Genomic DNA, 135,195 nt, shown 5'->3' on the forward strand with positions numbered 1-135,195 from the left:
ACCAGTTATAGCTTCCGAGAATTGATCAAAGCAATTAACAATAGAAGCCCAATTGTTAAAACACTATGGAATGCCGGTGTGGTGCATATCACGGTGTAGGTGTGGAAAACTAGAAACAATTTTTTTTTTGAAGAGAGATCTTTCAATAAAGATCGATTCAAAAGAGATATTTTTAAGGAAGTGAAAATAGCATCGTGGCTGTCCAAAACCACTATGCATAATACTGTGCATGAACTGGCATTCCTTCACAGATTGGGGGTCACTTGCAAGCCTGTAGTAGTTCCTATATTCAAAGAAGTCAAGTGGATCCTGCCAGAAGACGAGGAGATAAAAGCCAACACCGACGGCTCCTATATTGGCAACCCAGGCAATAGAGGTGCGGGTGTTCTTTTTAGGGATAAATAAAATCAGAAACTAGGTGTTCTTGCACAAGGGCTTGGAGTAGTAACAAACTTTGAAGCAGAATATTGGGCAATCATCTTGGTAGCAGAACATGCCGTGCGTAGAGGATGGCTGAAGTTATGGATAGAATGTGATTCATTGGCTGTGGCTCAAAGCCTTATGGGAGAGAACACGCCATGGAAGATCAGAGCAAGATGGAAAATAGCCACTTCGAAACTTAGCTCCTGGTGAATAACCCATACCTTTCGCGAAGCTGACGCTGCAGCAAGGCATGCCTCAACTCTTGATAATGGACAAGTTGTTTGGAGTGACATTCGACCAGATTTTGTTCCGAGAGTGGAGTGCCCTTTTCGATACTATTTTAGATTCTGTTAAGTCAGATGCAATTTAATCTTATTATCTGTCTGTAACACATTCTTTTATTCGTAATACTACTCCTTACTTGCGTGCAAAAAAATACCACATGTCTCTTTACTGCCTTCAAGAAAGAGCCTAACTTTCCCGCTCTAAATTATTGTCTTTATCAAAGGCATCTTGGCCACTGAGAATATGAACCCATGTGAGGGACTTACCCAAAAAAAGGACAGGGCCAATTTACTTGGTGCAGCACCAGTCGAGCAGAGACAAAAAGAGCAAGAGACAGACAATGGCCGGCTTATATGGGAGTACAGGAGACCTTACGATGAGTATGAAGTGAAGAATCTCCTATAATTCCACAGTACTACACTCCTACCTTATGTTGTATACGTTTATGCTCATAAATAATTCATTCTTCTTAATCTCAAGAATACTAGAAGGCCATGAGCAAAGAAATTATGCTTTCATCTTTCCAACAAAAGAATAGATGAAAACTTAGTTTCAGATATAGTTTAGACACATCCAGTTTCAGATAATAAATATCAAGACCAATGAATAAGCAAGAAAGAGAAGTAATAATTTTGCAAATAGATCTAGTATACAAAAATATAGAGGCTAGTATGGGAACTAGTCCTTTTTTATCGTGATACCATTAAAACTTCAGTTCAAGTTTTGTTGTCTGCTCAGAAGATAGTGAAGAACTTGACAATTTTGTGGGCACCATTCAAGTTTTTAAAACTATAACAAGTTAACAACATAAAGTACATGACAAGGATTAAATGATCTCATGAGTCATGAACAGTACAAGAGATTAGACTGTTCAAATTTGAAGAATTTGGTCGCAAATTTCGACCAGTTCTAGGTGGTCGCAAATATCATTCGCAAATTTAGAATAGGGCTACCTTGCGTGACATTGATACTGTCGCGCGACATTACCAATGTCGCCCCCAAGTTGAAAAAAAAACTCACGCGACATTCCCACTGTCGCACCAAATTAAAAAGGTAAAAAAATAACTCGCGCGACATTAGTAGTGGCAGCGACAAGATTACCGGTCTTGCGCAGTCTTTGGTCAAAGTAAAAAAAAAAAAAAAAAAAACATTTGCAATGGCGCGCGACATTACCAATGTCGCTCCGCATCCAAATTGTTAAATTTGCGAACAAAAATACGAACAAGCAAGTGATGCGACCGAATTTGAGGTCACCTAGAGATGGAATTCTGAAGTTTTCCTTCAAATTTGAAGAATGCGTATGAATTTGAGGCCACCTAGAGATGCTCTAAATTCTCCAAATTTGCTTCCAAAACTCGGAATTTTGCGGAAATCCAACTCTAGCTGGAAGCAAATTCGGTTGCATCACTTGTCTAGCCGCATCTTTAGAAGCAAATTTGGGATTTCAGATGCGGATACGGAGCGACAGTGGTAATGTCGCGCGCCATTGCAAATGTTGCCCCAAATTTTTTTTTGACTTTGACCAATACTCCGCGCCATTGCTAATGTCGCATGAGTTATTTAACTTTTTCAATTTGGCGCGACAGTGGGAATGTCGCGTGGTTTTTTTTTTTTTTTTTTTTTTTCAATTTAGGGTGACAATGGTAATGTCGCATGGTAGATTCTACTCCAAATTTGCTACTGATATTTGCGACCACCTAGAGTTGGTCAAAATTTGCGTCCAATTTCGCCTTCAAATTTGGAGGTGATACTATCACCACCTAGAAATGCTCTAATGTTTGAATCTAAGCATCTCCTCTCCCCAAATACACGGAAACATAGGATGATCGGAGAAGGTCAGGCGGAGATAAGAGACTATGATCATGAACTCAAGTCGATATTTGTAGAAGGCACAACACACTAATAACCTCATAGGCATATAGGACAACTGCACAAGGAACTTACTAATTAAAATGTCCAATTAAAAGTACTGTTATCAGGGCTCATTCGACCTTCCCTGAAGGGTGGGGGTGGGGTTTGCAACTCTTATCTCTTTCAGTCCAAGGCCCAAAATATTGCTGAGATTTTCGAGATATCGCCGATATATTTTGTTTTTAGGGTACACGAGATGGGAATATTTGATATATCTCCACCGAATATTGAATCTTGTTTTGCCGATATATATCGTATTTTTTGATATATCGATATATATCGACCGATATATACGATATATCCTATATAAATTGTTAACTTTGACCGATTTTTATTAATATATCAACAATATTTCTGATATAATCGACGATATTTCCGATATTTTTTGATATATCAACATACAAAATAAAATTTTGACTGGTCAACAAAAAAATAGATATCTCCGATATTTTTTATATATCTCGTTTTTTGGGTACACAATATATTGTCTAAATTCGATATTTTGGTCCTTGCTTCAGCCTACTCAGATAGTCAGATGGCACGTGAGCCAGCTAGATACTCTGAAGCCATTCCAAAATTTATGACAGAATTTCCACCGGAATGACTAAAGCTATGTTTAGTTCCAAATTCTAAGCCTAAATTTACATTGTTATGACTAAAGCTATGTTTCAAGCATTTAACAATCGGTCAGTGTATAGCCTGTATTTAGGATAATCTGGACATTTGGTGTAAGCATTTTTAAGGAGTTAAACAAATTTAGAAGAATGTCCTAATTCTGCCAAGTTCCTACTCGAAAGTCAAAACTGAATTGAAACGGTAGAAACGCTACATGGCTAGATTTTCAGAAGGGACTCGAGATCTCTATAACCGGGTACAGAGATCATCTCTGTAACCGTGTTATCTCGCCGTTGATCCGAATCCGAGATGTGTGTGTGTGCCTCGATACTTGTGTGTGTGCTTCGAGATGTGTGTGTGCGCGCCGAGATACGAGATGTATGTGTGTGTGGTACAGAGATCAATCTCTGTACCCGGTTATAGAGGAACCGGACTCACAAATGCCCAAAAATGCAACGAAAAACAATGATGACAGAAGATAAAATCCCCACATATATATATATACATCTGAATCTGTTAAAACTTAAAACCAAATAATCATGAATGAGCAGCAATTCAAAGGAAAACACTTCGGTCCTCAGCGCTTAGGACCGAAGTGTGTCCAAAGCGGCTGAGGACCACACATTATTTTTAGCACCCCCATCGCTCTTCTGAGAAGAAAAAAACTGTCCAAATCCAAAACCCGAATCCGATTTCGACGACGAAGATCCACGAAGTGAACAAACATGAACATCGTTGGTAACAATTGCTGCAACAAGAACAAACTGTGAATATAAATAAGCTAGGCTGGCTGAGGCACGAATCAGACATTTTCTTTAAGGTTGTTTCGTGTCTGTTCCTCTTTATGCAGACAAAATGCATCAACCTCCAGGATACAACAGCCAGTTATACTTTCTTCTTTGGTTACTGCAATTGTTAGTAACAATTGCTGCAACAAGAACAAACTGTGAATATAAAGAAGGCTGGCTGAGGCACGAATCAAACGCTTTCTTTAAGGTTGTTTCGCGTCTGTTACTCTTTATGTAGACAAAGCGCGTCAACCTCCAGGATACAACAGGCAGTTATACTCTCCTTTGTTTACTGCAGATAAACCAAAGAAGAAAAGGAAGAACCATGATACTGATCTTATGATTGCCCAAAACGTAGTATAGAAAATAGTACATTTTTCGCACATACTATAGGCTGCTGATGTAGGAGTATTTATAGAGAAAAAACGTGGAGCACTTAGTAGATCCGGATTGTAGAGAACTGCTTCAATTTTCCGATAAGGATTGAATTCTACAAGTCTATCACGTTTCTGTTTCCCAATCCATATCCAAACTTATCTAGATTCAGTTTAAGGAAAATGGTTTACCAAAAAGAAGATAAGAGATCAAAGAGAGCCCAAGCCCCAAGCCCGGTATGGTTCGGCGCGCGCGTGTGGCTTTGTGTGAGTCCTCCCTCCTAATCCAAAAGCCCCTAAGGGCACGCCTTTAGTATGAGACTTTCACTTATAAACACTATCCACTAGTGTTTTCTCTCCTATGTGGGACTAAAGTTCTTTACTTAAACAACTATCCCACAAAAAGGTCAAGGGATCAAACCACCACAAAGTCACTCCAAACATAACCACTTGTTTTAATGAAAATAACTCAACAATCCCCCACTTATTTTTGATAAAAACAAAATAGAAAATATACTTAAGGGCAATCAATATCATTATCAACATGTTATGCATAGATGAAGGTGTCCAAGACTTAAACATTTACGTAGTGAAAATTACTCAAAGTATAAGAGCTATAAGTGACTAATTCTTAAACTTAGGTCTTGACCAATAAATTATAATCACGCACAACATATCCAGTGTTCTCCTTTCATGTTCTGCACATTAAAGGCCCTGTGCTCTCTTCCTGGATTCGTGAATGATCTAGAGAATCAGCCCTCATTCTCATAGAAAGCGGCCTCTACTTTCACATTCACTAGGTGAGTCTATCAAGAGTGTTCCTGTAGCTATGCACTCCGCCCATAAGGACCATAGAACTTCATTAGTAATGTCTACGTCTTAAAAGTTATAACTCATGTAATTTCCGTTCACTGAGAAACTTTGAATACAATGGTTTACTAACATTGTTAAATAACATGTGAGAACTTTCTTACTCTTAAAATTGTTCTTCAAGTTTAGAATTAATTTGAAAGAAATCGAACTTATAATCTTCAGTTAATTATATTTGTAACTTCATAATGTTACTGTTTCGGCAAAAGCTAACGCTAGGAACTATATATATATTATACAAATGGGCTTAGGCACATCAACCAAAATTAACAGGCCTACACATAATGGGTTTAAGAATAGCTGGCCCGACCACAGGTCAGGCTGCATGGCTAGTTATTAGAGAAGAATTCAAGATCATTTTTTATTTTTTTTTAAAGAAAGAAGAATAAGTAAATGACTTGTTTTGTCTTGGATACGCCTAATAAAAAAAAGGTAATTTAGGAACCTAAATATGTTTTAAATAATTTTATTTATTTATTTTAAAGTTGGGGTACGGAAGTGTTTTTATGGGTGTGTCCAAAATCACCCATAAATATTTGTTTAATTAGATTTTACTTAATTAAAATTAATCACTAGTTAAAAGAGACGGTGGATAGGTGTTTAGGAGACTTTTCGCTACTAAATGCCTGGGAACGAAAATTTTCTCTGATCACTCCCCACATATATACATCTGAATCTGTTAAAACTTAAAACCAAATGATCATGAATGAGCAGCAATTCAAACCAATAACTTAAAATTTCCAAAAAAAAAAGTTATCGAGTACTCTCACTAGCATTCCTCTTGGTGACTTTATTTTTAGCCCACCATCTCTCTTCTGAGAAGAAAAAAACTGTCCAAACCAAAACTCGATTTCGACGACGAAGATCCATGAAGTGAACAAATAGGAACATTCAACACAAGCCTAATTCTAACATTAGCAGAATAAGATCTCTCCATTCCTCTTGTTTTCATTATAGGCCCACAAATCCACCATTAAAACTAGTAGGACTACTTGAACTTATTTCCAAACCATGAAAAAACAATTTTAACTGAAGAATTCACTCTTGGACTATCACCCACATATATTATATATATATATGGAAAGAGAACTCTATTTATCGGAAAAAAATAATGGAAAGAGAACGTTGAATATACCACGAGGCCCAAAACCATCAATCATAAAAAGTGATTCTTCCAGCTTAATGTTGGTTGAATCCAAGTACAATGCAACTGCTCCTTAGTATTGTAGATATCCTCCCTACAAAAATCGCCAAACGAGGAGTGCCATTTGCGCGTCTCAAGGGAATAGAACACACAATTGTTCTCGTCATTGTACGACATGGGGAAATAGATCTTGTTGTGGTTTCTTTTGTTTGTTGCCTTCAATAACATCGACGTAGAACGACTAATAAACAACATTTTATCACCCAAACTGCGCAGTTTTGTCCATTTCTTGGTCGAAAAGTCAAACTTGTGAACCTCAACCCAGCTTCCATTGCGACCCACAAAGACGGATAATATTTCTCCATTGCACTCGACCAAATAGTTTTGGTCAAAGGATTTTTTGGGTAGGGGCGTAGTGAGAATCCTCCACTGGCCTATGTTATTCTTGAAATCAAAGACTCCCAAATGTCTTTCATAACTTAAACAGTAGAATGCTCCATCATAGAAAACAGGATTGTGATTACCAAGTAGAATCTTGACGTGGTTCGGAATTAATCTGTAAGTCCATGCCTGGTTTCCCAAACGCACATAATCGATACACACATAATCTGTTGAGAAGGTGTTGACGCCAAAAACAATACAGTCCGCAGAAGTTGGCAAGGATGAAAAGGAAAGACCGCGGAAAGCAAAATCCCTTGACAAATCTGGGAGGTCGATAGTTACTTTAGTAAAAGGGTTGAAAAAGAACATTGAACGATCGCCTTTAGACATTAGCAACCAACCGTCCTTTGAGAAGCAAATTCTGGCCCCCCTAAGCTCTGTCCTATCAACACAATGCGTAACATTGAACATTGGATCAATGAAACTGCATGTGCTTTTCTTTCGATTAGAGTACATGAGCCAAGGATATTGAGTTGTCACGCCAGTTGTATCAATAGTCCAACGGATTGGAGGAATAGACGCCCATTTTTTGCATACAGGACGAAAGTTCATGTAGTCGTCAGCTGAAGGGAGATGCTGAGCTATTGAAAGTAGAATATCTCTGGGAAGGTCAATCCAGTACGAGCCTTCTGATTCCTCCACTCTTTCCTTTGTAACTTTTACAATATTGTTCGTTTTCTCTATTTCCAGTTCATCCCAGATGGTTGTATTTGCATTCTCTTTGTAGACTTTAACCAACCTAAAGAATGTAAACTATATATTAGAATTGAAGAATATAAGAAATTCTTCAACAAATATGAAGAAGTAAAAGAACATAAGAAATATACAAAGGCCACAAAAAGATCTTCAAGCACAGTGGAGGCGCGGAGCTATAAACCAAATCACACATTTTAAATGGAAGAGTAACGTGTACGTGCACTTATAATACCTGTTACTGGGCATTAACCAAAAAGGTGAGTAAACCGGTGCCTGCAAATTAAGACAAGGCAGATAAACTGATAAACTCTCATCTCCTACACCAAAGACATACAAACTATTCCTTTCCGCAAAATGGATAGTGTTTCCCTTGATTCCTGAGTTAGCAACAGATAAAGACATATTACCATATTTCGACAAGAAGAACACCATTTCGCCTAGACTTTCCACTGTCACCCAAACCCTTTTGGTGAAATCCATCTTGAAAATTTCAACATATTTGAGCGGATCATGCTCGCCTGTATGATGTAAGAATACATAGTATATTTCTCCATAAGATTCTACCATGTATGACCAAAAGCCACGTGCTTCAGAGTAATGACGAGGCCTCTCAATTTGAAACCACCTTATTGACATGGTGCCACAACCTTCTCTGTTAATAGTAGCAAAAATGTCATTACTAGCCGTGAAGGCATAAATGGTTCCATCGGAGCAAGTAATGACTTTGTTAATGATGTCATATGGATTATGATTTACAGTATAGTACTGCTTTGTCCATTGTTTATCTCCTAGTTGCCAAAACAAGAAAAAATTATTCCCCACAAGCAAAACCATACAATCTGGATCTGTAGGCGGAGATGTTAGAATGCACGCATTAAAGCGATCAATGTGATGTAAATTTGTAGATGGTAGACGAATTATTCCGGAAGTGTCAGGATTCCACAGAAAACAAATGTCTTTTTTAAGCGTCCAATAATTCTCATATTCAAAACCCCTTATTACCAACCACCCATGCATTGATACCAAACAACCTCTCTCCCGAAGTTTGCGAAAGTTCTTAAGAATAGATCTTTTGTTCGGATCAGATATGTTGAAGAAGTTATGTATGTCTCCATCTTTTCCAGATGGAAAGACAAGCCAAGGTGATGGTCCGGGAACATGTGGAAGAAAACTTCTTCTTGTTTCTTGCATGGTTCGTCTTTTCTCTGTGAAGTAGTAAGTCAAATTACATAGAAAGTCAGTTGGTAATTCAAAACATTAACATGCATGGAAGTTCTTAAGCAGAAAAGATAGATTTCGTAATCACATTGCACAAGTATAGATAAGAAAATAAATTAAAAGTTGAATAAAATTTTGATAAAGAGTTTAAAAAAAAGAAAAAAGAAAAGAGCTGATCCTTGACTTATGTAGCGAAATTGCAGGGTTTGTATTTCTGGTTAATTTGTGATATTACCTACCTCGATTTGATAGATGCTCATAGAAAGCTCAATCACTCGATATCTAGTTCCTTAAACTTGCATACTCCTGTTATGTGAAGGACGAAATATATGGTATTGAGAATTTATGTCAAACTGAAGAGTTTATCTCTGGTAAGGAATCCTAGTTTTCTTCGATCCTAACTAAATCTAGGCCGTACTTTATTCTTTTACTCATATTCACCGTGGATTATAACTAAAACTCATTCCACGAGACTGCAGTTTGCAAAACTATCAAGTAAGGCATGGAACGCATTGATAAACAAAACGAAAATAATAAGAAGCAGCTCTTATAGCGATAGTCAAACAACTAACATTCAAAACAGATCCGATCGAAGATGTAACTAACCTTGCATGTGATGCCAAGGGCAAAACGTGCCTCTCAGAATTTTGAGAATATAAAGAGGACAATGAAGGAGATGTTTTTAAAGTTAGCTGCGAACATATATGGCTTGTTTATATGTAAGGCAATTTCATCATTGATGATTCGGGAAACAATTGCCTAATTGCCTATTTCTCAACATAGGCCTTGTGCCACAATAAGAAGTTTAATTATTAAGAGGGTGATGTTATTCTCACCGCCCAATAACTATAAGCTACTAAATTTGTAATACCTACTATATTCTCGTCTTCTCCAATCACTCTCATAGTCTCATCCAACTTTTTTTAGTTTCTATCTTTAATTTGACTTCTGTTTTTGTGAATCCTTCATCCTAAAAAAAAAACTTAATCTGCGCTACAATTCTTAATTCAGATTCACCGGAGATGGGCCAAGGAAAAAATCTGACTCACAAACAGCCAGCCATTATTTGTTTCAGCTGATCAATGTGGTTCCCCTGAAGAGTTCGTTCCGGCCATCTCATTGGATGAGAACTTCCTAGCCTATAAGAGGATCGACCTATACATATGTATGTTACTTCCCTGGCCCTGTCACTGTCACTGTCACTTGGACCTTTTTGCAGTTCATTTTCTGATGCCTCTGATAGTAATGACTCCAGTGTTCTAAGGCACCAAATTTGCAAATTCAAATTTCTTATTTCATATATTCATTTGTAGTGTGAGCATGCGATATCCAGATGGATTTTGTATAAACATTAAGTGTCAAACTTATGATGGATGACTCTCCTACAAAAGCAACTCCACTTTCCATTTCTTGCTGCGGCATGAGAATAGACTGCTAGTTAGCAGCTTTGCGCCTAAGCAGGTGTTGCACGTCAAGAGCATTGATCTTAGATGCCAATATGAAGTCATTTTCAGTCAACCCACCTATGCAACAACAATTTGAAGAGTATTCAGTAATCGGGTATACATAATACATTCAGACTCACTTATAGTATCAACTTTCATTTCATAAAGTAGTAAACCAAATCAATACTACAAACAATTGTGGACTTCAAAATGATATTCATTTCATGTCCAACACACTTGTACTGCCTTCATCAATGTTAAGCAGTGCTTTACCAGTCCAATTTCAGTTAACTCCTCGCAGCACAACTCACCATATAGAGTAAGTCCTATGCAATTAAAGAAGCAGACACTGGCTTGGCAGTGGGGGATAGGCGTGGGCCTAGGCTAAACTAGGCACCTTTGGTGCAAGCCTAGATGCTTCTAGGCGCAAAGAGAGCCTACGCCTTGTCCCTGGGTGGGCGGAGCCTTTAACTGGAATGTACATGTCTTATCATATCTCATCTATGCATTGTGAACGCCAGTATGAAATTTTACTATAACATGAAGTTGTTAAAGCTTGTAGTAATCTGCTTCAGGGTCTAACAGCATCAATGACTCTCATAAAGATATTATGTCTTCAATTTCAAATTGTATTTCTAACCAAGCAATGTCAATTATCTGTCTCTGTCAGTTATATAGGGTAGCATCAAGCAGTCAAGTACGTCTTATCACTTGCAGTAATGTCTAGGGGTCCTCAAAATCTCATTGATGATTGGTTCCCAGTGACGTTCCTCATAAGAAGCAACATAAAAGGCTTCATTCACTTTTCTCTACAATGGTATAAATGCCCATTGTACTCTCGTTCAAATCCAAATCCATTGCTACGTTCATAGTCCATAACGTAGCAACCACACCTCATTTTTGGTCAATGCCCTTTTCATATCGTGAAAATACTACTTTAGGCTCTGACCTAAAAAAAATCAGTGTCCTTTACTAAGACCAACAATCCATCTAGCATAATCTGGGTTTTCAATTTTCTTACTCATATTCAAACTCTTGCTGTACGCTACAACTAACTATCACATAAAGACACAAAATGAAGGATTTCTGAATTGGTTGGTTCCAACAAAAGGTACAGTTATGCAAAGTGGGATTCTCTAATCTTCCTACAAAGCCACACAATTCTGACACCAATTTCTATAGCAGGCACCATTATCGACCAGTCACCAATAACACATTACTAAAAAAAATGCTCTAGCTAAACCATTCAGAATATGTATTTGGAAATTTGAATGTGTAATATTTGCAGCATAAAAACCAAGTAAAAGCTGCAGCTCCACATAATGACTTCAGAGTAGAAATGCTTACTAACAGAATGCGTCCATATATCAATGTTAACATTGTTCCACCCAACAAGATGAAGGTCAGGATGGTGACCTGCATTGATGATGATAGAGTGTCAGACTAAAAAATCTGTTTGTGAAACTATTCGTACCAACCTCAGTAATAGACAACACTAGGAGCAACTCCACATTCCAAATTTCCTCAACAGCCAAAAACAAAAAAGAAAAGAAACAATATGGTGGATACCTCACAAAGTCGCACTATGAAATAACTTTTGTAGCAACAAGATGCCAGAGAATACTCCAACATCCGTGAGATCAAAACAAAATACACAATCAGGTAAAGGCAGCAAATTCTCCCAGGTCTCCAATGTCCCCCACACAGACAAATTACTTGCGCCACACATACAAATTATTGAGTGAATTTAGGTGTTATCTTAGGATAATGGATGCACCAGAATAAGTCGTATTCCTAATTTCCTATATCCAAATGAAAGAGACAAAAATCAGAAACAAATGGCACTTATATCCACAGATGGTGGGCACCAGCACACAATGGTAGTTCACTAGTATATATGATGTTACATATATATTTCTTTGTATAATGCCTATGGATTGGTTGAACCAATGTCTTCTCTTGCATATGGCTTCTGACAGAATCAACAACATGGAGAGGCCAAAACATTTAACTTTCCAGTTTCAGAAGCCTATTTCAGCGGGGCTTTAATGCAATTTGGCCATTCTGAGTGGTGTCCTCCCCTCCCTAATACCTAATACATTGGATGCCCAGATATCCTATCAATCTTTGTTAATCCATAAGATAAGAGTTAACTGTATAAGACCCACATGAGGGAGGGCCTAAGAGAAGGAAAAAAAATCTATGTAAGATTCCAAACTTCTGAAAGAGCCTGGAGAGACACAATAACCCAGATTATTACCAACTCTTCAAGCAAAACACCACCCATTACCGGTTCTTCAGAAATCCAATAATAGGCATAGCATTGATCATAATGACAACTGTATTGGAGATGAAGATATCTCATTGAAGATCCTAATGTTCTTTATACATAACGAATGATCACTCATAGCCTTGTACTAGAAGGCAAAAAGGAGGGCTGATCCAATTAGCACCTCCCAGCTGCGAAAGATAAATTCAACAACTTGTATGCCACAAAAATCTACCTAAACAATATTAGATCTAGTAAGGTTGACGGAGCTAGGAGGAAAAGACTAAAGAGTGAAAAGAAGTGGCAAGTACCTTCTGCTTCAGCAACTTCTGCTATCACCTGAAAGAAGTCCAATCCTTTAGTAAAACCCTTCACTTTCCATGAGCGCTTCAGCTTCAATATACCACCATCATTTACCAGGTCCCAGCCAGGAACCTATTATGAACATATAAAACTCAGAACCACTAACAGACAAAAAAAAAAAAAACAAACAAAGCTAACGGGTTACAAAAAAAAACCTTTGGAATCAACGAGCGAGCTGCTTCTTCAGTCATTGGCCGGATATCCTTTGAGTCACAGGGTACACATTTCTTGATTGACAAATCTATCAATTTCCCAGTAAAAAGCGTCAATACTAGAAGTCTAGAACTGATAATGAATGGTCTTTCTAGAGAGGCATATGAAACTTCAGCTAGGAGATGTACACGTGTTTATGTCTCAGTTTCACAGATGAATATATCAACACTAAGTCCAAACATGTTATTTACAACTAAACTTGTAAAGAAAGATGAAAGATGTCATTAGGTGAGGTTGCACTAGCTTGAAATGTCAGATGGTTTAGACAAGAAGTTGTCAACTCACCTTTGTCAGTGCAGTAAGTACGAAACCAAGGAAACGAGTTTCTATTTGACGACACTTTGACATGGTCTGGTAATATCTCAGTTACTTGAATACTTGAGCTGTATATATAAGTATAACGTTTTTTTTATCTCCACGTAAGAAAGCTTATCTAATATATGCATAACTAAAGAATCAAAAGAAATGAATAAAAGCATGATTGTAACAGAGAGAGAGATAAAGAGGTGTACCATCCATGAGCTGTGAACTGATTTTTGAACAATGGTATTATAAATGGTGTCTGCAAATAACAATAACAAAAACAAATATTGGGGAAAAAAACGGAAGAAGAAAGGGGTGTTTGAGTTTTAACTTACTGCCTTGGTGGAAGAAGAAGAAGAAAAGAGGAAAGGCCTTAACATTCGATTCATACTTTTGATTGCCTGATCACTTATTTCTGCATGTTTATCTTTGACTTAGTCGGCACAGCAATAGCATTGATGAAATATTCCGGAATTTTAATTTCCGGTACGAAATATATTTCGCTGTTTATTTCAACTTGCTCATATTTTTACCTGTGAGTGTATTCTCTTGCTCAAGTCTACAATGGCTCTCTCTTCTCCCTCTCTAACAGGGAAGTCAGTGAAGCTAGCACCATCCACCTCAGAGCTTCTCTTCGGTGAAGGAAGAATTACCATGCGAAAAACTGTATCCAAGTCGAAACCTGTCTCATCAACTAGCCCATGGTACGGTCCAGACCGAGTGAAATACTTGGGACCATTCTCCGGTGAATCCCCATCTTACCTTACTGGGGAGTTCCCTGGTGACTATGGCTGGGACACCGCTGGACCCTCAGCAGACCCAGAGACATTCACTGAGAACCGTGAAATGAATGCAAAACACTTGATCCCCAGAGCTTCTTGCACGTAATGGAGTCAAGTTTGGTGAGACAGTGTGGTTCAAGGCTGGTGCACAAATCTTTAGTGAGGGTGGATTAGACTACCTGGGCAACCCAAGCTTGGTCCATGCTCAAAGCATTCCAGCCATCTGAGCTACACAAGTTATATTTTTGGGTGCTGTGGAGGAATACTGTGTTGCCGGTGGACCACTGGGTTGGCTTCTTTGTTCAGGCTATTGTGACTGGCAAGGGTCCTATAGAAAACCTTGCTGATCCAGTTAACAGCAATGCCTGGGCCTCTTCCACCAACTCCGGCAAGTGAGCGAGTAATCACTGATTGAGTTCAAAACCCTCTCACCCTAAATTGAATGTGCCATGAGGCAATGCATACAGGGTGAAGTTTTCAATTATTTTTGGTTTTTTCTTCCTTTTGTTCTTTTACTGCCCAACACTGTTGTTTGTGAATGTAAGTAAATTTGTGCAATGCGTTTCAACCTTATGACTAATTTGATTAATTCTTTGGCTGACTACGGTTTTGCGTACTGGAAACTGAGCTTAGAGGGGCCATGAGAAGTGTTTATGAAGTTTTGAAGTGAAGAAACTACTGAGAGTGTACCCTGTCCATAGAGGGAGAGGTTTTGACATGACTGTAAGTACGTAACACCAGGTAAAACTCCCATCTCCCAACTCATAATATTATGAGAAACACAGTGAAGTCTCTGATACAGAGTTTAAATCCTACTCACAAACTACAAAATTTCCAAGAACAAAAGTCACAATTTACTGCCTCCTTTTTCATAACTAGGTATCTTTAGAACCACTTCTGTTTTATGATGATGATGTTTACTATAGGACTAAAAACCTTATTTGGAACTACAATTGACTGGATATTTTGCTGAAAATTTGAAAGATGAGAGAAGCATGAAGACTTGAAAAATTGATAAAAGCAAATATTTATTGAAAGCTAAAACCATATATATAATCTTTTGTAACAGGTCATCTCTTCTGAAACTAAGTGCAAAACACCTCAACTAAAACTATGCATTGCTGAAACAAAAGAAATGGAAAAGACACTATTCTTTAATCCTAATACTTTGGAGGAGAGCTAAGTTCCATCTCACTTTGATGGAGCAAAGAAGATTTCAGAATCATTTCTTTTGGAGGAGAAAATCTTCTGATGCTCAGGAGTCACATTGAATGAGGCCTGGAGCACTTCGGGAGATAATGCCTTCCACACTGAAGTCCTTCCTGCTAAGTGGGTGAATATTGGACTGCAAAATTGACAAAAACAAACCAACATAAAATGAGTTAATGCAAAACAGATTTCAATTCAATGAAAGCAAACACCAATAATAATAATAATAATAATAATAATAATAATAAAATACTTACTTAGGAGTGGTGACAATGGAGAACCAATCCATCCCTTCATCGTTAGCAATTTTAGAGACCACAAAAAACCTGGGCACGATAAACAGATTGCCAGCCTTAAGTGTAGTCTCAAGTACACGCTTACCATCTGCCCCAACAACTTGAACACGGCCGCTCCCCCTAATAATGTAAGTCACTTGGTAGGCTGAATCACAAGAGAATCCAGGAGAGCACATTGACTTTCCATCAATCCTAACAAGGTCAGCTCCAAATCCAACCTCTCCAACCAAAGGCAAATTCTGAGTGTTCAAAACAACAACACGTCCACCACCACGCACATCAACATCTAATGGAGCCTCCTCACAGTTCAATGCCAAGCCATCTCTGTCTGCCTGCTTTGGCTCTGCCATGCTAGCACCTTCTTTTAGCTTAACAATACCACTGGTAGTCTGACTGGCAACAAAGTTCTTCGCAAAATTTTGTTCCAAATCCCATGCTCGCCCAACAAACTCAGTTGAAAAACCAGTGAATATACTGTTTGGTCCAGTTAGAAAGAAATCAGTAAATTCACCAGCTTTGTGGGCCTTATCAGTTTTACCCAAGAAGAGAACAACAAGCTCAGTGTCTTCTTTGTTGTAATACCAGGTAACAACACCAAAAGGTAAAGCAATTGCATCACCCTTCTTGATTGCAATCACCTTCTCCTTCGCTTCGAAAGACAACCCCGGCTGTGCCACTGCCTGAGAAATTAAAGTAACATATTTGTTAGATATACATAGGATATTAATTAAAACTAAAATTTATCTCACAATTAATGCAGTCCTGCATCCATGAAATAATTGCCTGACATACAGAAATCTTCTTCTAATATGCCAAAATATTAAGATAAGTTGAATAAACAACTTAAAGTAGTACCACAGTGAATGAACATCTGTACTACCCACCTACACTTCTTTCTTGGCCCCGAAACCAATAACAGAATAACATCTTGAACTAATGAGAATACCACAGAAATTCAAAATTTGGGAATTTCAACAAATTCAAAAAATTGAGATCATTAACATCAAGATGGACTGTTGATCACTTGATTTAGTAAAAAGAGTTAACATTTTGGATAAAAGGGTATAAATCTCAAATTGGAAAAAAAAATGGACTCATAATGGTTGTAGGCTCTGCATGATCACACCGACGTTACATCCAGACTACCAGTATAGACATCATTTATTACATAAAATTGATTGATATTGATAAAAACAGGGATATGAACATATATACATAAGCCCCGTTATCAATTAAACAGTCGACCAGAGAAGATTTATGCAACTTATATCCAACCAAAAACAAAATACTGATTGCAGCAAAAACCTCTAAAACCAATCATGCAAACCTTTAAAATCACATGGTAGAAGAAAAAAAAATTAACATAATATATACCTTGAAGGACATAGGCAACTTTGGAAGAATCAGAGTAACGAGGAAGAGCAAGACCATTCTTTTGAAGAGCAAGTTTAGATGCACCAATGTTTCCTTGACGGAGCATAGGTAGTTCAGTAGGTGACCATGCAAAGTAAGAACCACCATCACTTCCGTACAACTTCTTAGCCAACTGTGGTGAAAGATCAAGATCCATCTCTAATATCTAACTTTTTTTTTTTTTTAACGAAAGATGTTAAACAAGAATAAAAAGATTGACGAGTGTGATGGTGATGAGGAGTCAACGTAACGAGTGTGTGTATTTATAGCTGTAGGTAGAAGAGTTGAAACTTGAAAGAGATGGACTTTAGTAAGACTCAATTAATGAAGAGATATTCCGGATATGGTAGTAATCAAGTTTTATGGATAAATATTATTTATTACCATGTACAATCATGATTCAATGGGAATAGTCTCACATTTAGTCAACTTGAGGTTATACCTCTAACAGTAAGATTTCATTAAGACTTTAAGATGGTGTTTTATGTGTATCTCAATGCCTAATTAGTGGGTCACTAATGCACCTGGTGTTGGTTTTCGTGAGAGCACTCTCTCTAATCCTAACTTATCGTCTAAGTCACAATTATCCTTTTTTGGATAAGAGAATTATTGCCATTTGAATTTTTAGATTTAATCTTATCTTCACTACACTATAATAGCCGATTCCCACTATAACAGCGAGAATAGATGTGATTTTATTTTTTATTTTATTTTTTTTTTTTTTTTTTTTTTTTTTTATTTATTTTTTTTTATTTTAAGTAGAATAAACATTCAAACAATCTTCAAAAACACAAAAAGCAAACTGCATTATAGCATCTCTAGGTGGTGGTAGTATATTTTTCAAATTTGAAGAATTTGGTCGCAAATATCATTCGCAAATTTGGAATATGACTACCTTGCGCGACATTGATACTGTACATTACCAATGTCGTCCCCAAATTGAAAAAAAAAAACTCAAGCGACATTCCACTGTCGTACCAAATTGAAAAGGTAAAAAAAAAAACAACTCGCGCGATATTAGTAGTGGTGCGCGACAGTACTACTGGCGCGTGGTGTTGGTCAAAGTCCAAAAAAAAAAATAATAATAAAATTGGGGCGACATTTGCAATGGCGAGCCAATGTCGGCTCCGCATCCGCATCCAAATTGTTAAATTTGTGAACAAGCAGGTGATGCGGCCAAATTTGAGGCCACCTAGAGATGAAATTCTGAAAAATTCATAAGTTTTCCTTCAAATTTGAAGAATGCGACTGAATTTGAGGCCACCTAGATGCTCTTAGTTAATTACAATATTTGTCGATCAGTATTCAGTACACAAGGCCCATTGGACCATTGATTTTCCTTTTATATTTACATGTTGCCAATTTGCCATTAGAGCAAGTCCAATAGGGGGCTATATGGGGCAAAGGCAAATATAATCTTACAACCACAAAATGTCATTCTAATGAAGTTCTGCTAAAAGGGTCTTAAATTTGGAAGAAAGTCAAAAACTCGGTAAAGTTAAGACCTTCCCAAGAAGAATCGTTATAATAAGTTCGAGAGGCGGACGACATAGTTTACGTCCGCAGAAGAAAATTCGACCGACGGCGAAAAATGGTCGTCCATCCAAAAAAATTTCAAAAAATAATGAACGGACGGCAGAAACTATGCCGTCCGTATTATTTAGCACTTCAAAACATAAAACACAATTGGATTGGTTTTTTTATTTTAGAGAGCTAAATTTGGCTGGACAAGCTAAAAAGCCTATGTGGCAGTTATGTGGCACTTTTAGCATCCCAATTTAGCAGCTCTCCATTCGACTTGCTATTATATCGGACCAATATTCCCAGGTCGAAAGGATACCAGTATTTTCTGTACCATGCAAAGAATAAGAGCTTTGGTATTCAGCTGATTCAATTTCAAACTTCCAGTACACAACTATGAATTGAATTTTGTTTACATTGTAATAATTGTATGGCCTGGCATATTGGCACCCATATTCACAAGGTTTTGCGTTGATTGTTCTCTAGAACTGTGAAACCTGAATAATCAGATAAAAAGCAGTGGTCCAATACTTAACAATAACAGAAATCATATTCCTGAATACTTGATCACATCACATTTGCTTAATATAAAAATAAAAAAATGTACATCATATTTACATGAAAGACCGTAGTGCAGTAATTTACAGGAGAAAATTAAGGATCATTATTGTACTCCCATTCATTTTGCAGCATTTCTTCAGGAAGACCAGCAGTTTAGCTCAATAGCTTCATCAAACCTTTCTTCCACGTTTGGAAAGGGATGAGAGTGAGTTGGTTGTTTTGTAGAAATGTTGCACTTGGTTTCAGTTTGGGGTTGTTTGAAAAAGCCCAAAAACCACTTCCCTTCCAAATTGATCTTGAAAGAGGGAGATTCCTGAATGGATTTGCAATTGTAAGGCAAAGTGAGCATTGCAGCAGTTGGAGCCATGGCACTAAGATGAAACGAAAGCTTCAAATGAATTTTAGGGTCAGAAGTTTTGTTCATGTATGTCCTTATAATCCAAAAGAAAACTGTGGGCAAGTATGGGACTCTTGAAATTTTAGTTTCCGGTGGGCGTTTCAGGATTTTGTGAACTTGGTTTCTGAAGCTGTGGTCTGTAAACTATGTTTCTGTTGGCTGAACCATCCTTTGAATTGTATCCTAGCCACGTACATCATTAAGATTGCTTAGCTAACAATTTGATCTTATCTAAAATCGTGGACATATTTATGGGCCTTCCATGTATGTACAAACTGGTGCACCCTCACACGCCCACACCAATGCACTTCGAGTGGACAACTTTGTATAATTCGTTCAATTCAGTCTAACATCAATGAATGCGTGGTTAGCCCGTGTGTGCAACACTTTCGAAACAATTATATACATGCCAACCAGTTGTAATAATTGCTCGCTGCCTCCAGTGCTCTCTATGCCTTGAACCTCCACAAGAACACGTGTTTTCGACACAGTTCTGTTTGCTTTTTGCACATGTTAGACTGCTAGGCTCCGAACGGATTTTTTTTTGCTCAAGATAATTCATTATCGATGAATCAACCTCGGAAAACAGATGTCTCGCATATCATGGTTAATCCACCCTCCTAAGAACGGAGGAGGAATTACATTCCAAACAAACGCGAACTTGGGTATCCAAAATCTCCAATTCTCCGGAATTTGAACCAAATGATCTGTGTTGCAATCCCAGTCCATAGCTTCAGCCTTCTGAGCTGCGAAGTTTGCTACGGCATCAGCAGCGTAGTTTGCTTCCCTATAAATCCATCGCATGATAAAATTCCCATCCTTCATCAAATCCCGAATTTCCATAATAAATTCTTGAACTGAAGCTGGCGCTAAAGAGTCTTTATTAGTAACGAGTTGATGTAGAAGACTGCAATCCGTTTCCACGACCACATTAGCAAGGTTTAATTCTCTGACTGCCTTGATTCCTATCCTCAGCGCCAAAGTCTCTGCCATAAAAGCTGATTCATAAGCAATCGGTACTGCAATGGCCAAAACGAAATTCCCATTATCACCTCTTAATACACACCCAGCCCCAGCAGCACCCGGATTCCCATGCGACGATCCATCAGTGTTTAATTTAAACCACCCCCTCGGGGGACAATCCCATTTGACCCGAATCTCCATCAAGTTATGACCATTTGGTTTGTTTTCGCCATTGATATACTCCATTGTTGCTGCCATCCTTTTGGCTTTTATCACAGATGCTAGTGGAAATTGTTTTGTGTCGGTGAACTTTTTTCCATTTCTTGCGAGCTAGATATACCATAGACCAGCACCCAAAGTTGTGAGCCATGTTCTTGAACCATCCGCACTTCCAAGGCATTTCATCATATGGATTAACCACTCACTCATCTTATTGATGTCGGTGTGCTATGGAAACAGCATTTAGGACCTAAAACCCCCATACCGCCCTCAAGAAATGGGCATTGGAAGAAAAGATGCTTTAAAGATTCTTCCTCCTCCAAACACAAGTGAGCACCGAGCCTCAACTTGGAAACCTCGATGGCGTAGTAAATCGAAGTCGGTATCGAGTTGATGTGTAAGTCGCCACGAAAAAAAGCGACCCTTTGCGTAGAAGGTTGAGTTTCCAAATTTTGGAGAAGATGGGAACTTTCTCTTTATCTGGATCACAGTAATTTTGCATCATATTGTAGGCGCTTTTGACATCATATCTCCCATATTTATTAGGCCACCAGAAGGTAGAGTCCTCTTTTGCTATGATTGTTAGAGGGATAGAGATGATCCTTTTCGCATATTCATCTGGCCAAAACTCCCTGATAAGTCTCGTATTCCGTTGTCTATGTACTGGATCAATGAAGTCGCACACTCGGTCCATCAAACAGCCATTCGGTTTAACCATCAAGGGCATTTTAATTGGAGTCTCCGGAATCCAATTATCCCTCCAGGCTCGAATTGAGATGTCATCCCCAACCTTCCATCTCCTTCCTATAACCAACATATTCCTTAAATAAAACATAGATCTCCAGGTTCTTGATGCACCTGTGCTAAGATGGGCATGCATAAAATGTTGGTTCTTGAAATACTTGTCTTTCATTTGTGTCGCCCATAGTGATCTTGGATTGCATAATTCCCATGCCTTCTTCCCCAAAAGAGCCAAATTTTGCATCTGAAGGTCCTTGATTCCCAAACCTCCGAACTGAATTGGTGTACAAGCTAAATCCCATCCAAAGTAATGCATTTTCCTTTCTCCTGGTTCTTACGCCCAAAGGAAATTCCTTCTAATTTTATCCATATCCTCAATAATGTTCATCGAATCAGATCTGAAAGCCATGATATGTGCTCGGTAAAGCCGACAAGACAATTGATTAAAGTCGACGCCCTCCTTTGGAAAGCAAGGGCGCCTTCCACGATGCAAGTCTGTTGTTAAACTTTTGAATCAACGGCAAGAAGTGACTTCGTTTATTCTTCCCATTGAATACCGGTGGAATTCCCAAATAAGTAGGGAACTTATGAATACATGGCGTGCCAAAAATCCGATGAAAGATCCTTATTTCAGGTCTCCCAGAACCCTTTGTGGTGAAGGAATTGTGACTTTGTTTTATTTATACTCGACTGAGGCCTCGCAAGATTCTGTCCCGGCATCCGCTAATTTCATCTGCTTCTTGAACCGATCCTTTCCCCAAAAATAATGGTATCACAAGATACATGAGGTGGGTGATCGGTGAGTTATTCCTGGAAAGTTTAATTCCATGAACCAGCCCTTGCTCTTGTAGTTTATTGAGATTCAGAGAGAGGACCTCAGCACAAAGTACAAACAGGAAAGGAGACATAGGATCACCTTGACGAAGTCCCCGTGTAGGGGAGAAGAAACCAAAAGTGGATCCATTGAGTAGAATTGAAAACGTCGGGCTTTTAACACAGAACATCACCTTCCTAATCCAGTTTTCCCCAAAGCCAAATCTGGTTAGAACCTCCTCAAGAAAAGGCCATTCAATTTTGTCGTAGGCTTTGTGCATATCCAGCTTCAGGCCAAATCGTTTGGCATTTACATTTGTTCTGTTCTTGATAACATGGAAGGCCTCATGTGCTAGTAGGGCATTATCATGTATGGATCTCCCCTGTAGAAAGGCGCTCTGCTGGGGCCCTATAATTCGTTGGAGGATCGGTCTCATTCTTCTGACAATTATCTTCGCAATGATTTTGTAACTTACATTTGTTAGACTGATTATTACTCTTCAATATAGTTAAATTACAATTAGGCGTGAGTGCGTGACTACATGAGGGAAAGTATCATCACCAGCATCAATGATTCAATGGTAATGGACCAAGTACTCGTGATCGACTCTAGCAAAACTACGTGTCATGGGATTTCATCATCTATTAAAGCCGGGGCCTTTCTTTTTAACCATGTCATAATGATCTTGATTTTGTTTTTTTGTTTTTTTAAAAGTTGATAACTGATTTAGGCAGACCCAAACTTGTCTTAATCAGCACCGGAATGTTACACCACCATCTTTGTTCTCTTTTACAAGCCGAGACAAAGTATGATCAAAAGGAGAACAAAGTACATGACTTTCATTGTTTGAGCTAATGGCAGCAAGGTGATCACCACACTTGTTTGCTTCTCTATAAACATGAAAAACTTGCGCCTCGTTGGAGTCGTTGAACAACCTCATTAGACCTTTAATCGATGCTTTAACATTTGCACAGTACGTACCAATGTACCATGGGGGCTTCTCTTTGTCCCTGAAGCCCAGCTTCGATCCCTTTCAATTCTTGGTATATAGTACATAATTCATAGATTTGCAAGAACCATAATAAGAAAATACAACCTCACCATCAGAATTCCGTCCCAAACCACCAGAGCCACCATAGTCGCTTCCATTTTGTTTCACCGAACCATCTGATGAGTTAACAGTATCTACACCTTCCGGAGGCTTTTTCAATTGACAACTGACGGGAACGCGTACAATCAAAGGAATTTGTAGACTCCGTCTACCTAGGAGTAGTCTTACTGTAGCAGTATCTTCAGTCTTGCTTGTACATATATAATTCTTCATGTCAATTATGATAGTCTCTAGTAGTATGCATGCATGTCCTATGAACGTCCCTTGAACGTTCTATTGCTACACTCTATCCAGATGTAGCTAACAGTAGCACATATAAAAATCTTGAGAATCTCAACATGGGGATTCGGGAGCAAGAGACCGATCTGCATTTTCTGAAGAGTCTCCACCACTTGTTGTTAGAAGAATAAGCATGGACGTTGATTCCCAACATTCGAAAAATAAGTGCTTAGAGTACGTTTTCCTTTTCCTGGTTACATAGGAGAGGAATTCAAAACTTTTCTTCGAACAAGCCCATCTTGGGTCTGCAATGCTTCGAAAAAGGCTTGCCAAGCATTAAAATAGTGTTTTGGCACAACATGCTTGCCCCAAACAAGAGCTGACCATTTCTTAACTGGTTTCTTCCTTCTTAATTCTTCATAAGTAGTTTTTGTAGAGAATTCACCCGCGTGAGATAAAGTCCATATATACCACCCTATCTTTTCCAAGTAGATTGTTTACTTCCACTTCCATGATTTGGTACTTGAGAGTACCTTCAGATAGACTAGTGACAATAATATGATTCCATTGAGAATTTTGTAGCAGCTCACTCACCTTTGCATCATAATGAAAGTTCAAACTATTTCTAGCTTGGGCATTATCAAAGAGTATACCATCTCCTATCCAAGGGTCAGACCAGACTGAGGTTGTAGCACCATTTGAAATAGAGTGTTTAATAAATCTTTTGGCTAACGGTCAGAGTTTAAGATGTTTCTCCAAACCCAACTACAGTCACTTGGTATCTTCATGTTCCAAAAATTCTTCTGCTTGATCACTTGAGCCCAGAACCACTGACCCCATAACAGATTTATCTTTAGATACAATCTTGTAAATTAAGCTACAGTACATCTATCTAGCAAAGTCGGTAAAACCTTTGGGTGATGATACCAAAGGTTTGGGGCTCGAACCCCGCCAGCATCAAAGAGTTACTGATCTCATTTAAAAACAGGCTTACCAATCAAAAAAAAAAAAATCTAATAAGCTAGGGTTTTTTTTCTCACTACAAAACAAAATTATAATAAAGGACGGTCTAGATTATTTTGAGCAAGATCTAACGGTTGAGATGTGCGTTCCAATTTAATTTTTGACGGAAATGGCTCCCGCTTAGTTATTTTGGCTTTGTTTCCATGGGGGTCGCGGGTTCGAGCCGAGAAACATGACTCTGGGTTTTATTTTATTAAATTTTTTCACTCCTTTACTAAAGAAAAACGGCAACAACATAAATAAGTAAACAACGCCTTCAAAAAAGAGTTCCACACCATGGCTACTTCTACAGCTTTAGGTTCCACACCATTCATCAAAAAGGTACAATGAATTTATACATCTTTTTTGAAGAAATTAATCATATCATTTTCTTAGAATCATTTTTTTTTCTCTTAATGTTCATAAAAAATTGGGTGTCTCTTCTTTCTCTTCAACTTCGTTTCACATTCAAAGATGTTCAGTTATGGCACCGACCCAATCTCAACGCCCACCTTCAATTCTCATTTTCATTTCTCATTGTCGAAGAATTTCGATTCCAATTTCTTCCAGGTACATTGTTTTTTTTCCGATTATTTTAAGTTTTAATCTAATTTCAATTATTTGTTTTTTCTATGTTTTGGTACTAATGCGTTTTTTTTTTTTTTGGGTATGCGTTGTTTTGTTGTTATTGTCATTTACATTTAGAATGTATTGGATATTGTTATTGATTTGCAGTGCCTTGCGCTAACTCATTAGCACCTGAAATTATGTTGTTGGGGAAGAGGAGCACATACCCTTCTCTTCTACCATAGCTTAGTCCGCTGGGTGTCATCATTGTGAATATAGGAGTTATGCAATGGTAGAGATTTCAATCAGTAGCTGTCTTGATAGCTCTTTCACAAATGCTGTCTTGGTAGCTTTTTTACAAACATGATAGATTTCAACGTGGTGATTGATTGGCTATATATAGTCATACATGTCATTTTTTTTTATTAAGTGGTTAAATTTTATGGGTTTTGGTTTTACCACTCTCATACTCTCATAATCAAGTTGCTGAAAAAAGTGTTTGAGATTGAGTACTTAAATGTTTGCTATGCAATCCATTCCTTACAATTGACCCTCATTTTTCTCTTTTTCTTGATGGGACGCTTTCTTATTTTTAGATTATAAGTTATGGTTGATATATGATGATTCCAATTTTAGGGATTTTCATGATTAGATGCCAAATAGAGAATAGCTACACCATATAAGCATTTTTTATGGTCATTGTTGCTTTACTAAGCAATTTTTTGTTATTGGCATGCTTGCGTATGAACATATTGATAGGCATGAGTAGTGTTTCAATTTTAATCTCCAAAATACCCATTCATGCCACAAGTTTGATTGTAGTCTTTGCTCCATGGCACATTTATCCATATGGTAGCAGAATGGTGTGAACAATATGCATAGAGGGGAGAATGAGAGAAATGAAGAACTCGATCAGTGGGCGTGGAATATTTATTTTATTTTATTTTTCCCTTTCGTTACTAGAATTAGCCCTAGGTGAAAAATTATGCAAAGTCTTATTTAATGTTTAATGAGTTGTCTTTTAGTTTTAGAAGTAATTTGGGTTATGTATAAATATGAAGTTATATATTTTGTTATGGTTGATCTATGCGAATTGTATTGTTTGATTTTCAGGTTATGACAGGATTAAATTTTTTGAAATATTGAAAATACAAAGGAGACTCTGCTGGATTTTTTTATTTTAAAAAAAAATGATGATGCTCTTAATTGAAGACTCTCTCCATTTATTTTCATCATTCTCATTCTGATATGTATTGAATTAATGAATGTGTTATGAGTTGGTTTGTGAGAAATGAAATGCATAGAATTGCAATAATTAAGCTCACTTGAGTATGTGTATGGAATGATTATGAAGTATAAAACTGTTGGAAATGGTTATATCATCGATCCAATACTACTATAGAGATGGTCTCTTGGGGTGTTGGTCAAAAGCATGTGTCTAGAGTGCCGACTGGCACGGACATTCACTAGTATTTTAATAAAGAAGGGTGGGGGCACCCTTCCTTAGTTAGGACTCAGGATCATCGTAATCAGAATCAAAAAGAAGAAAATCAGTAAAATCACCTACAAACAACCACTTCATCACCCAGGCAATCGTAAGTCGTAACAAGATTCGAGACTTGCGAATTATTTCAGATAAGCAGTCCCAGACCGCGTGAAATTTGTACCATGTGGCTTAAGAAAAAAAAGTATTCACTCGGACCACGTAAAAATTTAGTGTAAAATCATTTTCACTATAAATAATATTTCTGTCCACGTGGCTCGGTTCCGTGTAAAATCCTTCTCTTTTCCACCCAAATGGGAACAAATTTAGTAATAAATATATACAAGTAATCAACTGGCTTGGCGCAACATCTTCAACAGGTAATCGATCTCGTGCTTTATGTTCATGTTCGATCTCTGTGCGTGATGGATCTGGGTTGTTAAGGATCGGTCATCTCTAATAAATATTGAATCTTTATGTCAAATAATTGATTTGTTATCGTATGTTACTTTTTTGAATCTACAGATCTTGAGTAGTGACCTTAAAAAATTTTGACTTGTAGATTCACTTACACAACACATATGCACAACTGATCTACCCAGCACCGTGAATAACCACTTATTTGCCAGTTGTTTATCTTCCCACCCATCGTGCCTGAATGCTCTCAATGTATGCCTGGTTAATGAAATCCAGCCATGCATTTAGATAATTTAGGTGTGGTGGGAGTGTAGGGGTAACAAATGACAAGCGGATTGTTTATTTTTATGAGTTTCTTCCAAAAGTAACCTCGACATGGAGGTCGGTAAAGCCACTTTGCATTGGGAGTGCTGTAAGGAAGGTAGAAGTTGTGACCTAAGTGACTATAGGATTTGTGACACATATCTGTTAACCTCACACTAACTTCAATTTAGTGCTTGAAATGCGTTTTAGAACTACAAATTTCATTTTCCATTTGGCTAGGAAAACCTTTTGAAACTGGACTTGGAAACAAGTGCGGATACTTGACACTTGACAGGTTGCAAAGCTAAGTATGGCTGTATACAAGGATTAAATTGTTGTTGGAGCATTCCCAGGGCCTGGCTGATCTCCCCACCTCCACCAACGAGTATGGCTAACCATTGCTCTAGAAAAACCTCTTAATACTGGAGTTGGAAACAAGTACGAATAGTCATACTTGTCAGTTCTTAAACGAAGTATGTATATTTTCAAGTATGAAGTTGTTGTAAGAGCATTCCTAGGGCCTGGCGGATCTCCCCACCTCCACCAACGAGTAAAAAATTACCATCTACTTACTATTTGTTTCTTTTCCCACCCCATCGTGTCTAAGCTCTCCCTTTGTATGCCTGGTAACTGAATACAACCATGCATTTGGTTGAGTTAGGTTTGATGAGTGTGTAACAGAAACAAATTACTAGAGGTAGTTGGTTTTTTTTGCTTTTGCCAGAAAAGTTATGTCGTCATGGAGGTGGGTAAAGCAACCTTGCATTGGAAATGCTGTAAGAGGTAGAAATTCTGATTGTAGCAACTGTTGGATATGCATCACATATCTGATAATTTCAAAATAACTTCAATTGTAGTGCTTGAAATTCGTTCTAGAACCATTAATTTTTTTAACCATTACTCTAGAAAAACCTCCTGATACTGAAGTTGGAAACAAGTGTGAATAGTCATACTTGTCAGTTCCTAAACGAAGTATTTATCTTTTAAAGTATGAAGTTGTTGTAAGAGGATTCCCAGGGCCTGGCTGATCTCCCCACCTCCACTAACGAGTAAAAAATTACCATCTACTTACCATTTGTTTCTCTTCTCACTCGATCATGTCTAAGCTCTCCCAGTGTATCGTGTGGTAACTGAATACAGCCATGCATTTGATTGAGTTAGGTTTGATGAGAGTGTAACAGAAATAAATTACTAGAGGTAGTTGGTTTTTTGCTTTTGCCAAAAAAAAAAATTGTGTCGACATGGAGGTGGGTAAAGCAATCTTGCATTGGGAATGCTGTAAGAGGTAGAAATTCTGATTGTAGCAACTGTTAGATATGCATCACATATCTGATAATTTCAAAATAACTTCAATTGTAGTGCTTGAAATTTTTTCTAGAACCATTAATTTTTTAACCATTGCTCTAGAAAAATCTCCTGTTACTGTGATACTAAAGTTGGAAACAAATCACGAATAGTCATACTTGTCAGTTCCTAAACGAAGTATGTATCTTTTCAAGTATGAAGTTGGTGTAAGAGGATTCCCAGGGCCTGGCTGATCTCCCCACCTCCACCGAGTAAAAAATTGCCATCTACTTACCATTTGTTTCTCTTCCCACCCCATCGTGTCTAAGCTCTCCCAGTGTATGCCTGGTAATTGAATACAGCTATGCATTTGGTTGAGTTAGGTTTGATGAGTGTGTAACAGAAACAAATTACTAAAGGTAGTTAGTTTTTTTTGCTTTTGCTAGAAAAGTTGTGTCGACATGGAGGTGGGTAAAGCAACCTTGCATTGGGAATGCTGTAAGAGGTAGAAATTCTGATTGTAGCAATTGTTGGATATGCATCACATATCTGATAATTTCAAAATAACTTCAATTGTAGTGCTTGAAATTTGTTCTAGAACCATTAATTTTTTTAACCATTGCTCTAGAAAAACCTCTTGATACTGAAGTTGGAAACAAGTGCGAATAGTCATACTTGTCAGTTCCTAAACGAAGTGTGTATCTTTTCAAGTATGAAGTTGTTGTAAGAGCATTCCCAGGGATTGGCAGAACTCCCCACCTCCACCAACGAGTAAAAAATTACCATCTACTTATCATTTGTTTCTCTTCCCACCTTATCGTGTCTAAACTCTCCTAGTGTAGGCCTGGTAATTGAAAACAACCTTGCATTTGGTTGAGTTAGGTTTGGTGGGTGTGTAAGAGAAATATATTTGTAGCAGTAGTTGGTAATTTTGCTTTTGCCATGCCAACATGGAGGTGGGTAAAGCAAACCTAGCATTGGGAATGTTGTAAGAGAGGTAGAAGTTGCGACTGTAGCAACTATCGGATCTGTATCACATATCTGATAACTTCAAAGTCATAGTTCTCAAATCGTATACCGTATCATATATCGGTTTTCATTTTAGCATATCGAGTATCGAATCGTATCGTGTATCGTATGATACGCTCGAAATAAATTTTTTATAAGTTTATATGTGTTTGTGCATGTGTATGTAAGATTCCTATACAATGATACATATATACGGTTTATCATGTACAACATTACTAATGTATAGTAAAAATTGTCATCATTTTCAATAACTGTGCCTAAATTATTATTATACATAAAGGCCTAAGTTAGCTCTTAGTTGAATAAGTAAAGATTGCATTGCATTTGGGTTGTTGTTTGTCGAAACTAAAGCCTTAGATGGCTTTCCAAAGCTTGGAAAAGAGAATAAAAAACTAAATGACTTACAAACTCATTTTTGGATAAAAATTTTCATGATTTCATTTGTTAAAGTGTATCGCCCCATACAGGGTTGTGTCATGTATCGTATTGTATCATATCGTACGAGACGCTACTCGTATAGTGTGATACTTAAAACTATTGATACAGTAGTGTGATACGTATCATTTTGCTTTGTATCTTACGTCAATTATAGTGCTTGAAATGAGTTCTAGATCCATTAATTTTTTTACCATTGGTTTAGAAAAACCTCCTGATACTGGAGTTGCAAACATGTGCGAATGGTCGTACTTGTCAATTCCTAAACGAATTATATATGTTTTCAAGTATGAAGTAGGTGGCTAATCTTCCCATCTACTTATCATTTGTTTCTTTTCCCACCTCAGTGTGCTTTTACTCTCCCAGTGAAGGCAGGGTTAATGAAATCCAGCCAATGCATTTGAATGATATAGGTATGTTGGGAGTGTACGAGTAACAAATGACAAGTGGGTTGTTGAATTTTATGCATTTGCCTCTAAAGTGGGTGTAGGTGTGCAGCCTTGTGTTGGGAATACTGTAGGGAAGTTATAAGTTATTATGATTGCAAAGAATGTAGGATATGTATCACGTATCTGATAACCTAAAAATAACTTCAATTTAGTGCTTTAAATGCATTTTAGAAAGATGAATTTCTTTTACCATTGGGCTAGGAAAACCTTTCGAACCTGGAGTTGAAAACAAGTGCGAATATTTGACACTTGTCAGGCCCCAAGACTAAGTATGTTTATTTACAAGGATGTAATTGTTATAAGAGCATTCCCAGGGCATGACTGATTTTCTCACTTCCACCAACAAGTACAAAATAACCACTTACTTACCATTTGTTTTCCTTCCCACCCCATCGTGCCTAAACTCTCCCAGTTTATGCCTGGTAAATGAATCCAGCTATGTTTTGGGTTGATTTAGGTTTGGTGAGAGAGTGTACGAGAAACAAATGACTAGAGGGTAGTTGATTTTTTTTGCCTTTGCCTCAAAAGTTACATTGATGTGGAGTTGGGTGAAGCAACCTGGCATTGGGATTGCTGTAAGGAAGGTAGAAGTTGTGACTGTAGCGACGGTTGAGTTGAGCATGTTAATGGTGTTTGGGGGTTTACCTAGTGTGTTTTTTATTTACAGTGGGTGGGGTTGTTATCTTTCGATATTGAATCTTTATACAACTGAACGTTTATATGGTTACTCTGTTTGTAGTTGGATTATTTTGCTTTGTTTACTATGCAACTTAAATAATTGTTTTGTTATATTGTGCAAGTTAATCAATTACTTTGTTATTGTATGTTACTTAATTACTTACTTTTTTAAATCTACAGATCTTGAGTAGTGACCTTAAAGAATTTTGACTTGTAAATTCACTTACACAGCACATATGCACAACGCACGTAAATGGTTTCCTTTTTCCCAGTGCATAACTGATCTACCCAGCTCCGTAAGTGCACCAAAGGTCTGAAAATAATCACTTACTTGCCAGTTGTTTATCTTCCCACCCATCGTGCCTGAATACTCCCAATGTATGCCTGGGTAATGAAATCCAGCCATGCATTTAGATAATTTAGGTGTGGTGGGAGTGTAGGGGTAACAAATGACAAACAGATTGTTGATTTTAATGCGTTTCTTTCAAAAGTAACGTTGACATGGAGGTGGGTAAAATGACTTTGCATTGGGAGTGATGTAAGGAAGGTAGAAGTTGTGGCCTAAGCGACCATAGGATTTGTGACACATATCTGTTAACCTCACAATAACTTCAACTTAGTGCTTAAAATGCGTTTTAGAACTGCAAATTTCATTTTCCAGTTGACTAGGAAAACCTTTTGAAACTGGACTTGGAAACGAGTGCGGATATATGACACTTGACAGGTTGCAAGACTAGGTATGCCTGTATACAAGGATTAAATTGTTGTTAGAGCATTCCTAGAGCCTGGCTGATCTCCCCACCTCCACCGAGTAAAAAATTACCAAATACTTACCATTTATTTCTCGTCCCACCCCATCGTGTCTAAGCTCTCCCAGTGTATGCCTGTATGCCTGTATGCCTGGTAAGTGAAATACAGCCATGCATTTGGTTGATCTAGGTTTGATGGATGTGTAACAGAAACAAATTACTAGCGTTAGTTGGTTTTTTTGCTTTTGCCATAAAAGTTATATCGATATGGAGGTGGGTAAGGCAACCTTGCAGTGGGAATGCTGTAAAAAGGTAGAGGTGTGACTGTAGCAACTGTTGGATTGCTGATACTGGAGTTGGAAACAAGTGCAAATAATCATACTTGTCAGTTTTGTCAGTTTCCATACGAAGTATGTATGTTTTCAAGTATGAAGTTGTTGTAAGAGGATTCTCAGAGCCTGGCTGATCTATACCCATCTCCACCAACGAGTAATAAATTACCATCTACTTACCATTTGTTTCTCTTCACACCCCATCGTGTCTAAGCTCTCCCAGTGTATGCCTGGTAAATGAAATACAACTATGCTTTTGGTTGATTTAGGTTTGGTGGGTGTGTAAGAGAAACTTATTAGTAGCGGTAGTTGGTTTTTTTGCTTTTGCCTTAGAAATTATGTCAACATGGAGGTTGGTAAAGCAACCTAGCATTGGGAATGCTGTAGAAAGGTAGAAGTTGTTACTGTAGCAACTGTTGGATATGTATAATGTATTACATATCTGATAACTTCAAAATGACTCCAATATAGTGATGGAAATGCGTTCTAGATACATTAATTTATTTACCATTGGTCTAAAAAACCTCCTGATACTAGAATTGGAAACAAGTGTGAATAGTCGTACTTGTCAGTTCTAAAACGAAGTATGTATGTTTTCAAGTGTGAAGCTGTTGTAAGAGGATTCCCAGAGCCTGGCTGATCTTTCCACCTTCTTATTGTTTATTTTTGTTCCCACCCCATCGTACCTTTATTCTCCCTGTGAAGGCATTTTTAATGAAATCCAGCCATGCATTTGGATGATATAGCTGTGTTGGGAGTGTACAAGTAACAAATGACAAGTGGGTTGTTTTCTTATATGCATTTGCCTCTAAAGTTCTGTCAACGTGGAGGTGGGTGCAGGCGTGCAGCCTTGCAGTGGAATACTGTAGGGAAGGTAGAAGTTATTATGATTGGAATGACCGTAGGATTTGTATCACGTATCTGATATCCTCAAAATAACTTCAATTTAGTGCTTGAAATGCATTTTAGAAAGATGAATTTCTTTTACCATTGGGCTAGGAAAACCTTTCAAAGCTGGAGTTGGAAACAAGTGCGAATATTTGACACATGTCATTCCCCAAGACTAAGTATGTTTGTTTTCAGGGATGTAATTGTTGTTAGAGCATTCCCAGGGCATGACCAATCTTCCCAGTTCCACCAACGAGTGTATAAAATAACCACCTACTTACCATTTGTTTTCCTTCCCACCTCATCGTGCCTAAACTCTCCCAGTTTATGCCTGGTAAATGAAATCCAGCCATGCTTTGGGTTGATTTAGGTTTGGTGGGAGTGTACGAGAAGCATATGACTAGAGGGTAGTTTTTTTCGTGTTTGCCTCAAAAGTTACATCGATGTGGAGTTGGGTGAAGCATCCTAGCATTGTTACTGCTGTAAGGAAGGTAGAAGTTGTGACTATAGCGATGGTTGGATTGAGCATGTTAATGGTGTTTGGGGGTTTACTTAGTGTTTTTTTTATTTACAGTGGGTGGGGTGTGTGTGTGTGTGTGGGGGGTTGTTATCTTTCAATATTGAGTGTTTATACAACTGTAACATTTATATGGTTACTTGGTATGTAGTTGGATTATTTTGCTTGTAACTTTCACTTGTTAGCGCTAGCATCATTGTGAATTTCTATGTTTGTAGTGTATCTTGTACTTTGTTACCTAATTTATAATGCTATTTACTTCGCTGTGGTAAATGATGGTTTGTTTAGATAAGAAGAAACTTAGGGTTAATTATGTTGGGGTTTTTTGAGCATGGATACACTGAGCTCAGACAATCGTGGTGTGTATTTAATTATTTATTAAGAAAGATGTTGATGGGGATTGTATCTTAAAAAGGATGCCAAACTGGGTTAAATGTCCTCTGAACTTAGAGATAGACTTGTTCTATATAGTTTGTAGTCAGAGGGTTGATGTGAAGACAGACAGTGATTTGCTAGACATGTTGGGGGGGGGGGGGGGGTGCTTGAGAGGGATAGGCATGGAGATTGCCATCTGTATGTTGAGAAGAATATGGTTTTTCATACACCTAACAATTTGAAACACAACCTAGGGATAGTACTCAACTATCTTAACAAGAAAACAACTCATCCAGATCAAAGAAGTCAAGGTTAAACAAGCAAAGCTGACTAAGGAGAAAAGTCTGGAAACGATGACGAAGATGAAAAGAGGAAAAGGTAAAGAGAAAAAATATTTGTTTGATTCATGTTGAAACAGGTGAAGATTTTTGGGCTGAGTGCTTCATGACTTGTCACCATCTGTAGAAGTACCACCACCGCCAGGATTTCCGTTTCCATGTAAAGCTTTGCCACATGTTTACTTGATAGCACCACAGCCCCAGAAGAGAATGGTCCGAACATTGAGCTTGTAGAACCAGATGAAGAGTATCATGGTGCATAGTCTTCTGAGGCTGAAAGAGAGTTTGAACAGTTAAATAAACATGAATACGATGAATTCATAAATGAGACAGAAAATGTCCTTGGAGTGGAGGAGCACAACAATGAAGTTGAATCAATGGAAAGATCAATCAAGTGGCAAGTCGGATGGAGTGGCCAGATGATGAGCAACTTAGTTTAATTTTTTAAACAGATTTGATGCAAAGTTGATTGATATTGAGTCATTGATAATTAGAGCAAATTGTAAAGGCAGGAAGAAGAAAAGCAAGCCATGAGGCCCAATACTTACAGTTCAGTCCATATATCTGTTGCTGACACCGACCATAGGAACCAGATGGCTGATACCAATTGAGTAGTAACCAAACATTGGGTAAAATTAGTTTTTTTCCTTTTGTTGTGTGTTTATTTATTTATATAATGTGTTACGTATGTACTTGTTGGTTACTCACAGGTCACAATCAGTTACTGGAATGCTTGGCATTCAAGAGTGAATTGCTTGTGGAAGATATATGGATACTATGGAGCATCTTTAACGTAGTTCCTGCTTTGTGTGACCAGGTATAACTAGATCTTATTTTTTATAACTTAGTTATTGGAAATTTTTTATAATATGTAAATTTAGTTATTTTTAGTCTAGTTTGTAAACTGCATATTTTATTTCGGTATGTAAACTGCTTTGTTTAGTATGCAGCTTACTTACATGCTTCGTAATAATAGTAACTTAATTACTTACTTTATTATAGTATGTAACTTAATTACTTACTTTGTTGATTCTAAAGATATTGAGATGAAAGCCTGATTCACACACACAACATGCGTAATGGTTTATTCTATGTTTTAAATATTTAAACCCAAAACAAGGATCAAAATTGCTATTGCTTAAGTAGCTGATATGGATCGACCTGCTAAATTATTTCTTGTGATCACGAAAAGCCATGGTCAAGTACTATTGTACTAAACTGACAAAAGTTACGCCTACGTGGTGGTTGGTAAAACAACAGAGATTGGGAATGCTGCAAGGAAACGTAGAAGTTATGACCGTAGCGACGGTAGGATATGTATCAAATATCTGATAACCTCAAAATAACTTAAATTAGTGCTTGAATGCGTTTTAGACATAATATTTCTTTTACCATTGGGCTAGGAAAACCTTTTGAAATTAAATCCCGAAATGAGTGCGAATATTCGACCATTGTCAGGTCTCAAGACTAAGTATGTTTGTTTTCAAGGATGAAATTGTTGTAAGATATTTCCTAGTGCCTTTATGGTATTCCCACCTCCACCAACGAGTAAAAATTAACCGTCTACTTACCATTTGTTTCTCTTCCCACCCCATTGGCCTTACACTGGGTAGTAAATCCAGCCAGCGATTTGGACGATTTAGGTGTGGTGGGAGTGTACAAGAAACAAATGACTAGTGGATAGTTGATTTTGTGCCATTGCCTCCAAAATTATGTGTATGTGGAGGTGGTAAAGCAACCTAGTGTTGGGAATCTGTAAGGAAGGTGGAAGTTATGACTGTAGCGATTGAAGGCTAATTATTACATATCTGATATCCTCACAATAACTTCAATTTAGTGCTTGAAATGCATTCTAGAACTATTAATTTCTTCCACCATTGGGCTAGGAAAACCTTTGAAACTTTGTATGGAAACGAGTGTGTATATTTCACACTAGTTAGAACCCAAGACTATATATGCTTTTTTTCAAGGATACATTTGCTGTAAGTGCTTATTTGTGCCTATGATCTTCCCACCTCTACCAACAAGTGAAAAATAATCCCTAGTTTCCATTTGTTTCTCTTCCAACCCCATCGTGCTTAAACTCTCAGTGTATGCATGAAATCAAGCCATGCATTTAGATATTTTGGTGTGGCTGGAGTATACGTGAGAAACAAATGACTTGTGCGTATTTGATTTGTATGCGTTTTCCTCCAAAGTTATGTCGACCTGGAGGTGAGTAAAGCAAACTTGCACTGGAATTCTCTTAGGAATGTAGAAGTGATGACTTTAATGACTGTAGGATATGTATCACATATTATGTAAAACGACAGTAACTACAGTTTTACGTTTGAGATACGTTATAGAAGTATAAATTTATATTTACCAAATTTAACTGTGGATAGGGTTTGATTTTGAAACAGTTATTTTTTCAAATGTTTTTTCTTGTGTCTTCAATAATTATTTTCATGTCTATTTATCTATTTGTTCACTTTGCAAAGGGGTAGATGAAAGTAGTGGTCACCTTCTTGTTAATTGTCCACTTGCGAGCAATGTTTGGAACGCTTTCCTCTTCTTATTCCATAAACCTTGCGATCCACCAGTAAATGTTAGAGAAACCTTAATGATGAAATTGATTGTGGGTCCTTTGTCTAGTAAGTCTAAGTGGTTTGTGGATCATCTTCTTAGTGTTAGTATGTGGATTTTATGGAAAGAGAGAAATATAAGGATCTTTGAGCACAACGAGAAAGATATACATAAGATAGTGGAAGAAGTCACAGAAGTATTGTTTGAGTGGCCTAGTATTGTCCTGGGAGTGGGTTATATAGATTTTTAATGTAATTGGGATACACTTATAACTTAAGCGGATCTGTGGGTATGATCGAGTAGCTACTTGCTACCTAAGACCTATATCCAATTTGCAACGAGTAACCTTTTGAACTCTAGCGAATAAAATTGACTTTTATCGATTAAAAAAAATGTCTGTCTACCCTTTTGTGGTAATAACTGTCCTTTTGGGCACGGAGGATAAGGACTTGCGGGGGTGTTATAGACATGGTGCAGGGAAGTTATAGTCATGTCAGAAGCTTCCCAGCATTTACGTTTTTACTAGTCTTATTTGTTTTATATTAAAAGATTTTTTTTATATTTTTGTAGTGTTAATGCAAGAACAAGGAAGGCTAGCCATGGACTTAGCTGGCCTATTTTAGAAGGCCTTAATCAGTTCACCCTGAGGCCCAGTACTTACAGGCCAGACCATATATGTGTTGTTGGCACTGACCTTAGGAACCAGATAGTTGATGTTACTTGAGTAGTGAGCAAGATATGAGACCAATTGAAGTTACATTACAAGACACACTCTCAGTGACATCAAGGAGGAAATATGGTCTAAATATCTCGTAAACTCATTTTACTATTTGTTGCGTATTTACTTAATAGATATGTCATGTACTTACTTGTTGGTTACTCTTAGTTCACAATCAGTTACTCGAATGGTTTACCATTTAATGGCCTGCAGATGATTTATGGAGACTATGGAGCATCGTATAGGTTTGTTCCTGTTTTGTGTGACCAGGTATAACTAGATCATATTTGTTATAACATAATTATTTGCTAGGTTATATGAACTCCACCTTAGAGTGACTCCAAATGAACTCCACCAACCAAAGTGGAGTTACAAGATGAATCGAGGACTGATTTTTGGTGAATATAGTCTTCCTATAAAGGAGAACACCCCCCATGCAAAGAATTAGCTCAGTATAATATGTTTAAACTTGTCAAAAGTGTTTTGAAATAAAAATTGTGCGCCATTGGATAAATCCGCAACATTCTAAACAACCTGACACGGTTAGACATCTTCAAATGAGGTGATTTTTTGTGAGGATGATCTTTATTGTGGGAAGATCATCTCCAAAAAAAAATAAGGCTCTAGTTCATTGTTTTTGTTGGGGGAGTTTTTCAGAGTTCATAATGGTCTATAAAACATATCTGTGTTAATTCTTCAATGCCCTAGAAGAAGAATTGAAAACAGTTATAGTACCTTGATGATTTTCCATCAGAGTTTTTTGTGTCTCCCTTTTACCAACGTCTCGAGAGTCCAGAAGTTCTTTAGTGATACGTTAAGCACCTCCTCTTTCTCCAACAATTTGATAAACTGAAACCGGCTTGAGCCAACCGTGTGCATCCACTGTTCATATTCAACGAGATATGGAGCTGATCTTGCTCAAGCAAGTTACTTATTACTTTTGTAGGAAAGATGTGCTCAAATAGTGTAGGAAATAAGCCACATATAGCTTAACTAAGGCACCGGGTAAAGATTAAGATAATAACTGGGTAGGAATAGGGTGGGTAGTCCGAACCTGGTGAAATTCGCTCCGAGTAGCTTAAGCTAAAAGTCCACAAGCCTGGTGGGTGGTATTTAATTGAAGGTCCAATGACCCAGGTCCAAATCCATAAGACCATAACCACAACATAGGCAGCAAATTCAGAGTTAGTTAGTCCCTCCCTTTTTTTGACGTAGACTGTAAAATTCAAAAGCCATCATCATTACTCACAATTCAGAACAACAAACACAATTGTCCGTGATGATGATGAAGTGAAGAAATCGTATAGGTAATGCCTTGATCTTCACAGGGCTGAACCATCTCTCAACACCCATTTAGCAAGGTCTATCCTGATTTTTGATTATTTTGAATTTTCATATTTTGCATGGCACTTGAAGTGTAATATTTGAAGGTCTGACGGTGTTAATAATGAGTTTATTAAAATTCTTATCAATTCCAAAACATTGGTAATTTTAGGTTTTTTCAAAATTCAATCTTATTTGGTTCAAGGTGTTCTATGATTCAAGTTAGCGAATAAAATGTCTAAACAACTGATTTCATCAGAAGATTGAAGTTAGCAAACAGAATCTAAGTTGATCCTGTAAATATATATTCCTCAGGTGTGACTCAAGTCACAGCACTTTGCATTAGGTTTAAGCAGGACCTTTTACAAGCTTCAAACTTCGACTGTTCTGACTTGCGCTAGAGTTACTTAGCCACAAATAGGTATGCTTTTGTAGATTGATTGATCTTCTTGTTTCTGTAATTGTTTTTAAAATCATTTTATTTGCCAAACACCAAATTAAGGAAGTAGGTGATTCAGTTCAGTAACAATCCTGATTCTTTACCCCACTGATTTTTGTATATAGTTGCCATCTATGTCTTTAGTTGTAGATGTGATTTGTAGGTGATTGTGGCATTGTTCTAAATGTCCCCGTGGAACTATAATTGGGACTTCAGAAAACGTTATGTGGGGTTGATTGAGGATACAACTTGAAGAATAAAAATGCGCCAAATATGATAGTTTGAGGACCAGAAAGAAGACTGGAATTAACTGTTTGTCCTTGTGATTCCTCAAACAGTGAGTTCTTGGCTACTTTTTCAGACCTTGTTTGTAGCTAGTTCGTTAAATTCAGTTTTTGTCATCTGTGACTGGCACTTGCATCTAACGAAGTAAGGAGAATCCAGATTGTTCTTTAAAAAACCTTTTAATTGTTCCAGATCAGTAACTCATTGATTGGCGGGGTTCATCTCCCAAACCTCTGGTGTCATCACCTAAAGGTTTTACCAACTTTGTTAGTTGGTCCCGGCATGGCGTTTTGTCATTCAATAAGGTTATGTTTTGAAACGTAGTTTTTTGGGTAATATTTTCTTCTTTTTCCTCTGAAAATACTTTCTTCTGAGGTAATATTCTCTTCTTTTTCTTCTGAAGTCCCCCCTCCCTCTCAAAACTAGGGTCACGTGGCTCATGCTTTAATTGGGATTCTTTGTAGACAGCACACCATGCAGAGTATATCAATATTGTATCCAAGGGAATTGGAAGATTGTGCTGTCAGAGATGAAGAGTAGTAGGAGGTAGTATCAACTTGCCTGTTCAGAAGTTCATGAAATTGATGAAAGTTACTATGTTTCAAACCAGCATATTCTACGGATAAATTTCTGTGGCTGGTTAATTACTCAGAACTTCTGTTAAATGGAGTGTAATCCTTGTAGGAATGTGATGGATGTATCGGCAGAGCCCATATAGACAGTTGCAACTGTAATAGTCCCCTCACAGTTGTTGAATACATTTTCGAGATGTACTCCTAGTACAAGAAAAGGTAACTCAAAACATGTTATGGATATATGTCGCTTGCTTCATTTAAGACACAACTAGATAATCTCGCTAATATAGATTTAAGTCCTGCTCGTTGCATTGTGGTTCTTTTGACCCTTCAGATTTTGTACGCCAGATTTATTGGAAGCTGCTAAAATATGAAAAACTAGGTATTCACATTGTAGAGCCTGTAACTCCTTGAGTTAGATCTTCTGCAATTTTTTTTTTGATGGTGATCTCTGCAAAATAATTAAATGTTACTCAATGCATATTTGGTTTGCATTTCCGTAACACAGTAGAGAAACTTTATAGAGATAACTCTCTTTGAATTTCTTTTTTGTCTTGGTGTAATGTTGCACTTTGTTTCTATATCTTGTTCACAAAAGTTTGTGATGGTGTTCTCCATGCCTGTGAACTTTTCTGTCGCCAAGAAAAGAAAGGTTCATGTAGTGTTCTATCGCAGCTTTTCTTAATTGGTTAGTCTGTTAACGTATTATATTCCACCTGTTTCTCAAGTCTTCCATGTTGTTGCGGTCTGTTTACTTAATATATTCCACTGGTTTCCGAGGATTTTTCTTTGATTTGTTTTGGTTTTCGTAAGTTCACCACTTTCATTTTTCATTCTTTTGGTTTACTTGTTTTCCCCAAACCTTCAATTTTTATCTGATACTTTCAGTATTGGCTTTCTTATGTTCCATTCGTACATATTACTCAGTTTGAGGTGCTGATTGTCCTATTCTTGTTTAAGGTGATGAGTGTCCTTTTGGTTACCCTCGGTAAGGGCTTCAACATTGGCCTACTCATGGTAGAGGAAGATTAAGATTCCAATTTTAAGAGAATCCAGTTATATTGACTTTCATTGCTGTGTTTCGTGACCTGAGTTGAGCATCTTCAATTAAATTTGAACGTAAATGTGCCACCCTCAACCAAATTGCCATGTTCCACCCTCATAAGTTGGGTCTATTCAAAATGGCGTATCGGCGTATTGGCGAGACTTTTCGGGCTAAGTTCTTTTTGGGGTTGATGAAACCTTCAGGCAAAGGTTTTCAATGTAACCGGTGTGGGTTTGTCTTAATCTTCTAAATATTTCAAAAAAAAGAAAAAAGTTGGGCATGTATAAGTGCACACGAAAATCAGATGCTTTCCTGATAGTCTGATTCCCTCCCAAGAATGGTTCTCGACAGCGGGACTAAAGCTTTGGTTGTTGTAGTGAAACAAGTCGACTTATGCATTCTTTCCTCGTTTCTTTTATCTTTCATTAATAGAAATTCTTGAGCTTACTAATAAAAAAAAACAAAAAAGCGAAACTAGTTGCACATTGGAAAAAGAGAATTTTAGAAAGAGAAATAGAGAAATAGTTTCATGGGTATGACCGTGTGAGTGTGAATGAATGTGTGATGGAGCATATAATGAAGTTGCCGCAAAAGTAACATTGCAAATGTATAAACCTGTATGGGTTGTTGACTTTATTCGGTTTACCACCAGTCCACCCGGAGCTGAAAGACGGTCTTCTGTGGATGGTGTTAAAAAATGGGGTAAATTTCTGATTCGGCCGTGATAATTGACATTGTGTTCTTAAACCAGCTATTGTCAGCAACTAAGTGTAAAAAGTTGTTAACATTATCCCACTAGTTGTTGACAAAATGCATTGAGTTGCAATTTGCGACCGAATTGAAAACACATTAATATTATTATGGCCGAATAAAAAATTTACCTTAAAAAATGGCCTTCAACCCCTCAGCCCGTCTGGCCCAATTGGCCAAAAACTATTTCACATACAATTACACTATCTGCGTCGGTCCAATATAATAAAACCCGATCTAGATAAAAACGCGTTGCTCGTGCTCTTAGACTCACTTTACAAAACTAGAAATTTTATTATTTTAGTCAATATGTATTTGAGAGTGAAAAGGGTTTGGGTAGTGTGGTGAAAAGATGAAGAATATTATCGGCTGCAAAAAGGCATTGCACTACTTTGTTCTTACTTTTGTTTGGTCATTGACGATACTTTGATTCAATGATCAAAAAGGAGATATGGTTTTAGATTCAGCAACTGTTATAGGGTTAGTCTAGAAGATTTATACAAAATACAAACTTAGTTGATTCACTGTTTGATGTCTATTCAATTTGGTAAAAGCATGTGTGTTTTTTTTTTTTCTGGAAAATCCAAGCATATCTCCTTTATCTCTTGACAGATCATATTTTTTTATTCTTTTTAAGTTTTGTTTAAAAATTAAACATAAATTTTATACAAAACAGACACCAATAACTTCATGTATGTTGGAACTTGGAAGCGTTTGCAAAGCAGTTTCATGTTGTGGATTCTTCATCAGCGAAGGGTGTGGAGAAATTTCACTTTCAGTTCATTGTGAGAGTTTCTTTTTGAGTAACTGAGATTTACTTCTTAAAATTCTCTCATTTTAAAACACCAGAATTTTCAAAATTGTCTGGTCGCACGCCCTAGTGAGTAATCAAAGGGTGTGTTTGTCAAAATTGCTCGCATGCCTCCAGTGCTCTCTATGCCTTGAAGTCTTGAGCCTCCACAAGAACACGTTTTTGACACATTTCTGTTTGCTTCTTGCACATGTTAGACTGTTAGGCTCCGAACGAATTCCCTGATTATTATTCTTCAATATAGTTAAATTACAATTAGGCGTGAGTGCGTGACTCTAGCAATGGTAATGGACCAAGTACTCATGATCGACTCTAGCAAAACTACGTGTCATGGGATTTTTAAAACCGAGGCCTTTCTTTTTAACTGTCATAGTGATCTTGATTTTTTTTTTTTAAGTTGGTAACTGGTTTAGGGAGAACAAAAGTACATGACTTCTTCATTGTTTGAGCTAATGGCAGCAAGGTGATCATCACACTTGTTTGCTTCTATATAAACATGAAAAACTTGCACCTCGTTGAACAACCTCATTAGACCTTTAATCGATGTTTTAAGATTTGCACAATACCATGGGGCCTTCTCTCTGTCCCTCAAGATCATCACTGCTCTGAGGGAATCAGTCTCAAGTCGAATGGATAAGAGTCCATGCAGCAAACATCATTGAAGACCAGCTTCGATCCCTTTCAATTCTTGGTATATAGTACATTCCTAGATTTGCAAAAACCATAATAAGAAAATATAACCTCACCATCAGAATTCCGTCCCAAACCACCATAGCCACCATAGTCGCTTCCATTTTGTTTTACCAAACCATCTGAGTTAACAGTATCTACACCTTCCGGAGGTTTTTTCCATTGACAATTGACGGGAACACGTACAATGAAAGGAATTTGTAGACCCAGTCTACCTAGGAGTAGTCTTACTGTAGCAGTATCTTCAGTCTTGCTTGTACATAATTCTTCATGTCAATTATGATAGTCTCTAGTAGTATGCATGTCCTGTGAACGTCCCTTGAACCTTCTACTTCTATTGTTACGCTCTATCCAGATGTAGCTAACAGTAGCACATATAAAAATCTTGAGAATCTCAACATCGGGAGCAAGAGATCTGCATTTTCTGAAGAGTCTCCACCACTCGTTGTTAATTAGAAGAATAAGCATGGACGTTGATTCCCAACAAACTCTTAATACTAATATACACCAAATAGGCTTGGTATAGCCACATTCGAAAAATAAGTGTTTAGAGTTTTCCTTTTCCGGGTTACATAAGCAACAAAGAGAGGAATTCAAAACTTTTCTTTGAACAAGCCTATCTTGGGTCTGCAATGCTTTGAAAAAGGCTTGCCAAGCATTAAAAGAGTGTTTTGGCACAAGATGCTTGCCCCAAACAAGGGCTGACCATTTCTTAACTAGTTTCTTCCTTCTTAATTCTTCATAAGTAGTTTTTGTAGAGAATTCACCCGTGTCAGATAAAGTCCATACCATCCTATCTTCTCCAAGTAGATTGTTTACTTCCACCCACCCTATCTTCTCCAAGTTGATTGTTTACTTCTGGCCATTTCCATGATTTGGTACTTGAGAGTACCTTCAGATAGACTAGTGACAATATGATTCTATTGAGAATTTTGTAGCAGCTCACTCACCTTTGCATCATAATGAATGTTCAAACTATTTCTAGCTTGGGCATTATCAAAGAGTATATACCATCTCCTATCCAAGGGTCAAACTAGACTGAGGTTGTAGCACCATTTGAAATAGAGTGTTTAATAAATCTTTTGGCTAACGGTCGGAGTTTTAAGATGTTTCTCCAAGTATCTTCATGTTCCAAAAATTCTTCTGCTTGATCACTTGAGCCCATAACCACTGGCACCATAAAGAATTATCTTTAGATACAATCTTGTGAATTAAGCCACAGTAAGAGGCCACAATCCAAGTTCTCATGTTGGTAATATCGAGTCCTCCTTCCAACTTAGGTAACATAGCAGTGAATTCATCAATCTGATGCATTTTGTTATCAAGAGTTGGACCGCTCCAAAAGATGTTCATGCATATCTTAGTGACTTGATCAAGAACAGTTACCGGAATAACAAAAGACTAGAACACATGGAATTGAACAAGGCCGGCTCTGAGGGGTAGGTAGCATAGGCCACCGCCTAGGGCCCCCAATGGGCTGCATATTCACTACCATGTCCATATATATATATTTTTTTTAAAGTCTGGTTAGGCCATTTGGTTCATAAGCCCAATGAAAATCCTTTAGTAAAAGTGTAAAACAAAAGAAACAAAATTACGGTAAGCCCTTTTTTTTTTTTTTTTTCGTTTCCTAGAAAAGGCCCATTTTGAAGATGCTTGCCTAGGGCCACCCAAACCTAGGGAATGAAGATAGGACAACTTGAACAATCTGCAATCTACCTGTTCAGAGACGTACAGTATCAATAATAATCTTGATTTGAAAAAGAAAACAGAGCACTTTTTTGCTTGTCTATAGTCTGTACTAATCGTTTTCGTCCTTTTTATTTTTATTTTTATATTTAGATAGCATTAATTTAAACTGAAATACACTCAGGCATGTGCTTCGATCTTTCATATAAATCAGCCTCATTCAGTTAGTTAGTCATTGGGCAATTTAATTTGGTAGAGACAAGTAGTAGGGACGCAGGACGCCTACAATTATTGGAGAAGAGAAGAAGAAATTAAGATAGAATATACTTCCTCTTTCTAATACAAAATCCTTTTTAAATAAATTTGTACCGCATTCATGCACTTTTGTTTTCTATTCTTTTAATATTAATTTTTCGTTCTTTTTTAATTCAAACCTCTTTGTTATCCTTTTACATTTATTGGGAGTTTAATTATTTTCCTTAAGAACTAGTAAATGAAATCTACAAATCTTTAATTCGATTCCTAAAAAGATGATTTTAATATCAGCCACATTTTAACATCTCTCTATTGTAATCTCCACCACATTTCTTAAACTTCCCTTATAATTTTCACATTCCTTGTAGCACCATGAGGCGCAACATCTTTACTAACGGTCAATGAGCACCACAAGGAAATGCACCTGGACAAACGTAGAACTAAAACCTGAGCATCAAATTATCAATGTCTCTTTCGGGCACACACATAGCATAGAAAGTTTTCCGAAATATCAAAGATTTCGCGGTATGTATGGGCATTTGCAACTATTTAAAGCCAGTTTCCAGCGGCACTTTTCTAAAAATATTATTACACCAGCCTTATCTCTTGCCTCAAAACTTGCCAACCAAAACAAAGAGCAGAAGAAAGTGAGAAGAGAAAAATGAGTTCTTCATCCTTAATTTCTCCCATTACTTCTTCTTCTTCTTCTCACTCTTTACTCCAACACAATCACAATCCCTTGCATGAAGCAGTACGTTTTCAAACAAGTCTTCGTTTCCCTACTAACAAAAAAACTTGTGCTACTTCTTTTACTACTAGAGCTATGCTTTCTTCAACAAAGGAATCAGTCTTGAAAGACTTTCACCAAAGAAGAGCTCTTAAGGTAAACAAGAGTACAAGACGAGCCCATTTTGTCCATTTTTGTTATACATGTTCTCATTGCGTTTTTCAAATATTACAAGCTATAGTTTGTCTTATTTTTTATGAAACATATGTTTTTTTTTTGAAGATTATTTCAGGTTTGCAGAACTTTGATAGGGACAATGTTGCATCTGTTATTACTGCTGCAGATAAGGTTTGTGTCATTTTCATTTATTTGTCCATATTATATTATATTAAGGTTATTATTTCTTATTTAATGTTCAATAAGTGAGTACACTTATTTTAGTGGTTGGTGGTTACTGGTTATGTGAGGTGTGTGTTTTCATTGATGAAGAAAGAAAAGTATCCTAATTATATGATGAATGGTTTGTAGAACAGGATTTCTGATAAAAAATATTAAATTTGGGTTGAATTGGTTGGTTATAATTAACTACAACCTTGATTAGCACATGCTTAGAAAAAAATTAGATTAATCCATTTTTTTACAATCTTGTAACAAAGTTTGAACATCAGAGCAGAGCAAATGGAATTCTTAAATTCAATCTCAGTATTATAACTGATAAAACATTATTCCTCTTTACCTTCCCATAGCTATTAGCCTATTACATGCACATATGCGTTTGGGATCATGTCAATGAAATTCTGTTTTTGTTAGGAACTTAGGATTTCAATTGTCTATTAGTTCTACACTTGTTGAATAAGTGAAAATGTTGATACATCTGATCATTTGATGCAAACACACCCTTTTAAGTAAAAATCAAGATGGCTGCAAAGGAAAGGGGGAAAGCGTATTTAACATTAGTGGATGAAGATTTTAACCTCAAGTTGCTACAACTTCATTGGCGCCATATGTTTCAACGAGTGAAACATCTTTCCTGTTAAGATTCAAACCTCTGCGAGTTATTTTAACGTCAGTGAAAATTTTCCATGTTAGGATGATCCAAACCTCGGCAAGTTTTTTGAGAGAAAAAAAGGTGGATTACTCTTTGTTCAAAACCTTCCATCTATCTGTTAAAACATGGTGTTATCAAAGAATTATCTCATACATAGCTGACAGTGTTTGAACTAACAAAGTTAATATCATCGATATTTTGATATAACTAGGTTAATAAAGTTTCCATATTTGTTGTTAAAATTCTTTCGTTTTTGCTTCAGAGGATGTTAATCCTCTTTAACAATTGCTGTCTTCATCTATTATATGCATATCTAACTTCATATCGGACATATGGCAGGGTGGAGCGACTCACATCGACATAGCTTGTGACCCTGAGTTGGTCAAGCTTGCTGCTACATTAACTTCTCTTCCGGTAATCTAACTGAAACTTAAACCCCGTTATTAGATGGTCTTTTGCGAATTGGCAATAATTGTAATGTGAACATACTTACTAAAATAATCATATTGATATCTAGCATGCTCACATTAACAATGTGAAAATTCTTACTAAAAGGATCATATTGATATCTAGCGTGATTTCATTCATAATGTGAAACAACTTACTAAAAGAATCATAGTCATATCTAGCATGCTTAACTGCATTATATGGTATGCGTTTGGTTGTTTCTTCCGCTATTGGGAAGTACTATGAATGTGAAGTAATTTGAGACCTGGAATTCCAAACTCCGTGAGGATTCAGTAATTAAAAAGAAAATCTAGTAAATCTACTGTGTGTTTCAATTTATTTATTTATTTTTAGATATATTGTTCAGAGATGAAGAGAAAATGCATCCATTATCACTTTAGAATCATTGAACATTATCAGTCAACTATGTTTTTGTACATATGTGGCTACTATATTAGCAGCTATCATGATAACTTCTTGATGAGCTATGAACTTAGTTGTGAAACTGTAAATCTATAGATTTTAACTCTGTATATTTTCTCGTCTCAGATATGTGTCTCTTCTGTAAACCCAAAAGCATTTCTTGCAGCCGTTGATGCTGGTGCTCAGATGGTTCGTCACAAATTTGCTAACATATTAAGTACTTCCTGCATTTCATTGAGATGTAACTCAGTGTTTAACTGTAAAATGCTACAAGCATGAGTGTTAATCTGTATTCACTGATGTTAATAATTCTTGCAGGTGGAAATTGGAAATTATGATTCTTTTTATGAGAAGGGGGTCTATTTCTCTCCAGAGGAGGTAATATACTTCCTCCTCTTCAAGAATAACTTCTCATATATTGTTTGCTTCAGTTAATTTTATCGGACAGATTGTGTCCATTTCAGTTTTGTCCAAATCTCTATGATCCCAAAGTAATTTCCATATTTCTAGTGTGCAAAAATGTTTACAGATGACAAATTTATCTGATGCTGATGGATTATATGCTTGACTTGGTGTTCCACACAAAACCTTTAAGTTACTGCTTCCCACAGAGGCTTAAGTAATTATAATTCTAAAATTCTTTGATGGTATCTCTCTAGTTTCTTGTTATTGGAAGAATTGGAATACTTACCAAATGGGATGAGAATCGTCAATGAAAGAACTCACGCAAAAGCTAAATAGGATGAGAACTCATATACAACTAAAAATCTCCATACGAGGTTTGCAGTTAGCCTGAATAAAAACAAAGAAAAGATTATATTACTCAACTCTGGTACCGTGTTTCCATTTGAAGTTCTCCAAACACTATTAGAAATTTTCTTTGTATTTTTAAATGATTTAGTTACTTTCAGATTCTTTCCGAAGAACCTACTGTCTACATATCAATGTGCCAATGTTCATCTAGTTTTGTTATCTTTTCATGCCTCTATCTGTCATTGTGTTTCTAGATATTAAAAATGACCAAGGAAACAAAGAGGATTCTGCCATCTGTTGTTTTATCTGTTACAGTGCCACATATGCTAGGCCTCCCAGATCAGGTCATTTCATCACTTTTTCTCTTTAGCAAAATCATGTTTCCATATTGGTATTACTAATATGCTTTATGTTAATGCATAATAATTACCAGGTCAAGCTAGCAGAGTTGCTTGAACAGGAAGGTGTAGACATCATACAAACTGAAGGTGGAAAATGTTCGAATCCTTCAAAATCTGGTGTTCTAGGTTTGATTGAAAAGGTATTACATATAATAAGATACTAATTCGGGTGTTTGGGCTTTTCTCCACTTCTTCTTAGTATCTAATACACAAATTAGTTAAGTAGCTTGATCAAGTATTTATGTCCAAAATGATATTTTTGAGAAGTATACTTCAGAGGACACTGAGGTATTTACCCTCCAATGGTCCAAATCAACACGGTCAATCCACCATGAGGAAGAGAAAATAAGAAGATAAACATTTCAATATGATTCAGCACGTTGGCAATGCCTGGAAATGGCTAAACCCTCATATGTACATGTAGGCTCTACATATGTAATTGATCACCCCAGTACAAAAGTTTTAAATCCTTTAGTCCCATTATTTTTCACTTTAACAACTCTAACTTTTATGCCTTATTTGCTCTAAGTTGCAGGACAAAACACCTTATATATTATGATTCATAAAATAAAGTTTCCTGTGATATTTTCTGTGAAGCTCAATCAATTGCTTGCCAAAATGGTATGGGCTCTTTTGTTCCCTTTGGCAAGTTAGGTTGGATCACTCAATGTTTCACTTCTGAAGAATGAGTATCTTCATTGGCTGCATGATCACAAGTAATAGGCTTTTGTAGATGTGTTCCCCTGATTTAATATTGTCTGTATAGCATATGAAACATGAGTTTTTAGCGAGTGTAGTATCTATGACATAAGTTCAAGCCTGAGTTCGATCTGCATCTTTCTTGAGTTTGTGTAGGGTATACGTGCTTTCTATTTCTTGAATTTAAAAAGTCAGTAATTGTCATCAGTGCAATTGACAAATTGTTCACACCATTGTAGGCAAGCCCGACACTAGCAGCTGCTTATTCTATTTCACGGGCCGTCAGAATTCCCGTTATGTGTTCGTCTGGACTAAGTTCAGTTACTGCGCCTATGGCCTTGGCAGCAGGAGCAGCTGGAGTGGTACAAACCCTCATAACCTTGTCACTTTAATATGTTTTAGCCCAGTATAATTTCTTAAGACTGTCTTTCTCTGTTGACAAAACAGGGTGTGGGTTCATCGGTGAACAAGCTCAATGACGTGGTTGTGATGATTGCAGAAGTCAGAAGTATTGCTGATTCATTGGGCCTGCCTACTGGCGACCTCACTACATTCATGACAGCTGAAAAGTACAGTATTAGGACTTGAGAGAAGACATAGTAGTACGCTTTCGTGCATTGTTTAACAAATTTTCACATTATTGATACTGGCCAGTGTATATGTAATAATTAAGAAGCGAATAAGCTAGCTTAAGGGGCATCTTTCCAAGGGTTCTAATGATAGATATGATCACATATTTGAAGATCATACACTCCTCAGCTTTTTTGTGTTCTCAAGAACTCATATTAGAAAAAACTATTATTAACTGAAAAATAACGTTTTTAAACGCCTTCGTTAAGCTTTCTCTTGCATTTTCACATTCTCCAAAAAATACAATATATAATTTTAAAAATTGGTGTCTATAACAAATAATTAAATATAGGACATTTCTTATCTCTATTCTTCTTTGTCTTTTTTGTTTCCCCTATAATCCCTCATTATATATATTGTTTTATGTCTTTTTTTTATATCTATTTGAGAATCATACCAGAAAGTCTCCCCAGCTTAAATATTCTAAGTTGACGTTCCAGAAATTCTGTTCAAGTATTTGGAAGGAATTTTACTGGAGCAGGAAGTCCGCTTTCAGTACGTAAATTTAGATCCTATTGCACTGTCACAATATCACGCAACATACAGGTACAAGATGGACATGGTAGTTTTCTTATGTGAGTTCCGTCTTGGAGTCTATGTCCTATTTTCGAAGATCTTTTGTATTAGAATTCGAAGTTAATAAGAGCTAGAAGTAGAATTGGTGTGGAATTCAACAACTGCTATGTCACCAACGTATGAGCATATATAGTCTTATTGCTCCCAAAGTAGAGTCTTTCAATAACACCATATAAGTTTCTTAGTGCCGTCTCCGCCATCGTCTGTTGCAATGAAGGCCGAGGACATAGGCCTTATACTTTATTTTTCTCCTGAAATGATTGCGGGCGTTTGCTTAATATGTTTTTGTTTTTATCTTCTTTTTAATAGTTGTATACGTTGCTGGATTGAATCGAGAACAGTTCAACGTACCCAAATACCACCGGTGACTGCAAGGCCGAACATACCACCAGCCGTACACATACCACGGGCCTTACCCGTACCACCGGCCTTACCCATACCACCAGCCTTGCCAAATTATTTTCGACACTCGCCTGAATTAATACTAAAGTTGTTACACACTTTTCAACTTAGTAGATCTCTTTCCAACAATTTACCTGATCCATCAGCTGAGTGTGGAATTTGTTTAGAGATTTTCAAGGAAGATGAGAAGCAGATTTGGGTTATCCCTGGATGCCAACACAAGTTTCACAGGGGATGTATTTCTTCGTGGGTGAATTCTTCTGGAAAAACATGTCCACTTTGTCGAAGCAATCTTCTTGATGTTTTAGTCTCACATAATGTGTAAATTTTAGAAATTCAAACAAGTTGTCTATAGTTGGAAGAATATACCAGAAGGACCGTGATTATTTTGCTCGATCAGCGTTAATGGACTGATAACCTGACATGTTGACGTCTTTTTGACCTTCTCACAATGGTGCCATATGGTTTGGATTCTGATTGCAAGTTCAGATTGAATCCATATTGTTACGAACATCTAAGAAACCAAGAATCACCACGCATAGCACAGATATTTGACCAAAATGTTTGATGGTTAATTTGTTCGACTACATACATTGTGCGTACAATTAGGTGGGTGGATTGAAGGTATATTCACTATATTGAGGTGGGGTGTTTCAATGTTTCATGTTGTATACTTGTGTGCGATATTGTGATCGATGAAAAGCTTCCCAGATTGCATTACGTACAATCTTTCCAGTAGACGCCCATTTCATATATTTAGACCTGGGAAAATTTGATTTATTGTTGTTAATGAACGGGTAGTTTGGGAAAGAAAACCTGATTGGCTTCACAAATGGGAAGGATCATTCCAAACTTTCTACCGTTTTCATTAAATGTAAACTATTTCAAATTTAATTGGAGTAGTAGATGTTTGAAATGGCTTGACCTTAGAGTGTGCAGCATGTTGCAACTCTAAATACTCTCTGTACTTTCTTTACTTTAATACATTTAACCTTACCAAGCAAAAAAAAAAGAATGATGAAGTAAAGATCAAGCCTGAGAGTTCTTTGGTTGAATCTGGATTATGGGCATGTATTGTAAGTTATGAGATTTGATTTGCACAGTCCAACTTTTGCTGTTTTTACTTAACCAAGTCCCATATTATGCATCACAACTAATTAACTAAACCAATATCATGATTCCGTGTAGAGGTTTGTGGAGGGATTGTTGCAAACTTGATTGCGCCAGATCCCATAATAACTAGGGATATTTTCTTATTAGGAGATATGTTGTTCATTGTGAAGCACTCTGCGATCTGAAGCTCTTTCCCCTGTGTAGGAGCAGAGCGATCAAATTGTTTACATTGAGCTTAGGCGTTGAAAATTTGATTATACAAATTGATTATGCCACACAACAAATTCATGGGAAAAACTAGAAACCATTACATCACCTAAGACAGGAGTTTTTGTTGGAATCTCTATTGTATTTCAAAATACTAGTGTGTGTGCAAAGGGAGGAGAAGAATATAGTGTTCTCTCCACTTTAGTACATAGAAGATAGTCCCACATTGGTTATCCACCATTATCTAAACAAGTATATGAGGACTTCCTCCACGCCCTTATGGTACAATCTCGCATTGTGTTGGGTCGGGCTCGGGCTTATTGTGTGTGTGGTGCCTTGGCCAATTGCCTAAACTTGTTTTTGATTACCTCTATATAATCAGAACTGTGCGTCCATATAGAGTATTCACTTCCACATCCAGAGAAACATAACTCGCACAAACCCTAGCCTCTTCTTCTTCTCTTCTTACTGTTAACTCGCACAAACCCTAGCCTCTTCTTCTTCTCTTCTTACTATTAGCAGCCAGAGAGTTATATCGCCGTTCTAGAGAGCAGCATGTTCGAGTGCAAGTCAGTCTGCTAAACCATTGTATCCTGTGAAGAAGACGCCACTGTTGTCTTTCTGCACCACTAGAAGGGGCGAAATCTTTCCTTAAGGCCGAACAACCTAATCCATGCCTTGGTTGTTCCATGTTATTGTTGTCCTTGTCTCTTTATTGTTTTCTTTATTCGCTACCAACAATCTTAAGGAAAGAATCAATATGTCTACACCACAAGACACGCCGAACAAAGAGACCAATTCTAGAGTCATGGAGGTTACTTCTAATATGAGGGATGTTGCACCTCTACTGTCTGCTCGCAATTTACCCAATGTGTCAAAGATTGAATCCTTTAGCGGTTCACACTTCAAGCGATGGAGAGAAAGGGGTGTTTTCAGCCCTAGATGTACTCAACTCTGCGAAGTATCTCACTGATACAACACCCATGGAGGATTCTAATGATTTCGAAAGAAATCAAGCTGCTTGGCTCAATGGGAATAAGGTATGTCGTCATGCTATTTTGAGTACCTTGTCTAATGAAATTTTCGATATTTATTGTTCAAATAAGAATGCACATGATATATGGGATAGTTTGAACAAAAAATACATAATTGAGGATGCTGGTACTCAAAAATATGTTATAGGGACTTTTCTAAAGTTCCAGATGAGAGAGGATAGAGATGTAACGTCTCAAATCCATGATTTTCATGTGCTAGTTAATGATTTGAAAACTGAGGGTATTGAATTACCATAGACCTTTATTGCTGGATGTTTAATTGAGAAACTCCCCGAGTCTTGGAAACACTATAAGAATAGTATGAAGCATAAACACAAACAGATGACTCTTGAGGATGTGATCATTCACATTCACATAGAGGAAAAGAACAAGACTTGGGATTAGATAAATTCCTAATATGCTAGTGTAGATTATTGCAACCCTAACCAATAAAGATTACATATTTGATCTCTAACTATTCATGGCATCTCTAAACAAATAATAATTAGCATGAGAAGAAGTTTAACCCATTCTCATAATGAATAAACTAACCTCTAGATTGAAACTCTTGAATAAGCAATAATTCTAACTAACACATCAAAGCTTCAAAACCCCCTTTAATGGAGGTCTAGCTAAGATTCATTAGACTATCATTAATAGAAGAAGAATAAGACATAATGAAAACAATAACAATAACTTGGTTTTATTAATGGAGGCTAGGTTTTAGAAACAATAATTAGGTTATACTAAAGAGAGAGAGAAAAAAAAAAAACTAATTTAATTAAGAGAGTTCTAATTAATGCAGAAGGACTCTTTTAGTTTTTCCCTAGACCTCTTTATATAGGAGAGGCTAGGTTTACAATATTTTTATGCATGGGTTTTGAAGCTATGTTTTGGGCCACTAAATCAATCCCAAAACCTAATTACATATGTCCAAAAAGGGTTTCTCTGATTGGGAATTACTACAAAAATCTTTTTGTCCACTTCTACTCCTTTGATTGGGTCAAGGCCTAGACCATTAGAAAAATCTTTCCGAGCCAGTTGTTTTGACATATAATAGGCCCAATTCCAAGGTCTGAGTCCAAAGATACGGCCTGCGGAAGTTCTATTGACTTTTCTGCTCTATTTATGCCCACGTTGACTTTGACTTTTCAGTTTTGACTGGGCTTTAAAAGGTTTTTTCTTCTTAAAAGTTGGGTTTTAATCATAGAACTTCTTAGCAACCAACCTTTGCTCCTTTCTCTTGCAAAAGTAACATATTTCTTCACATATTTGACTCCAAGACCTGAAATACACAAAAGCACGTGAACAGTACTAACTCTTATTTATTATAAGCATAATTGGTCTAAATGTAATATTATTAAGGAGGTTTTAACTACAGTTTTGGGCTCTTATCAAGAGACTAGCCAAGTACTTGAGAGGAACAATGGATTATGGCATACGTTTTAGACAAACTCTACCTGTGATAGAGGGTTATTGTGATGCAAACTGGATATCTAATTTTCATGATATCAAGTCCACTAGTGGTTATATATTTATTATTAATATTGCATCATTATACTCTGCATATGATTGGTGGGACTCCAGGAGGCCTACCTAGTAGGGTTGCTAAAGTTTTACAATGATGCACTCTTTTTGGTGAAGAAACACTCATTCAATTCTTTTTTTTCTTTTTTCACTTTGTTTTGTATCTTTCTTTCTTCCTTCTTAATATAATTTACTGCTCACCTTTAGCAAAAAAAAGTGGTTATATATTTACCCTTGGTGGAGGTGCGGTCGCTTGGAAATCTTTTAAGCAGACCTTGATAGCTCGTTCAACCATGGAGTCCGAGCTTATTGCTTTAGATAAAGCAAGTACTGAGTGATAATATTGAAAAATAAAACTTTCTACCCTATGAATAATTATCTATGCTAGGAATAAGAAAGCTAGTTATTTTCTACGTTTAATCAAAGTTTCTACTCTCAATTATCATACAATAACGTGAGCAAATATTCGTTCCACTTCTAGTTGTTTAGAACGTAACAATTTCTCTAATTTAAACAATTTTACAATATCAATGAGAGCAATGGTTTAATTATACTAATATGGTGAAAAACAAATTAAGATATTCTAAATTATTCTATGGCAATTTAATGAGATGTGAATGAGAAGAAGAGAATATGGGGATTTGATTCCACCTTGATTAATTCTTAATATGTTAGTATAGAGTTGTTGCAACCCTTAATCTTTATGCTTTCATATAAATATTAGGTTTTTTATCCCTAATTATTCATGACATCTCTACCAACTAATAATTAGCATGTGAGGCAATTGAAACCCATTCTCATGGTGAATTAACTACCTTCTAAAGTAGAATATCGTACTACAACTATTCTATACTAACACATCAAGTCTTCATCAAAACTTTAATCAAATCCCTCTAATAGAGGTTTAGCTAAGATTCATTAGACTATCATAATTAAAAGAATAAGAATAAGACATCATAGAAACAATAATAATAACTTGGCTTTTATTAATGGTGGCTAGGCTAGAAAACAATAATAATTAGGTTTAGACTAAGAGAAGAAAGAGATCTAATTATTCTAACTAAGGGAAAGGTGAGAGTCTAAGAGAGAGTTCTAGTTTTCCCCTACTCCTCTTTATATAGGAGATGTTAGGTTTATAATTTTTGTGCATGGGCTTTGGAGCCATGTTTTGGGCCACTAAATCAAGCCCAAAACCTAATTACATATGTTTAAAAAGAGTTTCTCTGTTGGAATTTACTACATCAACATTTTTGTCCACTTTTACTCCTCTTAATGGATTAAGGCCTAGACTATTAGAAATATCTTTCCGAGGCGGTCGTTTTGACATATAGTAGGCCCAATTCAGAGGTCTGAATCCAAAGATACGGCCTGCGAAAGTTCTGTTTACTTTTCTGCTATATTTCTGCCCACGTTAACTTTGACTTTTCAGCTTTGACTGGGATTTAAAAATGTTTTTTCTCCTTGAAACTTGGGCTTTAACCATAAAACTTCTTAGCAACCAACTTTTGCTCCTTTCTCTTGCAAAAGTATAAAACTTCTTAGCAACCAACATTTGCTCCTTTCTCTTGCAAAAGTGACATATTTCTTCACATATTTAACTCCAAGACCTGAAATACACAAACGTACGTAAACAGTATTAACTCTTATTTATTATAAACATAATTATTGGTCTAATGTAATATTATTAAAGGGTTAAACCTACAGTTTTGGGCTCTTATCACTGAGGCTGAGTGGTTTCGAAACCTCTTGACAGATCTTCCTATTGGTACAAAACCTCCTCCAGCTGTACCTATGCATTGTGATTGTCAGGCCGCAATAGCAAAGGCAAAGAGCAAACTGTACAATGGGAAAAGCAGACATATACGTTTGAGACTAAAGTCTATAAAGCAACTGCTGGAATCTGGAGTTGTGGCTCTAGATTATGTAAGGTCAGAGTTAAATTTGGCCGATCCTCTGACAAAACCGCTTAGCATGAGGCAAGTGGTTGAAACGTCGAGGGGGATGAGACTTTTGCCTAAGATATAGGGCAACACTGATGGTAACCCTGCCTATGTGATTAGAGATCCCATGAAGTAGGTTCAAAGGGGAAAACAAGTCACCGAGTCGCTTTGATATACTATCGTCTTTTATTTTGAGACGTCCCACCGTATGACGAGATAGTATTTTTGTTACATTGTATAACTTGAATTGAAATGAGTAAGGATGAGTTATTTTACTCTTATTGGAATCAATAGTCCATTTTATTATGAGATAGTGTATTTTAACTGCAATATACACTTGATGGATATCCACCTATATGAATGTAGAATTGGGTCGGTTCTTATGGATATTTAGGCTTGTATCCTAATGCATTCATAAAACACAGGTAACGCAGGGCCAAAAAGCACAACACCGCAAAACTGACATATAATGAAAGAGCAGTGTGGGTGCATGTGATCTATTTTAATACAAGGGAATGTTGGTTCAAAGATTTTTTATTTATCACTTTCACGTGAGATAAGACATGTTACCCTATGACTAGTTTAAGCTCGTAAAACACCAATATCTTAGGCATTGTTTTTTCGATTCTCGGCATTTCGTTAACCCATTTCTTTTGTAATATCCTATTCCAAAATAGTAGGGGACTATTAATATTTTGAAATAGTAGGGGATTGTTGGAACCTCTATTGTATTTCAAAGTACTAGTGTGTGTGCAAAGTGGAGGAAAATAACATATAATGTTCTCTCTACTTTAGTGCATAGAAGATAGTCTCATATTGGTTATCCACCACTAGCTAAATAAGTATATGAGGACTTCCTCTACCATAAGGGCATGCCCTTAGGGTACAAAGGCTTTTATGTTAGAAGGGAGGACTCACCCAAAGCCACGCACACGCACACGCCCGCCCGCCCGCCCGCACCGCACTTAGCCGAGTGGGTTCGGGCTTGGGCTTGGGCTTAGGCTTACTGTGGGTAGTGGCTTGGCCAATTGCCTAAACTTGTTTTTGCTTCAGCAGCAAGTTTTGGACTTCTATTCCTAGTAGGTTTCTCTTCCTTATCTATTTTGGAAACTAACTAGCTGTGACCGACCTTACTTCTATATAATCAGGACTGTGCATCCATATAAAGTATTCACTTCCACATCCAGAGAAACATAACTCACACAAAGCCTAGCCTCTTCTTCTTATCTTCTTACTGTTAGCCGCCAGAGAGAGTTATATCGTCGTTCTAGAGAGCAGCCTATTCGAGTGCAAGTTAGTCTGCTAAACCATTGTATCATGTGAGGAAGATGCCACTTTTTCTTACTGTTAGCCGCCAGAGAGAGTTATATCATCGTTCTAGAGAGCAACCTGTTCGAGTGCAAGTCAGCCTGCTAAACCATTGTATCCTGTGAGGAAGACGACATTATTGCCTTTCTGCACCACTGGAAAGGGAGAAATCTTTCCTTAAGGACAGTTTAATCTGCGCCTTATTTGTTCCCTGTTAGTGTTGTCCTTGTCTCTTTATTGTTTTCTTTATTCGCTACCAACAATTTCCACATTAGGGGTTACTCTAATCAAGTTCAGTAGAACACACATAAAAGAACGGTTACACCAGGAGTTCAATATAATCCATCTGGCCGATTGCTTATGCAATATCAGGAATTCTTAACATGTAACATTTCCATTCCATATGCACATTTGATTATTTCACCACCTCACAAACGACGCATCTGTTGGGGATGATCATCCCACCATATGTCTCAGATTATCGATGGTAATTAGTAATCTTTCGCATCAATGGGTTTCCTTTAAGGTAATTTACCCTTACGACACGTAGAAAGGACCATCTAGTGGAGTTGGGAAATACCAAATATATGTAGTGGAGCTATAACGTGCACACAAGCGGACTATCCATCTGCTTATTATGCAGTTGATAAATAGCCATGAACCGAGCAAGAGACTTTTCCCTATGAAATCAGTCTGTTTAAGCTCAAGACATTGTTGGCTATAACAAAAAAAATTTGCCTATACAAAGCTCTCCAATAATAAAAGCATTTACAAAGATATTAAACATAGCAAAATCAATCAATAACTAAAGAGATAGGAAAACATACCCAACTACGAGATAGTTCGAGTTTTGTTGCATTGACTAGAGCCCAAAGGTTCAGTATAGAAAAGTAATATTATGAAGTAGCCTACCAATGAGCAGAAGTGATATATGAAAAGGAGCATATCTTTTGATCAAGCAAGAAAGAACTTCCAAAGAATAGTTTGTCACCAAGTTCTTAATTAAGTCGAGGAGCACTTATGTTCAGATGTACCAGCTAGCTTTAAGCGCAGTCCCTCTGTTAAATTCTATGTTAGTGGTGATGCTAGGAGAGTTGTGACATTGATATATTAAGAGAAACCAAAAATAAGATCAATGGAGAATAATATTGATTGATTGAGAGAGAGAGAGAGATTGATTGATTAGGGTTAGAGTGATTATTAGTTATTGTTCTCTACCCAGAGTTACATATTTATACTAACCTAAAACATGATAATAGAAACTACTAGATATGGATGTCCACACTTATAGAAACGTGTGACTTTACATATAGGACATATTCTAATACTCCCCCTCAAGCTGTAATACCACAAACTTGCAAATTACAGCTTGAATGGCAGAAAGAAAAGATAAGACTACAACTCTCCCTTTCGCATAGAACTGCCTTTAGTTGAAGAACTTAAACAACTGTTGAGACGAGACATTTTGGAAAGTGAAACTGTTGGTGTTGACAATGGCGGAATGGCCTAACCTGAAAACTGAATTTGTACCAATGGCACAAACTGGAAACAGACCTGTGTGATTACTGCAACCGAGAGAAATAAATTTGAATAGTGCAGTGATGATGTGACTGCAACCTGAGAGATTCATACTGAGTACCTGGCACCACTGCGGCATAAAAGGAATCAAAACCTGAAAAGCTGAACCATCAACGACAACAGCATATGAGAAGCTCCTCAATAAGAAGGCGAAAACATAAATCCGGTGAAACACCATAGATCGAACTCATAACCATGACATGAAAGAAAGTCAAACCCTTATAAAGGAAAGAACTTATCAACCAACTAATAATCAGGAATTCTACCAAATCATATTAGTTGAGACGAGAAAAAACTGCTGTGAACAGAGGAAGATAGAAAGAATAATTTCTTGCAAGATAGAGGGCGTGTGCTCCTATATATAATACTTCAAACAAACAACTTGAAACATATAATAAATACTTTGAACTGAAGAAAACACAAACTTAGGTTACTGGAGGTTAGGGCGCGGGCGCGCTCTGAGATAGCGTAAAGTGGGCGCGGGCGCGCCTATGGAGAATAATAATAGCAACTGCGAGATATAGAGATGAGGGTGTGCACGCCTTGACGAAGGCAATCTTGAGCGCGTGTGCGCTTTGATCAATATAGAGACAGAGAGATTTGCCTGGCTTTCGAACCATGAAGAATAATGAGACGAGAGATTGTGGAACCTTGAACATGACGATGAACAGTATCGGTGAACAGTAACGATGAATATTAGTATGAACAAGATGCGAACTGACATACACTAGTTTGAATAGTACCGTGAATAGAAATGAACAAGATAAACGTGAATAGTGTCAATGAATAAATGTCCGAAAGATTGAAACTTGAATCGAGATAGAATAACTTCTTCTTGTGAGAAAGATTGAAACTTGACTTGAATTGAATACTGAAAATTGAAAAAAAATTGATTTTAATTTTGAAAGATTCCTCTCCTAGCATATTACTAAACTTTGATTTGAACCTAACGCTTTGATACCATGTTAAATTATATGTTAGTGGTGATGCTAGGAGAGTTGTGACATTGATATATTGAGAGAGACCAAGAAGAAGAACAATTGAGAATAATAGAGATTGATTGAGAGAGAGAGAGATTGAGTAGGGCTAGAGTGATTATTAGTTATTGTTTCTAATACCTGGCTATTCTAATACCCAACTTTTGAATAAGATTACATATTTATACTAAAGGCCCAAAAACATGATAATAAAACTATATCGGATATGGATGTCCACAAGTTTCTAAAATATCGGACGTGAGACTTTACATATAGGACATATTCTAATACTAACATATTCTAATACCCTCCTAACTTTCGAATAAGATTGGGCTCTGAATCTCAATATACTTGGCAATTACCTGTAATTTACTGGGGCTTAATGTCAGTACGTTTTAGTCTACCTCGGACTTAAAAGTGAAATGTGTGTGTGTCATCGCATTGCTCTGTCTTTCGATCTCAGTCATGATCAGATGCTATTTGGCCAGTCCATAATTTTCTTATCCATGTTTTTCAACTTTTGTCCATGGAGATTTTTTGTTCAATTTGAAGCAAAGTGCACTCCTGAAGTTCACTGGTATACCAAACGTATCCCTAACTTAGTAAGTGATGGCATGGAGGTACAAGGGATGTCCAAGGATCAAAATGAAGATATCTACTTTCGTCTTGACAATATTTTTCATTAGCATAGTTGTCAAATAATCCTCGCGTGATATTTCAAAACCAAAATAGATATTTGGGGTTCAGGATCAGGTCCCTCAAAAGATGACCCCAAGAACCGCTAGTGCTAAGCTAGTTATTTAAAATGGTACCTTTGCGGCATCATAGCATGTATATCAGGGATGCACTAAATTAAGCAAGACGTACTCTAAACGGGGTTGTCCCTTACCATTTCTATCAGTAGATCTGAAGGCGTAACCTTTTTTCTAGATATTGAAGAGACTTGGTCGATTACCGACTACACAGAGACTAAGATGAAAGTGTCTCAAATTGGTGAAGTTGTTGGATACAAACAGTTAATTCTACTAGTTTATTATTTTTATTTTGGTAGAAAAATTCAATGTCTAGAATCGCATGCAAGAAAAGTAGTTTTTTGACGACTTGGAAGGTAATTGCTACCTCCAATGAAAATGATGCATATGAGACCAGTTCTAAAATTTGTTCCTAGCTACCTGTATAAATTCCCATGTAAGACATGCTAAGATTCATCAACTCAAACATAACAAAGCATTAACACAATGGGCTCCGCAATCCTTGTAGCTTTCACCGTACTTGCCTTCGCCTCCTTTGCTCTTGCATCTGATCCTAGTCCACTTCAGGATTTTTGTGTTGCCATTAAGGACACTAAAGATGGGGGTATAAGCTCTAACTTTTTTGGGTTTTTTTTTATAATATATAGGTGCTATGTTAAAATCAATTTGCTGTTTACAGCGGTCAGTCGTATCATATATATTGCAAGTTGTTATACTTTTTTGTAGTTTCATATATGCTGATCGATACACGAACATTTTGCAGTTTTTGTGAATGGAAAATTCTGCAAGGATGCGAAGCTTGCTACAGCCAATGACTTCTTCTTCAGTGGGCTTCGTAAACCGGGAAACACATCAAACCAACTTGGTTCAATGGTCACTCCAGCAAATGTGGATCAAATACCTGGACTTAACACTCTCGGCATCTCTTTGGTTCGTATAGACTATGCACCCTATGGTCTCAACCCACCGCACACTCACCCTCGTGCAACTGAGGCACTAGTAGTCTTGGAGGGTACACTTTCTGTCGGATTTGTCACCTCCAATCCAGATAATCGCCTCTTCACTAAAGTACTTTATCAGGGTGATGTGTTTGTGTTCCCCGAAGGCCTTATTCACTTCCAGTTCAACATTGGTAAAACAAAAGCCGTTGCATTTGCTGGTCTAAGCAGCCAGAACCCTGGTGTGATTCCTATTGCCAAAAGCGTGTTTGGATCCAATCCGCCCATATCTGACGATGTTCTAGCCAAGGCATTCCAGATTGACAAGAAAACGGTTGATTATCTTCAAGCTCAGTTCTGGACGTCCAACTAGATTAATCGCTACTATTAATGCTGTTTGTATTAATAGTAGTCAATATAATACAGAGCTCTATTCTCTGATTGTCTTCTTCAAATAAGATGAAAATTATACTTCTTTGTCTACAGTACATGTCATACTTGATCACATAATATGAAAGATTGTTTTGCGCGACCAAAATACCAGAGTGACGTTTACTGCTTCCAGCTGCCATGGATTTTGAATATAGTTAGCATCAATTGGTCGTCATCTACACGAGCTGAGTGCCACACTAAAAGCCAGTAGTTGAACAATTTTATTTAAAACTCTCTAGAACTTACAACAATGAATTATCAGAATGTTGGCATAAGCTAGGACATTCTAGAAAATCAAATTAAAGAGGACATAGACTGTCTGATCGAAAGAATTGAAGAGCAACTCCAAAGCTAGGATGCGAAACGCCTAAACATGCCCTTTTTCCGTTAAACAGCTCTAAACATTCAAAACTAAAGACAAGTGGAGTTCCCTATTGAATTACATTTAAAGTAGGGTTAACTAGTATTACCTCACTAGATGAACCAATTAGGATTTCCCCTTACTATATGGGGAAATTAGGGTCTCGTGTTTATATTTTTTTTTGGAGGAGACCCTAATTTCCCATCTAGAGGAGAGAGGGGTAATGTTCGTTAACCCTTTAAAGTATAATAAATCCACTCAGGGAACAATGCCTCAAAATTACCACGATTATGAGCTACGCATAACTGGAAATAGGATAAACACCCATGCTAAAACAAACTTAAAAACCATTAACTTGGTTGATTGATCAAGAAGATAAGAGTTTTACATGTTTACATCCCCCGCCAACTTTATACCAACGTTTTAAAACATGATTTCTTCTTTTTAATGAAAAAAATATATATTCTAAATGTTATAGTAATGTGGACAAATCATTTTGCAATGGGCCTCACTCACGTAGGGGCAGATCTAGTTAGGGGTGCCAACGGGTTGGTTTTGGGTCGGGTCTTAGTGGTTTCGGTTTGTATTTTACTATTTGCGGTTTTATCGGTTTCGGTTCTCAACGGTTTTAGTATGAGAATTATAGAACCCAACCCAAAACCATAAAAACCCACGGATTTTTATCGGTTTCGGTTCTAATTCGGATATTTATTATTTATTATGATTATTAAACAATTTCAATCATTTAAATACTAAAACTTATTTTTATTTTTATTTTTTTATTTTCCTACATGATAATATTTTATATATAATTAGTGATGTATCAACAATCATATTTACATCAATTTATGAATACGTATCAATCATGCACGTTAAAACATTTACAATTCATGTGATAATTTAAACCTTCGATATAGAAATTAAAATAATAAAATATCTAACCTTATAATTTTGATTTTTTTTTTACGTGCAGGCGGGAATACACATATATTTGTTTCTTTGTATTAACTCAATCGTGTACACGACTACACGTGCAATCACATATATTTGTTACTTTGATATATTTTACGTGCATACACATATATTTGTACACGTGTATTAACTCGCATTTTAAATCGAACATGCGAGTACATACGTCTTACAATTACATATCATCACTAATTTTTAACATGAACACTATATATTGGTTTATAATAAGTGCGTGTACCACAATATATCAAGCATGTATATCATATTTAAATATACACGTGCATAAGTTAATAAATATAAAATGTATTAGTTAATTCATAATATACACGTTAACATTATTATTAACATCTATGAGACACTTGTTTAACGTATAGTTATAAAATATACATTTAACAATACACATTCACTATTATGCTATATATATTTAATAGACTTTTACACGTAAAAAATATATTTTATATTATAATGTATGAGTTTGATTATCTTAAATGTAATATAATACTAAATTTTAAATATCGAAATCATAATAATTGGTTCCGGTTTCGGTTTGGGTACCCACTGGTTTTTTACTATTCGGTTCAACGGTTTCGATTCTTTATCGGTTCAGTTTTTAATAACCCATTTTAAATGGGTCTAACTTTTTAAGACCCAGAACCGGAACATTCGGTTTCGGTTTCGGTTCGGTTCCGAGTAATCGGGTACCCATTGGCACCCCTAGATCTAGGATTGCCACTCAAGGGGGGCTACTACGGCTAACATACACTACAAATATTTTTGTTTTGGTGAATTATACACTATTACAAGTATTTTTTTTTTTTTTGAAAAAGTTGGATGTGTTATAGCCCACCCCTGCACTCAGGGGAGTCTCTGAGTTTTCAATGGTCCTATGCAAACGGTAAAATGTGGCCCTCTTTATGTATATTGTAAAATACATAAGTAAATTTCTTTAAGAAAATAGAACTAAGACAATAAATTCATAAGCAATTGTAACTTGCAAGATTCAATGTCAATTTTTTGGGAATGAGAGGAAACCTGATGGTATATTTCTTTTCTTTTTTGTATATGATCGAGTTGAGCAATCGAGGTGTTGAAGTAATTAATTGGAGTGAGTTATCGAAAAAAATATATTAATTGGAGAGAAATATTTCCTCTATTTTTAATCTTTGAAAATTAAAACCTATAATATATTCTTCTTTTTACGGAAAGAAATTAGGAGTATTTATGAGAAAAGACATGTAGTACGTAATTCTTTGAGTTCTTTGCGATTTTCTCGAGATTTTCCTAATGCATGTCACTATCTCCTGCTCGCGCCTATATTATACTGCTTCTCCATATTTAATAGCAAATTCATATAAAGGCGTAGGTTTTTTTGAAATACTTCTTGAAGTAGCTATTCATACTCTCACTTCTTTGGGTAGTTGTGATACCTGCACAAAAGTATTCCTGCCCACATACAAGTACCCACTTTGTTTTCAACTCAAATAAATTTAGTAGCCACTTAATTATTTTCCTCCAAATTGTATTCCTTAAGCAATAGATCCCAACAAAGTTCAAATTCTTCCACTGTCTCATTATTGTATATATAATCCTTGAAGCTTGTCACAAAAAAGAATAAAGCTCGTCAAAAACATGAGAAAGATGTTTACCGGCATTTAAATAAATGTGCTACAAGCAAAGGTGATGATTCGCATTTGGAAATACATATTCAATTGCATTTGCTATAGCTTGAGCTTGATCAATGAAAATAGTCTTGGGATGCTTACTGTTCATTGCTTCCAGAAATGCCTCAAATAACCATATAAACGACTCAGTAGTTTCATCTAAGAGTAATCCACAACCAAATAACACATATTGCCCATGATGGTTAATTCCAACAAAAGGAGCATATGGTAAGTCATACACATTTGTTCTGTAGGTGGTGTCGAAACACATAACATCATCAAAGAAACTGAAGTCCAACCGTGATCTCGCGTCAGACCAAAAACAACATGATAGCTGGTCTTTCTCATTAATTTTTGTCGAATAGAAAAAAAAAAATGGATTCTTAGTTTTCATGGCTCAGAAGTAGTTAAGCATATTTTGTGCATCTCCTTTCTTGTAAATTTTCCTACGATGTCTTTGTGTATAGTTATTGCAATCTATTTTGGTGAAATTAATGTTTTGGTATCCTCCGGCTTCTTTACACATATATGAATGTATTTTTGATGCTTCTATTCCAGCTTCATGCATATGTACTACTAATAACATCACCCTGAGCATCTATTACTTTCCGTTACGACCTCAATTTATGAACTTCAGAGTGTTTTGCAAGATCATGGTTATGCACTTCCTCAAATTTCATCAATTTATATTTTGCATCGTCTTGTAATTTAATTACAAAACATGTTTTACAACCAACTCAGGTTAAGGGTCGAGGTTTTTTTAAATGAACTCTCAAGGGGAATGCTTTCTATGAGTACCTTCCTTCGAACAACATATTTCCCTATGTAAAAAAAAGTTATCTTTACCCCTTGTGTCTAGCATATGCATTGTAAAAATCATAAGCTTCACTTGTTGATAAGAATAACATACCAACTTTTGGTTCCTCACCCCATAACAGCTCCATGCCATCGTCGTCTATTGTTTCGAGGTGATGATTTACCTTTGGCTCATCATCTTCACTTGAACTTGAGTCCAATATGAAAATGTGATCACTTGGATCTAATGAAACAAGTACAAACGCGGTTAATCAAGTGTAGTTACATGGATTATTAAAAATAAATAAATCAAAACTAGCAATAAATAATGGAGGGGGGTTGAGAAACTTTTCTTACCTGACATTAGTGATGTAATTAAATAATTTTTTAACTACTCTCTCCAATGAAACAAGGATTTACTATTTTGTTTTGGGATTTCCTATCATAAATGTTGGTTTATTCATTATATTCTATAAAGGTTTTTCTTTTCATTTTTTTTTTTTTGGTTTTACCGCCCAAAGCTAAAGAGGAGGGAATAATGGGAGGGGAGGGAAAAAATAGACGAATACTATATTTGGAGGAGAGTCACGAATTCAATTTTCATATATTATTGTAGATTTTTTTTTTTAAAAAAAATTTATGGAAACAAATATAGGAAACTTTTGTGGAGAAAAAAGTGGAATGTTTTGGAGAGAGAATATTTTGTTAGATTTTAATTAACTCTAGTTAATCAATATAATGAGATTATGGATGTGCGATGGAGATGCGCTTAGGAGGTTTTTCACTCCTAGGCGATTAGGAGTGAATTTTTTACCTAATAATGCTTGTTTATTTGGGCATTTTCTGTTACTATGCTCCAAATAGGAGGGCCAACATTTACTATTGGTTAATTATCTTTGAAGTGGTTATATTTCTGATTGATGTGATGGTCACTCTGTTGGTGTTTGAACAAGGTCCGAGACGTGCTCACCTTGCTGGGATAGTGTCAGGAATATTGTCCTCCCTCATATATTATGTCCCCCTCTACATTAATTCTGGTACCAGATTGCTGACTCTTCAATTTTTATATATTCTATGGAAGTTTGCAGTTAAAATTAAAAATACTTGATTGTAACATTTGGACTTTTGGGAATGCACTGACATAACAAAACAAAACCCGTAAGCTATCTCTCATTTCTTTCACTCTCAATTCTTAAATAAGTGTCAGATCTCAACCCAAAACAAAAAACAAATTTAGAAAGGACTTTGGCGCAACTTGTTGCACGTTTTTCCTATTTATTTGTAAAATTCGTTATCATTATCAATAAAATTTTCACTTAAAAAATATTTTTAAAAAAATAAAAAAAACAAACAAAACAATGCAATTTTTTACTTTCAATGTTAATCTTTTATAATTTTATCCACATGATAGTAGAGTTATATAGACTTATAACATTATAGAAAGTTAACAATTTATTGAATTGTTGTAGACTTGTAGACTAGATTATGTAGATATATATAGACATAGTAGTATTAATTAATAGCTTAAGTGCTTAAGTAGTTAACTTCATCAGCCCATATTAAATTCTTAATAATCAACGCATTCTAGTTTTGTGAATTGAAATAAATGTACTTTGAGTCTTTGGCTTATTTCAAAGTAAACCAAATAAAAGTGCACATGTACCGCAGTTATGTCTATCAGTTAACTTGTTTTTTTTTTTTTAAAGGAAACCAACCAAAATTACAAAAGGCGCACATGCACGATGTACTTGATGCACAGTTGTAGACACGTACCAAAAAAGCAAAAAAAGCAAAATAGAAAACCAACAATCACTCAAACTAGAAAACCCACCCATATATAAACCCAAATAAAAAAAACCCTCTCGTATTTATCAAAAAAAAAAAAACCCCTCATGAACTCTACTTCTCCATTTTCTATTACAATATATTAAAATTTAAGTCTTCTACTCTTCTGCACAAACAAACATCTTTACACCTACCGGTTTTGTGGATGTAACTAGGTAATCTTTATATTATTTAATTTTTTATCGTCTTTTTGATTTTTTTTTTTTTTTTGTACTAATTCCTAAACCATATTATTTAGATTTTTATATGTTTGTGATTATTATTATTTTTTGTGAACAACATTATTGGTGGTTTATTTTAATTCATGCAATTTTAATTAAATTGATTTGTGGTTTATTTTAATTGTTTAAATAGCTATGCTAAAGTATTTGATCAAAGAAAAGTCGTTGCCCGCTCAACCAACTAGTAACACAGATTATGTTGTTAGTGTTGAAGTAAGATCTTCTTCAAAGCGAAGTCACCAAGAAATTGAGGATGGTGGTGTTGAACAACCTACGTCAAAGCGGGTTCAACATGAAAATTGTGAAGAAAGACTTTGTGTACTAACTTGTGTATTTGTTGATTAAGTTGGCACTGATTTTATCTGTTGCTACTGCTACTATGGAGAGGATATTTTCTGCTATAAATATCATAAAGAATAGTCTACGCAATCGGATAACGGATGAATGGTTAAATGATTGTTTAATAATATACATTGAAAAAGAAGTTTTTGATAGTATTGATACTAAGTTGATCTTGTAACGCTTCTAAAAGATAAAGAAGGATGACAAAAAGAAAATGTCACCGAGACAACTATGAAAAAGTACTTGTTTAGATTGATTTTTTTTTTTTTTTTTTTATAATACACTTATTACAATCATTTTATATGATTTTTTTTTATGTTCAAAATATACTTGTTTTGTGATCCGGTTTGAATTTTTAGTTAAAAAAAAATAGTATTTTTTTTTTTTTTTTTTTTTGTTTGGTTTCTGAGTGGCTCACCCTCACAACCTTTACTCGATCTCTCTCAACAGTGAGGAGTAGAGAAACCCTCTCCTGCGGGGAAAAGCAGCTCCTTTCCACCCCCCCAATTGCCCAAGTCCGTCCAATCTCAGTAGATCTAACCCCTCTGAGCCATGAAGAAGAAAAAACCTCTCTTTTCTCCTTTCTCTTCTTAGTTTCCTGTTCACAGTCCAAGATCTATACACTTTTTGGCATGATTGGAGCTATAGAGGAGGGAATTCTCCGGAATCCTCTTCTTCTTTTCGCAACTCCATCACTTTTGTAGTAGATATAATAGATCTTGGTCTTTTAGTGTTGGTGTTTTGGCTGGTGGCTTCAAGCCTACTCCTTTTAGTATGATTTCCCCTTTTGTGATCTTAAATCTCGGTTTGATTCGCGTGTGTTTGCCTCACTTTTCCTCTTTATTTTGTTTATGCAGGATCCAATCCTTCCTACTTCCCCATCCAATGCTATGGTGTATTCAGTGGCGGAGCCAGGAAATTGGGTGAGGGTGAGCCATAACTAGTCACTATATAAAAACTAAAATAAAATAACACCAATTTGTCAAATTTTTGTTTTCCCTTACATATTTTTTAAAAGTAAAAAAAAAAAAAAAAACAATTCGAATCCCATCACAAAAGACATGTAAATTTTGGAATTACAAAAAACTAGATTGCTTAATAGATCGATTTAGGAGGAAAATATAAATAAAAATACACGAACATTTAGCTTTAGAAAATTAGGAACTTAAGAAGAAAGTGCCTACAAATATATGCTTCTTACAAATATATATGTTTATGGAACCACTTTAAAATTCCACAAATGAAAAAAGCAATGAATTCTTTGGAACTGTAAGAAAAATAGTCCAAAAGGCATTGGGGAAAAAAAAATAAGCACTTAGGCACAATAAAGAATATTATAGAATGTTTAGATATTTTTTTTGGCTAAAGGGTAATTAATATTAATAGCAAAAAATGGTGTTACAGACTTACAAAGCGTTTACAAATTCTGGATTGGGAATATAATTCTCATGTTTACGCTTTCTCAAAAATCTATAGTGGGTAAGCAAAATTTGGATTTTCAAACTAGCTTGTTGCACCAACATGGTTTATGATCCTACCATTGTTTTAAATTGTACATGTTTAGACGCCAGTACATTTTTTTGTGTGTCACTTTAGCATTTATTTTAATTGTTTTCGTTTTCATTCAATCCCAAAATTCCAATCAATGCCTTAAGTAGATTCAAAAGTAAATTTACTACAATTTTATGCAACAAATTAAAATTGTAATGGACTCAAGTAACCGATGAATTGAATTCATTACATACAAAATTGAATTATAACTAATAAAATTCATTATAAAATAACTAAAAAAATAAGAGATTATGGAATTAAGGTTTAGAAAACATACCAATAAACATACATATGAATTATTGGGACTGAGACTTGAGAATGTTATTACTCTTTTTTTCTCTTTCATCTTTTTTGTTTTTCCAAACAAGAAAAAACACTTGTCAAAAGTGTTGTTTCTCAAAATACATAAAATTAAATATGGAAAACTTTCTCGTGTTAGTTAAGGGAAAGGGGTTTTTATTTTTGGTTGGTTACGGTGAGGGTTTAGTAACAAAATCATTTTCATATATATATATATACTAGTCACTTTTTAGGAAGAAATTGAGGGTGAGCCAGGGCGTATCCTAACCCCCCTGGCTCCACCACTGGGTGTATTGATGCCTTAGTGGATTTCTTGATCAGGCTGCCGCGCTTCAACAACGCACTTGGTGGGGTGCTTTTTGGAAATACTAATCTGATCATTTGGACCTTCGGTTCTTGTTATGGACCTTCGGGTCATTGTTTTGGACCTTCTGGTTTGTGCTCTGGAAGGAAGAGGGTTGTGGTTACTGTATTGACGGAGTTAAGGCGGTTGAAGTTTGGCGGAGACAGGTGACGATTGCCGTGGATTCAAGATTCGACAGGGGATTGAAGCTGCCTGGAGGAATTGTTGGTTTTAGTTTGGTTATGTATGCAATGTATTTGCCACCTTTTCTTGTAATTTTCTTTGGCTGTGTGTTGTTTGTAAGTTCTGATTCTTATGAATAATATAACAGCAGTTCCTATCGAAAAATAAAGAGTGGCTCACCCTCACTTATATTCGTGGCTCCGCCACTGTCTAAGAGAGAAACCAGTGGGAAGTGCTAGAGTGTTGTTGTGTGATGTGTTGAAAGGTGGTGATGCTTCGTGATGCTTCTGAACCGTTGGTCATTTTTAGTTGTATCTTGTATTGACTGTTGACCACAAATGCGTTTTTTCAGACCATCATCGTTTTCAATGTTGTTTGTGACTTTGTGTGACATACTTCAGTGTTGAGCTGTTGCTACAGTTGCTGTCTTTGTCGTAATGCGCGCAATTGTGCATTTGTGCCGCAGCACACTGTTTCTGATGTAACTAGACGGACACTGGGGCCTGACTTCGAAGCCCATTACGAAAGGGCCTAGGCTTCCCATTAAGACCGGCCTAAGTAGGCCCGCTTTTGGCCTTCATGAATACGCCGGTTCTTCGCCAATTTGCCTCCAACACTCAGTCAATTACTCAAATACCTTTTCTAATGCATACTCTCTCGTGGACAATATGGGTCATTAGCCCTCAGCGGGGGTATTGGACTCAAGATCATCTAACAATGCAAACTTCTGTGCACTCAAGAATTCAGAGCATAAAATGATATTGTTACATTATTCTCTCACCTAATCAATGGTTTACTGGTTTACTATCCTCTATGGACACATAAGTCCCTTTTTGTGTCCATTCACCAGGTTGGAACTTGGAAGATATAGAATAGTCACTTTGAAATAGAATGAAACGGAAACTAAATTTTAAATTTTGGTATTGTATGTTTGGTAAAATGGAGAAAATAAAGGAAAACCAACCGATGAAATAAATCATGTTTATTACGTAAACTAGCATAAGTGCACGTGCCTTGCACGTGACAAAGACCCATCCATTGCCAAAATGTTCGTACCACTTTATCACCCGAAGACTTGCCGACTGTCAGATTATCAAAAATAAAAAGTAAAAAACGGAAGACCCGCCAAAGCAAATTGACCCTAAAGCATGAAGTGCAAAAGATGTTCATCTTTGATTGGCAGTGTGAAAAATGTTGACAACATATTTAAATCATTAAACAAACTAAACAAAAGTTAATTGGTACCGAAAGTTAATACACAATTGCTATATTGTGACAACAATCAACTGAAAATAAGTAAACTTGTAACAACTCTTTAGTTACCTAGATGTATATACAATTTTACAATTTATATAAAAGATATATTTGAGAGCAGAATCTCAAGTCTCAACACACATTTTACAATGAAACATTCAATACAAAAGCAGTGTAATCTCCAACATTGTGACCATGTCTTTGTAGCTGCCCCAAACCTGCAACATAATTACTATGAATTAGTTGGATTACAAAGTAAGATAAACCATGAATATTTACTGACAGCTACAAAAGTGTGCATGTTAGGGTGATTATCAACTCTATATATATATCCAATCACATCATTACAAATCAAGTAATTACACATAAGAATCACATCATTATTGTTGTTCCAGGTCGTGACTTAGCGAGGTTAGTTATACATCACGGTAGGAGTGCCATCAACGCCTCCATACACACACGTTGGGATTATTATCGTAACTCAGCGGATTCGATTTTAAAAGCAACTAAACCAATAACGTCAAAAACAAAGCTCATACTAACAACTTCCGCTTCGGATTGTGAGGTACCCATAGAGAGCATTTCCCTAGGAGGGAAAAGTAACTATGATCAAACTCAACATAGGAGACACAATGGTTTTATCGTTACACATGACATTTGGTTGCTCATGTGTTGATTCTGAAATTCAGACTTCTTTGCATTAGCAATCACACCATATAATCAAATGTGGTAACTTGAACAGCAAACAGCTCAAGGCCAATTCAATACAGTGGCCAACTGGAAGCAATTGGTTTAGTTCATCGACATTTGGACAGCTAAGATTTAAGTATGCCCGCACTCATTAATACCTCTATCTCATTGTTCCACACCCCACAAAAAATTTAGTCTTAAAGAGCGATATAAAGAACGGTGCTGAAGAAAAACCTTCAAATAAAGAATTACAACCAACAATATTTAAAAGTAATAAAATCTTAGTAGATTGGAAATGAAACAATGGAAGAAATAGGGTATCATGAACAAACAAAATTTGGGACAAAGAATAAAATAAATTAAAAATATTACCTGTTGATATGAATGAGAGAATCTGAAAATTGAAGAAGCATAAACCTTAGGTGTGGCGTCATGAATCTGAAACCTAATCAAGTGGAACCCATAAAAGTGCTACAGTAACAACGCAACACAATCCTAAAGCTTTTGCAAAACCAACTGCTTGTTATTATATAAATCTATAGCAAAATCAGTTCGTAGTTTTTGCACTAAGGGCTCGTATACGAATGTTCCTTTTTTATAATCATTGAAACTAAAAAAAGTCTCGCTAAATAAAGCTTGGATGTCCAAAGCAATTATATGCCAACAAAATAAAAAGTTAATCTATCAAAGGCAACTATGCAAATAAAAAAGATTATAGACAGGGAAAAAAGAAGTAAGACCTACAAATTTAAAAAGTAATTTTTCTACTCCATTTTCTTCTCTCCGTCCTATTGATTTTGTATGCATTTCCGTCTACCATGGCAACTTCATAGCCTCTTGATCATAGCACCTACATCAGGGAGATAAGCAGAGCAACCATTGGTTACTCCAAGTGACAACTTATTTATAATTATATGCATTGATACACTTTATCATTTTTTAAAATTAACAATTACAAAAGCTAAAGTTGGTGCTCACAATGAACTTGAAACAAATCTCCAATTTAGAATAACATACACATAAGAATACCACACTGTCATGTAGATAGAGTAGGCAAAAATATATAAAGGGTCAAGAAGATGATTAAAATCCAAAAACAATTACCTGATTTTGGTTATGTTCTATTTCTCGAGCACATAAACTCCAATACATTTGTAGCCAATCAGAGAAAGTTTAAAGGAGTTTCCAGAGTCATTGTGTGCCTGACATTCCGTAAAGACCTGCATTAAGATCCAGATTAGACAACTGAATGTATGTACAATACAAAACGGAAGGAAAAAAAAAACCTAAAAAAGAAGAGTATATATATTACATGCATGCAGCAAATGAGACTACTTGTGCCCCCTGGTGAAAATAGAGGTATCAAAGCAGGATTATGCTCGCTTGCAATGAGTGGCAAAAGTGTACGCAATCACCATATGTATCGTAACCCGCTTGGCCTTGAATGGCAAATGTGAATTTTGTAGAGTTCCATGCATTAACCATTAGGCTGCATAAGATCAAAACTTCGAAAAGTTGCTAAATCATTATAAACAACCCTTGTAAAGTCACAATGAAATTTAGTATCATAGATTGATGAATTAAATTCAGCATAAACAACAACTTGAAAGAAAGGAGATGGGACAATGAACTCGTATGCAATGTACGCTTATTTAGCTACAAGAACATAAGTAGTCCAAACAATATATATTCAGGATTGTCTCCATCGGGCCTCGCTCATTATCACTGAGGAATTGATACAAAAGCTCATACATAAATATAGGAAGAAACAAAAAACCGTCAGGGAACAAAGTTTGGTTAGGGAACAAAAAATTAGCTGATCATTGTATATTTAGAACAATGATCACTTTCCTTAGGTTTCAGAATTTCAAATTTATTATTAAGCAATATTGACACTTTTAAGCTATTGAAGTCCCGGTCTCGTGTATCCAAACAGACCAGACAAAGACAAAGCGAGAACAACCTTGTCTGGCTAAGTTTTTGTTCCCTGATCATTATTCACATAATGAGCAAAGGTTGATCATTATTCACGTAAGCAACAAAATATGTGAACACTATATATTACTTAGGAAGTCCAATCCAAAGTTTTATGACTTGGAAAATATCATATGCATACATATATTGTTAACTTATGATAGATCTAACAAAAAGAAACACACAAATTTATCAATAACAAATTAACCTAAGTCAATTAAATGGCGAATACTCACATTTAAATGTAAGCGTGGTTTCTGAAAACACTTTATATGTTTTCTTTTTCAAATCTTGTTTCGCTAATATTATTCTTTTTTCTATTTTTGAAATAAAATGTACAATTAATATAAACTGATGATTAGTCTGAGAGAAAAGTCCATACCTCCTTTGCAAGTCCTATCACGTACAAACTACTCTCTCTTTGATCACCTTCGCGAGAGTTATTGAAGCGCCCTACTAAATCATTCATTTGCTTACTCCCAGTTGTAATACACAAACTTGTTGGCTCATCTGGTAATGTCCAGCTGCCCATGACCTCACTCTGATATTCTTCGACTCAAGACACTTGAGTGATTTCCTCATTTCAATTGAAGTTGCACGCTTACTCTCATAATTGTCTACATAAGCTACATAAGCTCTATATAAGCTACATAATTGTCTACATAAGCTACATAAGCTCTATATAAGCTACATAATTGTCTACATAAGCTACATAATTGTCTACATAAGCTCTATGCCCACTCTCCAAATTGATAGAAGAACCTTGCCGTTTCCGCGATTACTTGTTTGCATTGTGTTACGCCTTGAACAAATCATCAAGTTCTCTTCAAACTGTAGCGATCTAGTCTTGAAGTTCCACCAAACTCCTCCACCAATGCTCCCTTTACATTATGTATTTTGAATTCAACTTGTTTACTCGAGTTATTTCTTCCATCTGCGGCGGTATCGCATCCAACACCTCAAAGCTGTGTAGAATTTTGAGTTATCGCCTAATGATGTCGGATGCCTCCACGGTGAGAGCATTAGAATCATTTTTTTTTTGGTTGCAAGGTCACATCCAAAGGGTTTATTAATGCTAAGAGATCCAGTTCTCTTTCCTTAATTTGATGCTTAAAAATAGATATTGCAAGAAACAGAAGAAACAAAATGTATAGTTATAATTAAAGAAAGTTACCCAAGTTGGAACAATCCTTGAAATGAACATTCGAAGTGTAGACCGTAAAAAAGGAAAAATCATAAGATAAATTATATGATTATTTAGAACACAACTAAAGTTAACCAGAAAAGAGAATAACTTGCGTACCTTATGGATTTATCATACGGTAAGTAGGGTGATCTACCTCTCCAATCAATATTTCTACCTCTCCAATCAATATTTCTACCTCTCCTCTCTATTTCTCCTCTCTACCTCTCCGAAAAAGTTTTTTTTTTCTTCTAGTCGAGATCAAATGCGTATCGAATAATGGGTTAATGCGACCGACCACGGGACACACAGGAAATATTAAGCGTACCCATGCAACCACGACTCTGATCACCAAAATTCACATAGTCTTAACTCACAAACATGCGGGCTGCTATAAACACATCACTTAAAATGTGAAAACACTTTAAGCAAAATGTATAGATAGTCACAATGTTATGAAAGCGATCTCAAACACGGATGATAGGAAATAAGCATATTGTCATTTGTCGGGATCCTCAAATCCCGGACATGTGATTCAAGGAGCCAAATTAATTATCAAAGTCCCTCCTCACAGTGAAGGAATTCCCACCAAGAAGAAAGCTTCATGATACACTCAAAGGATATAATATCAACTTCAAAGTTTCATATAACTTCCTGATATACGCTTCTACCCTCTAAAATTATTAGGTAGGGAATGATATTGGACTCGGAGAGAGAGGGAAAGGGGTGGTGAAGCTGTAAACTTCTTGCCTTGTTACCCGTTCTTTATGTTCCTTTTCACTTTGTTCACTTTTAAATACCGGTTTATTGATCAATAGAAGAATAGAAAAACACACAAGTATATGTATGCACTTGTGAGTATCATTGTCACCAACCAAAATAAGGACACCGACAACCATGATCTTACAAAACATGTAATGTGAACATACTCAATTACAAAATCTATGAGACAATATCTGCAACATACATGTACCATTTCACTGATGTAACTGAAACCTCCTGGTCCAATCATATAACCAGCAAGTAGGTAACCAACAATAACCTAGCAGACAAATCCACAATAAATACAACAATGTAAATATAGATTGTAACAAAATCCAGGTGCAGATGAAAGACCAAACACTAAGCCGTAAACTTAAGGCTACAAAGGGTACTAACCGGTTGTCCCACAAAGGAAAAGGTGATTCCACCAATTGTGGCGAAAACAATTACAACGACCAAGTCTGAAATCAGCCTAGAGTGACAGAGTTAAGTAAGATTCAGAACCGAACCCTAACTTCATTATGGCATTACTAAGACATGGGCATAAAATGAATAAATGATCGCATGCCGCGAGCAGGCCGCAGTGCAGTATCAGCCTATGTAGATAAAACACACACACGCGCGTATGTGTGAGCGAGAAAGAGAGAGATAATATGACTTTAATACTTTCGAGGTAACAAAAAAATAAATTATCGAAAGACATTGAAAATGGACCGGACCTTAAATCTACTTGGAGCCTTTGGATACTTTGATTTCTTGTTGGACATCACAAATACATTGTCCTATAATGAAGTAAACACATAAAACAAATCAAAAGGTGTAATAAGGTGATGTTGGTTTGTTAGAGAAACAAAATTTCTACCAAGTTCTACACACCTTCTTATCTATCAAGGTTGTCGTGTCATCGGAATCTTCATTTTCAAGTGAAAACACATCCACGGAATTGAAATGGTCGTTGCCCTTTGCAAAAACACATTACTATGACGGTCAATCAATCAATATATTTCTTAGCCACCAATCGAGTTCCAAGGGTTCTCATACTTTTTTTCTCTAGAGTATCGTTCTTTTTTGGCTTCTCATGAGTAACCTTGGCGCTTTGTCTCCAACACGGCCTGTGATACAACGGATCAAAAAATCATAATTAATATGATTTAACCAAAAGAACACTCTTGATATACCCGAAACTAAGGGAAGTTAAGCGATCTAACGAAATATATTTAAAACGATAATATTTTCTTTTCTTTTTACTTAAATGTGAAACTCTAGAGAACAATGTTGGATTAGATAACAAAAGATACCAAACTTTCCACACATGCAACATTAACGAAATCAATGATGCAATAAAAAGCGGCGTGAAGCTGATAAGGCCAGTTGGTAAGTCTATGGAATAGACGCGAGCTTAGGCGGAACAAGGTGGCCCCTGTTCCGAAGCAAAACAGGTGGGCCTAGACCCTAGGCAAGCCTTAAAATGCATACTATCTATCACCAAATGGAATTATGGATTAATGATTTTCTGGAAAGTACAATTCACAACATACTCAGTATCACATATTTCGATGAAATCAAAGGTTCTTAGTCCTTAAATCTTAAAAATGATATTGTTGTGAAACATTTCAGGAGGTATAAACATACTTGTTGATCTGCCACAGTGCTATTAAAGCTGCTTGCATCAGGTCCTGAAAAGGTGGACAACAGTATCATCTAAGTTCCAATAGAAAATGGCAGATAATTTAAAGCCATAAAAACCATAAATAAATAAAACCAACAGAATATGGTCAACAATTTGGTTGTGATGCACACATAGCAAGGTGAAGAATTTTATTGATGACAAATCAATCGAGTATAATAAGATATTTTTATATTCCCCTGTTTCCATTGCCAACTAAAACAACAAAATTTACCCTGGGGGAGCACAATAACAAATTTGTATTCACTATGATCAGCATCTTACACACCAACTCTATCTATATCCGCATCTTAAACTTTCTACAACGCTTCTATTATGGCAGAATCTAGAGGACATGTATCTCCGTGTATATTTTCACCACTGAATTGCGATCATTTCGACCAAAACCTGAACAGCTAAGAAGCTAAATAAACCTCTCTCTCTCTCCACAAAACTATCACAAATAAAGACGAAATTTAAGTTAAAAATAAAAAATTATAAACAAACGCTAAAAAATGTATATAGAAAAAACCTAACCATCAGGTTGATCGTTTTCAGAGAACTCCTTTTCAAGCACGCGGTCAAACATCTTGGCAATACCGCCTTCTCCAGATGGCGGTGTGAAGCATCATGAAAAAGAACTGAAAAAAAAACGAAAAAAAGAATCTAGCCAGTGTTGTAACATAAAACGAAAAAGGACACAACAAACATGTACCTCTGAAGTAAATATCTTGAGAGGAGAAGGTTGCTTGACTTCCTTCTTGTTTGCCAATTGCGCCGCAAACCGCCTTATAAAACAGCAAAAACTTATCATTAACTATCGATAAAAGCACATTTAATTCATTCCAGTTTAGAAAGAAATACAAAACTTAATACATTGTTCACTCCTAACCATGTAATTGGTCAATGAACCGGAACATTAGTTAGATTTCTATCATTAACTCCATTAATATACACAATTGGCAATGAGTAGAGTAGTTCTAGGATAATACAATTTAATATAGGATGATGCAAGGCTTTAAACGCCCAGCGTGGGAATCTACATCTCATCACGAAGAGACTAATTGTAATTGTAATATATTATACACCTTATAAATATCTACTGATCTTTTATGAGGTTAAAGAATCAATACCTTGATCGACCTATCTTGATCGACCCTCTTACCGATCAATCTTGATCGACCCAAGTCCCGTGGTGATGATATTAAGAATTTGAGTGGAGGCACAACTTGAACTGGAACACAATGTGTGAAGCATACATGAAGGCCCTTTATTGCCGCTTTCTTCCTAACCTCTGTTGTCGCACATGCGGCCCGTTCATCGACACCCCTACCTCGATTCAGGTTTTCCCCCATTATTGATCTACCAAAGGGTTTGTTGGCTGTTAATCTAGCATTTTCAGACCCTCCAGTTGCACCAGCTTGGAAAGCTTGAATCAGCTCCGGATCGGCCTGCTATCCAAACACATTTCTTCAATACCTCGCATATATTTTCAAAATTTTCATATGAAGCTATCTTATCAAGATAATAATAATCAGCAAGTACCTTCAATATATCAAAAGACTTTTGGGCAGAAGCAACATTGGCTTCTTGCCCTTTTTGCTTATGTGTAGTTGCCTATATAAGTTAAAACCACCAAGTGAGGGGTGAAACAAACATCTTTTTTTTGTGAATTGACAAACTCCAATATAGCACTTAAAGGTAACACTTGTAACTTTAAGGCGTCCTTTGACACGAAGATCGGCGATCTTAAATGTCTTTATCCAGTTCGAATCCCGCGTCCTTGAACCTCTTCACCAAAATTTGTTTCACAAGTATATCATGTCTGTCTTCTTTTTGTGCTACAAACAAAAACTCCGTATGATTTTACAAGCATTCAATTTCACGGGCGGACTACCCTATACATAAAACAATCCTTACAAAGACTTACATGGAGAGAAAGTTTGAAAGCCCCATACAATTGAATGCAATGGCGAGCATGATAGCATCAAAGCGATCTGAATATGCTCCTCACCAAGAAGGTGCTCATTCTTTTTTAAGGGTTCTTGCAAATAACGAAGAGCTGTATTCATCTTCCAATGTCCTGGTACATCATAGCTACATTTATGAAAGTTGAAGCCACGTCAAGATGATCGGGACCACATGATAAACTTAGTAGGAGCAATGTCCAGGACATATGCCATAGAGCGAGCTCTGTTTGGTTCAGACCATGATAGAAGAGAGCCATATTGCCATAGTTGTAACAATGAAAGACACACATACACAAACCAACAATAATCTTATCGAAAGCTAGTATACAATGTTAAATAAGGAATCGGAAAGCTCTTTGTGTGTTGCTTTATGGAGGAGTTTTCCTTCTACAACTATAATTATGAGGGTATTGACAGATTAATTGGTACTGTGGCGGTCCGAGGTAGCTCATTTATGATAAGTTCTTTGTCTTTGCTTTCTGATTATTGCTCTGCCATGTCTCCACCATTGCAAGGTACCTAATGATAGAAAAATTACAATTATCAACACCATGCACATAAAAAAATTACGGACACTATAAATACCATATCTACTCACTACATTATGTTCTTAGTTCAAAAACCCGTCAATGCAAGAGTCGAATAGAAAAGGTAATAAATGGGCAGTCTCTTGCATTGACGATGAGACCTTAGTTTTCAAAGAAAATTCAGAAAAAAATTTATGGTACCACTAAGATAGTTGGTAAGGAAGAACAATAGATGTCTCATCCACCCAACAGATATGTATCACAGAAAAAGAAACCAAGGGGTATATAAGAAGGGAGAAAAGTCAATATATAAATGGTAATTACCAGCAGCAATTTGCAACCTCTCGATGCATGGGACCAATAACCTGCGCTACACCCGCGGTCAAACAGAAGCACAGAGAAGTTAAATTATTTTATTGGTAGCACTAAAACGTGATGCTTAATATAAAAAGGAAAAAAGAAAATGGCAACCATGAAATGTGGGTATATGGAAAGAGCATACTTGCTGAAGCATGGAAAATGCTTTCGAAAACAAAGTGTAAGCCTTATTAAGCATTCCCTTAAACAATTCCCAAAGCAGAACATAGTATCCACTACCAATTACTACACAAAACAAAAAGAAAATCTCTACGGAAATGAATCGCTCAGAGAGGATGAAACACAAAAAAAAAAAAAAATACCTCTACCAACCGAACTTTCCCAGTTTCCACAAGATCCCTAGCTTCTGAACATACATGCACTGAATGCTTCACCACAGGTTGGAGATCAAATATATCTGAAGTTTGGAATGGTGCTGCTGCATCAAAATCATATTTGTGTGCTGTAACTGTAACACCCACCTGTTAAGATATGAGCAGCCCACGCTTAGCATATAAACAGTAAAAGCATTTCAAAACTAATACATCTATGCATCTATGCTAAGAAATCTCATACGGGACAAAGCAGATATAAGAAGTTAAACGATTTACCTCAAAACTATAATGCACAACAACTTGTTGAGACAGTGCGCTTAATCCAAAATATCTCAACATCATATGTTGAAAGGCCAAAAATTCAATAAAAAAATAGAAAAATTTTACGCAGAAAACCATACCTTTGCATTTGAAATGAGAAGTTCCAAATTGCACTTTGATGAGACAGCAGTACCCTGGCATAAAAATATTAACAGTACAGACAAATATGAAATCCCGGACTTTGCATTTATACCTTAAAACTTAAATTAAACATAGATGGTAGAGAGTTATATACCCAGCCAGGGGGTGGGCAACTTCCAGCATATCTATTAGCCAATTTAGCTAATTTATGAGCGTTATAATTACATTTATCTGGAATCCAAAAAAAAACTTAAAACCGACTGTAAAGTCACTTGAAAAATACTCTTTAAAACCTTTTTGAATCTTATTAAGGTGATCTTCTCATCTCCATATCAGCCTGTTGTCCAATAAGGCAAAAGCCTTCATGAGCTGTTGGATGTCACTTATTACCACTGTATTGGATGTCTGTAATTTGTATGCTAACACTGCTGCTAATTCTTCTCCTTTACACTCTGCTTGCATAGCATTTTGACACGAACCTTGTTGTAAATTGCATCTAGAAGTCATCCACAATGTCTTTTACATAAGGTTGTCGATGCTCCGCTATTTGTACCCCTATCATAAGATTAATGCCAAATTCAAAAGAATACTCACTTGAGACACTCAAAGGTTAATATCTTATATATGCAAAGTTTGGGAATTTATAAGCAAGTTTTTCACTTATCATTGCTCTGTTCCATGATCGGGTGGGTGTAGATAATTCCAATTTTGGGTTAGGTACGGTAACTGTTAGATTTTCTCATACAGGTGAGGGCAGTCTATGTTAAAAGCTTGTAGAAAAATGTAAATCAAGATCAGTTAAGGGAACTGAAAAACGACGTATACAAAAGCCATTGAGATGGAGTATAGGCGCAGTAGTCACTAAAGAAGTCATAAGAAATACTAAATATCACATATATACAGATGCAGATGCAAAAGAACAAAAGAGTAATATCATATACATATTGTGCTACCACAACTTTCAATGTTTCATAGATTATCGAGGGCAAGACTCTCTCATTGTATTTCTCTCCTAAAGTCTTGTGAATGGTAGGCAAATAAGATGGAGGAAATAAAGACACCTTTAACCACCCGGAATAGAAAAATAAATTTTACCTAGTCGAAATCTTCTTACATCTCAACAAAGTCAATATATTGATGCCAAATTTCTATCCGAGTGACATCAAATGGCTTTACATGGAAATCTGACCTCCTTAAAGCGAGTGCCGAAACAAACATATCTTTGCATCCAAATCACTTGCATTATGAAAGAACAAGTATCCAAGATAAATATTTTTGCAATGCACCGTGGCTCACTTAACCCTAATTGGGGGATCAAGGAGGCACTTAATTACAAAAGAGATATTAATGTGGACAGGGAAAAGAGTCAAAAGACTAAGGAGTTTAGATGTTTGAAGCAAAATCATTCATCTTGTTCCAGATTTCAAGAGAAGAGAAGTCGGTAGGGGCTATTACGATCGGTTTGTCGAAGACATCTCAAGTCAAAAAGTTTGCAACCTTTGTTGGGAGAGATGGAGTAATGGAGAGCGACATAAAAATCAAAGAAGTGGGTTGGAGGGAAAGAGATGCAATCATGGCGTCTTTATGCGCAATGAAATGGATATTCATCGCATTGATGGAGAGACAAAAATAAAGCATCAAAAATTCAAAAGGATTTTTTTTCTTATTTTTTTTTTCAAATTTCTTAACCATAAAATTCTGCTACCAGTTTCTTTTTTAATTGAATTATGCTACCTGTTTCAAATATCAATTTCTAACAAATTAAGCTAGTTCTCCCATAATCTAGATACCCACGCAATTAGTAACCTAATTTGCGGAGAAAAAACCAAATATAGTCTTCACGATAAGAGAATATTTGCAAACAATATGCCATGGATAATCATAGAATCAAAATTTACACTCGCCAAGCAACTTTTTCTGTTCACAGGTTGCAAACTTTTCCGTTCAAGATTTTCTCCATGACAAAGCACTAATAGGCTTCATAGGCTCTTGTTGCTTTCGAAAAAACCTTCATCGTGTATTTGATGCAACAAAAGACCCCTTAGGGAGTTCCAAAGCTAGCAAACTTTATAGACGAAATTTTCGCCCGGAGAACACCTTAAATGAGCTTTGGGCCTTAATGGCCGGTTGATTGTTCGAGACTCGCCTCGATAACTTAACAACATCGGTTGCAATTCAAATATATCGGACAAAGCATCAACGGTTCGGCTAACCAAAGAAATTCCATTTGGGTCACCGCCCCATTCTTCAAATATGATTAAAATGTTACCGCTTGGATTCACCATGAGGGGACATGATCAACGCATCGAACATAAAAAGATTGATTAGGTAACATTGATTAACATAAACTATGTAATTAGGAAAGGTCACCTTTGCCTCACCATCTCCTGGGAGGAGGGTGGAGAGATTCTTAAACAATGGTTACATGCTCAAAAGGAGAAAAAAGATTTTAACTTTTGAAAAAATCAAATGGCAACAGAGTGACTCTTTTTCAATAATCAAATCGCCCATTATTTGAGAGAGAGAGGGGCGCATATGAAGAAGAGAATGGCTGGAATTTGTTGCAATGAGAGAACTCAATTTGAAGAGAGGGGGAGAGAGAATGATGGCTCTGTTTAATTTTTGTTGCAAAACTTATTTTTCTGTACTGTTTGCAAAAGAAGAGAAACGTAAGCGTGGAGATTGGGAGGGGAGACGTAGAGGTGTATTTATTGCATTACTAATTAAATGTCATTTATTGTAAATTTATGGTAAGCGTACAATTCAAAATGGGCGTGGAATTGGTTTTTTAATATATCACCACATGAAAAGACTGATTGGTCCTATTCAAAGGTGTTAAGCAATATTTTAATTTAAGGACAATATTGGTACTGAGAATTTATAAAGACATAAAAAGACCAAATAGTCCTCATTAATAAATATTTAGGCATTTGATTTTATTATTCATCAAGGGTATTATGCGTCAGAAAAAGACCCGGATGAATTTAAGAGGCCACGATCATTATAGGTTATACTAGTAGTAGAGATACTAAAAAAATGAAAGGAAAATAGAAATGAAATGGATGTTTTTCTTTTTCTTTTTTCTTTTTTTCTTTTCAATTTCATGTTTGTTAATTCGAAAACTAAAGAAAATAAACTAAATAACCATTTTCCTTTTTCCTTTTCTCTCAAAAATCCGTGGGTTGACCTTTGAAATCAAAAAGCATTTCTATTTCATATTTTTGTTTCTACATGAGAAAAACTATTTTCCTTTCCATAGCAAAAAAAGTAGACCACCTCATACTTTTGCTTTCCTTTCAATTAGTTTTCTCTAAAGCAAACGCAGCCATCAAATTATCTCAGGATTTGTGTCTGAATATTCATATAACACTAATAACAGGCATTACATACTTGAAATAAACTTGATGGTACAAATACAAAAAAGCTTACAATTTCAGAACTCAAATCAAATTAGATTAAAAGAAAAAATTAGTTACACATTGATTTAGTAGCACTACTTCATGTGTCATGTAGGAGGATCATGCTCCAAGAACTCTTCAACAGTAGAAGGAAACTCAATATCCTCAAAACCACCATTATTATCTTCATCCTCATTACAACTAGTACTAGCAACACCTGCTTTGCCTATAAGCAAATGTACTAATCTCAATGGTTCTTTAACAACCCCGTCATCATCTTTATTTGACAAAAAATACTTAATCCATCCATCCAATCTCTCCATTTCCTTCTCAGACTTAGGCCCTTTAACTCCAACAATTTTGGAGTAAAAAGACCCACACCCATTGTTCACATTCATCGTTTCATTCTTACCCTCTTCTTCATTCATCTCTAATAGTCCCAAAAGTTCAAGTACTTGTTCGATATCATCTTTACTATGTTCAGTTTCCTCGTCAATATTTTGATCATGTTTTGAAATGTTAGATGGTGGGGCATTAAAATCAGGTGAGTGAGATAGGAACTCTTGTGGGGGATTGCTGTTTTGAGTGCTAGTGATTGATTGGTTACATGTGTGGATATATAGTGGTGCACTTAAATCATGACCTGTTGATGATGGTTGTGTTGTTATTGAGGAATATGGAATTTGTTGTTGAGGTACTGGTGAGGTGTCTTCTAATTTTAATCTCTTTTCAACCTGATCATATACACATATATACATGTTAATATTGATTAATACAAAGTAAAAATGCTAATGAATAAATAAGTTCAAGGATAAAGTGAATTGGTTTACCTGCTTGAGTGAGGAGAAAAATTTGGAGTGGGGTGAAAATGGTTGCATTGATATATGAATGCCTTTTAGGGTTAAACCAACATTCTTTTATGCGATGGAGTGTGAACTGGGCTTGGACAGTTGGACCTTCTTATGGTAGATTTTGAGCGTGAGGACTTTTCAATGATAGCAACAACCGTACAAGCACAACAAAAGTATGTATACGTTTAGACTTTAGAGACTAGAGTATGATGGTGTGAGTGGTGCCATATGACTATTCTTTTGCGTGATTAATGCAAAGAGATGATTACACTATTGTAGAATTTTCATCACTCCATTGACGAAGAAGTTGGAAGTTGAAACCCAACCGTGTGCTACCGGACCAAGAGAATGACAAATATAACATACTTCTACGATTCCATTCGAGATGACAAATCCGTTTCATCTTCATCTGTGGAGACATCTTCACAGGCACAGCCTACTGTAGCGGTAGGAGGAGTCGTGGCAAGGGTGGAAGTGTCTTCCATCTATTCGGTCTTCAGTAAGGCGTGTTTTGCTTGTGCTAGACCGTCACTCGATCAAGTCTATGATGCTTCAACAACTACTGCTGCTGAGGCAACGTCAACTGGTAATTTTTACTTTCCTGTTCTCTTGCTGATTGATGTCCTTTCTTGGTTTGTTTTGTGTCTCCCTTTAATTTCCTTTCATTGCACAAAGTAAGAGCTAGATTTGCTAAACATCCTGGTATTTGCTTACTTGACAAATGTTCTTCTTTTCCATCGGTTTCGATAGATGGAAATTTTTATCACCTGAAAACTCTGCATTTTGCTAGAGAATAGCTGCTTTAAAAGAAGTTTTTTTCTGTGTGAAACTTGCTATCTACTTTTAATCAAACTTAAATTTCTGAGATATATGCAAAGTTTTGCTTATGCAGCATATGGTATCCCTGATGTTGTTAGAGGCCGGTGATTAGGGTGTTAGGCACTTAGGCTTTTAGCCAGGTCTTGATACCTATATAATTATCAGTGTTTCTTCAGGGATAGGATCCCCGACATTTATCTTCGTTGATTGTCCAATCAGCTTATAACTAATCTTGCCATATCAGCTATGCATTCATTTGATTTTTATACCACGGGTGAATGCAGAAGATGATAGCAATATGTCATTAAATAGTGTGGATGTGATATTCGTTTCGTCCGACCTCAAGAGTTTCAGCTTTGCAGAACTCAAAACTGCTACAAGAAATTTCCGACCTAGTGCTGCATTTGGATGTGTTGCTTCTGTGTTTAAGGGTTATATTGATGAAGACACACCAACTGCTACCAAGCTTGGGAAGGGCATTGCTATTTGTGTTAAATGGCTTAACCAGGAAGGGTTCCAGGATCACACAGAATGGTCGGTGAGTGACCCTGTAGTAAACTTCTTTGTATTTCTGTGTGGATCTGAGATTTACTAATATGGTAATATCTCTTACTTTGTAACTCAATTTGCTGTGTGCCTTGTGTTATGGTAGATAATAATCATAATAGGATATGGATTCGAGTAAGAGCTGCTCATTAAAATTGCAGAATTTTGCATGCTGAACTCAGTGGACATTGTTAATCCAATTTAATTACTCATTCAGTGCCTATAGCTTTATTTCCTAAGGGATCTAAAGTTTCCATCCTTTCTTACGTGCTATAGATTTTTGATGATTTTGATACTATTAAGTTTGTCATTCTCCTACATATTGCAAGTTCAGGGGATAGCTAATGATTTGAGGCAGTTGTGCCATCCTAATCTGGTCAAACTGTTTGGGTACTGCTTAGAGAATGAGAAATGCCTACTCGTCTCTGAGTTCATTCCTCGAGGAAGCTTGGACAATTATCTGTTCAGGAGTAAGTTTTTACATCATTACATCGACACTGCTCAAACTTCTATTTGCTCTATTTATTGTACATATGAGCATATGCTGTGTCCTAGCTCTGGGTGTTTGTTTTTGAAGAATGGGGCAGAGCTGTTGTTTATGTAAATTATCAAAATTCTAGTTCTCTTATGCAGCAAGTTGTTATCCACTTTCCTGGCGCATGCGAATGAAGGTTGCACTTGGAGCTGCAAAGGGGCTTGCCTTTCTTCATAGTTCTGAAATGCAGGTTATACATCGGGATTTAAAGACTTCTAGTATCCTTCTTGATTTGGTACGTGACATGGAAGTATATGTTGAACGTTCATTTCTCTCAAACATCACGAGGAACATACATTGTGCCATTGATTTCTTATGTATTGTCCGTCGCAATTGCAGAACTACAATGCAAAGCTCTCTTATTATAAAATCCATGTCTCTACTAGACCAACTTGTGGTTATGCCGCTCCTGAGTATATCGCTACAGGTAGTATATTCTCTTGTTCACGTCCCTTGCAAATAATTGTACATTCTTGTTTTCCTGTCCCTTCTAAAAGTTACTCATTATTTTGTTTTGAAGGTAATCTGACAGCGGAGAGTAATGTATACAGTTTTGGAGTAGTTCTGCTCGAAATTTTATGTGGTCGGCGAACTGTTGACAATAACAGGCCATCTGGGGAGCACAGCCTGGTTGAATGGGCCAAGCCTTACCTAAACCACAAACATAAGGTTTTCCGTGTTCTAGACAGCCGTCTTGGGGGTCAGTATTCACTGAGAAGTGCTCAGAAATCAGCTAATCTCACCCTCCAGTGCCTAGCCAAGGAACCAAAGTTGAGGCCTAGTATGGAAAAGGTAGTATTAGAATTGGAACAACTACAAGACTCCGGAGACATTAAAAACACCAAAATGAAGAGAAGTCAATCCAGCAGGTAACTCATTCGAGCAATCGTCCAAAGCACCAAATTATGTATGTAATGTAACGAAGTCAAGTGACTAAGCACTGCTGACTTCTTCATCAGAATTTGTTGGTTTCCATCAGTCTGTCAACCCATGAAAATTTATTGTTCCGGCTATAATGGTCAATACGGATCCATATCCAGCCTGATTGTCCAACATATTTTCTTATGTCTGTGTAGCTCCAATTAAAGCCATTAATAAAAAATTGTGGACTCAACTTTCGATTGCGAACATGGTAAAACAAGTAACTTAATCAAGTGAGCGGAGCGAATGTTCTGGCTGACAGGAGTATGTGGCCCAAAAAGTATTTTGGTTGGTTTCTGTCTGGTCTTCATTCTTGAGCATTTTCTTTCACTCTCCCTCTCCCTTCTCAACCAAATCTAACTCTCTTTTTCTCCCCAACAAACCCATCTCTTCCTCTCTCTTCTCTACTTCCGCTCACGGCCCACTACTTGCAGTTTTCTAGTTAATTGAGGCTGTTCATATATTTGAGCCCATTCATAAAGCCCAATGAGCCCATGTACATTTAGAGAAGAAAGAGATAAAAATGTAGTACTACTTCCAAGAGAGAAAGATGGCGACTGCTCCTCCAAATGAATCACTCACATTTGATCAAATGTCCAAATGTTTCAACATGCCCATTGCTGATGCTGCAGCCAATCTCGGTATAATTACCTCTCTCTTATTATGTATTTTATAGCTGTGTTTTTCATGGGCGAATCACCGGGTTCATTGCATTGGGTACGACAAGTGATTCCATGTTTTGATCCTTGCTTTTGTCTAACTGCTCTAACTCTGACTTCCTATTACAAACATGAATAAAGTAGCTCCATTTCGTTGTTTGGGATTTTCATCGACTTGGGGACAATTTCGACTTAAAATGATTGTTGCATCTTACTTAATCGCCTGAATCCAAATAGGTGTATTTGATGGTATGTGATACATGAGATGATTGTCCAGAGATACATTCTATGAGAATCTGATATGCTCTGCTTCTTTGTCCATATCTTTGGTTCAAGGCTGTTAGGTATCAACATTATAGTTTACTGTTACAAGTAAGAATATACATTTCCACCAGCCTTTTCATTATTCTATCGGTGCACTGTTGATACTATTCTCTTATGCAGGTGTTTGTAGCAGTTTATTAAAGAAACTATGCCGTGATAATGGCCTTGTGAGGTGGCCTTATCGGAAGGTTGCCTTTCACTTATTTGTATTTGTTATCATTATATATGCTCTGCACTGCCATTTTACTTCAGTATTTCGTACCATTTTTTCTTTATCTTTTTCATGCTTTCGTTTTTTCAAATTATTAAAAGTTAATTTTTGCTTTCTTCATTCTTTCTTGATGTCCTCATTTGTTGGATCACCCATGGTAGTTTGTAGTTGGACATTGACATATTATATACTTAAATTGAATTATGGATCACTTCGTCCTGGTATCAATATATCTAGACTCCTTAGTTCTTGTTGGTCCCAGTCTTTAGCAGGCTCTATCCAGTCTATGATGCCGTAACTACTGTAAATCCTATAATAGATATGAATGTGTGGAAGCCGATCCCTTGCCCCCATGTCAGACTCAAGTCTCGTATAATAATTATGCAGCACAAGTTTAGACATTTAAAGCTAGTGCCTAAAATTACAGTACGGAGAAGCTTAGATCATCTTCTTAACCTATAATAATCCTGTATAACTTGTCACGGCATTCTAGAGACTGTCACCGACTCACACTACTAGCATGTACGCTGTGATTCACAGATTTTCCTAAAGTTTACAAGTTATTTTTTTTAATTTCATAATATGTTGACGGTTTGTTAGTTTATATTATTAATCGAGTTTTGCCTTCCTCAGTTCTACTACTATGACATAAAATTTTAGTGGACTAATATGTTTCTTTTCTTTAGTACAAATAACATCATCTTAATAATCCTTTAGTTGCAAGGTTTTTTTTTTGTTTTTTTCCTTTTTAGTTCTTAAAAGTTGCAATAACTTGTGCTCCAGAGTTATCTGCTTCCTTTTGGGGGAACTATACTATCAATCTTTTGTATCTTTGCCTACTGATCTACCATAATCCAGCTCTGCAGTAACTCAGCAAAGGAGCTAGCTTATCTTTTGTCTTCTTTGCCTATTATTATTTAATTTTTTGAAATTGGATTGAGCTACATTTCAAGCTTTATTTTGTAGTTCTTGCTATTTTCTTTACGTATCCTTAATGTTGTTCTAATTTGTATTGTAGTTTCTTGCTGGAAAGACTATTGAAGAAATTCAAAAGGATGCTGCAAGAGAGAAGAAAAGGGAAATGATTGAGCTGGCTAGGGCTGCCAGACAAAAAGATGCTGCTACAACAAGTTCATTTGCTTCAACAACTATGTGAGTCGGCTCACCTCTTGCCTTGTTTGATAGATGGCTTACCTATTCTTCATGAACTATGACTTTGAAGTTTGAATTTGAACTCAGTTTGGCATTTGTCTAACAGGTGGTGCCAGTACTTTTGTATTTACACACCTTTTCATTTTACACGATGTATATCCGATTTGAATTTGAACATTTTTGGTTATGCTTTTTTAACTTTAGAGCGGATCTCTCTTACCACTCTCACTTTCTTATCTTACAAAACATGCTAATCAAGACATGCCTTTGCACCATAGACACGAATTTTGTCGTAATATTTGGACGTTACTTTTGGATTTCCGCCTTCTGCTAATTTTGCCAATTCAGAAATTCTTACCAGTGGTAAGAATCAGATGAATAATTTTTCAACGGAACCAGTGGTAAACAGAAGCCTATTCTCCGTTATTTTTTGGTTTTTTTCTTTCTTTCTCCAGGCCACGCAATTCAACATTTTGAAAGCTCGTTGCCCGCACTTTGATTGTTGTTGGATTTGAAAGGTCTGGATTGTCAGTTACGTGTGGATTCACCACACACTTGACCAAGGGACTCTATAGATCATTGTTGATTTCAGAGACTGACATTGAAGAGTTGATAATGTTATGCTTAGTGGTTTTAAAAAAGTTATTGAATGACACCTGAGTGCACACAATACTCTTTAGTTTACTTAACTTATGTATCTCCCCTAATATTGCTTGTTCTTGTGATTATTTTTACTTCACAGTTTTCAGCACCAAGGAAATAGCGTCTCTCAAGATGGGTTGACCAACGATACGCCTCATGCTAGCCTTTTAAGAAACATAGCTTGCTTGGATGAATTCAAACAGGGATTCCCTACCACAGGTTTAGCAACTGTTACCATGAGATGGTGGGGAGGTCGTGGTTCTGATGGAAATGAGGATGAGATCTTTGGAGAGGAACCTGCAGTTGACGAAGTCAGCAAACAACAACCGCATGACTTGGCAGATAATGATGTGGAATTTTTAGAAGAGGAAACTGACCCATTAGCCAAGAAGATTGACATGGGTCCCCAAGGGGCAGCTTTGCTGTCATCTGTTAGAAAAGCAGCCACAGCTGAAGGACGAGAAGCACTTAAACTTGGTGTCTTTGGGGATCATGGGTTATTTAAACCTGATAGACAAGAGAAGCTGATGCTTCTCAAGGTTTTCAAGTCTTCCATGTCATGCCAGTGGAAATTTGACTCTTTTTGAACTCGTGTAATAAAGATTTATCTGTAACATTGGCGATCAATCATCTGGGTTTGCTTTTTCAAAGTCCAAAGGAGCTCAGGAAAATTCCTGTAGCAATCTCTGTATAATGTTGCATTAAACTTTATGGAATTCTTGGCATTTTAAATGATATAATCTAAGGTCGGATCATCTAAACTTTAGGTACGAAAATGATACATTTTCAGGCATGGGAGTTTTTCACTTCGATACAGGACCAGATTGCAATTGCTTCTGTTGTACAAAAATATTTTGATGAATTTGGGTAAAAAGTTTCCTTGTGCAAGCATTTTATCATTTTTGAATCCCAAGAATTTGATCAGTAGTTCATTAACAATTTCTCATTTGCTCCTCAACATAAAGGTATTTCGTGAACAAAACAAAACAGTCCTAAATCGAAACTCGTATAAGTCCAAGCTTGATGAATGCGTTGAACCCAAATTTATAAGTCTTGCTTTGGGAACAGTTAAATGAACGGTCTCCACCAGCACCATATTTTTTAAAGTTCCCGAAAGTCATGTACCAGTTTAAGTGTGTGTGGGGGGGGAGGGGGGAACACAGAGATATGGTTGGAGAAGGAAAAAAAATCGGGACCGATATGGTTGTTGCCTTGCAATATTAAGTTGATTAAGGAGGTGTTAAAACATAAGAAGAGAAAGAAAACAGGTAGTGTGTTGTTCTCGTACCAGATATTCAAGGCCAGGACATCTGAGATTTTGACTCAGATAGAGGGAAAGCAAAGCAAAATAAAATGTAGTCATAATGGTGAAGATCAGATATATTAGGAATATTAATTGGAATACTAACAGCCGCGTAGCCTAGCTCGTCCGGCCAACCCAATGGTCACCCGCTCAATTCCGCCTAAAAAAAAAAAAAAAAAAAAAACCCCAATTTTGTTTTTGTCAATGTCATTTATTTTAAAGCTTGTGATTGAGATCTTGACATATTTTGAAACAGTTGCTTCCATATCATCAATAAAAATTTTCATTTTCAATAATTCAAAAAGTGCAAAGAAATTATAACAATTTCGTTCAACCTTATAAAGTTACAGTAATGATATTTGTACAAAGCTATTGTGGCCACAAATGCAATTCATGGGATCTGAATTCTGAACCATATCACAAATTGAGAAGAAGAAGTATGTAGTAAAAGATAGAGGCCTTCTGTTTAATTTGCGCAATGCATTTAGTCAAACACTGAGATACCATTAGTTCGATGTGGTCATTTTACCAAGTAGTTATGTCATTACACATTTTTTGTACTTCATTTTCCAGATATACCAACTAACAGTGCCACAAACCATTTCTCCAACTTTACAAAGTCCGGTCTTTCCTTCCTTCAGAAAACATTACTGTCACACCTCATATTTTCTGACAGAAATGTAGGAGCTCCTGCAACAGCTCCAGCAGTGCAAATAAATGTGTAATCTATATCTTTGTAAATTACTGTGTTTGGCTGTTTCAAAAGAAACAAGAGCAGCTTGCTAGATCTGGCAAGTTTTAGTATATTAACAATTTGGGAACCGACCAATCATTTCAGTACTAGATATTATGAAGGAAATAATCAAATAGTTACCCCAGAAGTACATAAGCCTTGGAAATTTACTACAAGTACTTTATCCCAATTTATCTTCCCTTTATCTCCAGAAGGCCGAGTATTATGAAAAGAACATGCCTTAAACATCTTACTTATTGAAAGTAAAGAAATAAACATTTCCGTCAGACGCTAAATATTTCTAATCGCACCTCCAGCAATTGTATCTTGCCAATCACGTTATCAGTTTGTACAATTAAGTCAACAATCTATGGATGGTTTCCAAACCTGTACAGCATTCAAAGTAAAATCAGTGCTAACGCCGTCGTTGAGATAAAGTAAGAAGGCTAGCATTCAATTGAGCTGGATTTTAAAATTTCAAAACAATTTTTGGTGCAAGATAAACATATGCACTTGAGCTGATATTTTGGTGCTGTGGGGTGGGGGGTGGACCTATCTCTACTAGAAATCATCCCTCAATTCCTCTTGTAAGTCCACTCTTAGTAATGGAGTTCTTTGGAGTCACCATAAGGTGGAGTTCATATCCCCTTCTTACAGTCTGATGCAAGATACTGTAAAACATTTATAAAAAAAAAGTACAAGCACATACTGTCAAATGTCAACAAGACTTTATAGTTCTAATTCCTAATAGGGCCAACACTTCAAAAATTCTGTTTGAAGCCAGATAATATCCATATAATTGTAGCAAGAGTAGGTTTGTCATTCTCAAAACACAACCAATTTACCCAAGAGAATCAGTGAGGAACATACTTCTTGGTGCAATGAGATAAGCTTCTCTTCAATTCAGGTTTACTCTAATAATCATGTAACAAGATGAGTTTGAAGCTCCAGGCAATATTGAGTTATTGACTAGCACATCGTATGGTGGTCGCTCAAGGCAGAGCTCTAACAGCAAAGTAAAGAGATATTTTTTATTTTTACTTCTTCTATTCATAACATATAAGATGTGATGTCTCTAACAAACTGTAAAGAAAATGTATCTTGAGCTTTGATTACTTCATTACTTTCAACACGTCAATCATCAACAAGAAGATCAAATTGTATGTACCTTTGTTCTTGAGATCAAACTTATCAGTTGTTCCCATGACTTCTGCTTACAGAAAGGTTAGCCATGGGTTTTTTACTGCTCTTAAGATGATCGTCCTGAGAGATGATCCAATGTCAGTGTCAAACATAGAGAGGAACTACTAACACACTCTTTTCAACAACAAATTAACATATACAAATAAAAATATTATTAATGATGAATATAATAATAAAAGAGAAATAATAAAATCCTGAGCTTTGACTATTTGGCTACAATATTATATTCGGCTGCAATATTATTTTGCTCAAGTGCAGTAGCATTTGCAGTATAGACGCAATTAGCAAAGGACAGTCACTGTATGAAGACCCTGAAAGTAATACATAAATGCGGACTGATGATGCAACCACCAAAATGCCACTAAGATATGTTTCCTTAAAAAAGGGAGAATGTTGTAATCCAAATACCTTACAAAGAGATGCTGCAGACTCAGACGGCTCTGTTTGAATGGGAACATGCTCTAGTGATTGAAAGGCATCCAAGGCATCTAACGTCAGCTGCCACCCACAAAGAGCCATGGAACCAACACTTGAACTGGAAACACTATCATCACATCCAGCAGCAGCAACATTTCCATTCACCCAAGGACAAAAGTGGTTGTGATGCTTAATAGGATCAAATTCTGTAGGTTCCTCATAGTTACTTTCTCCATTTGGTGGCCCTATACAGTTAACAGTGTCACCAAATGAAAAAGTGAAACAATGAGCCAACATCCCACGAAATGAATCAAAGAAGAGTTTTAACGAGTTCTTTCATTCTTTCGATAACTGATTCTTCAAATTTCTGTTTTTGGATGATGAGTGGAGCAGCTGCAGAAACTATGTACTGTAATGCAAGGCATTTATTATTCCATGTCAGAATATATTCACAACTCAACACGCCCCCTCATGTCTGGTGTTACTTGAGCCTACCAAGTAGACATAATACTTGGGCGGGGTGGAGTAAACCGGCCCTTTGGGCCAAACACAGTACCCTGCTCATACGATCTTAAACTTCAAGATCATCCAATTCATGAGTGGATGGGGCCCTAGAAACTATATACCGTAATGCAAGGCTTTAATTATCCCATGTGGGACTATACTGACATCTCAACATATTCTTTGATTGGTGCTAACATGTAGTTGTACAAGAGCACCAACTAAAACAATAAAAGTAAAACATCGTTTTATAAATAAAACGAAAGAGATGCTAGGCATATTTCAGCAGGACATTAAAATCAATGATACAAAATAAAGATATAAAAATGCATTAAACTCTCACAAACAAATTGAAACTATCAGTGTTTGTCTCATATGCTGCCAAAATCTAAGATGCAAGGCAAACCTACGGATATAATCATGGTGCTTGCCTAAGTCATGTGAAGGATATGTAACTTAGAACAATAGTGTGTTTACGAAAATAATTAATGTTCTCAGAGCATGCTTAACCATCAAAGAAAAACAAATACTAATAAGTACTCAAAAAATCAAAAGAACTAAATCTCCAATAATGATGCCACTTTTGTCTAAAATTCTCGATATATACAAATTTAGTCAAAGAGTTGGGTCATTTCCAGAGAAAGAACCGTGAAGTGATTTGTACACCACTGGGCAATAGGAAATGGGATATTATTGTCTGCAACACAGACAGCAAAACTCCTACAGGATCTCTCTGATATTTTACGTTACCGCGCGACCTGGGAAAAGGAAGAAAGAGGAGCTAGCACGAGGCGAGAGATGTACTGAGTTTCACTAACAAAGACTTTCAAAGATAGCTAGGCTAGAGGGTTGGTGAAGACTGAGAAGAAGCCCGCTTTGAAAGTAGTTTGTAGACTATACGAATACCTTAAGATCCATTTCCAAATATCAATCCTGTTTTTCTATCAGATATAAGGGAAGTTTGGAAAACATCACGAATATCATCATCCACACAAAAGATGTGTTATATACACATGCAGACTAATTGACATTTCCTCCCGAATTTTTTTATTTTCGCTTTGACCCCATCTTTCCCCAAGTCCTTACGAAAAATAGATTGTCCAAAGGAGATGAAAGAACGAAAAACTAAACTACAAAGAACATTAGAATTGACATGAAAAAAATAAAGCAAATAAAAGTAGTCACCTATTCCATTTGCAGCAACATAATCCGACTCAAGGAATGTAGAATCCTCATTAACTGATTGTTTTCCCGCCTGAGTAACCTCATCCTTTGAAACTTCATACCCAGAATATACTATTGCATTGCAAGAAAGAGACGGATGAGCGCTGCTGTCATGAACTAGCGCACGGTTTTGGCTGATCTTCTCACCACTTTCAACAGAATCAGCCTTAAACAAACCATCGACTTTTGAACCACTGTCATCCCTTCCAACAGATCGAGACATCATATCATGGCTATCACCTTGAGGATCCTCTCTATCCACTTCTTCAGGAATAAACTCACCCATTAGCCCAGGATCTGGAATTGACTCACCAGTTTGCCCCTGATTTTCAGTCACTTCTGCAATTGGTTCAGCATCCCCAACAACACTGCCAGTTCTATGAACAGATAAATCAGTTCCATGAATTTCAGCCTCATGGCTTGCACCCATACCAACACTTCCTGCACTGACTCCAAAACTGAACCGATCCCTAGCATTAGCTGTCACAGTTTCTGCATTTAATATTTCTTCACCATCAATAGTGCTGCTGACCCCAATTTCTCCATCTACTCTTCCACTGGCCGGTCGCAAACAAGTGCTCTGCTGTGCTTGAATGCTATAATTCAGATCTGATCCATCATCAGGGTTCTTGTGTGTTGCTGGAGAGGAAAAGTGGACATCATTAAGATCCCCAGGATAATTTTCGACACTTTCCATGGAATCTTCATCTGCACTGTGACCAATAGTGTCCATTGCTATAACAGATGATGCACGTGCCGAATCTCTAGCAGATGAAAGTCCAAGAGCTTGATAGTTTCCTTGTTGGAATTGATCGCTCCTGTTAACATCTATATCTAATCCAAAACCAAATGAATTACTAGGACCAGCACCGGTTGAATCTCTCCTATATGGTGATTGAAACATATTAAGAACGTCTGATTCACGAGCACGCTTTGACGGGCCAGCTAAATATTGTCTGCCATCATCTACCTCGTCACCGTCACGGTCAATGACAGTTCCTTCTACACTATCAGCCTGCTGCATTTGCAACTGTGGTCTGTCAACTGTACTCCCACCACCCTCAATGTTCCGTTTACGCGTACTTGGTCCCCTTGATTCAAATGAAGCTGCGCGATCACCAACCTCACTTCCCGAAGGCTGCCCAATCCTTAAATCCCTTCCCATAGCTGCATCATGAAACGGTTCAAACACCAGTCCTGGGCTTAATTGAGTAGATTCTAAAACCCCAGCGATCGTAAGATTCAAATCAACACCTGCATTTGATTTCACCTCATCTATCGCTGCTTCATCAGGACCCTCAGTTTGCTCTTTGTCCATACCATCAACAGCAACCCATCCACTGATTCCACTTGCTGCACTCACCCCACGCGTTAATTCTATCTTTTTGCTCATCTCAGGGGCACCAATGCTGTGAGCAAAACGACCGGGACGGGGGACAGTCAGGAAGTCCCAGATTCTGACTGTAGCGCCACATAAGCTACAATCCAACATAGGTGACCTAGATTCACATCTTGACTCAGGAAAAACTAATTTTTTCTTTCTAGTGTCTCTTTTAAGAGAAGCAGAGATTGCATGTTTGCTAGGTCCAGGATGGTGTGAAGACCAGAGTAAGTCTGCATTAGGACCAAAGGAGCATCCATCTCTAGCTGATTGAGCGGAGTGTTCTTCACAGTCTGGGACGTTAAGAACCCATCTTGGCTCCCATCCACACAGGCTAATCAGCTTTTGGGCCTGTCAATGGAAAACATTAACCAAGGTAAAACGAAAAGGTTGAAACATCTACTTTGAGTAGCCAAATAATATCTGTTTATCAAGTCACCAGCATGAATAAATATTTCTACATATCTTACATGAGAATAAATGTAAAAAGCGTCATCTCGACTGAACTCTAGTCCTTGGATGCAACCTGTTTCCCCAGCCAAAGTTTCTGACTGGGATAGAAGACGATCAATTTGTGAACTCCGAGAAAGTCGCATCTGACCAATTGCAGAGGCAGCAATAACAGGAAGGGAAACAAATTGCAACAATCCGTCGCATCTATCCTTAAAGCCCCCAATTAGGGCTGAAGGTGGGGTTGGAGGAAACTGAACCAAGCTTTCCGCACAGCTATTTCCCCTCCAAGGACATGAGGTTCCGTGTGCGACATCAAGCTGCTTGGCAAAGGCTTCACCGGCAATATCCGCTTGAATCAAAACAGATGAGTTTGACTAATGTTAGAAAGCCCATGGAGAAATTGAAACATAAAAAACACAACTCCCCATTAGATTTAATATAGTATTATAAACTAACAACTCTGAGGACAGTAGAGGTTCACCTTCAGTTGGTGTCCACGATGCTAACAAAACAAAACTAAGGTTTGAGCCGCAAGATTCACATACAATTCTATCAACATCAACACTCACCCAACCTCTTCGGGCGCAAGCCAATGGACTCGCAATCTGGAAAAATAAATAGGAGTAAAAAAAACAGAGAATATAGAGTAGAAAGAAGATGGTACAAAAATACACAAGGATCAAGCAAGTATGATAGCAAAAATCATTGGCTCTAGTGTTTTTTTCCTGATAGTTAAATTTCACCGGTGAAGGTGGTAATTGAACCCAAGACCTTGAGCCCAACTCTCAATTCTTGACCAGTAGGTCACTGACACCTTGAGCATTGGCTTCAGTGCTAAGGAGAATATAAAATTCTAAATAGGTGTTGGATGTCCTTCGCACTAAAGACCAATGTTATTCAAAACAAGCAAACATTAAAAAAAAAAAAAAAAAAAAAAAAGTATAATACTTAAAGCACGGCATATCCAAAAACTAAACAAGTGAGGGAAAAAAAAAAGAGCTGATAAGCCTGATAGGGAAGACTTTTCATCCTCAGTGTTATTGAATAAGAGCATATAGGCCAAATCCCCAAATGTGATACTACTATGATTACAGTGAAAGACACCCTCATTTGGTTTTACAATTAAAAGTCCATGTGCAGGTGCAGTTTTCACGAAATTACAAATTTCATATGGTTGCTTCATCAGCACCCAGACTCTGAGATCACTTAGCACTTTAAATAAAACATGGAGAACCAGTTTAGCTCCACACCTTAGGTTTTCCAGACCAATTTGAAGGATGAAAAGTAGCCAAACGTCTAAGCAAATCACCCCTTTCCCATGGTCTACATGACGGTTGTGATGATCCAAGTGCAGAACCACCAGCACTCGTGCTCAAAGCATTCCTTGGGCGATGTGAACCAGCATAAGATAGTGAACCAGCTTTGGATGCGTGCCCGAGGCTGAACCAATCTGCACTGCCGATGTTTGTCGGAACAGATGGTGAAGATGCCCCTGCAGAACTGGCATTGATAAAGCGGATAAGATATGACGGGCAAGATGGGCAAACTTATAATGCCAAGAGAACTAAGATATGTGGGAAGAATATGAAAAAAAAAATACCATGTTCGTGCTGTCAAAAGTCAAAACTACTCAAATTCAACATTTTCTAGAAGGTGTTTTCCATAAAGTCCTATTACACTACATAGATGTAGGGGTGGCAATGGGTCGTGTTGGGTCGGGTTCGTGTCGTGTCATATTCGGATCACATGTTAGGAGAGCAAACCCAAACCTAACCCAATTACTAATCGTGTCGAGTTTGTCAAACCCAAACCCAACCCGCCTATATAACGGGTCATTTCAGATCAATTTCGGATCAGATTCACAGATAATCTGTATGCAAAATATTTAGTATTTCACAATTTTATTTATCAAAAATATATATATAAACAAATATATATTAATTTTCAAAAACCATTCATAATTCAATTACATATCAATGAAAATTGAATAACGAAACATATCTTTATCGAATGAATCAACATGACGGGTAATATTTCTCCTTTTAGTTGTTTATTTTAGATAGTTGAGATGATGAGATCTTAAAAAATAAAGAAACTTATCTTAAAACAGGTTATACTGGTCACGGATTGATGACCCGACCCATAAGATCTGAGAACAAATTGGGTCTACTAACGGGTTACTCGGGTTAACATGTGACCCTAATCCAATCCATTTATTTGACTAGTTCGGCGGCTCAACCTTTAAATGACCCAAAAGCCTTTTTTCAACCCGAACCCGTTAATTTCATGTCAATTTCTATCAAAAGCATCTTCAGTCTTTAAACCTATTTAAACACCAATGTTGTATTGATCTCTGTGCTATTAAATCGGCGAAGTACTTTCGACGAAAGTACTTTCGATGGGAATCGCTACTTTCGGTACCTAGGTGATCGGGGTCCAAAATCGCCGAAAGTAATCGGCCGACCGATTTATGAGGAATCGAATCGGGCGAAGTTACTCACCATAAATCGGTATATAAAAGAAAACCAAGATTTTCCTTTTTTCTAACCGCGAAATCAAGTTAGGACTTTTCTCCGGCCCAAACAAGCTCCAATTCCAACCTCTTCTCTAGCCTCTCTCCAATTCGTCATATTCCAAATATTTTTTTTTTTTCTCCAATTTCATTTTATTTTTCTCTCTGTCTCTCTCTCACTCTCTCTTCTCTCGTTTTTTTTTCTTTTTTATTCTTTTTCTTTTCTCTCCGATCTCTCAAATCTTCTTTCTTTTTTTCTTCTCCTCTCAATCCCAAAAGCTCTTTTTTCGATTTTTTTACCCGATAATCTTCACAAAATATGTTCAATGAACACTATGTAGTGTATTTTGACCGAACACTATGTGGTGTATTATGATTTTTGAGAACCCACTTGAATACTTGATGACAACTTAATATAAAAAAAATAAAAAAAAATGTGCGACCCATGTTTTGCATTTGTAACTATAACAAGTTAAAGAAAATAAAAGATTGAAAAACAATGATATTGGACTGTTTAGTAGTCAAATAACTATGGACAATGTCAACATTTCTATAGCATATTGATAGCAAAAATTTTTGTACCATGTTGTATGCCATTGCCCGGCGTCATGTACATATAAATATAAAAAATTAAGACATCTAATTTAATCCCCACCGAGTAGACCTACTTTGATCTAACCTCCTCCAATGTTTAAAAATTCCATCGAGTGATCATTTAACTGCCCAGATTGATCTTAGTAAAATTTAAAACTGAATACTACATAGTACATTCAAATATCGTTAATGAACTAATAGAATTCTCTAAGATCTTTCACTTCTGAAACATCTCTAAACGGCCTTATGGAAGCTCCACCATAGAGATGGTACAAGAGAGAATACAAAAGGTTCACAAAATGCAATGCCACCAAGGTACTTGCAGTGTGCTCTACTTGAGTTGGAGTATCTTATTGATTTAAGTGAGTGGCAATGGATATAATAGGTATGAAAACCAGGTCTTTGGTAACTACTAACAACTGTTATATGACATAAGTACATAACCAATATAACCAGCTAGTCACTGCTTGCTTTGACAGGTCTAAAGCTTTATTCAAATGGGGAAGGTCTTGAAAGAAAGAGATTTTTTATCACTGTGTAAGCTTATCATTGTTATGGAGCCTCAGTGAAAAATGAGAAGAAAGTTAGGGAAGTAGTTGTAACTTCTTTTTTTATATATGTTGGTTTGAATCAATTCAAAGTAGAGGCATATAAGACACAATAAATCTTCCATCTCCATCGAATTGTTCACGTGCTGGTTCCATGAAAAATGACAACAAAGGTTTACAAGTAGGCTATTTAAGGGACAAGTATTCAGAAAAATTATCAACAAAATACCAATTCTTCAGTGTTTTACTCTTATTAAGATAAGACTCGCGCTTAGGTTAATAGTATGCTGCTTTGCACATAGACAAGAGGTTGAAATTCATAAAAAAAACTTAAAGGAATAAGTAGCTGATAAACACATAAAGATGTGTCGAAAACATGAACTTGCCTAAATTCAGTTCCAATTTATCTCAAAACAGACCAATTACTAGATCTTCAACCAAAATTTCCAATTAAAAAAGAAGAAAACACCCATGCTCAAGCACGCGACTCAGTAACCTATAGGACAGACAAAATTTCTCTAAAATTATCTAAAATCTTTACAATGAAATAAACTAGAACATCATCATTGTTTTTTAATCTTAACAAAACTGTAGAACTAATTACTTTCTACTACACGTGTGCCCCACCACCCAATTGCATGTAGTGATTCATTGTAGTGTATATATCAATAAAAGTTTGTTTCAATTGACCTCAAAAACAACCAAATAATCAAACATTTCCCTCGAAACATAAACATTAAAACTAATTGATCCGCTGTCCACTTTACACAAACAATTGATCAAATTCAGCTCACATTTAATTTTTTTCCCTAAACCTAATTTGAAATAATAATAACAAAAATTACCTGGCACCAGGTGTTGGAGGAGGTGAAGAAGATGTACCACCGAGAATTATAGGATCCAAGGGTCCTCCTGAACTTATTACTTCTTCTCTCATCTCTCCTACTTCTCGAGACCGAAATAAATCCATTTCCTCTTTTTTTTTTCTAAAAAAATAAAACGAGGCGTTTACTTTTCTTTCTTTGTTTATATCGGAGTGTGGACTAGTTGGTACTGGTAGTTAGTTTCGTTTTACTATTATCCTATCTTATTATGACACGTGTTTTTTTAAATCTGAAAATGCCAAGTGTTGCGTGACTCTCAATTTTGGTTGAGCATAGTTGACTCTATGACTCTAAATAAAACGGTAGTACAGTTTTTAATTCGGCTTAGATTCCAGTTACCTCCTCACGTTGTTATATTTTCTCGTGATCAAAAACTGGTCTAACTTTTAGGACCAGTCAAATGGTAATTTATAATTTTCATTAACAGAAACCATACTAACTAAGAAACCACTTATATTAATGCCAATAAAATGTTCTATTATCTTTTTTTTCAAATTTTAAAATGGTGAGTGATTCTTTCTTTTCTCTTTTCTGTCTTTGCCGGTATTAAACTTTTTCAGTTGAAATAAGAGGTCAGAATACCCCATTCAAAGTGGTCTCTCTAGCTAACTTTCCATATATTTTAATGTAGTTATTCAAATCTACATGTACTTACTAACATTGTTTCTAGTTTCTACATACTTGTAAATGGTAAGGTTGTTAATTGTTACCAAAATAAAATAAAATAATATTGGAAAAACACTTGGAGAATAGTATTTATAGAAAACATAGTGAATTACGCCTCCTTGAGTTAGTCTTACATAGCTCCTCTTAGTTATTAATATTTTGGTTTAAGGTAACAAAAATTGTAGATTACCACATGGTTTAATTTTCCGATTATGTTTATACCATAAAATCCTCCATCTTCCTCTTCCTATAACACGCAAACTATTACATGCATGTTGGCGCGTTCTAAACTTTTTCAACTCACAATAAAAAAATTGTTAACTAGATTGTTACATTTGAACACTCTTTAGTCCGTCAACTTAACTTACTTTTATGGAATAATCAATAAAACTTCGGTCATAACATAATATTGGCAACTAAAAACAATTGAGATATTGGTACTCATAAACATTAAACATCAAAATTGTACAACATTTTTCTTTAAGTGAATAACACATATATTAACATGGAGAAAAAATTATCTTAAACATATTCATATACAACTTAAAATATTATATGTCAATCGTAAACCTCTTTAGTTCATCAACTTACCTTACTTTTATGGAATATTAATCAATAAAACTCTGGCCATAACATTTTATATAAATAAACACATCATTAAATAAAAACAAAATAAACCAGTATAAACCAAAATATATATATATATATTGGTACTCGTAAACATACAATTATATAACACAAAACCAAACATCAGAATTGTACAATATTTTTTCTTTAGGGGAATAACAAATATATTAACATGGGATAAAAAATATCCTAAACATATTCACATACGACTTAAAATATTATATGTCAATCGTGAACGTAGATTGAGCTTTCGAGGGAATAGGTAAAGTCTAATAACAAAATTATAAAGCCATATAAATAAGTCACATATATAGTCACTGTGAATTTTCTAGAATATCATATCAAAACACTCGACAAACCCAAAATGAAATTTGTAAAATTTAAACAACAATATTCAAAACTCTATACTGCTAACTAACAAGTATGTGCAACCGATGCATATGTTATATCATTGTGTACTAGTACATAGTTCTTAGTTTTAACAACCATAGATTAGTCCAAGATCACATACCTTGCAAACAAACAAAAAACCCTTTTTGCTGACTTGCATCGACATTCGTTAAGTTTATCACATAATCGTTTCTTTTGATATCGATGAGATTAAGAGCTAAAATAAATATTGACAAAAACAAACTTTGTCACATTCGCACTCACAAACCTAGCTTGTTATACGAGACTTAATTAGTCCAATGTAATCTTCAATTGTAAATGTGATGGACAAGAGAACCTCGCGAAAAAAAAAAAAAATTCAGTGGCAGTGGCTTTATAACCCACGACAAACAACAAAGTACATAATGAGATTCATTAACATTAATATATGGTTAACTAGTATTACCACCCCCCCCCCTCCAACTAGATGGGAAATTAGGGTCTCCACCCTAAACACACGGTTAATTTGGATTGACCGATAATTATCAAGTCAAACAACTGAAAATGACACAACTGCCCTCATTGTTTTCAAAATAAAATGTTCAATTTTACATAGGTGGGGGTAGTTTTGTCATTTTCAGTTATTTGACCTACTAATTAATTGTCAAACAAAGTTGACCGTGTGTTTCGGGGGGGGGGGGGGAGACCCTAATTTCCCATCTAGTGGGGGAAATTTTAATTAGGTCATCTAGTGTGTGTGTGGGTCCCATCTAGTGGGGGAAAATCCTAATTGGGTCATCTAGTGTGTGTGTGTGTGTGTGTGGGTGGGGGTGGGGGTTAATACTAGTTAACTCTTATTATATTCCCTAATAAAAGTATGCAACTAAGGAACATTTGGTCATAATATTTTCAATTGATCGAGAATCTCCATATATAAAATATGTCTTCTACTAAATTTGTTGAATGGAACCAAACAATTATTTAAGAAGTAGCATTCACAAACACATTTGCCTACTTTCTCATTTGATTTTCACGTACATAAACGTTTTCGCGCTCCATTTGAGTCAACAATGCACATAATTTTTTCCATAAGATTTAGAATAAATGTTTACTACCCAAATTGGTAGCGGGCTATCACCAAGTTCTCATTTTAGCTTAGCGTTAGGACCACAAGTTAGTTTTTAAACAACTCATCACCGCAAGTTACTAATCTCAAAACACATCCAACAATTACAAGTTAGCATACGTGGGAGTACCGTCACGCACGTAGAGTCCGTGTGTACAAGTCCATTGGTGAGCTGTTTTCAGGGTCGACTCTGAGGTTTGGGTGGCCCTAGGCAAGCCTCCTCAAAATGGGCCATTTTTCTTAGGGAAAAAAAAATGGGCTTACCGTAAGTTGTTATTTTGTTTCACTAAAAGGCTTTCAACAGTTGGGCTTACGAACCAAATGGGCCTAACCAGACTTAAAAAAACAAATAATAATATGGACATGGGTAGTGAATATATAGCCCATTGGGGGCCCTATATATTAGCAATAAGTGGGGAGCCTATGTGGTGGCCTATGCTCCCTACCCCTTAGAGCTGGCCCTGGCTGTTTTAGACCCACTTTCTTTCACTACACCATAACAGGCTATTTGCAACGGCAAAAAACCGTTGCGAATAATTTTCGCAACGCTTTTTAAGCGTTGCAAATAAGGCGTCGGTAAAGTGTTGGAAATATTTGCAACGGTTTTTTGCCGTTGCAAACCAAATTTTCCAACGGTTATTAACCGTTGCAGAGTGACAATTACTAACGGTTAAAAAGCGTTGCGTAGTTTGATTTGTAACGATTATTGATGATGCTTTAATATTTATTTTTTGCTTTGCAACGGTTTACAACCGTTACTAATGTGTTGATATTGTAAAAGAAATTATTTTTATTTTTTTCTTGCCCTAAATTTGAACCTCCTGGTTTCATATAGAAACAAAGAAAATTACCAATGCTTTTGCAAATAGGACGAAAGAAATTAATCAAAACAAGAGCATTTGTATCATGGTTTGATGACTAAATCTTACAAGATAGTGAAAGAGGTAAAAAAAAACTACCTCATCTATCACAAACAAACCAAATAAAAAAATCAATTTTATGAAATCAAGTAAAATACAATTCTATACTCCCAAGCAAAGTTTTGTACATCCCGATAACTTCACTCCCCTATCAAAGATGACAACAATAATCCACAATCCTTACATTGCCAAATGAAGTCATAGTGCAACATGAAGATGAACAAGAGATCATGAGAAGAAAAAAAGCGAACCTTCTCATATACCCAGAGTCGAGAAAATAAGAAACCTTTTAGGCCTTGTATAACTTTTTTAGTAAGGAAATAGACAATGGAACTATATGTATAAATAGGAGGGATAAACAGTAAGACTCACAGTCACTGTATGGTCCATAATAGACCCATATGAGGAGTCATAGCCAATCATGGAGTTGCACAACATCAGCCAACACATTTCAATACATCAGAATCGACAGCACACAATCACTTCAGATCAATAGTAAAATCACGAAAGAGAACAAAAGCTAACCAGTATAAAAGTTGTCCATCTGTGAAAAGAAACACAGCAGTTATCAATTAAAATCTGATGGGTACTGAGGTATCATTAGGAGAACACTAAGATTATGAGGTTGTTCCATAAGATTTTGTTCCAGGACACATCAATTAGAGCATTTGCAATGGGGATGTAAATCTACACCTCCGATAGGAGCCACAAGGATTTACACACCCCACCACGACTCTTGTATGGTATTTGTTTTACACCCCATCTCAATTAAGTTACAAACTTGTAAAACAAAACACACGACGCCATCCGAGAACACCATTAGAAATTTCCTAGTCGCAATAATTTTCAAGTAACTGGCATGTCACTCCTAATGGCGTGCGAGTTGCAGGACATGGAAATCAAAATCTCCTAGTTGGGACTTGCACGTCACTCCAAATCCTCTACGAGTTTTACTTGCATCACACACCAATCCAAACCTCATCCATATTTTTAATCCACCAGAAACTGCTCATCCCACTTTTACAACCGGTGTATGACACCCTCTAAACCCAGTTTACAACACTAGTGTAAAACAGATACAATGGACACCTCAAACACTCAGTGGAAGAAGGTTCTTAAAATGGCGGTTGTAAGCTTACAACACATCCACTTTACACCACCCATTCGATGCCCTTAGAAAGCTAAGGAATAAAAGAGAATTATAGGGCTTGATAATTGGTTTGGCATGAGTAGAGAAGGTAACGGTGTTGTCTAAATGAAGCAGCAAGAGTATTTCGAAATAAAATAGTGATAAAGAAATAAAAAGGCTAAAAACAGAAGTTTGTTCCATTCCACATTCACTCCTGCTCTTCATTCAATTTTTTTCTGGGAAAGGTACGTAATGAGGAAAAAGTTTGATCCCTTCTAAGATGGCATGTTTTGTACGGTTGCTTCTTTAAGTAAAAAACCGCATGATAAATCTAACACCATAACTGAGGCATTATTCTGTCACAAACACGGAGAAAATAGATGCAAATGTCTAGTACTACACTACAAGTTCTCATTCAGAAATGATGCAAAAGGTTTTTAAACCCGTTGTACTAAATGGTTTGTGCTTTCCCAGCCAGAGTCCAGGAGTCCAGTTCGATCATCGAACTCCTAAAAACAAGATCTATGAAGCCTTTCATACACAAATACTGGTTGGTGCCCATCCCTCCGACCCACAGCAGTAACAATCAAGCTCAAGTTACGTGTTAATTATCAATATTGTTCAAAACAGTCATTGCCTCATTGGTGACAGCCCCACCCTACCCTCATCTTATGACATGGACAAAGATATGGGGACCACAGCCCACTTTCTTCTATGTAATAAATGGATATGTAATTGCTATTTTGTGATACGCGGCAAGACAATCATATTTTTTTCTTGTCTTTGTGAGTCAAAATATTAATTCAAGATTAAGTTGTGGATGCCATCTTGATAAGAAGTTTCCCTTTTATAAGAATTCGTAAATCATTATTTACCCGCAAAACACAAGTATAATTTGAGATTACCTTCTTTTGGTACTTCAGGTCTCCAGTCCTTTGAGATAAAGCAATAAATTCTAGCTGCTCTATGCCGGAATCTGCCAGGATACTTTCACCCTAAAGCAAAATGAAGAAAAAAAAAAATGCTTTGTAAGACAGAAAGAAACATGCCATTGTTCGGATGTAAACTATTGTGTGACAGAGAGAGGGATGAAATCAATCAAGGCCGTATTCTCTTTTCTCGCTTCTTCTCTATCCAACTACGTTTCTATTTCTCTCTCTTCTGAATAATAAACATATCATATAAGTATACAACTACATCAAAGCCTCCAAAACATGATAATAATTAATGAAATAAAGACCCATATATATCGAGAAGAATTACCAACACAAGTCATTTGACAAAGATATAAGAAATAACATGAAGAAGAACTCACAATTTTTATCGGTCCTCACTCGACAATTCATTATACTTCATCACCAACTCCTCCGAATCGTAATCACTTGCAACATACCCTATAACCAAAATAAAACTTAAATTAGTGAAAACATTTTTTTCAACAAAACACCAAGTAGCCCAAGTAAAAGGAATCTAACTCACCAGGACGCTTATCGCCCACTTTCAAAGCCGCTGATCGAACTTTAGAAGCTTTATTTATCCAAATTTTCCCCTATTCTTCCAAACAAAACAAATAATGAAACAATTCAAAATATATATATATAAAAAGTATATATATTTACCATTTTGGGATCTTTGGGGATACCATAACCACTTAAATACATCTGAGCAAGTAAAACCTGCATAGCAGTATCACCAGCTTTATAGAATTTATAGAATGGGAACACATTCATAAGCAACAAAATTTCTAGAAAAAAAATTATATGTAGTACCTGAAGTACAGTTGATGTCATGGCATCCTTCTCTGAGTGCCAACCACCAGGGACTTCAAAAGCCCCCGAAGTGTGGATGGATGGAATTGGTGAGATGAATTATAGACCATCTACACCCTTCTATTAGGGTGTGTTTGATAACCATTTTTTCAGTAGTGAATGGCTACAGTGGCTTAACTCACCCATTACAATCATAAATGCCAGTGTTATCAGACCCTCAACTACACACCCTTGCAACAAAACAAACTCCAAGTAAAACAAAATGCTCAAGGTAAATACTCAACTCCTTCCAAAACCTCAGATTCGATATTTGCTCCTTAAATAAAAAACGAAATAATTCAACCTTAGAAATACAATCCTATCGTATCAACAATCAAGTGAAGTCTCATTAATCAATTAATTATAGGCATTTGAAATGATTGAACACTCTAGCGGGAATTCAAATACAAGCTCAATTACTCTGGTGTAGTCAAAGCCTACAACTAATGCATGTGGGGCAAAAAGATAGCAATGACACTTACCACGATAAGTATAAGAGGTTCCAATAATAATGACAACTTATATGACTTTTCCTTTATGTATCATTCAACAATATTTCACAACAAATTGGATTACACAATGTCCTAAGTTAACATTAAACATAACGTAATATTATAGTACCTTCAGTGGTGTCCCACGAAACGCCTCCGACGAAGATTACCAATAGAATGCTAATATTACCCCTTTAACAGTTTTCTTCACTTCACTCATCAAATGATGTCTAGCAGCAACTTCAAAAAGCCCCTGCTCCCTAGACAATAAAAGAAATATTTTTTTTCATGGTTCAGTAATAGTAGATAACAAGAACAAAAACAAGAACTAAAAATTGAGGTAATCTACAAGTAGAAAGAGTAAAAACAGAGTTATGGATCATCACTGACAAATAATATACACAAAAACAGCAGAGAAAGAAATATATAGAAGAACGAAACAAGATAAATGCTTACAGGGAACATGTCAAAAGGGAATTAAATTATCCCAGTACAAGAAGCTTGTTAAAATAAATAAAAGCTAATCAAAATGAAAAAGATTTATTTATTATTTAAAAAATGAATCCGCTCAAGTGTTTTTCAATGCAAAAAAAACAGCACGAAGAAAATGTAGAAGAACAAAACATGCTTATTGCTTCCAGGGAACAAGTAAAGAAAGCTTGTTAAAGAAATAAATAAATAAAAAGTAACCAAAACTAAAAAGATTTACTTTTTCATTTCAATAAAAATGTGTTTGAAAGAATAAAATGTGTTATTCAAAGTCTTGAAAAAAAGAAAAGAATAAAATGTGCAGAAGAATAAAACATGATCATTGCTTCCAGGGAACGAGTCAGATTTAATAAAACAGAGCATCCAAATCTCAAGTCAGAAACTAATCTTCAGGACGAGCATACTCAAAGGTGACAACTATGTTGTGAGGAATACAACCATACAGGACCATTGCCAATTAGATACTTGTTCCTGAATATTCGATACGCCAACAGATGAACACATGCATGAATACAAGTGCATAGCCACGCAATTTCAGAGTTCACAATTTCTAAACTTCACATCACAATTGGGATTTAATTTTTTTTTCTCATATTCTTAATAGATCACGTACAGAGAGAAAATCAAATTAAACAAACACAAAAACAATAACCAACACAAAAACCAGGTAAAGGAAGTTTTGTTAATTAATAATAACCAACACAAAAACAAACATTTTTATGTGCAATTCTGCGCAATTCAGCGGTGAAATAGAAAAATAAAAAATAAAAAAATTAGATTATACCTAGGCATGATACCATCGGGTTGGATTCCATGTTCGAGACAATAAAGTTACCAACTTGAATCCCGGCCTGATTCAGATCTGCATTCTTTTTTGCAAAGAAAGAAACTAGATCTGGAAAAAGAAACTAGATTTAAAGGCAAAGGATTTGTATGGATTCAAGGATTTGGAGAGAGAGAAGTAAAAATTTGAGGAGTGCGAGATCGGATCTTGAAATGCGGCGGTGAGAGAGAGAGAGGAGAGAAAGAAACTTATGTTTTATACTTAGACCGAAATAATAGAGCGGCGATTTTTTTTTGTTTCACTATTTCGCGAAATTTTAATTTGTAACACTTATCTAACGATTTTTAAGCGTTAGCAATTAATTTCTGAAACTCACCCAAATAAACCAACGCTTTACAACATTGTCAACGCTTATTTAACGTTAGTAAATTGCTAACGGTAAATAACCGTTGCAAAGCAAAAAAGGTGCGTGTTGCAAATATCCTATTATGGTGTAGTGTTTTCATTTCTAGGTATGGGTTGTTTATGTCATTTTTATTATTATTGATTTATTGTATGATGGATTTAGACATTGGGCTTATTTCTAGGTGAAGTTCATAGGGTTTGAGTGTTTTGGTTAATTGCACCATACATTTGTGGTATTTTGTATAGATTTGACATTTTTTTTTGACATAATGACCTAAAAATACAACATACTTTGTTGTTTTTTACATTAAATACAATGTATTTTTTTTCTTGCCTAAAAAACACATGGAACTTTCAATTTTTTACAATTTATACAATCGGTTAAAATCAAAATCAATTGGATGGAATGTCAATTAACTATTAGAAATGGTCGCGTGAGTTACACCCTCCTCACATGACTAAAATACCCCTGAAAGAAAAATAAAATTTCAATATGTACCATAATACTACAACATCAAAACTCACCTCTCATGGCATATTGACATCGTATACTTCCGATATTATGAACCATGATTTTAGCCTAATGCATAAGAAACTTGATTAAACAAATGTAAAAGAATGACTAATTTTGCTAAGTTTCACTTCAAAACATATCGGAATAAATACTCTACAATCTATATTGCTAGTTTCTTTACAATTTCAAAGAGAAAAAAAACCCAAAATGCAACAAAAACAAATGAACACGAATGAAAAAATCCCCAACATGTATACATCAAAACAAATACTCATCAAAATTTTCAACAAAAGTTACTAATTACACTCACTAGAATTTCTCTTGATGACTTGATTTTTAGCACCTTCATCTCTCTATTGAGAAGAATAAAGTTGTCCAAAATTGGAACCCGACTTCGACAACGAAGACCCACAAAGTGAACAAACAGGAACGTTTAGCACATACCTAACATTAGCAGAATCACCATTAATACAACTACGTGTACATGAACTTCTTTCTAAGCTATATGCTAATATACGAATAACAATTTTCCCATAAAAAATCATTCTTGGACTATCCAAAGAAACCCAACTACTACTATTTTGTGAAAGAATGGCCAACTTCCTATCAAATAAAAATGGTGTTTTCATGTTCATAAGATTTTCCCTTTTGAGAGACTTTTGTAGAGAAATATTTTACGTTTTTTATTTGTTTTGAAAAGATATTGGGAATGTGTGGGCTTTTTAGTCATATTTGAAAAGAAGTTGTTTAACTCATTGACAAAGGGGATAAGTGAGAGAGGGTATGCAAATCACATGAGCAGTTCTAACGGTTATTTGGCATTCCATCCAATCAAGTTAATGGATTGTATCAATTGTGAAAATTTGAAAGCTCCATTTATTTTTAGGCAAGAAAAAAAAATACATTGTATTATTTAATGTAAAAAAACAATGAAGTACATTGTATTTTTAGGTCATTATGTCTTTTTTAATAACTTATTTTGTTTTATTAGAATAAAAATATTCCACATCTATCTAATAAGATAGGGTTTTTTTTTATCACTAAAAGACAAAATAATACACAAAGGACGGTCCAGATCTGTTTGAGAGAAATCAAATGGCTGTTGAGTTTGAACCCAAAAAACAAGTTTCAATTTTTTTTACCAACAAAAAACTTCTCACCTCATCGTCGTTGGGGTTTACCCATCTTCTCACCTCATCGTCAAGCACTCGAACTCCCCTTATCTTCTCGATTCCAAAATCCCAAAAACTCAAATCCCTAATTTCTACAAAATTTATCAATTCTCACCATTGAGCAAAAAAAAAAATTATCATTAGTGGTAGAGGGTTTTGATTTTATCGGTCACATATTCTTAGGTTGAGCAAAGAAGGCTTGAGCTGTATTGATTCTCTCAGTATATAGGTAATCCTCTGTCCTATGATTTATAGTGTGAATTTTTTATTTGTAGATCTTTATTTGAGTGATGGGTTAATGCTTTTTTCGCGTGTTGTGTTAGTAAGTTTTATTTGTTTGTATTTAGGCCTTAAAGAAACTTAGACAGAATTTGTAGATAGCTAAACTTTAGTAATTGAATCCAAAATCTTATAAGATATTCATCTTATAAATGCATTAGGAATTGAACAAGCACTTATATATCGCTCTATGTTTAGTTAAGAATGTCTTGGAAACAAGCTTAATGTACTTCAAGTATCATGTGGGCTGGCTAACTATACATGAGTCATCCAAAGCAAATGGAAATTTTATTAACTCCTTTGCATATGATAGATGTGCTGACCGTTCAAATTCTATGCTTGCTCACCCCTATCGAGGTTTCAAAACTTGAAAAGGAAAATCTAGGAAGTGTATGGAATTATGGATAGGGAAATTTGAGCATATGTCTACCTGTAATAGATATGTGAATATGTATTGGGTATTTGACAACAAAAGTGTTACACCCATATTTTGCAAGCGCTTTGTGAAGTAATGCTTTTGGTCCAAGTCGTTTCCTCTATATCCAAATCTCTATTTTGTTTATACACTTTTAGTTTTTGTATTCCTGTTTCTTTTTTTCTCATTTGTTTTTTTCCCCTCATATAGGTTAAGGACCTGAAAGAGGAAAGGAGTCAACAGATTCTTTTGTGATTCCTCAAACAGTGAATTGTTGGCTAATTTTCAGACTTTCTTTGTGTCTTTTTTCCTAAATCCAGTGTTTTTGGTGTTGGAGTCTGGGACTGCTACTGGCACCTAAAGGAGATTTCAGATTGTCCATGAACAAGTTTTCTCAGTTTTTATTTGTTTTTGTGTTGGTATCTTTTTCTGTTTAATGTTTTTTACATCATTTTTTTTTTGTTCCCATGTGTGTTTTATTTCACCTATAACCGGTCGATCTATTTAAAAACAAAAAAAAAATTATTTGCTTTCTCTTTGTTTTCAGTCATGAGTTTGCTTTTGCTTTCTTCGCTATTTCATCATAGTTTAAGACACGGGGCATATCCTGTGGTGAGGATGATGATACGATTGATAATGTAGACTTGAGTTAAGTGTTTAAATACAATGTGTTTTAATTCAAGGCTTTCTCCCCTTATTTGTTTCTCACTCTGATATGCCTTGAATTAATTAAGGTGTTGTAAGCGATAAATGCAATGAGTTGGCTTGTGAGAAATGAAATGCATAGAATTGTCATAAGCCCACTTGAGTGTTTCAATGACATGGCTATGAAGTATAGAATTATTGGAAATGAGTAGTGCATTTTACATATCCCTATTTTTATGAACTTATAACATCGATTCACTGCTGCCATTAAGATTGTCTCTTGGGGTGTTGTTTAAATATAATGAGTTATCTTTTAGTTTTAGAAGTAATTTGTGTTATGTATAAATATGAAGTTATATATTTTGGTATGGTTGATCTATGAGAATTGTATTGTTTGATTTTCAGGTTATGACAAAATTTAGGTTTTTGAAGTGTTGAAAATACAAATGAGACTCTGCTTGTTTTTTTTTATTAAAAAAAAAAAATGATGATGCTTTTAATTGAAGACCCTCCCCTTATTTTCCTCATTCTCATTATGATATGTGTTGAATTAATGAATGTATAAGGGTATATATAATGAGATGGTTTGTGAGAAATGAAATGCATAAAATTGTAATTATTAAGCTCACTTGAGTATGCGTATGAAATGATTATGAAATCCAATGCTACTATAGAGATGGTCTCTTGAGGTGTTGTTCACAAACAATATGTCTAGAGTGCCGACTGGCACGGGCATTCACTAGTATCTAATAATCTGTAACTCGTATACCACACGGTGAACAAACTCGTGAATCACTGGATATTTTGCGGTTATCGTTATTGTTATCTGAGGTACTTATGTATTGACCCAACTAGGAATTACTTGATTCCGGTCACATCGATCATATCATGGACTTAAATTTTATAATGTTATAAAAATATTGTCACACCCCAAATTTCCAGAAAATCTAAAATAGGGAATTTCTAGGATATAAATATCTCAATCGTCACCCTGTTCAATTGTCTAAAAACCCAGGCTATGACGGGGTGGATACAACACATGTCAAAACCTAAAACCCACATCATAAAGAATCAACTTAACAACAATAGTAATCTCCAAAATTCTCTTTATTTCTTTATAAAAGTCTATATTCCGTCTCAATAAAACATCAAACCACTCTAAGAATAACAGGTCATCAACATCGTATTTTCATGTCATATGAATAGGAAACTACGTTATTACATACTTCCAAAAAGAACAGACCTAATAAAAAGACTAACGGACTGCTCCAGATCAAATCCAAATCAAACGCTGCGGTTCCACTGCATTCCACCTATGTTCCCAAGAACACACCCACGTTGCCAAAACAAAGCAAACATGGGTCAGCAAAATGGAATTTGCTGGTATGAGTAGACTAACCACATATAAACATTATCATACTTTAATTATCCAAACAATCACGTTATATTTTCCCATAACTTAATCATTCTCAGCTTGGAAGACAGGTAGTTCCGTCATTTCAACCGGCATAGTTTCTTCACAAGCAAACTTTCATTATATTAACTCATTCTAATAACTCGTTTTAATATCTAAATCATTGAATTAAAACTTACCGATATCCACTGCTGTATAAGGGTAGGACCGCGTCCCTACACAAAATGTTATTAAGTCCTACCCTCCTGCAAAAGAAAGTTAGAACTTCTATATAACATATATAGATATCCTATAGTTATTCAAAAGAAAACCCAAACACTCGTATAATCAAATTAATATCACTAACCCGCAAGGCGAATACTTTAGTTCCTCTCTAGGGCAGTCCAAACAATTTGGTCATTCATGGCACATTCAATGAATACCCGGGTCATTCATGGCACATTCAATGAATACCCATATTTTAACGCTAACGGGCCATTTATGACACATTCAATAAATGCCCACCTAACATATGACATCAACAGTCATAAAACTCAATTCCAAAACTTGAGGCGTGGAGAGTTCTAAAAGAGTGCGGTAAATTTTGTTTACGCATTATTGGATTTTATTATATATATTATTTCAGAGAACGAAAGAATATCTTGATTCACATATCTTTGGTTTACATGTTATTAAATAGATTGATGTCTAAGTGTCATAACGTTGTATATCATAAAAGACGAAAATATTACATAGTAGTTAATACACATACACATGTATATATAACGGTCTTAGCCTAAAGCCAAGCATGCTAATAGCCCTAGACCTATCCTAATAACCCAAATCATAATCCGAGTTAAAAAGTCAAATTGGGTCAACTGGTCAAAGTCAACCCTAGTCAAAAGTCAATTATAGTCAAAGTCAACTCTGGTCAAAGTCAACTATGGTCCTAAACCGATTTATCTAAGCTGACCAGGTTCAATAACTTAAGCCTTAACCCGACCTATAAACTGGTTTGGCCCAACTTGAAGATCCACTTAAAATACTATGGACCAGCCCCAAAAACCAAGGCCCGAAATCGAGGCCCATAAGTCTAAAAATAACTTAATCCCACATAATAACCTAAGCCCCAAAATAACTTAAGCCCACAAAAAAATAAGAAACCGGCCCAAAGTCCAAACCAAGGAACAGAACCGCTGGTTCATCTTCTTCGTCACCAGCGCATCCCCTTCCTCACCAGCACCTCCCACCACTGACTTTGCCACCACCAACAAACCGTTCGGTTTTCACCCTCAACAAAAACCCCATCTTTCTATACCCTAAAAATGCAATTCCCTCACACTTCCAAAATCGCGGTTTTGACTCCATTAACGCTCCTTCAAGCTTCCACAGCACTCTCAGGTCCTCCAACACCAATAACCAATTCAAAATCCACCACAACCCCCATCATCAATCAAAATTCAAACAAAACAATAATCTAAACAACACCAAACTCTGGACGCCATTACTGCTCTGCAAAAGCTCCATCTCACGACACCAACTACCATCAACCGCCGTCAATACAATTATTTAGACGCATAGATACTTATCTATTTCCACCAGAACATTTACAGCAAACATAAACAATCACATTCACACAAAACAAAATAGTGGAGTTGGTTCTTTTTGGCTTTTGGCGAAAACGCGAAAGCGCATAGCCAATACAGAAGCCGACCACTGTTTTTGCATAGCCAATACATAAGCCGACCATTGTTTTTACAGCAGCTATCATCGATTTAATACCCTCGTTTAAGTTTTCCGGAACAGACGATTATTCAAGGTTGTATACGTAGTTAACACTACACAGTATACAGTATAATCAGACTCATAGAACAGTATATGAACAGTAAAAATCATATTGATTCTATCCTTTATCAAACATAATATATCTACTCACCTTTAGCAATCAACACCGTAATATATTTTCTCACAATCAACTCACATTTTTTTTCTAAAACCCTCGCTTTGTTTTTCCCTAAAAACTCTACGTGATAAAACTCCCCGAAAAACAAGGACAACACTTATCCATTTACCTACGGGCTTTTATCCGTAACTGCTGGATATCCTATATCTGTTTTATCTATTTTCAATCTTATTATTATTTATTCTTATTATTATTATTTTTATTATTATTCTTAGAAAAATAAAAAAATAAAACACGTAAATTAAATATCTACCCATTTACCAATCTCATATTAGGGGAATGGGCGAGTTATTCAAAACATTTAAAGCCCTTTTTATTTTTTCCCTAAAAATCGAAATAAAACACTCGGTCGGCGAGGTCCTGAAGTCTAAATTTCCTATATATTTTCTTTTTTACTACATCGGTTTTTTTCAAAGTCAACCAATCTAAATAATCATATAAGTCTAAAATGCTCATATATTAGTTTCCCCGAATCTAATGACAAACTTTAAAACTTTTATATTACAAAATGTACTAATCTACAAACTCAAAGTCCAACCAAAAATAATAACTCATTTAAGTCCAAAATTTAAAATAAAATAATTATAATTTGTTCTTCTTTGATCAAACCTTTTACATTTAACATTGAAATACATGAAAATTATATTATCAAAAGGAAGAAGTAATAGATATAAAAAAAACATAATAGTTTTGGTTAAGGGTCATGGAAGTTGTTAAACTCCAATTTTATTTCTATAATAGATTCAAACAAATATAATATTACCTTTCTTCTAATTTAAAAGTGATTCAAGGTATATCCTTTTGAACAAGTATCTTGAGATTACAAATGTCATTTTTCACTATTTTCAATTTTGCTTTAATTATTTTATTTTATTCTTATGTGAATAAAAATATTTTTTAAGTGAGAAAAGAAATTGAAATAATAAGTTATGGACTTATTAAAGTTTATTTTTATTTTGAAAAAAATAAAAACAAGTTATCGGAAAGTACCCTTTTTGATAAATTAAAACAATGTTATTTTAATTGAAAATATTTAACAAAGAGTTGACAATTATGGTTATGTTTTATAAGTTTATAAATTAAAGGGACTTATAAAACAAGTTATTGTTGGGTGTTATGTTTTAAATATCTACCCAAACTAGAGTTACCAAGGTTGCGGTTAGAGTCGTTAGGGCCAAATTCCCACCCCTAGCTCATATATAACTTACCAATTTGCCATAGAGTTATCACAAATTCAAAAGAACAAAGTGAACAGTGTACTTTCCATCCCATCAAAAGGGTGGAAGTTGTATTTTTTTGTTTTTATATTTTTGTTACAATTCTTTTAATTCCATAGTTCTTTTTACTGTTCACTTCTTTTTGAGGTTTCGAATAAAAATTGTAAATATTTTCCCAGTGAGGGGTTGCCGTGTTGGTAGATTAATGGTATATGCTCATTACTTCAGACAACATCAGGCTTATCTATCCAGCAAAATTATTACTGGAGGGTGACGTTTGCGATTGTCGAAAAGCTGCTTACAAACTGGTTTTAGTAGCCCATGTTGTATGTTAGAATGCTTGCAAAAAATTCCTCATTCCCAACAAACATTCCCTCGTTTACAAATAACAATATAGAAACCATACATTTTCCAAAGTCAGTGTAAGGGGCTAATATACACAACTAATATATATTATACACGTGTCCAGTATAACTTATCAAGAGAGCACTCATAACACAGCTCGTTTCATAGCGAATCAAACTGTCTCTCCATCACGAACTGACACTATCAGAATACACCTTCTCCGATGAACTCATGACAAATCGCTTTACAGAGAACCAACAAACTCACCTCACTTTATGACCTCACTTCAAAGTGACTTGAGTTGAATGGACGACCTCCATAGTGCTCGCTCGATCACTCCGTTCCATAACGGCTAGTAACATACACTTTTACTGGTGCATTAAAGGCCGCAGCTTTAGTTGCGCACCTTATCAATCGTCATAACTCACCATCATGACTTGAAGACCAGGATCTAACATGACGCTAAAGAAAATGAAGGACCACCAAGGTTTTCTATATAAAGTGGACAGGAACTACGTCTGACCTAATTCAAATCTCTCTAACAGAGAGAACTTGATACGTAGGCAGTTCGCTCAAAACGAACTCAGTCAAACCCAATCAACTAATCCATCTTCCCCAAATTACCTGCTCTAGTAAGGTAGGTTAGACGAAACATAAAGTTTACATGGAGTGTTTAGTTTCATGGATGACTTAGCTTATTAATGTCGTGATAGCACACAAGGAATTGTATATTCAAAGGTTGATAGCCTTTCCTGGGATAAGATGTGCATTTGGTGGGAAAGAGAACGAAAAAAGAAGCTTGTTTAACTAATGAAACAAAATACTATTAGAGCTATGAGTCTTGATTTCTCATAATCAAGGATAGAAGGGATTTGATCAAGTAGTGTTTGGGTGGGAAAATCTGATTAAGAACTGACGTATGAATTGCATTGGCGATTTCAGCAATTAGTCATTGTTCAATTGCGTGCAACATGTTTTTGAAGTAATTCATTTAGCTTAAAGATGTACAAAATAATTAGTTAAATTAATGTGTTTGGTTAAATGTTGCTGCCGAGTGAATTGCTCTTGACAAATACAAAAGTAAATAATAAACAGTTAATGTTTGAAAAAATTTAAGTTATGGCGTTTGGCCACATGTTGCTACTGAATCTGATTGTTCTAAATAATAAATAAATAGACCATTTGACTTGATATTTATAAAATTTCGAATTTTGAGTTTCGGGATCAAATAGTAGTTGCAAATCCGTAAACACTGTAGTTTCTGCTTAATGACTATGGGAGTATGGATTAAGGTCCATGAATTTTGAAAACATTCGCATCTGACATCCTGTTCTTTACTGCTCATTGTCGTGAGATTGTGAGAAGTAGTTTGAAGTCCAGGGCTCTGTTAAATGATGGAATTTGGAGTTTGACTTACCTCAAAATCTATTTTGTTGTGAAAGTGACATGGAGTTATGGACAAAACATTGCAAAACCAGCCTTAGATTTTCACATGGTCCGTGAGAATCAATGCGCGCATCATTGCTGCCATTGCAAATATGCAACATGTTTAGGGATTAGCAGTAAGCTATCTGTAGGTGTTAGTTAGCAAATAATTAGCATGAGAGTAGAAGCGCAGAAACTATGGAAGTATATAATTAAATTTGAAAGGAATCTTATTAGTGAAATTTTATTGTTTATCTAATAGCTAGTCGTAACACAGTAACACCGTATATGTCTGCTTCTCAAAATGTAGTCAAAGTTGGTATAATATCCCCAACTCCCCGAAGAAAAACAAATTATTTCCCATAATGTAAACAACACACAAAGCTCTAGACTCAACTGAATTGGTGATCCAACATAGTCACCACCTTCACCTACTCTTTCTTTCTCATGTTTAAAAATTGAGTCTTTATAAGCAGCGCATTCTTCACTCTCAACACATCCATTTCTATCTCACTCCCAATCTCCTAGTCTGCTTGATACCATGGATGTAGAAAGTGCCAAACCAGCTGAGGTTGTAGCAAACAAGCCTGCAAGGAGTTGGATCATTTTGGTGTTGAGGTTGCTTGCACTTTGTGGGACTGTTTCGGCTACTCTAGTAATGGCCCTTAACAAGGAAACCAAAACCTTCGTAGTTGGTGTTGTTGGGACCACCCCTATTAAGGCCAGTATTCAGGCCAAGTTTCAACACACTCCAGCTTTCGTGTAAGCTTATTCATCTCCCTCGTAGTTATTTTCAGCTTGGTTCAAAGATTCAGCGAGTCAATGCACATACATCACACAATATTTTTCATTAGAGATGCTAATTAACTGTGCTACAGTGCTAGTACATGAGCTCCACTAAGGGTAGCTTGTCAGCATCTTGCTATATAATATTATTGTGTCAATATATTCTGAAATATAATGAAAAACACAAATTCCTACTACATATTATTGGCTATTGGCCATTGCACCAAGTGCCACTTAACAAAACTAACAAGCTTTCAGTACATACCGTGTAACAGCTCAAAGTGTAACATCTTAACGTGGATTGTTGTGATGCAGGTTCTTTGTAATAGCAAACAGTGTAGGCAGTCTACACAATCTGTTGATGTTGGCCGTGGATTTGTTTGGGTACAAGTATGATTTCAAGGGTTTTAGGCTTTTGACCACGACACTCTTGGATATGGTAATAATCAGTGTACTTCTGTTTCTTTTAGAGCACTGAGTTTATTTTATAGTGGGGGATAGTCGGTGAGTCTGCTTATGGTCAGCTTTTCCTTCAAAATTGCAATAATTGGCAATTTGGCATAAGTGGATTCGATATTACTTCTTACCACAGTTACTATCCAAAAATTTAAGAAACACACATGTAATGTAAAATGTGAAACCGATTTCTCTCTACTAAAGATGTGGTATATGGGCATTGCCATAGCCTCAATAGTCACTACCAACTCAGTGTGACCAGTGATCCTCTTTTTTGTTACAAGTCGCATTGTGATAACTTAAACTGATACTAATAATTTATTTTCTAATTTTCTTTGATCTGTAGGGAACAATTGCTCTACTTTCAACTGCTTCAGGTGCTGCAGCTTCCATATCAGAGCTAGGCAAGAACGGAAATACACATGCTCGTTGGAACAAAATCTGCGATAGATTTGGAACCTACTGTGACCATGGTGGTGGTGCCCTCATTGCTGCCTTCCTTGGCATTGTTTTTTTGATGGCGCTTAACGTTTTATCCATCATTGCCCTCCACAAGAAATCCAAATATCAATCTGCTGTCGCAGCATGATTCATCATTCAATATTATAGTTTACTATACCATTGCGTGGGGGTAATGTGCGTGTTGGCGTTGTAGAACTAGAGCAGTACGCCTTTTGAGTTTCATCCATCATATGTTGTTAAATTGGAATGTTCATCTCTGTTGCGTTCTTAATTTGGTTGTTTAGTAGAAACTATATCCAGCATTTGTACCCAGAACTGATGAGTTAAAATATCAAAATTGTAGCTATTCCCTTGGTTTGACTCCGTCAGTTTTTTGCTATTCGTTCTAAGTTCTAACATGCGACAATTAAAGTTGACCATAAAATATGGAGAGCGGTATTGGCACCCCTATAAATGGGACTAACACTCCTTTGACAAAAAGTAAAACAATAATGGTTTATATGTCTTTTTACACCCCACATGCCCATAGTTCTACGACATCGGGTTGCCGCGAGATCCCATATCCCACGACAGGCAGTTGCTGCGGCATATTTTTTTTTGTGTTTTTTGTTTTTTTTTTTCACTTCAAAATTTACATATTGAACTCACACGACATATGGATACTGATCTTTACACTTTGAAGTCTTTAGATTTAATGTTTCTATTGTCCGTTTGGTGTAAATACAAGTTTCTACTCACGTGTTTTCGTTCGTTTGTTTAGCTAGAGTAGGGATTCGAACCAACCTAAATACTATGATAACCTACAATTTTTATTACTCTAAGTTAGGAAACATAGTGAGTAAGTTTCTTATTTTACTTTATGACAAACATGGTTGGTTATATACTAAACTACTTAGTTTCCTTCTAGATTTTTAGGGTTATTTAACATGCAAACTACAATAAAATGAAAATCGATTTATAAAAGTGTGGAGGGAGTAAATCCACTCATGTTTTGAAACACCCTTATTGCCTGACTCTAGTTATTACATATTAATTTTCTTTAAAATTTCTAGCAAATTTTAAATCATATTATATTGTGATCCCTAACAACATAACTCATCTCTAAGATTATGTTGCTAGCATGAGAAACTAAAACAATGACTTATCTCTAAGTCATCACCTTAGTTCCTAACTAAACTCCACACCAACTACCATTTTGAGGTAGGATGTAGAGTCTAGATTATGGTTTTAAACAACTACTAGAATTAAATAAAAAGGGTTATTCCTCACATGAGCATCATTAACCCTCCACAAAGGGTAAGTCTAGCTCATGATCCTTGGAATTAAAATGAAAGTTATAAAATATATATGTAAATGAGAGAGAGAAAGAAAAAATGAATACCAAACAACCCAATTACCTAAGAAAAATAGAAGTTTTTTTTATTTAGAACTAGAAGTGTTGTCCACCATTAAAGTGTTACAAGTTTTTCTCTAAAAACTATGAACTAAAAAGTAAAGACAAGGAATGTAAAAGAAAATAAAAGTCAAGGAAGTAAAAGCTAGCCAACTCCCCAAAATCAGCCCCCTTTATATAAGAGAGCATTTTTCCCTTCTCCCACGTGAAACACTTTCATCTCATTTATTTTTCTCTTATCCACAACTAACTCCCATTTGACATCTTTCATTTTTTTAGACAATCATCACCTAAATCCAACCAACTCATTAACTTCATACAAAGTGTCAAATTTGCACCAATTATTTGCACCTTTGTCTTGACTTGCATGATGACTCATCAAATCTTGTGGGCGTGCCTAGTGGGTCCATGTGCAGTGTCCAGTGGTAGTCCGGTCTTTTGGCATTTTTACAACTTTCCGTCTATGCGTAGAGTTCGTCGCACTGATCGTTAGGGCAACTCACTCATCGCATTCGGAGTCCTGGTTCAAGAGATATGAGTTTCAGAAGTTTGACCCTTCTGTGCACGTAATCCCGTTTCTGACTGGATTCTGTACTGTTTGAGTCTTTGGGCTTTAGTCCGGATTTTGTTGGGCTCCACGTGGGTTTAATCGGAAAGCTTCTGTATATTCCCTATTTCGTGTTTAAATGTTGGATTTATCATCATTTTTACGTCAGTTGCTCTAACATGCAAAAGCACGAAAATGCGATTATTTTCTGATTATTAAACACATAATTAACCAAATTGCTATGTCTCTATGGGGTATAATATCACAGTTTTGGGTGCTTATCAGATACCTCATTTTCTTCTTTAAAGTTTATTTATACACTCCAAGAACAACCCAAAACCATGACAAAAAAAATATACAATCGAGCCATAATTTTGCTATCTCGCGGCAAATATTTTCATATGCTATAAGAAAATTTTGTGATCAAATTAATGAAGAAGAGTTTTGATAATTAACAACATAAGCAAAAACTCTATTTTAGTAAACAAAATCATATCGCGACAACTAACTTTTTTTTACGTGGCTATTAAAAAAAAAAAAACCCACAACCACTTTCCGTGGGATATGGGATCTCGCGACAACCCGATGCCGTGGATTGTGCGATCTTCGCGGCAGCTGCTTGCCGTTAGTATTTTTTGTGTATTTAATGGAGGGGTGCTAGTACCTTTGAATTGGTAAAAGGGGTGCTAGTCCCATTTATGGGGGTGTTAATACCACGACCCTAAAATATATTTGCACGACTTAATTATGAATGAAGAAGAATGTCGTGCCTTTACGGTGGCTATTAAAAACAAAATTAAAAAAAAGACCCACAACCACCTTCCATGGGATATGGGATCTCAGCGGCAACCCGATGCCGTGGATTGTGCGATCCCGCGGCATCTGTTTGCCGTTAGTGTTTTTTATGTATTTAATATAGAGGTGCTAGTACTTTTGAATTGGTGGGGGTGCTAGTCCCATTTATCGGGGCGCTGCATGACTTAATTATGAATGAAGAAGAATGTCGTGGCACAATTTCTTGGTATGGTGCATGTACTAAATTTGTAAGTGGCAAGAAATGAACCCACAATTGGCCGACACAATACTAACCAGTATGGCTTACAATTTTCTATGTCAACTTTCAGTAAATATAATAGATATATTAATAATATTAAATATAAAACACATAAACTATTATAGATTTCGGGCCAGGCCATTATCAGATCGGATATAGGTATGTCCAGACCTGGCCCAATAATCTTATCAGGCTAAATTTAAATTTTAAGTCCTTATCTTATCGGTTCGGATTCAATTGGGCTTCGGGCTTGTCCCGGCCCATTGACAAACCAATCCAATAATGTGAGACTACTAGTATTTTTCTTTGTGCCGTCACGACGCAGATCGCCGCGCCTTCCGGTGTCCCCGTGCATCGGCCTCCCGATGCGATCTGATCGCTGCGCTTTGAAACCTACGCCAAGATCCGCCTATCACGACCACCGATATCGCGCTACCTCGGTGGCCGACGCCATCCGCCTCCCCGATGAACACAGATAAGATACGCCCGGTAGCGATGCACCCCTTATACTCATGTTTCCAGAGCCCAATGTTCAAATATGCTTTCGCCCGACGCGCATCCGCTCGTCATTACCACGGACTTGGTTGCCTCGGCGCCAAGATCGTCCCCGTCACGACGACGGATAAGCGGCGCTTTCGATGCGCCCCCTTCCCCTACTTATGTTTTCAGAGCCCAACAACCCATAAAAATTCAACCCAAAAACAGTCCAGGTTTTTTTTGTATGGGGTGGATGAGGTGAGAAAAAAATTTAACTCACCCCTGTTAACTCACCCCAGAAAACAATCTAGTGGCTATGGTGAGAGGGTGGCATGACCAAATATCACCTTATGAGGTGGAATTTGTTGTCCCACTCCACTCTTCTTTATTATATAGACTAGTATTTGCCTGCGTGTGCGTATGACATAGATATCTGCGCCTTTGGCCCGACACATCCGCCCGTTTTTACGACCGCATCGATCGCGCGGCCGGTACGATCGATCCGCTCCTCCGTTACTACATATATCGCGGCGCGCCTAACGAAAGCATCGCGCCCAGTAAGGCACATATATGTGCGCCTTTGGTGCCCCGACGCGCATCCGCCCCCGTACGGCATAGATACACGCGGCTTCGGCGCCCCCGACGCGCATTATTCGCTCCCCTACTAAAAAAACTCCAATCGAAACCCGACTAAAAAAACTCCAATCGAAGCTCATTAGAAGCTTGACAAAAAAAGCCCAACTGAAATCCAACCGCATTTGTTGATTTCAAGAATGATGCAATACTCTTGTTTCACACTATTAAACAACTCACACCTCATAAGCCCTAGGATTCGCTTCCTCATAAGCTAGATCCAAAGGTTTGGGGGGTGGTGTTGCACCACCCTTCTTTGTTATATAAACTAGAATTTAACCCGTGGCGATGCCACTTGATTGTCATTATGGGTTAATTTGGTAAAATAATTAAATGCGTGCAGTGTTTAAACTTACCATTTTACACTAATTTCTTTGCAAAATTTCAGCAAAATTTTCCCTAATATTTTTTAAAATGGATATTAGAAATGCTTAAGTCATATTGATATTAGAAATGGATAACTACACACGACAATGTGGTAGGCCAGCTCAGTCATATATAAATTCATGGGAAAATTTTACTAAACTTATATTTGATGTCCTCGCACCGTTCAATTTCACTAAACATCCAAATTACTCCTATGTTCATCTTCCTCATTTCCTTCCACCACTTAAGGTCTTCTTTGTCTTGACTTCTTCCAAACCTTAATGTTCTCAAAAGAAATTTCAACTATTTTTCTTTCGAAATGGGGGGGGGGGGCGGTATGCATGGTTAGTAAAGAACAAATATTCCAAATTGCTAAACTTTAAGTTAAACTACTTAGTTCGACATGTAGAGCCAAAACACTCGTATAAGCTAGCTACTACAAGTACAATACTGTTCTCACATTGGCTTTCCAGCCTCAATCCTACCATTTGTTGGTTTACAAATTTCTAAGTACTTCTCTTTCAAACCACATCTATACAAAATAAAATTTTAATAATTATTTTCTTGGAATATTCACCAAAAATAGTCCGACAGATTTACCATCAATTAACAAAAAACTTTGTCACGCTATGCTAAGGATCGAGTGAGTTCAAGTACTTTGTAGGATAGCTATTTCCGCTACCACTCAAAGAACTCTTGAATGAACCCTGGATGCTGCACTCCTATATATATGCTATTCAAATTCCAAAACCATCCAAAACAACATCACCAATCTCATGCTTTGAAGTTTGTCAACAGTCTTCTCCATCTATAGACTACAACACCTCAATTGTTGAAGCTGTAAATATTAACTATCCATTCAAACCACCTTTTGGTAGTGATACTCATAAAAAACAAAAAACTATAACTTACTATTAACAAAGTAATTGGTTGATTCAAACATGATACATAGCTTCAGCAAGAATTAAGAGTTAAGACCCACCCTTAAGAAGGGCAATACCAAAATACTCAACGTCTAGTTGGTGGTCTCTTAATACCCCCAGTTCACTCGAAGGAGTTCTATGGTTTCTTAATAAAGGTGTTCTTGGAAGTCATATGAGCTTTGAAGAACATGAAAGAATCGAAGTGGAAGCTTTGTTTCACCCGAAGAACTCAAAAAGGATTAAGAGAATGAATTATTAGGGGGATTCCTAATGATTGATTTTTTAGTTTTCATGGGTTTATATTTCGATATTTAAAGCGTTGATATACCGTTAGATCAAAACGTACCACTTGATATAAAAGCATAAAAGACCAAGCGTTCTCCTGGACCAGTTGATAGAGGTCAGTTATTTGGTTTTTTTGGGTATTCGGTGCCCTGCTGTTTTTGGTATGAATTTCGGCGGTTTAGTGTTTTTATTGTAAAGTAGGATTCTTTTTTCAGAAAATAGTTTTTTTGGGACTCTCAAAAGATAGAGAATTGTCTACCGTAGGATCTCAGTTTAGTGTTTTTATTGTAAAGTAGGATTCTTTTTTCAGAAGACATAATAACCTAAAAATACAATGTATTTTGCAACTTTTTACATTAAATACAATATATTATTTTTCTTGCCTAAAAATACAAGATATTTTCAATTTTTTACAATTGATACCATCTGTTAAGTAAACCTAAACGGAATACGATTTGGCCGTTTAAAAAAGGCCACGTGACTTGCACGCACCACGTTTTCTCAATTGTTTGCTCGCAGAAAATTCCCAAACTCTTCTCCATAAGCATTTCCCTCCAAATCCCAGCTCCCGCCATTATTAACATCACCACGACTTCTCCGACAACTTCCTGTAAACCCATCAGCAATACTTCTCCGACTACTCCCTGTAAAAAACCTCCCAGAAAATCGAAATGAAATCAATATTGAAGAAGAAGAATTATTGGACGAAACAGATGAAGCTAATCTATCCACATAATCTTTCAACCATCCTCTTCCTCCTCCACTACCAACTTCCCCCGCCACATCAGCACCTGGCCCCACTGGAATAATATTTTGTTCCTCTTTTTTATTATTATTCTCTAAAACAACTACCTCTGCTGCTGAATCATCATCATCATCATCAACTAAATACTCAAAAGAACCAATGGAATAACTTCTCCTTCGATCAGAGTCCGACCTTGTCCGGAGATGGCAATGGGTTGGGTTTGGGATAAGATTTACATTTGCACTAAATATTGGATTGGGTTGCCGGGTTGGCTTAATTCCTGCAAGTTTTGTCAAATGCATCCCAGTGCAGTCGTATTATTATCGTTACCAGTCACAGGTATTCACTCATTTGCAAAAACATTGACATTTGAATCATTCAACTCTTCTTTGAATAATAGTTCGCTTATTTGTTCCAAGGTTTGAAGAAAACAAAAAATAAAATAACAAGATAAACGCAACAAATTTTGTATTTTATTACTTCTGACTTTTGGAGCAATGTATTCTTTGGCATAAACCATCTCCAAATCTTCACAAGTCCTCCTGACTTCAATTTTTCTCTCAAAGCTCGAATACCCATTTCTTGAAATTGGAAGGCTGGTGGTATCTTTAAAGGGATCTCCAAATTGAATCTTTTAAGAAACAACACCAGCACTTCTCACTCTCTGCCTCACAGTGTCATCTCTATTCTTTTGGAGTCCTTCGATCAGAGTCCGACCTTGTCCGGAGATGGCAATGGGTTGGGTTTGGGATAAGATTTACATTTGCACTAAATATTGGATTGGGTTGCCGGGTTGGCTTAATTCCTGCAAGTTTTGTCAAATGCATCCCAGTGCAGTCGTATTGTTATCGTTACCAGTCACAGGTCTTCACTCATTTGCAAAAACATTGACATTTGAATCATTCAACTCTTCTTTGAATAATAGTTCACTTATTTGTTCCAAGGTTTGAAGAAAACAAAAAATAAACGCAACAAATTTTGTATTTTATTACTTCTGACTTTTGGAACAATGTATTCTTTGGCATAAACCATCTCCAAATCTTCACAAGTCCTCCTGACTTCAATTTTTCTCTCAAAGCTCGAATACCCATTTCTTGAAATTAAATTGGAAGGCTGGTGGTATCTTTAAAGGGATCTCCAAATTGAATCTTTTAAGAAACAACACCAGCACTTCTCACTCTCTGCCTGTCATCTCTATTCTTTTAGTTTTTCCGCCACCCCTTTGAGGAATAAGTCTAGTTTGTTGTGTTTTTATTTAGGAAGACGGATGGGAACGAAGCCTGTTGTATGAAAATATTGGTAGGGAGTTTATTACGGTTTTGTGCTTAGTTTCTGGTGCCACTCGGTGGTTGAAAACAATTGATAAAACGTGGTGCGTGCAAGTCACATGACTTTTTTTAAACGGCCAAATCGTATTCCGTTTAGGTCTACTTAACAGATGGTATCAATTGTAAAAAATTGAAAGTATCTTGTATTTTTAGGCAAGAAAAATAATACATTGTATTTAATGTAAAAAACTGCAAAGTACGTTGTATTTTTAGGTCATTATGTCTTTTCAGAAAGTAGATTTTTTGGGACTCTCAAAAGCACCCTTCTTTGTTATATAAACTAGAATTTAACCCGTGGCGATGCCACTTGATTGTCATTATGGGTTAATTTGGTAAAATAATTAAATGCGTGTTTAAAGTTATCATTTTACACCAAAGAGGCTTCGGCGCCCCCGACGCGCATCTCTGCCCTACTAAAAAAACTCCAACCGAAACCCGACTAAAAAAACTCCAATCGAAACTCATTAGAAGCTCGACAAAAAAAGCCCAACTGAAATCCAACCGCATTTGTTGATTTCAAGAATGATGCAATACTCTTGTTTAACACTATTAAACAACCCACACCTCATAAGTCCTAGGATTCGCTCCCTCATAACCTAGATCCAAAGGTTTGGGTGTGGTGTTGCACCACCCTTCTTTGTTATATAAATTGATACTTTTCGGCATATACGAGAATATATTCACCGATAAATTGGCATAGTTTCGGTCATGCAAGTCCACACGTAATTGGACGGAGTCTTCCAACTTACAAATTTCACTAACTAACAAGCTTTGTTAGTACATGAGCCCCACTTAGGGTAGCTTGTCAGCATCTTGCTATATATATTATTGTGTCAATATATTCTGAAATATAATGAAAAACACAAATTCATACTACATATTATTGGCCATTGCACCAAGTGCCACTTAACAAAACTAACAAGCTTTCAGTACATACCGTGTAACATCTTAACGTGGATTGTTTTGATGCAGGTTCTTTGTAATAGCAAACAGTGTAGGCAGTCTACACAATCTGTTGATGTTGGCCGTGGATTTGTTTGGGTACAAGTATGATTTAAAGGGTGTTAGGCTTTTGACCACGACACTCTTGGATATGGTAATAATCAGTGTACTTCTGTTTCTTTTAGAGCACTGAGTTTTTTTATAGTGGGGATAGTCGGTGAGTCTGCTTATGGTCAGCTTTTCCTTCAAAATTGCAATAATTGGCATAAGTGGATTACTTCTTACCACAGAGTTACTATCCAAAAATTTAAGAAACACACATGTAATGTAAAATGTGAAACCGATTTCTCTCTACTAAAGCTGTGGTATATGGGTATAGCTTCAATAGTCACTACCAGCTCAATGTGACCAGTGATCCTCTTTTTTGTTACAAGTTGCATTGTGATAACTTGAACTGATACTAATAATTTATTTTATAATTTTCTTTGATCTGTAGGGAACAATTGCTCTACTTTCAACTGCTTCAGGTGCTGCAGCTTCCATATCAGAGCTAGGCAAGAACGGAAATACACATGCTCGTTGGAACAAAATCTGCGATAGATTTGGAACCTACTGTGACCATGGTGGTGGTGCCCTCATTGCTGCCTTCCTTGGCATTGTTTTTTTGATGGCGCTTAACGTTTTATCCATCATTGCCCTCCACAAGAAATCCAAATATCAATCTGCTGTCGCAGCATGATTCATCGTTCAATACTATAGTTTACTATACCATTGCGTGGGGGTAATGTGCGTGTTGACGTTGTAGATCGAACTAGAGCAGTACGCCTTTTGAGTTTCATCCATCATATGTTGTTAAATTGGAATGTTCGTCTCTGTTGCGTTCTTAATTTGGTTGTTTAGTAGAAACTATATCCAGCATTTGTACCCAGAGTGCAGTGTATGAGTTAAAATATCAAAATTGTAGCTATTCCCTTGCTTCGACTCCGTCAGTTTTTTGCTATTCGTTCTAAGTTCTAACTTGCGACAATCAAAGTGGACCATAAAATATATCTGCACGACTTAATTATGAATGAAGAAGAATGTTGTGCCACAATTTCTTGGTATGGTGCCTGTACTTATTGGACTACGCAGGCCTAGGGCTGTCAACAGGCCAGACTTGAACAGGACACACCTAGGTCTAGACCCGGCCCAAATCATATTGGACAAGTTCAGATTCGGACTAGGCCTAAGTCCGTAGCAATACATGGAAACTGTTATTTTTGTCTAAAGTTTAATCAAATTTGTAAGTGGCAAGAATTAGGGCTGTCAATGGGCTGGGACAAGCCCGAAGCCCGATTGAATCCGAACCGATAAGATAAAGACTTAGACTTTAAATTTAGCCCGATAAGATTATTGGGCCAGGTCTGGACATACCTATGTCCGATCCGATAATGGCCCGGCCTGAAATTTATAATATTTTATGTGTTTTATATTTAATATTATTAATATATCTATTATATTTATTGGAATTTGACATAGAAAATTGGAAGCTATATTGGTTAGTATTGTGTTTGCCACACAAGACTTGCAACTTAGGCCGGACTTAGACTCAAAATATCAAATATGAT

The 135,195-nt window shown here is 36.2% G+C and overlaps 10 protein-coding genes, 3 long non-coding RNA genes and 2 pseudogenes across 34 annotated transcripts; 7 read left to right on the forward strand and 8 right to left on the reverse strand.

The window, feature by feature from the left end:
• Nucleotides 1–6,247: 6,247 nt before the first annotated feature.
• LOC147519032 (uncharacterized) lies at nt 6,248–9,899 on the reverse strand. Its single transcript, XM_086590696.1, has 2 exons — nt 7,780–9,899; nt 6,248–7,590 (listed from the first exon to the last, which is right to left on the reverse strand). The coding sequence occupies exons 1-2, from the start codon at nt 8,736–8,738 to the stop codon at nt 6,423–6,425; spliced, it is 2,127 nt and encodes a 708-aa protein (XP_086446822.1). The 5' UTR covers nt 8,739–9,899; the 3' UTR covers nt 6,248–6,422.
• A 138-nt stretch (nt 9,900–10,037) lies between these two features.
• On the reverse strand, nt 10,038–13,805 carry LOC147519033 (pterin-4-alpha-carbinolamine dehydratase 2, mitochondrial-like). Of its 3 annotated transcripts, none has more exons than XM_086590700.1 (7): nt 13,694–13,805; nt 13,568–13,584; nt 13,341–13,438; nt 12,998–13,083; nt 12,791–12,914; nt 11,558–11,626; nt 10,038–10,288 (listed from the first exon to the last, which is right to left on the reverse strand). In XM_086590700.1, the coding sequence occupies exons 1-7, from the start codon at nt 13,745–13,747 to the stop codon at nt 10,200–10,202; spliced, it is 537 nt and encodes a 178-aa protein (XP_086446826.1). In that variant the 5' UTR covers nt 13,748–13,805; the 3' UTR covers nt 10,038–10,199. The 3 variants fall into 3 exon arrangements, with proteins under 3 accessions (XP_086446826.1, XP_086446824.1, XP_086446825.1); XM_086590698.1 differs by having other exon boundaries at nt 13,568–13,617; nt 13,694–13,795; XM_086590699.1 differs by having other exon boundaries at nt 13,568–13,617; nt 13,697–13,762.
• A 117-nt stretch (nt 13,806–13,922) lies between these two features.
• On the forward strand, nt 13,923–14,901 carry LOC147519034 (chlorophyll a-b binding protein 40, chloroplastic-like; annotated as a pseudogene).
• Nucleotides 14,902–15,151: 250 nt separating this feature from the next.
• LOC147519035 (glutelin type-A 3-like) lies at nt 15,152–17,366 on the reverse strand (annotated as a pseudogene). Its single transcript, XR_015211975.1, has 3 exons — nt 17,020–17,366; nt 15,607–16,325; nt 15,152–15,485 (listed from the first exon to the last, which is right to left on the reverse strand). The product of XR_015211975.1 is annotated as a glutelin type-A 3-like (transcript).
• Nucleotides 17,367–28,833: 11,467 nt separating this feature from the next.
• LOC147519036 (uncharacterized) lies at nt 28,834–70,601 on the forward strand. Of its 16 annotated transcripts, none has more exons than XR_015211989.1 (5): nt 28,834–35,079; nt 35,161–35,267; nt 37,947–40,326; nt 40,465–40,571; nt 41,316–41,801. It is a non-coding gene; the product is annotated as an uncharacterized LOC147519036 (long non-coding RNA). The 16 variants fall into 16 exon arrangements; XR_015211990.1 differs by lacking the exon at nt 41,316–41,801 and having other exon boundaries at nt 37,947–39,094; nt 39,372–39,477; nt 39,712–40,663; XR_015211987.1 differs by lacking the exon at nt 41,316–41,801 and having other exon boundaries at nt 37,947–39,040; nt 39,372–39,477; nt 39,659–40,663.
• On the forward strand, nt 46,171–50,840 carry LOC147519037 (uncharacterized protein ycf23-like). Of its 2 annotated transcripts, XM_086590701.1 has the most exons (9): nt 46,171–46,478; nt 46,605–46,670; nt 47,710–47,784; nt 48,367–48,429; nt 48,559–48,618; nt 49,248–49,337; nt 49,427–49,534; nt 50,333–50,455; nt 50,541–50,840. In XM_086590701.1, exons 1-9 carry the CDS (start codon nt 46,257–46,259, stop codon nt 50,679–50,681), a joined length of 948 nt encoding a protein of 315 aa, XP_086446827.1. In that variant the 5' UTR covers nt 46,171–46,256; the 3' UTR covers nt 50,682–50,840. The 2 variants fall into 2 exon arrangements, with proteins under 2 accessions (XP_086446827.1, XP_086446828.1); XM_086590702.1 differs by lacking the exons at nt 46,171–46,478; nt 46,605–46,670 and adding an exon at nt 46,787–47,451.
• Nucleotides 62,528–63,613, forward strand: LOC147519038 (germin-like protein subfamily 1 member 13). The gene is made up of 2 exons (XM_086590703.1): nt 62,528–62,741; nt 62,901–63,613. Exons 1-2 carry the CDS (start codon nt 62,624–62,626, stop codon nt 63,446–63,448), a joined length of 666 nt encoding a protein of 221 aa, XP_086446829.1. The 5' UTR covers nt 62,528–62,623; the 3' UTR covers nt 63,449–63,613.
• Nucleotides 70,602–73,377: 2,776 nt separating the features above from the next.
• LOC147519039 (uncharacterized) lies at nt 73,378–75,511 on the reverse strand. Its single transcript, XR_015214178.1, has 5 exons — nt 75,335–75,511; nt 75,127–75,242; nt 74,767–74,872; nt 74,395–74,467; nt 73,378–73,550 (listed from the first exon to the last, which is right to left on the reverse strand). It is a non-coding gene; the product is annotated as an uncharacterized LOC147519039 (long non-coding RNA).
• An 11,011-nt stretch (nt 75,512–86,522) lies between these two features.
• LOC147519040 (uncharacterized) lies at nt 86,523–87,566 on the reverse strand. The gene is made up of 2 exons (XM_086590710.1): nt 87,427–87,566; nt 86,523–87,330 (listed from the first exon to the last, which is right to left on the reverse strand). The coding sequence occupies exons 1-2, from the start codon at nt 87,472–87,474 to the stop codon at nt 86,704–86,706; spliced, it is 675 nt and encodes a 224-aa protein (XP_086446836.1). The 5' UTR covers nt 87,475–87,566; the 3' UTR covers nt 86,523–86,703.
• An 84-nt stretch (nt 87,567–87,650) lies between these two features.
• LOC147519041 (receptor-like cytoplasmic kinase 176) lies at nt 87,651–90,461 on the forward strand. 2 transcript variants are annotated; one of them, XM_086590706.1, is made up of 6 exons: nt 87,651–88,033; nt 88,629–88,804; nt 89,147–89,282; nt 89,446–89,582; nt 89,687–89,774; nt 89,868–90,461. In XM_086590706.1, the coding sequence occupies exons 1-6, from the start codon at nt 87,796–87,798 to the stop codon at nt 90,218–90,220; spliced, it is 1,128 nt and encodes a 375-aa protein (XP_086446832.1). In that variant the 5' UTR covers nt 87,651–87,795; the 3' UTR covers nt 90,221–90,461. The 2 variants fall into 2 exon arrangements, with proteins under 2 accessions (XP_086446832.1, XP_086446831.1); XM_086590705.1 differs by having other exon boundaries at nt 87,652–88,033; nt 88,551–88,804.
• A 269-nt stretch (nt 90,462–90,730) lies between these two features.
• LOC147519042 (uncharacterized) lies at nt 90,731–94,032 on the forward strand. Of its 2 annotated transcripts, XM_086590709.1 has the most exons (5): nt 90,772–90,909; nt 91,165–91,271; nt 91,372–91,439; nt 92,481–92,614; nt 93,357–94,032. In XM_086590709.1, the coding sequence occupies exons 2-5, from the start codon at nt 91,229–91,231 to the stop codon at nt 93,841–93,843; spliced, it is 732 nt and encodes a 243-aa protein (XP_086446835.1). In that variant the 5' UTR covers nt 90,772–90,909; nt 91,165–91,228; the 3' UTR covers nt 93,844–94,032. The 2 variants fall into 2 exon arrangements, with proteins under 2 accessions (XP_086446834.1, XP_086446835.1); XM_086590708.1 differs by lacking the exon at nt 91,165–91,271 and having other exon boundaries at nt 90,731–90,909.
• A 1,346-nt stretch (nt 94,033–95,378) lies between these two features.
• Nucleotides 95,379–105,165, reverse strand: LOC147519043 (IAP-like protein 1). The gene is made up of 8 exons (XM_086590711.1): nt 104,971–105,165; nt 101,722–101,971; nt 100,953–101,076; nt 100,489–100,820; nt 98,599–100,369; nt 96,904–97,157; nt 96,461–96,555; nt 95,379–95,679 (listed from the first exon to the last, which is right to left on the reverse strand). Exons 1-7 carry the CDS (start codon nt 105,093–105,095, stop codon nt 96,484–96,486), a joined length of 2,928 nt encoding a protein of 975 aa, XP_086446837.1. The 5' UTR covers nt 105,096–105,165; the 3' UTR covers nt 95,379–95,679; nt 96,461–96,483.
• A 6,059-nt stretch (nt 105,166–111,224) lies between these two features.
• Nucleotides 111,225–111,539, reverse strand: LOC147519044 (uncharacterized). Its single transcript, XR_015214179.1, has 3 exons — nt 111,466–111,539; nt 111,326–111,395; nt 111,225–111,240 (listed from the first exon to the last, which is right to left on the reverse strand). It is a non-coding gene; the product is annotated as an uncharacterized LOC147519044 (long non-coding RNA).
• An 11,912-nt stretch (nt 111,540–123,451) lies between these two features.
• Nucleotides 123,452–125,252, forward strand: LOC147519045 (CASP-like protein 1B2). The gene is made up of 3 exons (XM_086594831.1): nt 123,452–123,953; nt 124,293–124,416; nt 124,780–125,252. The coding sequence occupies exons 1-3, from the start codon at nt 123,733–123,735 to the stop codon at nt 125,020–125,022; spliced, it is 588 nt and encodes a 195-aa protein (XP_086450957.1). The 5' UTR covers nt 123,452–123,732; the 3' UTR covers nt 125,023–125,252.
• Nucleotides 125,253–131,074: 5,822 nt separating this feature from the next.
• LOC147519046 (E3 ubiquitin-protein ligase ATL4-like) lies at nt 131,075–131,620 on the reverse strand. Its single transcript, XM_086594053.1, has one exon. The coding sequence runs from the start codon at nt 131,618–131,620 to the stop codon at nt 131,075–131,077; it is 546 nt and encodes a 181-aa protein (XP_086450179.1).
• Between the last annotated feature and the right edge of the window lie 3,575 nt (nt 131,621–135,195).

This window comes from Coptis chinensis, chromosome 2 (assembly GCF_015680905.1).
Source record: "Coptis chinensis isolate HL-2020 chromosome 2, ASM1568090v1, whole genome shotgun sequence".
Lineage (NCBI taxonomy): Eukaryota > Viridiplantae > Streptophyta > Magnoliopsida > Ranunculales > Ranunculaceae > Coptis > Coptis chinensis.

Bases quoted from the DNA above. Each gene is read 5' to 3' on its own strand.
- LOC147519038 (XM_086590703.1), top strand. From the start codon at position 62,624: ATGGGCTCCGCAATCCTTGTAGCTTTCACCGTACTTGCCTTCGCCTCC. The intron at 62,742-62,900 runs GTATAAGCTCTA...AACATTTTGCAG, and splicing joins TAAGGACACTAAAGATGGGG to TTTTTGTGAATGGAAAATTC.
- LOC147519043 (XM_086590711.1), bottom strand. From the start codon at position 105,095: ATGGATTTATTTCGGTCTCGAGAAGTAGGAGAGATGAGAGAAGAAGTA. The intron at 100,370-100,488 runs GTAAGATATGTA...TTCCATTGACAG, and splicing joins CTTTTTACATTTATTCTCAT to GCCCAAAAGCTGATTAGCCT. The intron at 97,158-98,598 runs GTGACTACTTTT...TTAACTGTATAG, and splicing joins TGTTGCTGCAAATGGAATAG to GGCCACCAAATGGAGAAAGT.
- LOC147519041 (XM_086590705.1), top strand. From the start codon at position 87,796: ATGACAAATATAACATACTTCTACGATTCCATTCGAGATGACAAATCC. The intron at 88,805-89,146 runs GTGAGTGACCCT...TTGCAAGTTCAG, and splicing joins AGGATCACACAGAATGGTCG to GGGATAGCTAATGATTTGAG. The intron at 89,283-89,445 runs GTAAGTTTTTAC...TCTCTTATGCAG, and splicing joins GGACAATTATCTGTTCAGGA to CAAGTTGTTATCCACTTTCC.
- LOC147519042 (XM_086590708.1), top strand. From the start codon at position 90,819: ATGGCGACTGCTCCTCCAAATGAATCACTCACATTTGATCAAATGTCC. The intron at 91,440-92,480 runs GTTGCCTTTCAC...TTTGTATTGTAG, and splicing joins TGAGGTGGCCTTATCGGAAG to TTTCTTGCTGGAAAGACTAT. The intron at 92,615-93,356 runs GTGAGTCGGCTC...TTTACTTCACAG, and splicing joins TCATTTGCTTCAACAACTAT to TTTTCAGCACCAAGGAAATA.
- LOC147519037 (XM_086590701.1), top strand. From the start codon at position 46,257: ATGAGTTCTTCATCCTTAATTTCTCCCATTACTTCTTCTTCTTCTTCT. The intron at 46,479-46,604 runs GTAAACAAGAGT...TTTTTTTTGAAG, and splicing joins ACCAAAGAAGAGCTCTTAAG to ATTATTTCAGGTTTGCAGAA. The intron at 46,671-47,709 runs GTTTGTGTCATT...GACATATGGCAG, and splicing joins TTATTACTGCTGCAGATAAG to GGTGGAGCGACTCACATCGA.
- LOC147519040 (XM_086590710.1), bottom strand. From the start codon at position 87,474: ATGCAACCATTTTCACCCCACTCCAAATTTTTCTCCTCACTCAAGCAG. The intron at 87,331-87,426 runs GTAAACCAATTC...GTATATGATCAG, and splicing joins TTTTCTCCTCACTCAAGCAG to GTTGAAAAGAGATTAAAATT.
- LOC147519045 (XM_086594831.1), top strand. From the start codon at position 123,733: ATGGATGTAGAAAGTGCCAAACCAGCTGAGGTTGTAGCAAACAAGCCT. The intron at 123,954-124,292 runs GTAAGCTTATTC...GTTGTGATGCAG, and splicing joins CAACACACTCCAGCTTTCGT to GTTCTTTGTAATAGCAAACA. The intron at 124,417-124,779 runs GTAATAATCAGT...TTTGATCTGTAG, and splicing joins CCACGACACTCTTGGATATG to GGAACAATTGCTCTACTTTC.
- LOC147519033 (XM_086590698.1), bottom strand. From the start codon at position 13,747: ATGAATCGAATGTTAAGGCCTTTCCTCTTTTCTTCTTCTTCTTCCACC. The intron at 13,439-13,567 runs GTACACCTCTTT...TTATATATACAG, and splicing joins CAGTTCACAGCTCATGGATG to CTCAAGTATTCAAGTAACTG. The intron at 12,915-12,997 runs GTTTTTTTTTGT...TGTTCATAATAG, and splicing joins CTCGCTCGTTGATTCCAAAG to GTTCCTGGCTGGGACCTGGT.
- LOC147519046 (XM_086594053.1), bottom strand. From the start codon at position 131,620: ATGCATTTGACAAAACTTGCAGGAATTAAGCCAACCCGGCAACCCAAT.
- LOC147519032 (XM_086590696.1), bottom strand. From the start codon at position 8,738: ATGCAAGAAACAAGAAGAAGTTTTCTTCCACATGTTCCCGGACCATCA. The intron at 7,591-7,779 runs GTATTATAAGTG...TACATTCTTTAG, and splicing joins TGGTTAATGCCCAGTAACAG to GTTGGTTAAAGTCTACAAAG.